The 137,589-nt window shown below is 48.9% G+C and overlaps 9 protein-coding genes and 1 non-coding gene across 13 annotated transcripts in view; 6 read left to right on the forward strand and 4 right to left on the reverse strand.

Moving 5' to 3' along the window:
• Positions 1–255: 255 nt before the first annotated feature.
• On the reverse strand, positions 256–9,931 carry DHRS1 (dehydrogenase/reductase 1). Its single transcript, XM_066343657.1, is given in 13 exon segments — positions 256–393; positions 576–655; positions 994–1,063; positions 1,565–1,644; positions 1,647–1,683; positions 2,004–2,107; positions 2,110–2,135; positions 6,628–6,647; positions 6,649–6,708; positions 6,848–6,991; positions 9,197–9,302; positions 9,304–9,369; positions 9,561–9,931. Coding segments are annotated over 13 exon segments (1,302 nt in total).
• Positions 9,932–10,039: 108 nt separating this feature from the next.
• NOP9 (NOP9 nucleolar protein) lies at positions 10,040–16,741 on the forward strand. The gene is made up of 10 exons (XM_066342116.1): positions 10,040–10,408; positions 10,589–11,038; positions 12,972–13,082; positions 13,297–13,438; positions 13,545–13,737; positions 14,735–14,875; positions 15,274–15,399; positions 15,558–15,794; positions 16,012–16,117; positions 16,455–16,741. The coding sequence occupies exons 1-10, from the start codon at positions 10,162–10,164 to the stop codon at positions 16,610–16,612; spliced, it is 1,911 nt and encodes a 636-aa protein (XP_066198213.1). The 5' UTR covers positions 10,040–10,161; the 3' UTR covers positions 16,613–16,741.
• Positions 16,723–20,298, reverse strand: CIDEB (cell death inducing DFFA like effector b). Its single transcript, XM_066342119.1, has 5 exons — positions 20,110–20,298; positions 19,658–19,802; positions 17,848–17,997; positions 17,424–17,614; positions 16,723–17,272 (listed from the first exon to the last, which is right to left on the reverse strand). Exons 1-5 carry the CDS (start codon positions 20,148–20,150, stop codon positions 17,140–17,142), a joined length of 660 nt encoding a protein of 219 aa, XP_066198216.1. The 5' UTR covers positions 20,151–20,298; the 3' UTR covers positions 16,723–17,139.
• Positions 18,125–18,200, forward strand: TRNAT-GGU (transfer RNA threonine (anticodon GGU)). Its single transcript has one exon. It is a non-coding gene; the product is annotated as a tRNA-Thr (tRNA).
• A 3,411-nt stretch (positions 20,299–23,709) lies between the features above and the next one.
• On the forward strand, positions 23,710–28,043 carry LTB4R2 (leukotriene B4 receptor 2). Its single transcript, XM_066342118.1, has 2 exons — positions 23,710–23,827; positions 24,161–28,043. Exon 2 carries the CDS (start codon positions 24,184–24,186, stop codon positions 25,255–25,257), a length of 1,074 nt encoding a protein of 357 aa, XP_066198215.1. The 5' UTR covers positions 23,710–23,827; positions 24,161–24,183; the 3' UTR covers positions 25,258–28,043.
• A 377-nt stretch (positions 28,044–28,420) lies between these two features.
• On the forward strand, positions 28,421–31,220 carry LTB4R (leukotriene B4 receptor). The gene is made up of 2 exons (XM_066341532.1): positions 28,421–29,376; positions 29,984–31,220. Exon 2 carries the CDS (start codon positions 29,993–29,995, stop codon positions 31,037–31,039), a length of 1,047 nt encoding a protein of 348 aa, XP_066197629.1. The 5' UTR covers positions 28,421–29,376; positions 29,984–29,992; the 3' UTR covers positions 31,040–31,220.
• Positions 31,221–32,861: 1,641 nt separating this feature from the next.
• On the reverse strand, positions 32,862–50,765 carry ADCY4 (adenylate cyclase 4). Of its 3 annotated transcripts, none has more exons than XM_066342625.1 (26): positions 50,661–50,765; positions 49,472–49,682; positions 47,514–47,711; positions 47,222–47,383; positions 46,448–46,597; positions 45,889–46,037; positions 45,700–45,811; positions 44,968–45,095; positions 44,657–44,815; positions 44,262–44,394; positions 43,892–44,065; positions 41,678–41,721; positions 41,449–41,535; positions 41,206–41,275; positions 40,786–40,883; positions 40,042–40,126; positions 39,811–39,948; positions 38,796–38,906; positions 38,220–38,404; positions 37,929–38,013; positions 37,312–37,470; positions 34,398–34,544; positions 33,990–34,097; positions 33,755–33,869; positions 33,325–33,449; positions 32,862–33,241 (listed from the first exon to the last, which is right to left on the reverse strand). In XM_066342625.1, exons 1-26 carry the CDS (start codon positions 50,693–50,695, stop codon positions 33,089–33,091), a joined length of 3,321 nt encoding a protein of 1,106 aa, XP_066198722.1. In that variant the 5' UTR covers positions 50,696–50,765; the 3' UTR covers positions 32,862–33,088. The 3 variants fall into 3 exon arrangements, with proteins under 3 accessions (XP_066198722.1, XP_066198723.1, XP_066198724.1); XM_066342626.1 differs by lacking the exon at positions 50,661–50,765 and adding an exon at positions 49,984–50,058; XM_066342627.1 differs by lacking the exons at positions 49,472–49,682; positions 50,661–50,765 and having other exon boundaries at positions 46,448–46,631; positions 47,514–47,634.
• Positions 50,766–51,093: 328 nt separating this feature from the next.
• RIPK3 (receptor interacting serine/threonine kinase 3) lies at positions 51,094–55,049 on the reverse strand. Of its 2 annotated transcripts, none has more exons than XM_066388587.1 (10): positions 54,861–55,049; positions 54,511–54,651; positions 54,070–54,379; positions 53,461–53,594; positions 53,288–53,334; positions 52,911–53,078; positions 52,717–52,802; positions 52,130–52,492; positions 51,940–52,000; positions 51,094–51,406 (listed from the first exon to the last, which is right to left on the reverse strand). In XM_066388587.1, exons 1-10 carry the CDS (start codon positions 54,878–54,880, stop codon positions 51,273–51,275), a joined length of 1,464 nt encoding a protein of 487 aa, XP_066244684.1. In that variant the 5' UTR covers positions 54,881–55,049; the 3' UTR covers positions 51,094–51,272. The 2 variants fall into 2 exon arrangements, with proteins under 2 accessions (XP_066244684.1, XP_066244685.1); XM_066388588.1 differs by having other exon boundaries at positions 51,365–51,497.
• Positions 55,050–87,177: 32,128 nt separating this feature from the next.
• NFATC4 (nuclear factor of activated T cells 4) lies at positions 87,178–96,528 on the forward strand. The gene is made up of 10 exons (XM_066342831.1): positions 87,178–87,537; positions 88,622–89,717; positions 91,189–91,351; positions 91,937–92,136; positions 92,450–92,622; positions 93,094–93,234; positions 94,195–94,250; positions 94,525–94,651; positions 94,831–95,412; positions 96,146–96,528. Exons 1-10 carry the CDS (start codon positions 87,438–87,440, stop codon positions 96,211–96,213), a joined length of 2,706 nt encoding a protein of 901 aa, XP_066198928.1. The 5' UTR covers positions 87,178–87,437; the 3' UTR covers positions 96,214–96,528.
• A 21,201-nt stretch (positions 96,529–117,729) lies between these two features.
• NYNRIN (NYN domain and retroviral integrase containing) overlaps positions 117,730–137,589 on the forward strand; it is a 24,221-nt gene continuing 4,361 nt past the window's right edge. Inside the window, exons 1-9 of the mRNA XM_066342048.1 lie at positions 117,730–117,856; positions 118,014–118,228; positions 128,808–129,454; positions 129,574–131,124; positions 132,030–132,160; positions 132,298–132,394; positions 133,908–134,009; positions 134,231–134,332; positions 137,341–137,589. The exon at positions 137,341–137,589 is cut by the window's right edge and continues 4,361 nt beyond it. Coding sequence (XP_066198145.1) covers positions 118,031–118,228; positions 128,808–129,454; positions 129,574–131,124; positions 132,030–132,160; positions 132,298–132,394; positions 133,908–134,009; positions 134,231–134,332; positions 137,341–137,589 — 3,077 coding nt within the window. The 5' untranslated portion in view covers positions 117,730–117,856; positions 118,014–118,030. The remainder of the gene's footprint in view (positions 117,857–118,013; positions 118,229–128,807; positions 129,455–129,573; positions 131,125–132,029; positions 132,161–132,297; positions 132,395–133,907; positions 134,010–134,230; positions 134,333–137,340) is intronic.

A 137,589-nucleotide genomic window follows, 5' to 3' on the forward strand; every position in this document is an offset into this window, starting at 1 on the left:
AATGTGTTGAGGGAGAAGTGAGACCTTCATTAGTACTCAGAATATTTTTCAATACTAAGGCAAAAAGTAAAATGAAGGGGCAAGGAAGACCAAGGCACGAAGAAGGGCCTGTAGGGCCCCCAGGGACCACCAGGGACACACGGCAGAGGCTTCTGTTCTCAGGGGCATGTGGTAGGTGGGAAAGGCTGTTTTGTTCCACAAGCCACCCAGTACAAATGAAAAGACAAGCAGAGTGGTGACATCAGGCCAGGAGGGTTAGGACTTGCTAGTGTAGAGAGTAATAAGCCACTTGGGCACACAGAGGAAGCCAGGCAAGGAGGAGGTCAGCCAACCCAGGGGAGAGCCATAGGAGAGAACTGAACTCAAAGACAAACAGTCTTGGATGGGGCGGCCTGAGGGCAACAGATGGGAAGGAGGATTAGACCTTCTTTTCCCACTTTTTGGATACCTCCACCTTGGCTGAAGAGACCAAATGCAATATGAGGGAGGAAGAACAGGGAGAGGGTGAGGGAGAAGGAGTGAGCAGGAAGCAAGGCAGACAGGTCCAGGTTGGCTGCTGGGCTACAGTTCTTATCATCCATACCCCGAAGGCCACAGTGCCGAGCAGGGTCACAAGATGGCAGCACCTTCCCACTCAGGCTCAGGATACTGGGGTCTGTGGGCACACATATAGCTGAGATGGCATGGGAGTGGTGCAGGTTTGGCCCAATGGGGCAAGGCACCTCTGAGATGAGCTTAGGAGCGCAGAATTGTTTCTCTCTGTCCATAGGAAGGTTCCTGGACCTCTCTGGCTTCTGGCCACACCTCCAAGGAGCCAGTTCTTGAAGCTCTCAATCCTCACAATGGGAATCCTGACCCTGTCAGTCTCCAGAAGCCAGAGACAACAAGGGTTTATTCCTCAACCACTCCCTGAGCCAGGACCCAGAACTGGCTGCCACCACCCTGCAGCTCCTCTAGGCCCTTTCTCGTTACCAGGTGCCTCAACCTCTTCACCTGTTGCCAAAGCCACCACACACTTGCCACTCATTTCCGTGGTCTCCCTGGATGAGAAATGAAATCTGAGCTGAAACACAGGAGCAGAGAAGTGAAGCGTTAATTTCTCAGAGCACTGCCCAGTCTCTTCCCCGCTTTTGGCTTCTGTTCCAGAACAGAGGCTCTCAGCAGTGCACCCATAGGACTCAGTATCTCCTCTCCACATCCAGGTGAGTCTTGTACCCCAGCATCAGGCCCCACTATCTTTCCTCTGTGGAAAATCTGGGGCCAACTATGTTGACCTTCTAGGTTAGTGCAGTGTGGGCTGTGGAACTGGACATCCTTTCCACTTAAGGCATCCGTGACCTTAAGCAAGTTTCTTACCTCTCTTGAGTTTCAGTTTCACTATCTATAAAGAGGAGATACTATCTCCCTTGCAGGATTAAAGGACATAATGTCTGTACAGCCCCATAATTTACTTCCATGGTAAATACTTGGGTGTTTAGTCCTTGTTGTTGTTACTGTATTGACATTAAGGATAGAGAGGCCGATTCCACTGCATTCTCTGCCACCCTCAGCCTCCCCACGCCACCTGCTTAACCAGCAGATCCTCAGCATTGTCATTCTTCCCCATATGATCCTTCAGTGGTTCTGTCTGCACCAACCCAGGCGCCGCAGCTCCTGGGCACAGTCAGCAGCCAGCCTGTCGCACTGTAGGACAGAAGGCAGGGTGAAAGCCAGGGCCCCTGGCCATGTCACCTTCCTCTCCTGCCCTCCCTGCTTCCTCTAAGGGTGTCCCAGTCCCATGTCCTCTCCAGGCGCTCTGTCTCAGCTGTCTACCTTTCCCAGTGTACTACTGACTGGCCAGCAAAGAGGAACCCAAGTGAAGGAACTGTCCATGGAGGGCTACAGGGAGAGCTGATGGCCAGTTGGTCTAATCCCTCTGACCACTGGGGATTTACCTCCTGAGCTAAATGGGTAGGTACCATTGTCCTATATCTCCCCAAACCATGTGCCACATGGGTCCTTACCGCGGCTTTGCGCATGTCATAGGGGACATTGAAGAGATACTGCAGCCCCTCCATGGAGGAGATGACCACAATGAGCCCCCAGCCAGCTGGTACCGTCAGCCGTGCCCATACACTGAGCACAAGTAGTGGCCTCTAGAAGGAGGGGCAAGGAAAGAAGGGACCATGGTCAGTGCTAGCCTGGTGCTATAGAGCTTTGGCAGCTTCCTCTGCCCTCTAGTGGCGGGAGTCAGCCAGGAAGCAGCACTGGGTGGCCGCAGACCTGGAGAAGAGGGCTTGAGGATACCTTGAGAACACGGGTAAAATTAACCACTGAAGGATGAGAGATGGCACTCTCTAAAGATGTAATAGAAGAAAAGAGCTCTGTCATAATAGCAGTACCAAACCTAAAGTAGCTCAGGGGAAAAACATAAGAAATATATATATATATAAGATCTACATGGAAAAACTATAAAATTCTAATATAAAAGAACAAGTACAGACATAATTTATTAAGAAAAAACAACATGTAAAACATCAGTTCTACTTAAATTAATCTATATATCCAGTAAATTTGAGTTATAGCTCAATAAGACTTTTAGTTGGAGGAACTTACAAAATAATATAAAGCTCAATGACAATAAGCATAGAATAGCCAGGAATATTCTGAAAAAGGAAGAGTAATATCTTGTAATATCCATATTAAAATGTACAATGGCATAACAGTTAAAAGAATAAAGTACCAGTATAACAGTACACAGTCAATGAAACAAAATAGTCAATAATTAGGTCCAAGTGTAAATGAGAATTCAGTGAATTATAAAGGAAACATTTCAAATCAGTAGGGAAAGAGGGATCATTCAGTAAATTAATTTGGGACAGTTGGCCGCTTATTTGGTGGGTAAAATTGGCTGTCTACCTCACTTATGATTTCAAAATACATTCCAAAAGGATATATTGTTTGAATATAAGAGAATAAATGCTTCAATGGTGGGGAATGCAGGATGGTGGGGAAGGCTTGTCTTAACATCACAGCAAGATAGAAAATATAAAAGACTGATCTATTTGACCTCTTAAGACATATGTATAAATGTACAAATAGATCTATCTATATGTTTATGCATATAGAGAGAGCTGGGGAGAGCACGTATGCAAAAAGAATGAGTAACAACAGCCTGACGAGCTGGTGGCACAGTGGATACAGCATCAGCCTGGGACCCAGGGGACCCAGGTTTGAAACTCCAAGGTCGCTGAATAAGCCTCACTTGCTTGAGCGTGGGCTCATCCAGCTTGATCGCGGGGTTGCTGGCTTGAGCGTGGGATCATAGACAAGAACCCATGGTCACTGGCTTGAAGCCCAAGGTTGCTGGCTTGAGCAAGGGGTCACTTGCTCTGCTATAGCCCCCTGGTCAAAGGCAATCAATGAACAACTAAGGTGCTGCAATGAAGAATTGATGCTTCTCATCTCTCTCCTTTCCTGTCTGTCTTTCCCTGTCTGTCCCTCTCTGTCTTTCTCTCTGTCTCTGTCACAAAAAAGAAAAAAAAATGAGTAATAAATTGGGAAAATATTTGTAAAACATATATTAAAGGAAATGATTCCACAAAGATCTCTTATAAATGGATGTAAAAAGAATAAATTAATAACACAAACAACTCACAAAAGAATAATGAGCCAATAAATAAATGAATAAAAAGCTCAACTTCACAAATAGTAAACAGGATGAATTAAAACCTCTTCGGAACCTGACTGGGCGGTGGCGCAGTGGATAGAGCATCGCATCTGGGATGCGGAAGACCCAGGTTCGAGACCCTGAGGTCGCCAGCTTGAGCACGGGTTCATCTGGTTTGAGCAAAAAGCTCACCAGTTTGAGCCCAAGGTCGCTGGCTCCAGCAGGGGGGTCAAGGCGCATATGAGTGAGCAATCAATGAACAATTGAGGTGTTGCAATGCGCAACGAAAAACTGATGATTGATGCTTCTCATCTCTCTGTTCCTGTCTGTCTGTCCCTGTCTATCCCTCTCTCTGACTCTCTCTGTCTCTGTAAAAAAACCCCACAAAAAAACAAAAAACCAACCTTCGGATATCTTTGGCCGACAGGAGTGGCAGAACTTGCCTGGCTGAGTGGGCTGACTGTTGAGCAGGGTTGAGGACATGAAAAAGATATTCTCCTTCATTGTCACGAGTTTATAAAGTGGTGGGGTCTTTTTGGAGGACAATTTGATAATGTTTATTTATTTATTTTTAAAGACTTTAATTTTTTATTTATTTTAGAGAGGAGAGAGAGAGAGAGAGAGAGAGAGAGAGAGAGAGAGAAGGGAGGAGCAGGAAGCATCAACTCCCATATGTGCCTTGACCAGGCAAGCCCAGGGTTTTGAACCAGCGACCTCAGCGTTCCAGGTCGATGCTTTATCCACTGCGCCACCACAGGTCATGCTGATAATGTTTATTAAATCTTAAGACGTACATATTTTTTTCCAAGAATTCCACTATTGCAGTAAAGGATTAGATAAATAAATTATGGTACCTTCTGAAGTCAAATATTTAAAAGAATGGTAGAGCCCTGACCAGGCAGTGGCGCAGTGGATAGAGCGTCAGACTGGGATGCAGAAAGACCCAGGTTCGAGACCCCGAGGTCACTAGCTTGAGCGCGGGCTCATCTGGTTTGAGCAAAAGCTCACCAGCTTAGACCCAAGATCGCTGGCTCCAGCAAGGGGTTACTCGGTCTGCTGAAGGCCCGTGGTCAAGGCACATATGAGAAAGCAATCAATGAACAACTAAGGTGTTGCAATGAAAAACTAATGATTGATGCTTCTCATCTCTCTCCGTTCCTGTCTGTCTGTCCCTATCTATCTCTCTCTCTGTTTCTTAAAAAATAAAATAAAAAATAAATAAAATAAAAGAATGGAGGAATACCAGATTGTCAACAGTAGCTATAGCTCAGTCAAGGGAGAAAGGGGTAGTGGTAAGAGAATAGGATCATACTGATTTCACATTTTTCCATAATTAAAAATAAAATAGCCTGGCTGGGCGCCTCACTGGATAAAGCGTTGACCCAATGTGCCAGAGGTCGGGGGCTTGACCCTGGTCAGGGCACGTACAAGAAGCAATCAATAAGTACACAACTTGCCTGACCAGGTGGTGGCACAGTGGATAGAGCGTCAGCCTGGGATGTTGAGGACCCAGGTTCAAAACTCCAAGGTCGCTGGCTTGAGCTCAGGCTTACCAGCTCAAGAATGGGACCATAGACATGACCCTATGGTTGCTGGCTTGAAATCCAAGGTTGCTGGCTTGAGTAAGGGGTCACTGGCTCAGCAGGAGCCCCCCAGTCAAGGCACATATGAGAAAGCAATCAATGAACAACTAAGGTGCCACAACTATGAATTGATGTTTCTCATCTCTCTCCCTTCCTGTCTGTCCCTCTCTTTTTCTCACTTAAAAAAAAATTAAAAAAGTAGACAACTTGAGTTGTGCTTCTCTCTCTGTCCCCCTCCCTCTCTCTGAAATCAATGGAAAAATGAAAAAAAAAAAAACCCACAAAAATTTGGTAACCAGAAAAAAATTTCTTTTGCCTAGGAAACAGGGACCTCCAAATAAAAATGAGTAGAGCTATGGTTTAGAATGGAAGCCCAGCCTAAGGTAATACTGAGGAAAGGCACAGTAACTACACATATATATGTGAATGTGTGTGGGGGAGGTGAAAGGAGGTGTTGGTGGGCTTCCAAGGGGCTCACAAAGTGACCCTTACCTTGGAGAATTCATCAGGGCTGGACCTTCACCTTGTAGGCTGAAAACCCTGACCAGCAAGAGATGAGTGTGCAAGGCCCCTCTCTTTGGAGGGATAAGGATGTGGGCATTGCCTATTTCTAGCTGTTTGGCTTTTCTTTTCTTGCCTCTTGGCTAACCATCCCTCTCTGTCCTCATAATCTTTCTTCTTTGGAAATCACAATTGGAGCCTCATTCAGCTTCGTTGGCATTCTTAGACTCCTGAGTCTCAGATTTGCAGATAGTATCTTAATTACTCCCACAGTAGCTGATCATATTCAGAGTATGCATTTTCTGAGAGTAACCTAGTTCCAAAAATAATAAACACAGACATGACTGGTGTATATCTTGCAGAGTGAACCGCAAATGCCGTGCTTCATCTCACTCCTGTACACATATACATGTCACTCTGTGACACCCTGCTCTCCCCGCTCTGACCTGGGGTGTCCCTTTCTATCAGTGTCGAGTGAGGATCTAGAGGCTAAGATGGCTGGCACTCACTCTATCTTATGGACCACTCTTGGTCTAAAACAAAACAATTTTTTGCTCTAATAATTTTTGGAAATATTGACTATGAGACGTGTGCATTACTGAGGGAAGGAGGCTCCCTTCTGGTTCATGCATTTGGACGGGCAGAGTGAGGCAGGAGAGAGACAAAGGGCAAGATCAGATGAAAATTGCTGACAGAAACAAGACAAAAGTTGACATTCCCAGGTACAGATTCACTTGGAGAGAGCTGCTCCAGAGGTGAGTGGGACTAATGGGACAGAAGGGAGAAGAGATGGGAGGTCAGAGGGAAAAGCGAAGAGCATATGGGGAAGACCTGGGCCCTCAGCTTGGCTGAGTGAGTGAGGGGAGCCCAGGCCCTTGCAGGTGGAACACCCACCTGAGTCTGACACTGTTGATTATCATTCCAAATGGAGGCAGGGCTTTCCCAGAATGCCTTTGTACAGTTTTCCAGGATTGTCTGGAAAGCACAGGGAGAGTGATGAGTGCAGGAAGATATGAGGGGCTGGATCACGGAAGGGACAATGAGTGGGGATAAAGACTCAGGGGTCATAGGAGGAGGCCCAGGAGTGTGGAGCTGGGGTCAAAGTTCAGAGTACCTGGACCCCAGCATAGGCATTGTTGACCAGCACATCCAAATGCCCGTGCTGTTCTCAATCCACCTGCTCACACAGGCTTCGCACTTCATTCTCCCGGCTTGAATCACACACCACAGGAACACATTGGCCCCCTCTGGATTGTGCCTGGAGAGAGACAGACAGGATAAGAGCTCACAGTCTCACATGAGGGTCTACATAACCCCACTTTCTTCAACTCCCAGCTTGGGAGCTGAGAAGCCCATCATAGGAATCAAATCTAGCAGCTGAGAGATTATGGCTGGTAAAATTGCCCTCTGATATCTGGGTGAGGAATTTCAGTAGTGCTAAATCCTCCCTTTATAGAGCAAGGTAGACTGAGATCTCAGGTTCAAAAGATACATTTACTGAAGCCTACAATGCGTAAGATATTGTACTCTGCATGTGGAGGATACGGTACAAATAAGGCATGGAGGCTGCTCTCGGGAAATGAGTATCCATCTTTTTCCTTGTTCTTGGCCAATTCCATCTCACATGCTCTTAACTCCCACCCTTCATCACTAATGTGGAACCCTACTCCATCCCAGCCTTCTTTCCCTCACTCCACCTGTGCTCCTGCCTGGTAACAAAGAAATCAAAGCTCTCATGCATGAACTATTTCTACTTCCTGTTCCACCTCGGCTTCTACAAATGTGCCCTATCCTCTAATTTCAGAGGAAGAAGAGTACCTTATTTGGGAACAAGCCTCCTGTTGTCCAAATCTATGCTCTGGGTCCAACTCTCTTACCTTCTTGCTTCATAACTACTCACTGGACCATCAGTCTTTCTGCCTTAAATTAATTCTTCAGGCCCTGGCCGGTTGACTCAGCGGTAGAGCGTCGGCCTGGCATGCGGGGGACCCGGGTTCGATTCCCGGCCAGGGCACATAGGAGAAGCGCCCATTTGCTTCTCCATCCCCCCCTCCTTCCTCTCTGTCTCTCTCTTCCCCTCCCGCAGCCAAGGCTCCATTGGAGCAAAGATGGGCCGGGCGCTGGGGATGGCTCCTTGGCCTCTGCCCCAGGCGCTAGAGTGGCTCTGGTCACGGCAGAGCAACACCCCGGAGGGGCAGAGCATCGCCCCCTGGTGGGCAGAGCGTTGCCCCTGGTGGGCGTGCCGGGTGGATCCTGGTCGGGCACATGCGGGAGTCTGTCTGACTGTCTCTCCCCGTTTCCAGCTTCAGGAAAAAAAAAAAAATTAATTCTTCATACCGCAGCCATACAGTATGAACTATCTAAAGCACAAATCTGTTTAAAATCCTCCAACGGGATCACCATCTCATAGAGAATAAAGCCAAAGTTCTCTACCAGGTTCTTCCAAGACGCATTCTGTTTCCTCTCCAGCCTCTCACCTTCCACTCCTGCCTTGTACTTCCATGCTTTGGAATTCTTTCTCACAATATCTTTTGCTTGTGGAGTTCCCTTTGCTGGTATGGACCTAATTCCTACCTTTTAAAGACTCAGTTTAAGAACCACTTCCTCCAGAATGCTTTCCCTAACTACTCTGCCATATCATATTGAAACCCACTGCACAATCCCAGAGCATTCTGTGCATGTTTGCCTCTTATCACTTATCATATGCACATCACATTGAAATGAATCGTTTCTGCCTATGGATAGGCTTTAGTTTTTAAGAGCAGAAATGATATCTTATTAATCTTGGTAACTCCAGTGCTTCACCCAGTGCCTAGGAAATCAGTGGTACCCAAGTATTTATTTAACTGAAAACTAGTAGAGCCCTGGCCAGTTGGCTCAGTGGTAGAGCGTCCGCCTGGCGTGCAGAAGTCTCGGGTTCGATTCCCGGCCAGGGCACACAGGAGAAGCGCCCATCTGCTTCTCCACCCCTCCCCCTCTCCTTCCTCTCTGTCTCTCTCTTCCCCTCCCGCAGCGAGGCTCCATTGGAGCAAAGATCGCCCCCTGGTGGGCAGAGCGTCGCCCCTGGTGGGCGAGCCGGGTGGATCCCGGTCGGGCGCATGCGGGAGTCTGTCTGACTGTCTCTCCCCGTTTCCAGCTTCAGAAAAAAAAAACCAAACAAAAACCTAGTAGAAAAGTCAAGTAAAAATGTACAGTTTAATAAAGACTTGCCTAAAATAGAGGAAAGCATGGGTGCACATCTCTTTAGTTGCAATTCTGGAATTCCTAAGGCTGTTTTTCATAAAACTCACTTTGTGGCAAATTTGACCTGAAGTTATTTATGGGGTTAATTTGTCCCACTTTGAGAAAAAAAATTCATGTTTTACTGCGGAATATTAGGGTTTCTGGTAAGGGATTGGGAGGAGTGGTTAATAGGAAGGGATCCCGTGGTTTCTGCCCCTATGGTCCCACAGGAAGCACTCACATCTTGAGCAGTAACCCGCAACGTGTCCAGATGTCAGCCAGTGATGTAAACTGTGGCACCTGCTTGGTAGAGCTACAAGGCAATAATACCACGACCAATACCCCGAAGCACCAGTCACCACGCATAATTGATCCTTCATGGGAGTTACCATGGTTACAAGCAAAGGTGTAAATCTGCGGAAACAAAGATTTGTCTGAGAGAAGCCTGAAGATTGTGCACGTAAAGGGGGACCCTGAAGAGTGGTAGGAGGGGGAGCCATAGTTGGGTCCCACGAGGGGAGGGGTTTCCGTGGGGGACAGCTGGGTGCAGGCCCCACGGCAAGTCAGGCTGTCCCTTTTGGGGTGACCAGAAATGAAGAAGGGACCTGGGTGGCTGTCCACGGCGGGACTCCGGGTGGAGCTGGCTGGGTGTTAGATTCTGGCACGGCAGTACCTCGCGGAGCGTCCGCTCAGAGTGCTGGGCTATCTGGAGCTCAGGCCTGTGGCTTGGCCCAGTCAGGCGGGGCACACAGGTGCGGCTTCTGGTAGCGGGTGAGCTAAAGTCCAGAACCCTGAGCCCTAACTGGAAGGAGCTCGCGTCCCTTTCCTGCCTTCCACCCGTGCTGCCTCTGGAATCCTCGCCCCACCCGGCTCGCAGAGTTCTCCCAATCGCGAACTTTGATTCTGGCCGCGAGTGACTGATTGAGTCAGAGTCCAGGGAAAGTCCATGCTGGGGCGGGGTTCCAGCCGCAGACATGGAGAGTAAGTCGGCGATGGTACAGCGCTGCCGGGACCAGCACGTGGAGGCGGGGCGGCCTGGGTAGACAAGCAGCCTCGCGCGGCTGGGACGGTCGCGGGACTATGACGTGTGCGCTGCGTCCTGAGCGCGCCGGGGTTTCTAAACTCGGAGAGGGTACGGCTCACACCTGGTCTCTGTCCGGCTGCGACTAAAGCAGCTTTAGCGGGCTGACCGGGATAGAAGCACCCATGGGTCTGGGCCCGCGCCCCCTCCATAAGGCCGGGCGCCGGTTCCCAGCTGGCAGCAAACGAGGGCGCGGGGCCAAGGGGTCGGGGCACTCCCCATCAGGCCGCCAGCGACAGCTCTGCCCGCCTCGGGACGGGCGCTCGGAGCCGGCTTTAGAGGCGCATCCTCACCTGAGCCCCGAAGCGCTGGGGTATTTCCGCCGGGCGCTGTCAGCGCTGAAAGAGGCCCCGGAGACTGGAGAAGAACGAGGTAGGGAGGACCTTCCGGTTGGAACCAAGAGAGGGACATGTTGGGCAAAAAATCCAGTACAGACAAGGACATTTCCATGGGTTCTCAGGGTGTGGGGACTCCCAATTTTATCTCCCATATCCTCTTCTTCACCCCCATCCCCTAAGTGATGGAAAACCTTATCCTCCTCTGTCTTTCCAGAGCTGATGGTGCACAATGTTATGAAGGAAGTGGAGGCTCAGGCCCTCGCCTTGGCCACGAACAGGACTGGCAGTGAGATGTTGCAGGAACTGTTGGGGTTCAGTCCCCTGAAACCTCTGTGTCGAGTATTGGCTGCTCTGCGCTCCAGCTTTCGCTCTGTGGCCTGTCATCGATGTGGGGTCCATGTATTGCAAAGTGCTTTGCTGCAGCTGCCTCGATTGTTGGGGAGCCGTGTGGAGGAGGTGGAGGAGGTGGAGGTGGATGGGAATGATCATCCCTTGGAGACTCTGGAGGAGCTGGTCCTGGGGCTAGCCTCTGAGGTGTGTGATGATTTTCTTTTCTACTGTGGAGACACACATGGCAGCTTCGTGGTCAGAACTCTGCTGCAGGTGTTAGGAGGAACTCTTCTGGATTGTGAAAGAGCCAGACATCGTGGCTCCCAGTCACCTGGTAAGTATTATAAGAGAGGGAAGTGGACCTAGAAGAAAGGAGAGTTTAGGAAGTTCAGAAGGAGAGAGAAAAAGAAGAGTCATTCTTTTTTCTTTCTTTTTTTCTTTTTTTCTTTCTTTCTTTCTTTCTTTCTTTCTTTTCTTTTCTTTTTTCTTTTTTTTCAGAGCGAGAGAGGGATAGACAGGAACGGAGAGAGATGAGAAGCATCAATTATTAGTTTTTCATTGCGTGTTGCAACACCTTAGTTGTTCATTGATTGCCCTCTCATATGTGCCTTGACCGCGGGCCTTCAGCAGACCGAGTAACCCCCTGCTGGAGCCAGCAACCTTGGGTTCAAGCTGGTGAGCTTTTTGCTCAAACCAGATGAGCCCGCGCTCAATCTGGCGACCTTGGGGTCTTGAACCTGGATTCTCTGCATCCCAGTCTGACGCTCTATCCACTGCGCCACTGCCTGGTCAGGCAGAAGAGTCATTCTTTTTTTTTTTTCTTTACAGGGACAGAGAGAGAGAGTCAGAGAGAGGGATAGATAGGGACAGACAGACAGGAATGAAGAGAGATGAGAAGCATCAATCATCAGTTTTTCGTTGCGACACCTTAGTTGTTCATTGATTGCTTTCTCATATGTGCCTTGACTGTGGGCCTTCAGCAGACCAAGTAACCCCTTGCTTGAGCCAGCGATCTTGGGTCTAAGCTGGTGAGCATTTTTTATTTTGCTCAAGCCAGATGAGCTCACACTCAAATTGGCAACCTCGGGGTCTCGAACCTGGGTCCTTGGCATCCCAGTCCAATGCTCTATCCACTGTGCCACCACCTGGTCAGGCAGAAGAGTCATTCTTCATGACTGAGTTCAAACAAAAGGTCAGGCAATAATACCCTTAATACATGTGACCCACTCTGATATTTCCTTTTTTTTTTTTTTTGACAGAAGGTGAGTCAGAGGGAGAGACATAGGGACAGACAGACAGGAAGGGAGAGAGATGAGAAGCATCAGTTCTTCGTTGTAACACCTTAGTTCATTAATTGCTTTTTCATATGTGCCTTGACCAGGGGGCTACAGCAGAGTGAGTGACCCCTTGCTCAAGCCAGCAGCAACCTTGGGCTCAAGCCAGTGATCTTGGGCTTTAAGCCAGTGACCTTTGGGCTTGACCCAGTGACCATGGAGTCATGTCTGTGATCCCAAGCTCAAGCCGGCAACCTCGGGATTTTGAACCAGAATCCTCTGTGTCCCAGTCCAACGCTCTATCCACTGCACCCCTGCCTGGTCAGGCTCTTCCTCTTTTTTTTTTTTAATTGTTTTATTCCATGAAAAAGATACTGGTTGAGACCCACTAAATTGATTTTATGACACACTCATAGGTAGTTACCAACATTTATAAAAACTCTGGGAAATAAGGTTTGAGTTTAGATGAAGCCTGATTTTCGAACATCTTGAATACCTGGCTGAGGAGTTTGGATTATTTCCTATGAACCATGGGAGAGCTGGTTGAGGTTTATTAAAAAATTAAAACAAATATCTCAATTTATTCATCTAGATGAGAGGAGATATTCAGTTGTGTCTTGCATCTCTAAGCAGAATCCTTATTCATCTATGGCAGCGATTTCCAACCAGTGTGCTGTGTCATACCGTTGTGCTGTAAGAATTTTTAAACCATGTAATACCTAAGTTGGTCAGGGACACCGACCTCTTTTCCCTTAGATTGTCAAAAAAATGACAATAGCCAACACAATAGCTGTCCAGTGTGAATGAGTCAAAGTTACACTTTTTTTTGTCAGATCAGCAAAAAATATATTTTTTAATGTAGCATAGACTTTTAATAATTAGTTTATGTGTGCTACAAGATGAAAAAGGTTGAAAATCACTGATCTGTGGAACTCTCCCTCCTGGCCGGTGATTTGTGATCTCACACTGCACACGTTCTTGATCTTCCTTTAGAAGCACAAAGGGCCCCAACTCGGGAATTTAAACCAACTGATTTCGAGGTTCCTGAATCCTTCTTGAATTGCCTTCAGGACCTGAGCTCCTGCTTTCTGAAGGACATTGCTGGTAAGGCGGGAAATAGGAGGAGGGTCTAGGATCTACTTTTTGGAGGTGATTATCTTCAGACAAGGCCCTTATTTAGATCAGTCATTTTCCAAATCTGATCTGGTGTGGTGTTGCTCTACAGACCCTTTGTCCATGGTCCCTTGCACCTTGTTTGTGGTTGTGCAAGTCATCTGGATTTTGGGAAAGCTGCTTTTATTATTTCTGCTCTCCACAGTGTTTATCACTGACAAGATCTCCAGCTTCTGCTTTCAAGTGGCCTTACAGATCTTGCACCGCAAACTGCCCCAGCTCTGTGCCCACTTCTGTAATGCTGTGATTCACTATCTGAGTAATCGCAGTTCCTCAGCAGATGGCAGGTATGGTCAGAGCCTCAGGATTGACCAAGGTTGATGGGGCTGTGTGATGAGGTGGTGTAGGTGTTTTGGATGGAGGGGTTTAAGACTACCTTTTCCTTGTCACCAGCCCCTTACTGCTCTTTCTCCGGGATCAGATCAGCTCCAGACTCCTGGAGCAGGTGCTGCTGGTGTTGGAGCCCCCGAGGCTCCAGAGCCTTTTTGAGGATCACTTCCAAGGGCAGCTGCAGACTCTGGCTGCACATCCTATTGCCAATTTCCCTTTGCAGCGTTTGCTAGATGCCATCACTACCCCTGAGCTGGTGAGTTGAGAAGTTGACTGGGTCTGTTTCTATATGCTGTTTTGTTGTTTCTTTTTTCAGATAGACAGGCAGGGAGAGAGAGAAGGGGAGGACAGAGATAAGAAGTATTAACTCATAGTTGCTTCACTTTAGTTTATTGATTGCACTGATACGTGCCTTGACTGGGGAGCTCAAGCCAAGCCAGTAACCCCTTGCTCAAGCCAGTGACCTTGGACCCAAGCCAGCGACCTTGGGATCACGTCGAGAATCCCACGCTCAAGCTAGTGAACCTGTACTCAAGCTGGCAAGCCCATGCTCTAGCTGGCAACCTTGGGATTTCAGACTGGGGCCCTCAGCATCTTGGGCCGACATTCAATCCACTGTACCACCACCGGTCAGGCTGTATGCTGTTGTTTTATTTGTTTATGTTCATTGGGCCTTATTTTATGGTGTGCCTGCCTCTGTATATCTGTGTGCTGGCTATCCCCCTTGAAAAGTTATTCCTGGGGTTTCCCAGAGATTGAGGTGAAGGTGCCTTCTTCCCAGAAAGGATTTGTTCTGGCTTCTCTCATTTTCCAGTACAGCAGGAGACTGGCTTCATCCAAGTCAGCAGCTTGAGGTCCCATGGCCCACTCAGACTGGGAACTTGGCTACAAATACAAATGAGTGCTGGAGCTGTTGCTGGAGCTTCTCTCTTCCTTTGCTGCTTAGTGCCAGGGCATGCTTCCCTGGGATCTCATGGGTTGGGAGTTAGGGTGGAAGGACAGGTTTGATTCTAGTTCTTCTTTCCTCTGAGAGTCTGATCATTTAAAGTCCCCTCCCCATGTGAGACAGCTCCTCTAAGACTGCCCCTTTGTCCTGGACCTTTTTTATCTAGCCAAACCAAAGTCCTGATATTGGCAGTGCTTTTATGTTTTATCTAGTATTTATAGTTGTTTTCTGCAGAAAGATTTCTCTGAATGACTTAGCCCACAGTTAGCACAATGCCAAAGACTCTTTGTCTCCTGTCTTCTCTCAGCTGTCTCCTGTGTTTGAAGAGCTGGGCCCTGCCCTGGAAGCTGTGCTGGCACAGGGTCACTCAGGGGTAGTCATTGCCCTGGTGGGGGCCTGCCGTAGAGTGGGGACCCACCAAGCCCAGGTCCTGCAGCTGCTGTTAGAGGTGAGTGGTTGTTACCTGCAATCCATTTATGCCCTCAGTTCAAATTCTACCTCTTGGACTTACTGAATCTTTAGTCATTGTATCTCTGGACCCAAGAGATTTAATGTTCAGGGAGTTCACAGATAACAGGAGAAAATGAGTTCAAAGCCATCTCATACCCTAGAATGAAAATTGTCTCTTAGAACAAAGAGAGAAGTTTACCGAAGGAATAAAGATTTATTGAACCCTGTTACACATGAAGAGACTGGGATTCAACAGGGCAGATGAGATCCTGTCCTCATGCAGCTTACATTCTTGTGAAGTGAGGCATTCTCCCCACTCCTGAATGCTTTCCCTGGTCTAGAAAGTTGGGGTTAAAGTCGGTTCTCAGATTCATTATGTTTTCTCTTCTCATCTAGGCATTCCATTGTGCAGAGCCCTCTTCTCGGCAAGTGGCCTGTGTGCCTCTCTTTGCCACTTTAATGGCTTATGAGGTATACTATGGACTGGTGGAGGAGGAGGGGACAGTACCTGTGGAACACCAGGTGAGGCAGGGGAGAGGCCAAGCCAGTGTGATTGGGGACCAGGTCTCCCTAGGCTCAGGAAGCCTCTCACCACTGAGATGAGGTGGTGAGATCTCTGGCTTCATCCAAGTAGTGGTGACAGTTTGGTGGCTACCTCCTAATTTCCTCTTTCTCCTCAGGTCGAAATGGCCACAGCCAGGGCTCTGGGGGAAGTGACAGTCCTTGGATCTCTACTGCTCCAGCATCTGTTGCACTTCTCCACTCCTGGCCTTATACTTCGAAGTCTGGGTGCCTTGACAGGACCACAACTTCTGGCTCTGGGCCAAAGCCCTGCTGGTTCCCATGTGCTCGATGCTGTCCTGACCAGCCCTTCTGTGACCCGCAAGCAGCGCCGTCGTGTGCTCAAGACCCTAAAGGTTAGACTTCTGGCTTCTGCTTTGATTCCTCTGCCTTTATCTGTTTCGAGAACATGAGCTTCCCCCGGGACTGTCCCTCAGAGTCAGGAGAGGATACGCCTTTCCTAGACTCTTTCAACATAGCCTCTAAATTTCTACATCTTCGCTCCCTCCTGTCCTCCCCAACACATTTTCATGGACTGCCTTAGAGGGACCTACCTTGTTTGTTTCAATGCAGGGGCAGTATGTGGCTCTGGCTTGTAGTCGCCATGGCAGCCGTGTGCTAGATGCCATCTGGGGTGGAGCAGCCTTGGAAGCCCGGAAGGAAATTGCTGCTGAGCTGGGTGAGTACCAGCACGTCTCTCCAAACTTTCCCTTTCCTTACTGCAGATAGCTGGGTAGCTGGGGGGTGGATTTAAATTCAGCAGAGACTTCAGTTCCAAAGGGTGATCTTGGCCTTGGTGTCTAACTATCTGCTCTCCCTTTCCCCTCTGCTGCTTGTGCAACCCTGTGCTCCCACCCTTCTTCCCAGCTTGTTCTTTGGAGCACAAGCGATTAACTGTATTCCAAGGCGGCCCAGGGTCCAGGGGAAATGGAGGTACCTCTGCCCCAAGTAGAGTCTCTTCGAGAATGAGGGGTTGACGGCATGCTGATACTGAACATGGATGGTTCCCTTTGCAGGGGAGCAGAACCAGGAGCTGATAAAAGACCCTTTTGGCCACCATGTGGCTCGAAACGTGGCCCTGACTACCTTCCTGAAGCGTCGAGAGGCTTGGGAAAAGCAGCAGGGGGCAGTGGCCAAGCGGAGGCGGATTTTGAATTCAATTCTTGAAGACTGAGGCCTTGGGATCTGGGACTGAGTGTTGATGGGGGAGGAGGAAAGGGAGTATCTGTCCTGTTCCCTTACTAATTTAAATGGGAGTCATGGAAGTCAAAAGTCTTATCAATAAATGTTCTTATATTTTTAATGGAAATGTCTTTGTTATTCTGGGAGGAGGGGTCTGAAGAAATAGAGATCTCAACGTAAAGTCCAAGAGGGCTGTCTTTCAGTGTACTGTGGGGCTCAGGGGGAGGGGGAATTGTAAGAACATGTAGCAGTAGCAGCAATCGGGTGGTATCACGATGCCAGGGCCAAGTTTGTGGCCTTTCGAGGTAGGTGGGAAGTTGAAAAGATAGCTAGGTAGGGGCAGCATTCCTCAGGAATGGGTGTAGGCTAGGGATGTAAGGCATTGTGCTGATGGGGTCAGAGGAGAGACCAGGTCAGTTATGTAGTCTGCACTGTCTGCAGGCCCCCAGACTGATACTGTCACAGTCCCTAGAGCCATCTCTTGGAATGAATCTAGGGGCAGAAGCTCCGAGCCCCTTCTCAGTAGGGATGAAGGTGTCCCTGCTGCTGCCACTGGCCAGCCCCTTCCACTACATGGCGAAGGGTAGAGGAGATTCCCAGCAACATCTGGCCCAGGCCATGCAGCAGAGTGGAGATCCATCGGAGCAGCTCCCTGAAGGGCAGAGAAAGAGGCAGTCAGATGGCTAGGGGGCAGCCTGAAGGCTGAGGGCTCCTCTCAGGGAGAGCTCATGGCTTAGGTGAGTGTAGAAGGGATTAAGGGACTGTAACTAGGAATGGGGAAGGAGAACATGTTGGTCTCTGACCTGAGTACTTTCTTTGGCCCGAGTCCTTGAATGTCACAACTCATGGAGTACAGTCCGTAGAATGTGGCTTTGATGTTCAGACTCCCAAAGAGGTCTCGAGGGTTTTGCTTGTACACGTCAAAGGTGATGCGGGCGATGTCCTTGCTGTGCTTGGGCTTCTCCCGGCCCAGGCCGTACGACAGCATCCCACTCTGTGGGGCACCCCATGAGTGCAATGGACCCTCACCTACTGTCATCCACCACTAATCCCATCAGTAGTGGGATCTACCCCCCCCCCCCCGGACTGGTAGTCCACTACAAGGTGTCCTTGGCATCTCCTTACCTCTCTCATCACCTCTGCCCCAAGACTAGGGCTAGGCAAGAGGAGAGGCTTGGGAGAGATGAAGGGTTGGTGCCTAGAGCAGCCCCAGTGCAGGCCTCTTACCCTGCTAGGAGTCCAGCTCTGCCCAGACTCCAGCACCATCAGGCAAGTGTCATCCTCCAACAGCTGGAAGAAGTCTTCGCTCTCCACGGCAGTCCCATCCTCCTCTAGCACCAGGGTTAGCCCTCCACTCAGCAGCAGGGTCTCCAGTGCCTGCTCAGTGGCAAGAAGCAGGTGGGAAATGGCAGAGCTTGTCCCATGCCCCTTCCCTCTCCATTGGTTGGACCAAGACACTAATGGATATCCCAACTCTACTTCCCTTCAAATGGCTCCAGCTCAGGCCCTGGCCATTTGGCTCAGTGGTAGAGCGTCGGCCTGGTATGCAGAAGTCCCGGGTTCGATTCCCGGCCAGGGCACACAGGAGAAGCACCCATCTGCTTCTCCACCTCTCCCCCTCTCCTTCCTCTCTGTCTCTCTCTTCCCCTCCTGCAGCCGAGGCTCCATTGGAGCAAAGATGGCCCGGGCGCTGGGGATGGCTCCTTGGCCTCTGCCCCAGGCGCTAGACTGGCTCTGGTCGCAACAGAGCGACGCCTCGGAGGGGCAGAGCATCGCCCCTTGGTGGGCAGAGCGTCGCCCCCTGGTGGGCGTGCCGGGTGGATCCCGGTCGGGCGCATGCGGGAGTCTGTCTGACTGTCTCTCCCCGTTTCCAGCTTCGGAAAAATACACACACACAAAAAAACCCAAACAAAAAAAAACCCAAATGGCTCCAGCTCTCAGTGTCCTTTGGTTGGGGGACCTTCACTAGGAGCTGACCTTTTCCCTATTTGCTCCTGCTCTACTCCTACCATGTCATTGTTATCTCCTCCTGCTTCCCTCCAAGCCACTCTTGGTTTGGGAGTGAAAAACTAGCCAGGTTCTTTTGAAGTCCACCCTTTGGGATTGGGCATGGGCTAGGGGTATAAGGCATTAATGCTGATGAGGCCTGACAGGATGGAATCTTAGCGCCAGCATCCCGCCTTGCTCTCCCCAACCCTTTCAGAGTTCTCCAGAACTGTTTTCAGTAATAATGACAACCTTTTTGAGTCCTCCCTGGTACCAGGTATCTATGTAGCATTTTACATTCATTATCCTCTTTCACTTATTTAAACAATCCTAGGTGGTGTATTGTTCCCTTTTTATAGAGAAGGAAATTATATTTTGATAGGTTAAGTAACTTCCCAAGGTTTGATTAGAAAGTGACACAATCAAGATTTAAACTTGATTTGTCATACAAATTACCATTCTATACTGACTTCTAAATTCTATTCCTCCAACCCTCTCTACTCATTCTCTCCCCAAAGAAAAGCCCACTGCTTGGGGAAAGAGATTGACTCAAATGCAGCAGGGAACTTGACCAGGTGGTGGCGCAGTGGATAAAGTGTCGGACTGGGATGCAAAAGGATCCAGGTTCGAGAACCCTGAGGTCACCAGCTTGAGCATGGACTGATCTGGCTTGAGAAAGAAAAAAAAAAAGCTCACCAGCTTGGACCCAAGGTCGCTGTCTCAAGCAAGGGGTTACTCGGTCTGCTGAAGGCCCGCAGTCAAGGCACATATGAGAAAGCAATCAATGAACAACTAAGGTGCTGCAACGAAAAACTGATGATTGATGCTTCTCATCTCTCTCTGTTCCTGTCTGTGTGTCCCTATCTATCCCTCTCTCTGACTCTCTCTTTGTCCCTGTAAAAAAAAAAAAAAAATGCAGCAGGGGTCACTGGGCTCACCCTCCTGCTTTTAGCCCCCAGAGGGAGGAGTGGCCATGTAACCTCAGCCCTTTCTGCTGGTCATTCCAAGTTCCCACTCTTGGTATAGGAACCCAGGGACTTGGCTCACTCACCTTGTCTAGCAGTTCCTGACGAGTGGCAGCTGTCAGACCTTTCCGGGTGGTTCGCTTGTGATCACAGACACGGAAAGGTCGCTGGGGTGGTGGAGCTGAGGTCCAGACCCTACGGCCAAACTCAGAGCTCATATTGGATACCGACCTTTAGTTAGGAAAAAAAGTCAAGGAGTGAGGAGTATGCTGAGTGTAATAGGGATGGTGGGAGTGGGATGGCTGAGGAGTTCAGGAGGGTGGGATTTCGGTGTTTGGATTATTAGAGTAGCTGAGGAAGAGTGAGAGAGACCACGGAGTGGGTGGAAGTGGTTCAGAAGCGGGACAAGACCACTGTGGAGTGTGGGAGTGGGGAGGGGAAGGAGTATGGGTTCATGAATTTCTAGGGGCTGACTGTAGTGTTGTTGACCTGTCCCTATGCCTAGAGACGGAGAGTGGAGAGGAAGATTAGTAATCACCTGAGCAGGCCACTGGGGTTCAGGGCAGAGAGGTACTCCATGGTAGAGGGAAAAGCAGGAGAGTTCCGGGCTGGCTCGTTCTCCGCTGCGCAGGGCTGAAATGGTGATGTTTTCTGTTACAGAGCTGGGACCTCAGCCACAGTGAGGTGGAGGATGAGTCAAGCCCGGACTCTGGCCGCTGCAGTCTGGCCTGTAAGAGGGCAAAGTCCTAGGGGAGGGAGAAGAGGAGGGAGGGGTCTAGATGGGATCCTGGAGGAAGGATTATGGCCCAGAGCTGCCAGGCAAAAGCCAAGGAGGCTTCGTGTAGGTGTGTCACGTGGCAGCATGTGATGTGAGAGCTATGTAAGAGGATGGAATGTCTCTGGTGTTTTGCTTTGTATGGAGGGAATTTCTAGTATAGAAGCTGCATTATGTGATTTGTGCTGTTCATACTGCCACCTACTGAAAAATCCATAAACTGCAGCCTTAGGGAAAGGGAAGCCCAGCTAAGGACGGGATCATGGGCAGGGTTTGGAGAAATAGGAGGTGAGGCAGGGTGTCTGGGTGGGGTGTGAGAAGAGGATGGCTCCTAATCACCAAAATGCTGTTTAGGACTCTGGCCTTTCTCCTTTCCTGCTCTTATTTCTTTGTGGTTTAGGGGAACCCCCAGCTCAGCATTTCTCTGGTTTAGTTCTGTAAAACTGCCTGCTTCAGCCGCACTGGATCAGTCACATTCTCTCATCTCTCCCCTTTGGCCAAGTAATGGGCATAAAGGAGGTGGCAAAGGTGGGAGGGTGTCCTTTGATGGCATCAGAACTTTAGCTTTGGTACTCCTTGTCCCATCGCTCACTCTCTCTCCTTTTGTTTTTTTAGTGAAAGAGAAACAAAGACAGGGACAGATAGAGACAGACAGATAGGGACAGACAGATAGGAAGGTGAGAGATGAGAAGCATCAATTCTTCATTGCGGCACCTTAGTTGTTCATTGATTGCTTTCTCATATGTGCCTTGACCTGGGGGATCCAGCAAAGCCAATGACCCTTTGCTCATGCCAGTGACCTTGGGCTCAAGCCAGCGACCTTGGGCTTCAAGCCAGCAACCATGGGGTCACGTCTATGAGCCTACGCTCAAACCAGTGATCCCACGCTCAAGCCGGCAACCTCAGGGTTTCGAACCTGGGTCCTCTGTGTCCCAGGCCGATGCTCTGTCCACTGCACCACTGCCTCGTCAGGCTGTCTTATCTCTGGTTTCAGCTGTGGCTGTGATGGACAGTTTTGTGGAAGCTCAGACTCCACACAACTGTCAAGACAATGAACTCCTCACATGAGTGCAAGTCTCACTGTTTTCCTGCCTAAAAGTCTTGCCTGAAGCTTTGGCAGTCCAGTCAGCCCCTGACAAGTGTGTATAGGAGCACCATTGCTTCCTCCTTCCGGAAGGCGTCCTGTGCCCTTTCTGAGACATTCCTGCTGTCTACTGACGGAGCTCAATAACACTCGTTTGTCTTTCCTTTTCCCTCTCTTCTGCTGTCACTCCTGCTTCCCGAGCTGATCTCCCAACTACAGGATTACCTGTACCCATGCCCTTAACTCAGACTCTGCTTCAGAGGGGGCCCAAATGGAGACAATACTGGTGCCCCGGCTCCCAAGGAACCCCCAGTTCTGGCTGTGGACCGGCACAGACCCTTCTTTTCCCTCCCTTCCACTTTACCAATCTACCTCAGTGGCTCTCAACCTTTCTAATGCCGTGGCCCCGCAATACAGTTCCTCATGTTGCGGTGACGCCAAACCAAAAAATAATTTTGGTGGCTACTTCATAACTGTAATTTTGCTACAGTTATGATTTGGAATGTAAATACCTGATATGCATTATGTATTTTCCGATGGCTTTAGGTGACCCTGCTGGGGTCGCGACCCACAGGTTGAGAACCGCTGATTTACCAGGTCCTCTCAAATGTCTTCATTTCCAAGCTTCGCCTGACCTCTCCACCAGAGAAGGCTTCTTTTCAGTTTGGCTCTCTACCACCCTTCCCTTTTTGTCTTGTCTTGTATCCTGGTGCAGCCTAGGAACGTGGTCCCTTGGTTGTATGCTATAACCTCAGTCAGGTTATATGCCCCTTACACCTCCACGCATTCCCCCATTCCCTTGGTTGTATGCTATAACCCCAGTCAGGTTATATGCCCCTTACACCTCCATGCATTCCCCCATTCCCTTGGTTGTATGCCATAACCCCAGTCAGGTTATATGCCCCTTACACCTCCATGCATTCCCCCATTCCCTTGGTTGTATGCTATAACCTCAGTCAGGTTATATGCCCCTTACACCTCCATGCATTCCCCCATTCCCTTGGTTGTATGCTATAACCTCAGTCAGGTTATATGCCCCTTACACCTCCATGCATTCCCCCATTCCCTTGGTTGTATGCTATAACCTCAGTCAGGTTATATGCCCCTTACACCTCCACGCATTCCCCCATTCCCTTGGTTGTATGCTATAACCCCAGTCAGGTTATATGCCCCTTACACCTCCATGCATTCCCCCATTCCCTTGGTTGTATGCTATAACTTCAGTCAGGTTATATGCCCCTTACACCTCCGTGCATTCCCCCATTCCCTTGGTTGTATGCTATAACCTCAGTCAGGTTATATGCCCCTTACACCTCCACGCATTCCCCGGTTCCCTTGGTTGTATGCTATAACCTCAGTCAGGTTATATGCCCCTTACACCTCCACGCATTCCCCCATTCCCTTGGTTGTATGCCATAACCCCAGTCAGGTTATATGCCCCTTACACCTCCATGCATTCCCCCATTCCCTTGGTTGTATGCCATAACCCCAGTCAGTTTATATGCCCACGCATTCCCCCATTCCCTTGGTTGTATGCTATAACCCCAGTCAGGTTATATGACCACGCATTCCCCCATTCCCTTGGTTGTATGCTATAACCCCAGTCAGGTTATATGCCCCTTACACCTCCACGCATTCCCCCATTCCCTTGGTTGTATGCCATAACCCCAGTCAGGTTATATGCCCACGCATTCCCCCATTCCCTTGGTTGTATGCTATAACCTCAGTCAGGTTATATGCCCCTTACACCTCCATGCATTCCCCCATTCCCTGAAGAACTTAGCACCATGCTTTACTCCGAAAGCTCTCACTGACAGCCCAGTGAGGGCTCCGAGGGTGGAATGACTGAGGCAGAGCCCAAGGCAAGCAGTGAGAGGGGTAGGTAGGAAGCTGACGGAAAGGGAGGCTCAGCAGAGTCAGGAGTCTGGAAACAGGTAAAGAAAGAACAGCAGGGAAAGTAATTTAGGTCACCTCTGCTGAGTACAGACCAGGAGGCCAGAAAGCACAGGGCTGCAGGGTTGGGAGGGTTGGGACCAGAGTGTGGGGGTCCGTGGTGGGGATAATCAGCACAGAAGCAGGATCCAGGGTCGGGACTCAGCAGTGTCTCCACTCACCCACCTACATGACCAGGGAACCTTATCCGCACCCCTTCAGCGTATCCTGTTTCCTGGGGAGCAGGACCTCACATGCCTGTACCTGTCAGTGATGGGAAGGAGTAGGATGAGGGAGGGGCCCCAGGAAAAGCCCCACCTTGTTCCTCCTCATTCTCGCCTCACCCTCTGCAAACCTGACAGGCACAGGAGCGGAGCAGGCACCTAGCCCATTGCTGCTTCGCCGTTCAGCCTCCCCAAGCGTCTCGCGAGGCCCTGCACCCCTGCCCTGCTAGCTGCTAGCTGAGTAAGTAGATCTGCCTAAGTGCTTTTACTCCCACCACTCACTGTTGCCCTGAGGTCTAGGACTGGTGCTGGACAAAGAAAGGTGGGTAAAGGGGTGGAGGTGGTGCCTGCCTGAGAGTCAGGACTTGGGAGGTCAGCTGACTGAGACCAGGGGATTTGGGCTCCAAGAAGTAGAGTTTGAGTTCAGACTGGAGTCCCCCAGAAAGCCAGGGCTCCCAGACAGAAGAGAGGCAAGCGGTAGGGAAGTGGGGGAGGCACTGTTCCTTTTCACTTGGCACCGGGGTTAGGTGGGCTTTCATCCCACCCCCTGAATGCGTTCTATGGCCTTTTCCAGCCCCCTGTACGTGCAGAAGGATAATGGACTGCTACCGTCCCCCGGGGAACGAGACGCTGCTGAGCTCACCGGCCTCTCGGGCCACAGGCACCGCCTTCCTGCTGCTGGCGGCGCTGCTGGGGCTCCCCGGCAATGGCTTCGTAGTGTGGAGCTTGGCGGGCTGGCGGCCTGCACGGGGGCGACCGCTGGTGGCCACTCTCGTGCTGCACCTGGCTCTGGCCGACGGCGCGGTGCTGCTGCTCACGCCGCTCTTCGTAGTCTTCCTGGTGCGGCAAGCGTGGCCGCTGGGCCAGGCGGGCTGCAAGGCCGTGTACTACGTGTGCGCGCTCAGCATGTACGCCAGCGTCCTGCTCACCAGCCTGCTCAGCCTGCAGCGCTGCCTCGCCGTCACACGCCCCTTCCTGGCGCCCCGGCTGCGGAGCCCGGCCCTGGCCCGCCGCCTCCCGCTGGCCGTCTGGCTGGCCGCTCTGCTGCTCGCTGTCCCGGCCGCCGTCTACCGCCACCTCTGGGGGGACAGCCTGTGCCAGCTGTGCCACCCGTCGCAGGCCCACGCCGCCATCCACCTGTGCCTGGAGACTCTGACTGCTTTCGTGCTGCCCTTCGGGCTGGTGCTCGGCTGCTATAGCGTGACGCTGGCGCGGCTGCGGGGCGCCCGCTGGGGCTCCGGGCGGCAGGGCGTGCGGGTGGGCCGGCTGGTGAGCGCCATCGTGCTCGCCTTCGGCTTGCTCTGGGCCCCCTACCATGTGGTCAACGTTGTGCAGGCCGTCGCCGCGCTGGCTCCCCCCGGAGGGGCCCTGGCGAAGCTGGGCGGTGCCGGCCAGGCCGCGCGAGCTGGAACCACGGCGTTGGCCTTCTTCAGTTCCAGCATCAACCCGGTGCTCTACCTCCTCACCGCGGGGGATCTGCTGCCCCGCGCAGGGCCCCGCTTTCTCGCGAGGCTCTTTGAGGGCTCCGGAGAGGCCCGAGGGGGCAACCGCTCTAGGGAGGGGACCATGGAACTTCGAGCTACCCCTCGGCTCAAAGTGGTGGGGCAGGGCGGGGGCAATGGAGACCCCGGGGGCGGGAAGGCAAAGGACAGTCAGGAATGGGACCCTTGACACCAAATCCTGCTCTCCCCCATCTCCTTCCATCATCTCTCAAAACTCAGAGAACCACTCCGGAGCGTTTGGAAATCCTCTGACCAGTTTGGATCTGTCTGGACAGAATTATTATATACCTGCGGTGGGCCCAGATTCCTCCAAACTGCAGGATTGCACGGGGTGGAGGTCATGTTAATGAATATAGTGCACTTGCAGGTTGGCATGTGCCCATGTGCCAGAGCTGCTAACTTGTTGCCAGCAGTTGAGAAAGACACTGTAACCATTACATCATGGCTCAAGAGTGCCCCCTCTGGTGGTTCAGCAGGCCTGAGCGGTACTGAAACTACTTGGTTTCCCTGCGGGGTCAGGCTGAGGCTGGGCAGTGCCAGCCTTCAGTGGCACCTGGACCTGTCCTCCCCAGCCCAGGTGGCCTGGTTCCCTCAGGCCAACCCGTACAACCACTCTGTAAATAAAGGGAGAAAGAGGAAGGAAAGGTATGGCACTTGGATGTAGGGTGGGGATGGGATTCATTCTCAGGGGTCTATAAGAGCCAAGTAGGGGGTGGAAACTGGCTCCAGAAGGTGAAAGTCAATCTGTGTGGTTTGAGAGGAAAGTTTTCTTGTCTTGTGGTTGGCACATGGAGAGGTGCACTGTGAGTCTAAGACTTATCTTCCTTTCTGGGTCCACCCCCCCCCCCCAAGTCACCTGACTCAAAGAGGAGCCCAGGAATAGGCACTCCGCTCACCCAGATGATGTTGGGGGATTGGAAATGAAGGAGTATGAGGAATGGTGTGGATATTTGGAAAACAGGAAGACTTTTTCAGCAAGGTGTCACTTCTCTTTTCTCCTTTTTTCTCTCTGCCAAGGCTATAAAATTTTTTTATTGATTGATTTTAGAGAGAAAGGGAGAGAGAGAAAAACATCAGTTTGTTGTCATATCCGGACAACACTCTGATCAACTGAACCACCCGGCCAGGACTTTTCTGCCATCTTGACTCCTCCCATGACTGCTAGCTGTCCCTTACTCACCCTCCCCAATACTTCCCAGCTCCCATCTTTTGGAATCCCTCTACCTTTAGGCCTTAAAACTGTTCTGGATCCTGACCCTTTTGAGTTTTGGATGCAAGATGGGATTCTTTTTAGGGGACATCCATGTGTACACATGTGTGGTCACTGGGGTGACCAGCTCAAAGTCCTGGTTTGCCCAGGACTTTCCCAGTTTGGCAGTGGCTGTCTCTTATCCCTGTCCCCTCAGTCCTAGCAAACTTAGATGTTTAGTTACCTGAGTTCTGGTCAACCTATTACCCAAGTTCTACTTTAGAGACTATTCATACCACCTAGTCAGAGGCCAAGAGAGAGCAAAGGAAATCCAGGCTTCAGGGTCACACCCAGGCCACCAAAACTGAGTTGAGTGGAGCTCTGGACTTGGGGACAGGTAGTTTAGAGTATCTAGTCTGGGGTGGAGGAAGAAAGGCCACTGACACCGATGGATATAGGGAGCAGCTTGGCAGAAGAGGCAAAGATAGTTCAGTTTGTGTCAGAAGGAGACTCTGATTGACCCCTGAACTCTGAATCAAAAGTTTTTATCTCACAACACTGACTGCGAGGCACCTTTCTGTCCTCATGCGTGAGGGCAGAGAGTCCCTTACTTCCTCGGTTACTATTCCCTGTCTCATATACCCGCTGTGGTCAGAGAGCCCTTCCTCAACCCTGCATGCTTGCTGCAGTGTCAGCACATTTCTTTTCATGGCATCCTCTGCCTGACAGCTACTGTGTGAACTCTGCTCTGGCTTTCCTCAAAGCACAGAAAGTGGGGTACTACAAAGGTAAGGAATATCCATGGCCGCCATTACACTCTGCAAACTTCCTGCAATGACAGAATTGAAAGGGCAGCAGGAAGTCAGATTGAAGAAAAGACTTCATTCAGTTCTTAGCTTTTCCAGGAAAATTCAAGAAAAGAAAGAGTGACTCTTTGGGGGGGCTGCTTCCCTTTCCACAGCCCTGGTTTTCCCTTTGGGCGGGGAAGGTGTGAAGCATCACTGTCCCTATTCCTTCATGCCTGACCCCTATACTCAGCCTCTGCTTCCTGTGTGTGCCTAAGGTGAGACTGGACAGTCGGCTGTGGGAAGGCAGGAAAAAGGCAGTGCTGACCTCCTTGTCCAGTGCCCAGATCTTAAATTCAAACTCATGTTCAGTGTAGCCACATGGACTAGCATAAGGCAAATGGTTGGGGAAGGGGAAGAAATTGGCATTTTGTGTAATACTAAGGAAACCCTTTGGGCTTAGCCTTCCACCAAAAGAAGGAGAAATTGGCCTTGGCCAGTTGGCTCAGTAGATAGAGCATCAGCCCAGCATATGGATGTCCCAGGTTCGATTACTGGTCAGGGACACAAGAGAAGTGACCATCTGCTTCTCTCTCCCTACCTTTCCCCTCCTTCTCCCCTTTCTCTCCCTCTTACCCTCCTGCAGTCAGTGGCTCGATTGGTTTGGGTATTAGGGCACTGAGGATAGCTCAGTCGGTCCAAGCATCAGCCTCAGGCTACTAAAAATAGCTTGGTTGATTTGAGCATCAGCCCAAGACAGGGGTTGCCAGGTGGATCCTGGTCAAGGTACATGAGGGAGTCTGTCTCACTATCTGCCCTCCTCTTATTTAAAAAAAAAAAAAGAAGAAGAAGAAGAAAAAAAAGAAGAGAAAATTGATTAACCTAGAATCAAACTAATTCTTGTAAGTGAGGGGAGGGATTGGAGTGCTGGAAGAGAGACTTCTTCCAACTCCACTCATAACTTCAAACCCAAGCCAAGACAAAGATACTGGTCTCTTTTTTTTTTTTTTGTATTTTTCTGAAGCTGGAAACGGGGAGAGACAGTCAGACAGACTCCCGCATGTGCCCGAGCGGGATCCACCCCGCACGTCCACCAGGGGCAATGCTCTGCCCACCAGGGGGCGATGCTCTGCCCCTCCGGGGCGTCGCTCTGCCGCAACCAGAGCCACTCCAGCGCCTGGGGCAGAGGCCAAGGAGCCATCCCCAGCGCCCGGGGCCATCTTTGCTCCAATGGAGCCTTGGCTGCAGGAGGGGAAGAGAGAGACAGAGAAGAAGGAGGGGGGGGGGTGGAGAAGCAAATGGGCGCTTCTCCTATGTGCTCTGGCAGGAATCGAACCCGGGTCCCCCGCACGCCAGGCCGATGCTTTACCGCTGAGCCAACCGGCCAGGGCAAAGATACTGGTCTCTTTAAGTTATTATGTTACAACCCAAACCTGTACCCTAACCAGAGCTCTAACCCACATTTCCTATTAATCTAAAAATCTACTTTTCACACTAAATATAAAAACACTTGCCTGACTAGGCGGTGGTGCAGTGGATAGAGCATTGGACTGGGATGCAGAGGACCCATGTTCAAAACCCTGAGGTCGCCAGCTTGAGCGCGGGCTCATCTGGTTTGAGCAAGGCTCACCAGCTTGGACCCAAGGTCACTGGCTCGAGCAAGGGGCTAGGTCTGCTGTAGCCTCACGATCAAGGCACATATGAGAAAGCAGTCAATGAACAACTAAGGTGCCGCAACGAAGAACTGATGTTTTTCATCTCTCTCCCTTCCTGTCTGTCTGTCCTTATCTGTCCCTTTCTCTGTCTCTGTTACAAAAAAAAAAAAAAAAAAAAGGATAAAAAATACTCAACATTCTACCCTCTCAATCTGAGCCCATTTCCCCTCTCTGGCTTCCCACCCTCCTCCTCCTATATGACACAATTTATTATTCTGTTCAATTATCCAGTCCAGACTTGCATAAAAGGCCACACCTCAGTCTACTCACTCCTGCACCCCTCTTTCTTTTCTCACTGCCCCTTTTTGGGCTCTTCTCATCTGGCTCCACCCCTGAGGGTCCTCCTCCCTGCTAACCTCTTTTGGAATACAAAGATTATCCTTCCAGTGAAGGGAGGAGGTAGAGTCTCAGCCCCACCCTCAGGAAGATGTGTCTTCCCCCTCCTCTGCTCTGTGGTACTTCCTCTTTGGCTGACTTAACTGAGAACATCCAGACCTGGGGCCAGACCCCTGGCACTGTGGCAGACCGAGGGATAGGCTATACCACTCTACCCTGATCCTGGATCGGCACCAGCTTCCAATCGGTACCCAGCAAAGCCTGTAAGTAAGGATCCTGGGAGTAGGGGACGTGGTGGAGGGATGGGGCGCAGCCATGAGGGAAGGTGCAAAGGAATTTATGAAGAGATCCTGACCAGCAGAAAAAGGACTTGGGGGGATTTGTTCTTCTCTATGTGAACTCCTTCCCATCCTGTTATTCTTGGTGCACCCTGGGCATCTCTGGAGAGAGTGGGTAGGGAATTGGAGAACATTAATGGGACTGAGGGAGCTAAGGACCTGACAAGGGATGGAGAAGTTAGCCTTTTGAGGGGTGCAGCCTTAGTAAAGAAACCCCCTCTCTAAATTCAGCTCTGGGTTTGAGGGTCTCCAAAGGAAAAGAGACTGAAAGGGTCTGGAAATGTTACTACTGCGGTTGCTGTGTATTTTGCAATTGGGTCTGTGGGCAGGAAGGGGCCCTGTGGCCTAGTTAGGAAATTAGTCTTTTTACTCAGCCAGATCTCCTAAGACAGGTCAGTGGCAGTGATACTGCGAAGGTGCATCTGCTGCTGCTGAGTTGTAGAAAGACTAGAGTACTCAGGTTAGGTGTGTCCAGGGTGTCAGAAAACCCTTGGACCCCTACCCTCACGCACATGTCCACCTCACCCTCCAGATCCTTGCAATGGCCATGAACATAACATCTTCTGCATCATCCTCATCTGTAGATTCCACGATCGCCAAGCTGTCTATGGTCCTTCTGTCAGTGGCTCTGGCTGTGGGGCTCCCTGGCAACAGTTTTGTGGTGTGGAGCATCCTGGTCAGGATGCGAAAGCGCTCTGTCACTGCCCTGCTGGTACTGAACTTGGCCCTGGCTGACATGGCCGTATTGCTCACTGCCCCATTTTTCCTTGACTCCTTGGCCCGAAGGACCTGGATTTTTGGAAGTGCTGCCTGCCGCCTGTTCTTCTATGTTTGCGGAGTGAGCATGTATGCCAGCGTCTTGCTTATCATGGCCATGAGTCTGGACCGCTCGCTGGCGGTGGCCCGCCCCTTTGTGTCCCAGAAGCTGCGCACCAAGACGATTGCCTGTCGGTTGCTGGCAGGCATCTGGGTGGTGTCATTTCTGCTGGCCACGCCCGTCCTCGTGTACCGCACCGTGAGTCCGTACGCGTATGGCAAGCTCTGCTACCCGGTATACCCCAGCGAAAGGCACAGGGCCTTCAATCTGCTCTTCGAGGCCCTCACCGGCTTCCTGCTGCCGTTCCTGGTCATAGTGGCCAGCTACGCCGACATCGGGCGCAGGCTGCAGGCCCGGCGCTTCCGCCGCAGCCGCCGCACTGGCCGCCTGGTGGCGCTCATCATCCTGGCCTTCGCCGCTTTCTGGCTGCCCTACCACGTGGTGAGCCTGGTCCAGGCCGGCCGCGCGCTGGCGGGCGTCGCCGCGGAATCCGAACCGGTGGAGAGGCTGCTGCGCCGGGCCCGCGGGGTGCTTATTGCTCTGGCCTTCCTCAGCAGCAGCGTGAACCCCATGCTGTACGCGTGCGCCGGCGGCGGCCTGCTTCGCTCGGCAGGCGTGGGCTTCGTGGCCAAGCTGCTGGAAGGCACTGGCTCTGAGGCCTCCAGCACCCGACGCGGGGACACTCTGGGCCAGACCGTGAGGGGCGCCCCCGGCCCTCCTGAGCCTGCCTCAGCAGAGGCACTCACTGTCTCCACCAGCCCTCTCGAGTGACATGAACTGGACCAGGCCTGGGTGGTGGTGGTGGAAGGACGTTTGCTTTCCTCCCGGAGGAATGCCGCTGGCCTGACCCCGCTCCGCACCTCCAGGAGTGTGGGGGGTGGAGCGGAAGAAGGGGGGGAGAGAGGCAAATAAGGGCAGAGTCAGAGCCTGGTTCCCCTGGGCAGCTTTACGATTAAAACTGGTCTGAAACTGGATTAACTTTGTGTGTGAGCATGTGTATTATGGGAGGTTGAGGTGCTCCTGGGTGCCTTTATGCGGATCCGTCTCCATAGTTGAGAGGCACATCATTTAGTTTCCCATGATTTTCAATTTTGGATGGGACACAAATACAAACATAGAAATCAATCCCTCCACCCCGCTATCCCCCCATTTTGAGGCAGGTAGCCTGCAGATCATACTTAGAAAAACATAGGTTTGCAGACTCCTGAAGGATCTGACCAAGTAAGACCACCCCTGTGAGCTCATTGCTCCAGACTCCCTGACTCAGCTCACCCTCTGAGAAAATTTAGCACCGCTGTGGGACCTCTACCCTGAAGCCAATGATGGTTATCACTGTTAGCATGACTCCAACTTCCTGCCGGTAACCTCCTTCCTCTCCGTGATAGGTTAGGTGTTCTAGGGCATTGCTTTCCTTCCCTCCATCTCCAAGGAGGCCTCACTTGAGAACCACGTCAGTGGATCTTATTCCCTAGAATTTACAACAGCATTTCACCAACCACCAAAACACACTCTGACACAGAGTGGGTCTGAGGGTACTCTGTGACTGTGGTCACCCTTAGGAAATGCAGATTCCTCAAAATGAGAGTGATGAGTCATTCTTTCCTAGGAATGACTGTTGCCATAGAAACCCTCTGATCTAACAACATTTTAGGAAGATGGAAGTAGCAGTGGCAGTAGCATACTTTTAAAAATCTTTTCCATAAAAAAAAAAAAAAGGAAAGAGCAACTAGGAGAAAAACAAAAAGTCCATATGCAACCTGACTAGGCTGTGGCGCAGTGGATAGAGTGTCGAATCCAGACGTGGAGGACCCAGGTTTGAAACCCCGAGGTCGCCAGCTTGAGCACGGGCTTATCTGGTTTGGGCTCACCAGCTTGAGCACGGGGTTACTGGCTTGAGCACGGGATCATAGACATGACATCAAGTTTGCTGGCTTGAGCCCAAGGTCGCTGGCTTGAGCCCAAGGTCGCTGGCTTGAACAAGGAGTCATTCACTTTGCTGTAGCCCCCAGGGTCAAGGCACATATGAGACAGCAGTCAATAAACAACTAAGGTGTCGCAACTAAGAATTGATACTTCTCGTTTCTCTCCCTTCCTGTCTGTCTGTCCCTATCTGTCTCTTTCTATGTCTCTGTCTGTCACACACTGACACATCCATGTGCAACATCTGCAGCAAAGCGAGGGTCAAGATATCCCTCATGAACCCCCAAATATGAGCAGAATAAATGCTTCAAGATCCACATAATATCAGCATCTGAGCAGAAGGAAGCAAGGGGGCACTGGACGGTCCTGAGAACAGAAGAACCCTGGAACTGCCTATAGGTCTTCACCGGAAAGCACTGTGGGTCAGTTTTAGAACGGTAGCTGAAACAGGGAGGGACCTAATACAATTATTTCCAAGTGCTGCATAGTAAGCACATAAGTGCTTATTTAGTGTTGTTAAATGAATGAAGGTCAAACAACATTTTTCCTGGAGATTCTTTCCAATACATGTGGGTGGGGAGCAGAAAATGACAAATCTTTCTTTTGAGCCATGTGGCTAAAATTTTTCATACTTCTAAGGTTTAAAAAATACTTGGAATCAGGCTGACAGGCAGGGAGGTTGAGGTAGTTCTTTTACTGAGCTTGTAAAAAAGATTCACTCCTGTCCACACACCCAGGCTTGTACACACACAAACACTCAGTTTGGCCTTGGAAAGAGCAGACTTGCTGAAAGGAGAAGAGATGATCCCAGAAACTATATCAGTTTCTGGCACTGACTGGGTCCAGACATACCAGTCTCTTTATTGAGATCTTCGAGATGAAGAGTAGGGAGTGGAGGTCTCAGCCTACAGTGGCTGAGGGAAGTCCAGCTCGCGTCAAATCTGTGTTCAGGAAGTAGGTGCACAGCTGCCCTTTGCCTTTGACCTTGATGACACCCCTGCTGTAGCAGGTATAGCCTAAGGACTGCAGAGCCCGGGCTGTCTCCTCGGTCACCTGCAATTGAAGAAGGGTGAGGAAGTATGGGGATGGCCCTAATCTTAGCTACTGTGCAAACGCCTCCAATGTGACTTCCTCACTTGGATCTTTCCCAGCACTCCTGTGCTCTCCATGCGGCTGGCCACATTCACCGTGTTGCCCCAGATGTCATATTGTGGTTTCTGGGCCCCTATCACTCCAGCTACTACAGGTCCATGGTTCAACCCTGACAAGAGATGTGGTAACAATGGGGGAGATTTGAAGAGGGTGAGGGGAAGAAAAACACAGTTAATTAGGGAGGAGAGCCGTGGGGCCTTAGAAGAGAGGAGTGTGGGGGCTGGAGGAGTGTGGCTTAGAGAAGGGGGTGGGTGTGCTTCATAGCTCTTGGCCCAGCAGCTTCATGCTGCATCTCAAGAGGTGAGTCTGGAAGGAGGTCTAGGGTTGAGCTGGGGAGCAGCTAACAAAGGACTTGGGGAAGGAGAGTTCGGGTAGAGGCGACCCCAGACAGCCCCAGCAAGAGAAGGCGCTTACCCACACGCAAGCGGAAGTTGTTGAATGAGTGCTTGTTGATAACATCCAGTTTAGACCCAAGGGCCACTGCAAATTCCACCATGGTGCCAAGGTGGCTGCAGCTTCGCTCAGCATCCTGGCAATGGGCCAGCCACCAGAATAGGTCAATGAGGGCACAGGAATAAGGCCCATTTATGGACACACAAATGAGAGCCCAGGTGAAGAATGGTAGGTAAGGAAGGAAGGAAGGCTGTACCTGCTGTGTGTCCTGTCCAGAGGTGGCATTTAAGCCTGTAGCTGCCATGTAGGTGCTGCCAATGGTCTTGATCTTCTCTACCCCACTGAACTTGGGCTTAGAGAGCAGCTGCACAGAGAGAAGGCTATGTCCTCAGTCTCTCTTGCTTTCTCCCTCTTCTTTCCCCAAAGCCCAGCCCAAGGCCTTTGGAAGCTAAAGGACCAGTTATGGGATCAGGGATAGTAGCTGGAGGGAAAGTTGGAAGTGAATAGAACTGCTAGAGAAAGCAGAGCTGGGGCATCAGAGGAGGAGTGGGAAGACTCGAGAGGGCAGAATGGGCCTTATGGCCAGAAGAGCAAAGTAGAAGCAGGGACTGGTGGGAAATCCTAGAATCCGAGACAGGATCTTGGGGATTGTTGGAGTTGTCACCTCATCAAAGTCAGCTATGATCTCATTGAGTAGCCGCAGACACTCTAGTCCCTCGTGGTTGATGTTGGACTCAGAGTAAAACTCCTTGAAGTCTGGGACTGAAGCGAAGAGGACACAGACACACTCGTAGGACTGGTGGTAGAGGTCCTGGGAGGGTGAGAGGCTGGGGTGAGACTGGAGGCGATGTTCTTTCCCCCTGTCCTTGTATCCCCTTGTCTCTCCCTCTGTGTAAGAAGGACTGTGAATGAGGGGAACAGGGAGGGGGAGAGCCAGGTTACCCAAAGGATATGACTCAGGAGTCAAAGTTTGGGTCTCACTGTGATTCCAGGAGAGACAAGAGGTTTGAGGTCAAGATCACCTCACAGCAATGTGAAGGGAGTCACTCTAGAACTGGGATCATGTCAATGAAAATTGTCTTTATATACCATTTATTGTGGTAAGGTGTTCAGTGAGTTAAATTAGCTTATAAATATCTACAATTTGCAAGCTAAAGCAATAATAGGAAAAATGGTGAAGGTAAGATGGCAATGATGGAATTAGATCTGAGGCTGGTTCACTAAATGGGTGCCATGTTAGCCCTTGATGCTGTCTCTGAGCTTTCTAGTAGCCAATGTGGAGATAGAAACAGGATTGGTTATAAGATTCCTGGTGTCTGTAAGAGAAAAAACAAGTAGAAAGCAGTGAGCCCCTGGTGGGAATCTCAGGCTGTGAAGTAGCCCCAGGGATGTTTCTTTAACACCCTTCAATACAAGCCAAGATCATTTGCATAGCAGAGGATAAGGTGGTGGTGATACAAATAAGATGGTACAAATATGTAGGTGACTGTCTGATGGTCTGGCTATAGCAAGATATTTAAAGATCTAAAGCAGCATTATCCAACAGAAGTTTCTGTGGTGATGGAACTGTTCTATATATGTCCAACATGGTGGCTACTAACCACATACAGCTGTTGAACACTTGAAATGTGGCCAGTGTGGTGATTGAGGACTGATTTTTTTTTCCTTTTTCTTTTAGAGAGAGAGAGAGAAAGAGAAAGAGGAAGAGAGAGAGAAACAGATGATAGAAAGGAAGAGAGATGAGAAGCATCAACTCATAGTTGTGGCACCTTAGTTCTTCACTGATTTCTTTTTCATACATGCCTTGGCCAGAGGGCTCCAGCTGAGCCAGTGACCCCTTGCTCAAGCCAGGGACCTTGGGCTCCAGCCAGCGACCATAGGGTCATGTCTATGCTCCCATGCTCAAACCAGCAACCTTTGAGTTTCGAACCTGGGTCCTCAACCTGAGTCCTCATTGTCCCAGGCTGATGCTCAATCCACTGTGCCACTGCCTAGTCAGGAACTGAACTGAACTATCTTTTCAATTTTTTTTAAGATTGTATTTATTGATTTTAGAGAGAGCAGAGAGACAGAAAGAGAGAAAGGGGGGAAGAAGTTAAAAGCATCAACTCATAGTATGTAGTTGCCTCTTGTATATGCCTTGACCAGGCAAGCCCAGGGTTTTGAACTGGTGACCTCAGCATTCCAATTTGACGCTTTATCCACTGCGCCACCACAGGTTAACAGATCAGGCTTTTATTTTCCTTTCCTTTCTTTATTTCTCCCTCCCTTCCTCCTATATTCTTTCCCTCCTTCCCTCCCTCCCTCCCTCCCTCTCTCCCTCCCTCCCTCCCTCCCTCTCTCCCTCCCTCCCTCCCTCCCTCCCTTCCTCCATCCCTTCCTTCCTTTCTTTCTTGATATGGGTTTACTTACAAGACCTGAAAATTACACAGCACACCTGAGGCCACACAGCAAGGTCATGGGGTGAGAGGAGAGAGAGAACCCATGGGCTTGGGCCTGGGATTCTGCTTTCATTGAGTTTAAGAGTGGGAGTCTAGGATTTCTCAGGCTAACCTTTTTTTTTTATTTGTCAATTACAGCTGATATTTAATATTACTTTATATTAGTTTTAGGTGTACAGCACAGTGTAAACCTTTATATAATTTATGAAGTGATCCCCCAATAAGTCCAGTACCCACCTGGCACCACACATAGTTATTACAGTATTATTGACTATATTCCCTCTGCTGTACTTTACAGCCTCATGACTATTTTGTAATTACAGATTCATACATCTTAATCCTTCATCTTTTTCACCCACCCCCAACCCCTCCCATAAGGTAACCATCATTTTGTTCTCTATGTCTATGAGTCTGTTTCTGTTTTGTTTGTCATTTATTTTGTTCTTTGGATTCCACATGTAAGTGAAATAATATAGTATTTGTCTTTCTCTGTCTGACTTACTTTACTTAGTGTAATACCCTCTAGGCCTATCCATGTAGTTGCAAGAATTTTTTATTTAATTAATTTAAATTTAAATGACCACACATGGCTAATGGTTACCATACTGAATAGTGCAGGTCTAGAGAGATGAGTGGACTGTGTCCTTCACACAATTCCCATCAATACTTGACAAGGCTTCTGAAAGTTATGGAGTGGCCATGAGTTGGAGAGGATACTCTAAGAATTAAAAATGCAGAGCTTCTGTGTTCACCAAAAAAAGAGTCTAGGATCACCTGACCAGGCAGTGGCGCAGTGGATAGAGCGTTGGACTGGGATGTGGAGGACCCAGGTTCGAGACCCCAAAGTCACCAGCTTGAGCATGGGCTCATCTGGTTTGAGCAAAGCTCACCAGCTTGGACCCAAGGTCGCTGGCTCGAGCAAGGGGTTACTCGGTCTGCTGAAGGTCCACGGTCAAGGCACATAAAACAAATGATTGATGCTCCTCATCTCTCTTCGTTCCTGTCTGTCCCTATCTATCCCTCTCTCTGACTCTCTGTCTCTGTAAAATAAAAAATAAAAATAATAATAAAAAAAGATCTTTTGAAAATGGGAGGCACCTGACAAGGATATGGAGGGGCTTAGGGGTGGGGAGTCACCTCGTTGCGCCGGTTCTGGCCAATAAACTGGGGGGCCACGTGTGCAGGGAGCACGTTCTCCAAGAGTAGCCGAGTCAGATTTTCCATCGTCTCCGTCTCCTCCTGCTCCTGCCTCAGCTTCTTCTTCCACAGGAAATCCAGGCGGCAATAATACTCGTTCTGGTGAGGGTCATAGGGGTTGTGGGGAGACACAGTACAAGAGGAACCTCAGGTCCTGAGTGTTCATCCTCCCACTCCATGATGCCTGAAATCATACCACCCCACAGCTTAGAGACAAGGTTTAAGGTACGACTAGCCCTGGGGAGACTACCTTGAAACTAGACTCAAACTAGGTTGGGCAGAATTGGCAGAAGATTTTTTTCTTAAGCATGGGCTTTCCTACATGGGTGGTGGGAGGTAGGAAGGAGGAGAGAATTTGAGGGCACTCTCCTTGGGGAATGAAGGAGAAAGAAAGGGAACCAGAAATTTCACTTAGAAGCTTCCAACGGGTACACTGCTTGGGCTCATCCCCGGAGACACCAGATTAAGGAAACGGTGAGAGAGACCAATCACAAATATGGGGACCCCCACTTCGCCCTTCATAAGGAGGCCCTGGAAGGCTGAACTGGGGCACTTACCTGCCGAGCCAGGACGAGGAGTGTGAAGAAGAAGATGAAGAAGGAGATAGCTCCCATCAGTTTGGGTTCCTTCAGCACCCCTGGCCTGAGGAGGCCACACATCAGCACTGTCTCTCGTCCTGCCCCTGCACTATAGCCTCCCAGTGCCCCCAGTGTCCACGGAGTCCTCAGCTTTCCTCCCGCTTTGCCATGTGGGTGGCTCAGGTCAGTGAGGTGAGGACAGTTCTGCCCTGTCCCATTTCACCCTGCCCCAGAGGGCCTGGGCAACCTTTGTCCTGCGGCCATGCCTACCTGGAGTTCAAGGGGTCTGGATAGAGATGGGCGACAAGGCAGTCAGACAGCCAGGCGTGGGAGTGCAGGAAGAGGCAGCAGGAGGCCGCCAGCCACAGCAGGAGCAGCAGCAACTTCAGTTCGAAGCTCATGTGTAGAAAGAGGGAGCAGGAGAGGAAACCCAGCACGCAGCAGTGCATGGAGTACTGTGGGGCCAGGCAGGCTGGTCAGGGGTGGGCCTGTCCCACAGGCGGGGGGGCACACCTGCGGGCTCCTGGGGCCAGGCAGGCTGGTCAGGGGCGGGTCTGTCCCACAGGCGGGGGGGGGGGGGGGGGGGCACACCTGCGGGCTCCTGGGGCCAGGCAGGCTGGTCAGGGGTGGGCCTGTCCCACAGGCGGGGGGGCACACCTGCAGGCTCCTGTCTCTCCCCTCCCTGGTCCTAGCTGGGGGACAGGGGGTGTCATACACATCAACACACACCAAGTGTGACTTATGTCTGTCCCAATCCGCAGGGTGAAGTGTTCTCCAATTAAGAAGGTAGGGGAGGAGCTGAGGAAAGTTCTGGAGAAGGAGATCAGGGCTGTTTAGGACACTCACTGGAATGCTGATGAGAGGCAGGGACCCAGGGAGCTCCCAGGAGAAGTTGAAAGCCATAGAGGACACATTGGGAGCCCAGGCAGGGCAGTTCGATGCTGCCGGTAAGAAGAACTGCAGAAGGAGATGAGGAGCTGAGACGGCAGGCAGCTCCCGGGGCACCGTGCTGGCTTGTGCCGGCTTTCAGCTGACCCAGGGGTAAGGCAGGGCCAGGCCCCTCCAAAGGAGCAGACTCTGCTATTTCTGCCTCACTAGTGGGCAGATCAGGGACTAGGGAAGGGGGTGCCATGAACACTATATGCCAGGGTCCCACCGAGCTATTGCCACCCACTCAACCTCTCTGAGCTTGAGCTTCCTCTTCTTGACTGAGGGATGATTCCTAAGGTGCCTTTCAGGGATAGAATTCTAGGAGTGATTTTATGTTCTGAAAAATCAGCCAAACTCCACTACAAAATCATAGTGAGTGAGTGAAGTAATGACAATCTGCCTACATTAAAAAAAAAAATGCAGCCTTGGCTGGTTGGCTCAGTGGATGGAGCGCCAGCCCAGCGTGCGGATGTCCTGGGTTCAATCCCTGGTCAGAACACACATGAGAAGTGACCATTTGTTCCTCTTCCCCTCCCCTCCCCCTTCTCTGTCTTCCCCTCTTGCAGCCAGTGGCTTGATTTGTTTGAGCACTGGCCCCAGCTGCTTAGGATAGCTCTGTTGATTCAAGTATCGGCCCCAGATGGGGATTGCTGGGTGGATCCCAGTCTGGACACATGGGGAGCTGTCTCACTGTCTCCCCTTCTCTCACTTAAAAAAAAAAAGATAGGATGGATGTTCACCAAAGTATTAACAATGATTATGCACAGATGGTAGATCATGGGTGACTGTCAATTTTTTCATTACTTATCCAACATGTGCAGTACCCCCTGGCCATGGTGTGGCTGCTCTCTCAAATCCAGAGGTCCCCTTTTAGCCTTTGGCAGGTCCAGCATGCCCTGTTGGGTGTGCATAGGGCCCCCTCTGCCCTCACCAGGCTGGTAATTGCCATGACAAAGATGAGGAGGATGGTGGCAGTGCCCAGGGCAACTCGCAATCCTGGCCGTGTGGCCACCAGGCCAGACAGTGCGGGCAGCCAGTGCAGGATCTTGGGGCCTTTCATGACACACCTCTGTGGAAGGAGCATGGAAGTCTTAGCCATGGGGCACGGCCAGGTCGTGGTCAGAGCCCCTGCTCTCCACTTCCACCCCACAGCCCACCTCACCGTTAAGTGTTCTGAGAAGCAGACGAAGAGAAGAAGGAGGAAGAGGAGGAAGGTGATGCTATAGGTGATGGCCAGAGCTGGAGGCCTAAAGGGAGACAAGGGTGAGTGAGGCCTTGAGAAACCAGAGCAGGCTCCCTGTATGTGGGAGGGTCCTGAAACACCTGGTTGGAAGACATGGGAGAAGTGGTTCTGGGGATCTGAGCTGGCTCCCGATTAAGTCCGGGCTGATAAAAGACATTGCATGGTGATATGGGAAAGCTGAGGGGTCTAAGGCGGTGTCTGGGTGGGACAGGAAGTAATAAGATAGGAGCAGTATTGGAAGGGCACAGGGGGCTCACAAGAGTGGCTGGAGCTGCATCAGACTGCTCTCCGGGCCTTCAGGCCAAAGCCTTTCACCTGGCTGAGTCTTGGACAAGTCTCCACTCCTCCTAGCAGTGGACTAGGAGTGAGGACCTACTTCCTATGTTCGTTTGCTGTGACATTTGGACTTTTCAGGGGGATAAAAATCTCCTTCATGGGAATGTTGTTAGAATCGAGAGACGGGCAGGTGAAAATGCTCCGGTCCATAGGATGTAGAAAATTCACAGGAAGTGCAATAGTAAGTTGAGGTCTGCAATTACTGTGGTTCCCCAGAACACGTATTTCCATTTCCTCTGGGGGTTAGAGCCAAGGGGAAGTAGGTAAAAAAGAACTAGAGGGTCCATTTTGGAGAATCAGGGCTTCCCTTTTCTGAGGCTTTCTCACCTGTTTGTCACCAGCATCTGGATGATGAAGTTAGAGATAAAAACCAGGAAGGTGCAGGCTGCATAGTATTTGAAGGCGGGGAGGGCAGAGAGTCGATACTGGAAGAGAGGGGGGAAGTAAGGGTGGATACAGGGTCCCCAGTGCTGCTCATCACCTTGAAGGTGCCACCTCTAGGTAAGGAGTCGGTCCCCCCACCCTTCAACTCAGTCCCAGATAGCCACTATGGGTTTTCCAAAGAGCTGCCCTCCTCTCTCCCATCACCACTCAGTACTTCCGATCTACACGGTGAGTTTCTTTTCAGAGAGAGGCACAAGCCCCTTCATCAACCCTAGAATCACAAATCGAGCAGGCTTGGGGAGGGGAGATGAGACCACAGAGCATCCTCTGATGTTCCCCCCTCCGCTCCTCCCTCCGGCCTACCTCTTTCTCCATTTCCTTTTCTCGGAAGTACAGTGTCAGTGGGTTGAAGTCCTTTGACTGCTTCCACTGTCTGGTGGGTGATGGGGGGATTGGTCCCCAAGAAGGAAGGAGCAGAGCAGGAGGGAGTGTCAGGCTAGAGCAGGAAAGACCGTCCCTCCTCTCCAGGTCATCAGGGAACACCATCTACCCCACCACAGGAGCCCAGGGCCTCCAGCCCCCCCAGCCCTCTTCTGTTCTCCATACTTCTGAGAGTTGAGCTGTTCGATGACCTGGAAGAACTTGGCATCCCCAGTGTCCAGTTCATCATCTAGTCCGCGGGGTGTACGGCTCCTGTACAGTGAAAACCTGGCTTAACACCACAGAGACCTTCAAAAACATCTGGGCAAAGCAGGAGCAACCCCCAACTCCACCCCAAAGATGGAGATAGGTCACCCAGACAGCCCCGCTGTTGAAATTGCTCGGGCCTCCTCACCGGTCCAGACTCCACTGGGGGCTGAAGGAAGCCAGGGCCTTCTCCTGTTGGGAGAACAGGGTGGGCTGAAGATGGGAGGACAGTAGGGCCCCTGGAGCCTGTCTGCAGTGAGGCATTCCATACCCACACACATCTTTGACCTTGAGCATTTGATCGGGCTCTTTTCCCTGCCTCCGATAACTTCTCTCTCTCTCCACCAAATACCTCCTCTTAAGGGACAGTTCAAACCACATTTGCTCCAGAAACTTTCCTCCCAACTCTTTATTTTTTAAACACTTAGAGAAGAGTTTATTTGAGCCAAACCAACAAATATGCAGGAGAGCAAGATGTCGATTATTCCCCCTCCGGACTCGTGAGACTCCCAGGGTCTTTATACTCTGATTTCTTCGTAGTTCCTGTCACTCACAAGGCAACCCTATATTTTCTGTAGGCTTGAGTGGCTGTTGGTCCCTTGTGTCTTATTTTCCCTAAGGACTACACAATGCCAAAGTCAGAGACTTTCCTATCACCCTGGTATGCTAAAAAATCCTTATTGGTGTGAACTGAAATGACAATACAGTACTGAATATTCTGACTTCCCTCTGACTTTTGGTGATGGTCAGGCTGAGGTGGACAGTGAAAGCGGTGGGAAACAAAAAATAGAGAAGGAAGGGAAAGAGGAAGAGAAAAAGACTTGGTCACAGTCAATCTCTTCTGCACCAAAAGGACCGCACAGTGTGCGCAGAGATGAGAAGACAAACAGAAGCGAAGCAGGCGAGGACGAGCACCAGGGACGAGGGTGAAACGCTGCCGCGTGGCCCTGGGCAAGAAGTGTGGGGGCCTCCTTCCTTGATCCTTTTGTCTCATGTGAAGGCAGCAGGGTCACAGCGGGCCACATTATCCCCCTTAACCAAAACCTATGTATGTGAAAGCAGAGGGAGAGACCAAGGCTGAGACAGAAATAGAAATACAGAAAGATTGAGAGGTATATTCTAGGTGTAAGGCATCTACGCATCTATGCCTGGGCCCAAGTGTTTTCAAACTTCTTACCTGCCTACCCTCCCATCCCCCAATAATGCCTGGTAAGTCACTTGACTTCAGGGAAAACATCTTATTTACTTCTGTCTTCTCAAGAACTAGCCTAGCGCCTGGCACATAGTAGATGTTCAAAAATGTGGAAAGAGTGACGGGATGAATGGGTTCTACCAGCACAGACATGGCCCCGCCACCCCAAAGCTCCGCACTGTGTAAGAGTAAGCAATCATTCTCAGAACTTCTAATGTGGCTGGGATACTGGAACTTCAGGGGCCGAGAAGTGAGTTTCTGGGCTGGTGAGGTTCTGTCTGTAAAAGAGGGGTCTCCTACTCCTGCACCAAGATACATCTCAGCCTGAGCTTTAGTAGGGGTTGGGAAGTCCTGACATGGGTTCTGGGGGGCATCCCCACCCCGGGGATTGCACCCAATGTTGTCTCATGTTCCTGGGCTCCCAGCAATGCCCCCTTTACTCCATCCCCACCTTGGGGTCTCATCCTACAACAGTCAGCTGGGTCTTTGGTTCTTCCTTCTTCTCCCTTCTGCCAACTTAGCCCTACCTATAGGGTCTCGCCCCTACCCTATGCTGAGGCTTGGCATTAAGTGCTCCCCTGACCCATAGCTGCCAGTGTCCCTCACTCCCCAGTGGTCACTGATCTTGGGCCTGCTAGAGATAAGGGAGATCTAGGCTCTTCCATCAGCTGGGGGTTAGGAATCACCCGAAGGTGCTATGTATAAGATCAGCCAGAATGGCCCTGCCCTTGCATCCTCTAGACAAGGGGCAGGCCCACTCCCTCCCCTGTCTCCCTCACCCCGGCCTGCTCATGGTGGCTTCCTCCTTCAAAGCCATGTGAAAATTTCACTGTCACCTCATTTTATTTGTGTGCAAGTGCTTAAGAGTAGGTCCCTAATTGCCCTGCCTTCCCAGTCCTGGTGGCGATTGAAGAAGAGAGCATGCAGTTGCAGAAATTGAGTTAAAAAGAGACATTTCCTGGTGGGAATGGGTGTAAGCACTGGCTTCAGATCAGGAGGAAGTGGGGAGCCAGGGGAAGGAAGGTCCTGTGCCATGACTAGGTGACCAGAGAGTTCAGGACCTTGAGAACTCATGGGGTGACTTGCTGGTGGTGGGGCTGTGGAGGCTGGGAACGGCCCGTGGCCGTGGGTTTATGTCAGTGTTGAGGCTCATGATGGGGGTGAACATACCGGGAGAGGAGTGGAAGTGGACACAGGGCTCTCTACGTGGCTCAGGTGGGCAAAAGGCTTGGCTGCACCCCAGGATTCCAGGTAGCGGGTCATCAGCAGTGATGGACGCATCTTGGGGCCTTCGAGAGAGGACAGCAAGCCTCCTGCAGTGCCTTTCTCATCCTCCTCCTCAGCCTGGGGTATAGGAGGGTTGACAGTCAAGATAACAAACCCTTCCTCATTCTCCCCACATCCCTCAGAGGTTTGTGTCCCCTCCTTTGTGGCATGCATACTGGGACCCAGGGACTCAATCTCTGGCATAGAAGAGACCAGGCCTGTGGCTGTGGGTAGTTAGGATGGGCCACCCCTGGCTTCCAGATTGGGCTTTTACCCGGGGATCAATGACCAGGTAGGTAGGCTCCCCTAGGTCCCGAAGGTGTGGGTCTCGGTGTTCCATGGCTACATCCTCCACAGCATAAGCTCCTGCCAGCAGGTCCAGGGTAGCTCCTGTGATATGTACTCGTCTGGAAGGAGGGGACTGAGGGAGTTAGGACGGAGGGCCTCCACCCTCTCATTTCTTTCAAGGGCCATTTCTGAAGGTCTGACTTCAAGCAAGTCTCTGTGCTACAGGAGGTCTTTCCCAGCTCCCCTCCACACGCCCCAGGATATCTCTGAGCCTTATATGACAGGAGACTGTGCTCATTTGAGGGAACCATGACAAGATAGGCAGCAAGGGGGAGGCCTGATTGGCCTCTTGCTGTAGTTCCCTGGAACCCCATGTCTCACCCTGGCACGCCACCAGCCTCCATGTGGTTGGCCAGTGTGACGTCATGGGACCAGACATCATATTGCCACTTCTGCAGCCCGATGACTCCACAGAGCACGCTGCCCGAATGCACGCCCACACGCATGTTGATGTCCACACCGGTGGCTGCTCGTAGTTTCCTGAGCAGGGTGTGCGGGAGAGGATCTGAGTGCTGTCTTCAACCTTACCCAGGCCACACCCTCCCTTCCTCCAGGGAGACTTCCACTACCCTGCCTGCTTCTCTCCCACACCTGTCCTTTAGTACTCCTCCTGCCCGCCCACCTGAGCTGACCTGATGGCCCGGCACATGTCCAGCCCCATGCGTACACAGTTGATGGCGTGGTCTGGCAGGGAGAGGGGCAGCCCGGAAACACAGTAGTAACAGTCTCCCAGGATCTTGATCCGCATGCATTCATGCTCCTGGGAATGTGTGTGTGCAGGGGGATAGGGGAACCTGGTTAGAGGTCAAAGGAGGCAGGAAGAAGTTGGGAAAAGTGGAAGCCAGTGTGGTGTTCCTGAAGAACATCTGAGGTTGGAAGTGTCTAGGTCAGATCTAGGGACTCCCTTAATTTGATATAGGGCTGGCTGAGGGCTTCCATGCAGGTGTCTTTCTCAAAAAGGTTTCCCAAGGGTTGGAATGTCTGTAGCTCTCCCCAGCTTTGGCATGTGTGGGCATATAAAAGATTTGAGTATATAAAAGTCATCTCAGGATTGAGTTGTTGTTTTTTGGGGGGTGGAATACCCAAGATTATGTTACTTGGGGCCATCCATTGGAGTTCTGAGCATGTTTGGGGTGCTGTGTTTGCGGCATCTGTGGAGATGTTGAGAAGTCTTTCCCGATTTTAGGTGTGTGGTGAGTGGCTACATAACTGGGATGTTTGCAGCTTTTCCTGTTTGCAGTGGTATATCTGGGAGGCCCTCTGGGCTCTGAAGCGGGACTGGGATCTTATAAGGTAGGAACTGCCCTTGGAGCAGGCTCTCCAGAGTAGGGTGTTTGAAGCTGGGGAGGGAGGTCCCCTCTGACCTTGGCGATCTGGTCGAACTTTCCAAAAAGCTCATTGAGCATGAGCACCAACTCCTTTGGGGAGCACTCACTGGCCAGCCGTGTGAAGCCCACGATGTCAGCATACAGCACGCTGGGCGGGGCAGATTGCAGTCAGTGGGGCCAGGTCTCAGCCCATGCACCCTCCCCTCCACCAGTCCTTGCTCCTACCTGACTCCCTGGTGCCTCTTGACGTAGAGGCTGTGGAAGTTGTTGGTGCTCTCTGGCCTTGACCCCTGCCCAGCCTGCAGCCGTGCCATGATCTCTGCCTTCATCTCTCGGGCCAAGTAGGCAGGAAGGATGGACAAGAGAAGGTGTTCCTGGGGGAGGTCACTATGAGAACCAAACCTCCTGCAGTGGAAATTCAGGAACCCCTAGGAGCCCACAACCTCCCCCGACCCCTCTATGTGTTCCACAGGGCCACTCCCAAGTCCTCCCCACCACATATAGCTACGCTCAGCACCCCACCCAGCGCTGATCACCTTTAAGGACTGAACTCCCAGCACCAATGTCAATGCTGGAATTAGAGTTCGTTTCGTATCTTAAGGTTCTAAAGAGTTTTAACAAGCTTCAGTGACCTCCTAGTAACCTTCCAAAATGGGCTACAACCTCTTTTGACAAAGGAGGAAATAGGTCAGGTGACCTGCCCAAAGTCATTCAGCTTGTGAAGGGGCCCGGCTGTATGGATCTAAGTAACCCCTTTCTGCGAGGCTCGAGTCCTGCAGCGGACCTGGTGCTTCTTCTCTGTATCCAGCCTCCGGCGCGAGTGCAGCGAAGTAAGCGCCTCTCGGAAGGTGGCGCGAAGTGCACGCTCCATCAGCGCCTTGTGGTATGCTCCGGCCACATTCCCGCACAGGAACAGCACCGCGTTTGCAGCCAACTGTGGGTGAGGGTCAGCCTCAGAGGCGCTAGACCTGGATAAGGGTGGGGGTGCCTATGTGTGTCGCTGGAGTCGGTCTCCAAAGGGGATGGAGAGAACACTAGGGTTAGAGACCCAAGTATTTCGAAGCAATGAGTGTCACACAGTGGGATCCCCTGCTCCAGACTCTTGGCTATTGCATCAACACGGCTTCTTAGGTCTAGAAACCTTTGCACATATATCGCCTCTGCCCAGAAACCACTCCATCCCTCGACCCCTCCTACACACAACGCAGCACAAAACTACTAAACCTCTCATTTTTGCATTCCCTCTGAGGGCTCTATCATCCGCATCTGTCTCCTCCAGCCCGGCCCCTTCCCTGTGGGCATAGTACCCTGTTCTGGTGGAACCCTGTTCTGGTAGTACCCTGTTCTGGTAGAACCCTGTCCTGGTGTCTGCAAGCATGGCACTGCGTTGGTGTACCAGCTCCGCCAGGGCACAGACAGGGTCCAGCTGTGTTTGTGGCTTGCGCCCAGTGTTGTGTCCTGCCATGAAGTCACAGCTCAGCAAACGGTTGACGAATGCCCTGACAACCAAGGCGCCAGCAGAGCCCGCCCAGGGCGGCCTGTGCTCGGTGCTGCTCACCTGCTGCAGCAGGGCGGGTCTGGAGTCCAGCTGAAGCCCAAGATACAGCCCGAGGACCAGCAGGTGTGAGAGCGACGAGACGAGGCCCGCAAAGGTGGCGTCCCGCATGCCGAAGGGCAACATGGCATACGTAGTGAAGATGACAAAGAGGAAGAAGGACACCTGGGGGAGGGGGAGCGGGAAGCTGCAAGCTGCCGCTGCCGCGCGCTGCTGGCTACTGGAGCTTCCGTGCGAGTTCGAGTTCGAGGCCCAGGCGTCCCTCTCCCCACCGCTCCCCCTGCCGCCCTCTCACCTGGTCCCAGGCGCTCACCACGCCCCCGGTGAACAGGAAGCCGTGGCCCAGAGCGAGCAGCGCTGCCCACACGAGGCCCGACAGGGGGCGCGTCCAGCGCTGCAGCCGCTGCTCGCGGGAAGCCAGGCCCAGCAGCAGCGAGAAGCCGCCCAGCCCGCACAGCACCAGAGTCAGGAATTCCGGGTCTGAGGCCAGTTCCTGTAGGGAGGGACGCGTGTGGAGTTTGCGGAGCTTATCCAAGAAGAGAAAGAATGAGCAGCCCCACTGGCCAGTTCTGAAAAGCGTCTCAAACTCAAACACGAAATGTAGGCAGGGCACTTCGGCTTGCCATTCATATCTGGTTGAACTGTATGAACTGCCAATAATCTTTTTTAATCTACAGAGCCAACGATCTCATATGATTCAACTCAGTATCTCACTGTATGCTGCAGAGGTGGCTGTGCCATAGGTATCGACCCAAAAGTCCTGGTTCTGGCCCCATATTAGCCATTTGTGTATCAGTGATCATTCTTTTTTTCTTTTTCTTTTTCTTTTTTTGCGGTAATGAAAATTTAATGGCCTGGGAAGCCGGGCATGCTGTATACTATGTGCAAAAACCTGGTCACAGGATAATGTGGAGCCCAGTTTTTAAAAACTCATGGAAGTGCTTAGATATTTAGAAAATGAAAAACATTCCAAGTGGTACTAGCCACTCTCATTGAACATTGGGGAAATAGGTAATTTTGACTTTCCTTGTATTTTTCTATTTGATCCTTATTTCTTTTTTTTTTTTTTTGGTTCAATCTTTTATTTTATTTTATTTTATTTTTTTAATCCCATTTTCTTTCTTTTTTTAAATTAATTTTACTAGGGTGACATCAATAAATCAGGGTACATATATTCAAAGAAAACATGTCCAGGTTATCTTGTCAATCAATTATGTTGCATACCCATCACCCAAAGTCAGATTGTCCTCCCTCACCTTCTATCTAGTTTTCTTTGTGCCCCTCCCCCTCCCCCTTTTCCTCTCCCTCCCCCCCTCCTTCAGTGATCATTCTGAGCCTCGGTTTTCTCATCTGTCAATTAGGAATCATAGCTCCAGCCTGTGGTCCGGAAGCAAGCGAAAATTCCTAGCTCACGGAAGGCGCTTGGAAATATGTGTGCCTCCAAATCTGGCCATTTTGCCTGCGAGATTCCCAGTCCTGGGCGTATGGCGCGGAGTTTCCGGGTCCTGAGAAGCAGTGCTTTGGCAGCAGGGGGCGCCAGGAACCTCCCTCGTCCTCTCCCCGCCCCCGCCCGGGGCCGCGTTAGCGCCAGCCCTCAGGGCGTACAAGTCCCGCCAGTGTCTTCGCCTTTGTCCCACCTCTTCCTGGCCTTTTAGGTGGATCAACAAGGACCCGTAACATCCAGTGACTTTTCCCACCTTGGTTTTGAAGAGGGAAAAGAAAACTTGGAGCAGGATGTTTTCAGAAATGGACTTAAAGATCCCGTTTCTCCTCCCAAAAGAAACTGGTTTTCCATTTCCAGTTTCCAGTTTCTTCTGGGACTAAAAGAGCGGGATGGAGGGAGACTTTTGGGAGTCTGTCGGTACAACTGCCCCGGAGCCCCTATGCGGCAATGAAAACCAGGAAACATTCTCAGTAGGCCCAGTGTAATTTCCACCCCTGGAAAAATGGGAAAATCCGGTATTGTATTTATTATAGAACTAGTAGGTCACAGAGGCTCACAGGTCTGTCAGTACCCTGAGAGAAATTAGAAGCATCCAGGACTCTTAAGTCCCTGTGTAGACCCAGAGACTGTGGCCCAGAGACGTGAAGCGACTTGTCCAAAGACACTATAGTTCCTAGCAAAGTTCAGTGCTTCTTTCCTGGGTCTCAACAAAGAAAGCACATCGAAAAGAAGACCCCACAAGTCTCAGCACCGAAAATGCCCCCCTAGTCTGCTGCCCTTGAGTCCGGGACACCAGACACCCTGCTCACCCTGCCAGTGGCCTGGGCGACAGCCAGCAGCGCCAGGAGTGCGCAGAGTACGATCACCAGCAGCAGTAGCAGGAGTGGGTACTGCTGGCTCAGGCTGTAGTAGGTCTCATAGAAGAGGTCTTCGCTGGGCGGCGGCCGGGGACTGAAAAGTCGGGCCATGGTCTCCCCTTGTCCCGCGCTGCACCGCCGGGGGTTGGCGCAGTTCCCGGGGCTGTGGAGGGCCGTTGTGGGTTACCGCCGGCGGCCCCAACCTGCTCCAGCGGTGAACCTCCCACCTGGTACAAATCACCTCCATCCCCGCCCCCAACCTCGCGGCCATCCCATCTCTTTCCAGGCACACCCGGTGGCTCCTAGTGTTCTCTCAGCTGGCGGTGAGGGCACTGCCCCATCCTTCGTTCCTCCTCCTTCAAACCAGGACCGCGGAGGTGCCGGAGCAAATACCTCATTTTCAGGAGGACAGGACTTGGGGTTGAAGCAACGGAGCCCCGAGTTTCCCCTATTCCCCAACTCACCGCCTGCGAGGCTGCTGCAGCCGAGTATGATAGGCCTGGGGAGGGAGCCCGGGGGGCTAGTTGCGGAGTCACTGCCCGCTCCTGAACTAGTGGCTCAGAGCCTCGGGCGACAGGCGCTTCCCTCCCTGGCGCCGGGCCGCCTCCCATTTCCCCGATGAAACAGCCCGGCCCTTCCGTGCCGGAGCTGGACTCCCCAAGCCTCTCCTCCACTCTGACAGTTTCTCCTAACACCACCGCCTTACCCCCTCTAGGAAGGAACATGCAGACCACGGGAGAGATGGGAGGGGGTGGGCTGGGCCTGCCAAGTGGCAAGAGTTAAAACAGAGGTGTAAAGCTTGGATGTGGGGCGGCTGAGGGAAGCCTGGAGTGAAGGCTGGCGAGAACTGTAGGGCTGGACCGGTGTCAGATGGGGGCTAGGATCTAGGTCAGGATGGGGGTAGGCACTCATTTCCCCCTCTGTCCCCTGGCGCCTGGACAGCAACCGCTGTGGCCATGGCTGAACAACTGGTCATTATCCCACCATCTCCAGTTAGTGTGTGTGGGGGGGCATATCTGTATAGCTTTGAGGAGTCACAGCTTTCCATTCCAAATACAAACTGAGAACCAAAAGGCTCTTTTCTCAGAAGCAGTGTACTTGTGAATGTGTGGTGGAGGAAGGTGATAGTATGGGGGCTGACCTCCAAGGGACTCTCCCCTCTCTCCTACAGGGCATCAGATAGGCTGGGGTCTGCTAATTCTTGTGGAAACCCCCTTCCCCAGGACTGCACAGCCGAGTCTCTGTAACCTAGAAGAGAAGGGGAGACAGTGGGACCACAGCATCTATTCTCAGAGCTTGGGTTTAGGGTGGGGTCTTCCCTGATCTGAAGGAAGTATTCTGCCCTGAGATTAGAGTGAGCTCCAGGAGCTAGGACTCCCAGATTCCTTCCTGCCACCGGCTGGGCTCTGACCTTGTGTGCCATGACATTGCCCACCCCCAGCACTCAGCATCCCGCTTCCTGTCTCAGCGGGCCTACAGTGCCTCCCCCACCCTCAATGTCAGCTCTCCAACTTCCCATCCATGTCCATTCCTGCCCACAGCAGACACCTCAGCCTCCGGCCTGGTATTTTGGTTAAAATTCCACCACTTTATTGACACCAGGGGGCACAATGTCAGTTCAAGTGCAGGCCTGATGGCCCTCAAAGAAAGTTTCGGCTAGCTGGCTCAAGTCCAGGAGACAACTTAGAAACATCATCAATTTCTGTCATTATACCAGCCCTGTGGTCCAGTCCAGGTGGCACTTCTTTTGAAGCTACTTGTGGGGGGTGCGCTGCCAGCCCCTACCCATGCCACAAGTGAATAAGGTAGTTCCTCCTTGCACCATCACGTTGTTGTTTCCGACCTGCACCCCTTGGCAGTTCTGGATGGTAATGGGTGGTGATGGCCCTTTAAGAGAAACAGTGGTGTAGGTGGGAGGGTTAGCAATTCAGTTAAGAGGAGCAGCACAGTAGAGGGGCAGCGGCACCTGGTGTTCACCCTGGGGAAATGCAAAGTGGGGTCTCAGCCGCCCAGTGAAGGTGTCAGGTGTGCCTTTGCCTTTTCCCTGCAGGCTGCCCCTTGAGAACTGGGTGTGCAGAACTCAAGTGTGGTAGCAGCTAACGTTTCTGATCCTGACATTTTTTTTTTTCCTGCTGGGAGGGCCTCTGGATTGAAATAGCAACAATGGAATTTGGGGGGTTCACAGAGCTTGTGCCGAGGAGCTAGAAGGCCCAGGGACAGATCCAGGATTTGCTGTGATCTTAGCAGGATCCAATCCCAGTGGGGGTCAGTTTCTTCATTTATGAAAGGAGAAGGTTGGGGGAGGTGGCCTCTAGCCCGTTCTCTCCCTCATTTCCCTCAAAGTAACCTGGATTTATAATATGTCTTGAGACAAAGCTGGTGGAGGGATTGAGCAGGGAAAAAGGAATGGGAATGAGTACCTGGTGTTGGACTTGGCCCTGGATGCCCGGGAAGAGGGTTGGTGCCACACCTCTCAGCCCCCTGTGAACAACACACTGCTCTCAGGCTCCCTGTCTTGGGAGCATGTTTCCAGGGCACACCCCCCTGGCCCCCAAGTTTTCCCTGGAAAGATGACAGGTTTTGCATCCCTTAGTCCTGCCAAAGTCTCACCTGGTTTCTTTGGGGTCCAGGAACTGCAGTCCAAGGTGAGGTGGGATTGAACATCTGGTTTTGGAATGATGAGGTCTCTGACGTTGGGGGAGGTTGTGCTGTTGAGGTAGAAGACATACCAGCTGTGCAGGCATGCTGAACTTGCTCTTTCTGTGCCTTTAACCCTTTAGGAAGGTTTGTACACTTTTCAGGAACAGAGCTGGGGGACCCTTCCAGATTCAGGTTGTTCAGCATGTCAGAGACAATGGAGTCAGCGCTTCCTGCAGCTCCCCCAAGGCTTTTCGTTTCTGTCCCTCCTGGACCTGGCTCAGGGGTGGACAGCCTCCTGCTGCTGTTCCTGTGCTCAGACAGGAACTTTGTCACCTGCAAGGACAGGGAGCACACGCTGGGCGTGGAGGTGGGAGAGCCAGAGAAAACCCGAGGAAGGAGTCTCCATAATCTGTTGCTTGGAAATTCAGGAATGGGGACAGTGGGGATGAAGGTCAAGGCATAAAGGACAGTGGCCAGGGAGAGTCACTGGGTGGCCCGGGTGGCCAGGTGGTGCCATTGTCGCTCAGCTCTCGGTTGGGTTAACGCTGGGCACTCACTGAGCGGACTGCAGCATCCATCTTTGTACCAGTTACATCCTCATTTTGCACCAGGTGGAGGGCTTCCTCAGTGTTTGGTTGGCATTCTGGAGAGAAGACAGAGTAAGTGTCAGGGAAGCAAAAGTTGTTTCCCAAGGATAGCTCCCTGCTGACAGATCCAGGCTGACGCAGCGGCCAGTTAATGGCCAGCTCACCTTGGAAAGAGGGCCTGTCTTTGGGTTCATGGCTCCAGCAGTGCTGCATTAACTCCATCAGTCCTTCCAAGCCAGGAGTCTCAGGGCTGGGCTGGGGCAGCTCTGTCAGTGGGGGCCGGTTCTGCCTCTCACACACAGCTTCCTGCACCAGTAATGTCTGGGACACTACTGAGGTGGGGTTGGGGGACAGGGAGAGGAAGCATTCAGGGTATGAGGGGCTCCTTGCTCCACATGGAAAGGGGCAGGTAGTGCAGTCTGGAGATAGGTGAGGAGCAAGTAGGACAGTCTGAGCATGGAAGCAGGAAGAAGAGGGCTCAGGGACTTTCAGGAGGAGGGCACCTGGGGTTAAGGATCCCAGAGTCTACTTAAAGTCTTACTCTCAGCTTCTGTTCCAGTGAGCACTGTCCATATTATGATTCCGAAGCTGCAGGAGACACAAAGCTAAGGCCTTTCAAACCCTCTGGCAAAACTCTTCTCCACTATATCTTCCCCCAGAAGGGCCCAGAGAGGTATAAAAACTGGGGATGTGTGTTTGTCATGGGTACCTTACCTGTAGACATCACTGGCCATAGAGGCCTTCCGGTTTACATCAGCTAACAGTTCTGGGGCCAAGTAGGCTGGCTCCCAAGATTCTGCCCTTGACGGTGAGCCTCCCAGAAATGTGGACAGGCCAAAATCTGCCAGCTGCAAAGGAAAGGAAGGAGGAAGAAGTAGGGGATGGACAGGACCAGGCAGCTTCCAGAACCCCCTTCTCTCCCCCACCCCAACCCAGAAGATCCAGATCCAGCCTTATGAAGGGGATATGGAGGGTTAGGGGAACAGTAGGACCATGAGGCCCTAGGTTTAGAGGTCTGGGTCCCTCTCTATGGGGTTAGTTCAAGGTCTGAGTCCATCGGGCTATCAGCCATGGGTCTTTGGAGGGCCTAGTGGGGTGGGCCTGTAGAAGCACCCATGCTGGTCAGGGCCTCTGCCGCTTCTTCTGGCAGGGGCTAAAGCTTCCGGATGAGCCTTGACATTTGGGCAGCCCTGTGTCCAAAGGGAGATGCTGAGGGTATTCAGTTGTCAGGGTGGCAACAGATGCTATGTCAGTGGGTAGAGCTGGAGCAGCTCAGGGGCAGGACCTTGTCCAGAAGCTGGGCTAAGGTACAGATAGGCTGACCTTGGTGTGTAGGTGTGAGTCCAACAGGACATTGGAAGGCTTCAGGTCCTGATGCAGAAGCACGGGGTTCTGATTGTGCAGGTAACTCATCCCCAGCACCAACTCGTGCAGCAGGCGGCAGATAAATGGCCAGGGCCGAGGGCATTGGGGTTGCAGCAGCCCCACCAGAGAACCGTTTTCCATGAATTGAGTCACGAGAGCCGGCCCGGACCAGTAACCCCACTCCAGCTTCTCGGTGACACCCAGCAGAGGCAGCACGTTTAGGTCAGACAGGCTTGCCATGGCTTTCACCTCCCTGGAGATCGCCTCCCTGTAATTTCAGGAGAGCTGAAGTTCTGCTCTGCTGGGCAAATCCCCCTCTTCCTCATTCCTGCCCTCAAGGACAGCAGCCTGTCTCCACGGCAAGGCACTAGCCAGCCAGCCAGGAGCTGGGGTACTCACCAGTTCACGATCTTGACAGCCACATCTTGACCCCATGTCTGGTGTTGCCCCCAGAACACTGTGCCGAACCTGCCTTGCCCGATGAACTTCAGGTTCTTCAGTTCCTCCATGGGCACCAGGGGAGCTGGGGCACCACTGGGCCTGAGAGAAGGGGCCTCTTTACCAGCTGGCCATGGCCCCAAGACCCTGCTGCTTCCCTCAACCCCTCCCCCTGATTACCCCCATACTCAGCAGGTACGATCCACAGCCTCCCCCCCTTGGGCCTCTCTGCCCCCAGGCCTTGGCACAGGCACAAAGGCAGTCCCTGAGCAAGTCGAAGAGGCATCCTGTGTGTCTCATTCTCCACTCACCATAACTTGCTGCAAGACATCAGGCTGGGTGATATGAGGGGTTTCTGGAAGTTGTGAATTCACATAAATGAAGTGACTTCTGGGACTGCCGTTCGTGGCAGAGAGAGGTCAGGGGGAGAAGAAGGGTCAATCTTTAGGCCAAAGCACGGATTCTGCTTCCCTACCCTGAGTAACTAAACAACTTCCCTCTACAAGGACCGAGGCAGACTCTAAGGTCCCACCCACATTTACAGTTCCGCCTCAAATGGCCTGGGCAGAACGGAAGGAAGCTTAGTGCTTGTTTTCTTTAACTGATATTTCCTTGAGCAACCTGCTACATGCCACAGCCCTGTTAGCTGTCACTGGCAATTAATTAGATAGGATTCCCAGCTCCACCAGCTGCCAGGTGTGGGCTGGGGATGGGATGGTGCCCAGGAGGATTTCATGGTCCTAGGGCTTAGCTCTCCCACAGCTTCCTTAAGATCATAACTGACACCTCTGTAATGCTTGCCAGGTGCCAGGTACATATATGAGCTTATTCAATTCTCACATCAGCCCTAAGAGCATAGGTACTAGTTCCAGTTCTTTATGGATAAGAAAACGAAGGCACTGATAGTTTACCTTGCCCAAGCCAGTGTGGAACTTCAGAGCCCGGCTCTCAGCCACCAAGCTTTCTTTCTTTCTTTCTTTCTTTCTTTCTTTCTTTCTTTCTTTCTTTCTTTCTTTCTTTCTTTCTTTCTTTCTTTCTTTCTTTCTTTCTTTCTTTCTTTCTTTCTTTCTTTCTTTCTTTATGAGAGAGACAGAGAAAGTGAGAAAGACAGAGAGAAAGAAAGAGAAAGACAGATAAGAGGAAAGAGAGATGAGAAGCATCAATTCTTCATGTGACACCTTAGTTGTTCATTGACTGCTTTCTTATATGTGCCTTGACCAGATGGCTGCAGCTGAGCCAGTGACCCCTTGCTTAAGACAGTGACCCTGAGCTCAAGCTGATGAGCCTACGCTCAAACCAGATGAGCCTGCGCTCAGGCTGGCGACCTCAGGATTTCGAACCTGGGTCCTCTGCGTCCCAGGCTGGCGGTCTATCCACTGCGCCACCACCTGGTCAGGCATGCTTTCTTATTTTCACATAGGCTTCAGGGATGTACTACTCAGTTGGTGGTGAATGTGACTGAGGAAGGTGTGAAGTGTCCAATGGTGTGGTGAAGGGTCCCGATCTGTATTCCTGCCCAGTCTCTGACAGTTGCTCTCACTGAGGCAAACCCCTGGCACTGGTAATGACTTGTCTGCTGTCAAGAACAAGACCCACTCCCAGGGCCTTGTGGTCAGCCAGGGGGCTGTGGTGTATGCTGCAGTGGAAACACCTCAGGGCCTCCCTGTCCTCTTACCCACCCCTGCCAACTCCTTCATCATACACATTCCCTGGTTAATATACTTTCTATACAAGCATATGTTCTGGACAAGGGCTTTTTAGAATTCAGGAGCTTAATGCCTGACGAGACGGTGGTGCAGTGGATAGAGTGTTGGGTTGGGACGTGGAGGACCCAGATTTGAAACTGAACCCCGAGGTCACCAGTTTGAGCATGGGCTCACCAGCTTTAGCGCAGGGTCGCTGGCTTGAGTGTGGGATCATAGACATGACCCCGTGGTCACTGGCTTGAGCCCAGGGTCATTGGCTTGAGCAAGGAGTCACTCACTTTGCTGTAGCCACTCCCCCTCCTGGGTCAAGGCACATATGCGAAAGCAATCAATGAATAACTAAGGAGCTGCAACAAAGAACTGATGAGTCTCATCTCTCTCTCTTTCTGTCTCTGTCAAAAAAAAAAAAAAAAAAAAAAAAGAGTTCAGGAACTTAGGGAGCCTGAAGGATTTAGGTAGACAAAACGTTACTTTACCCATGCAAGGCATGACCTTGGCTAGAGCTTGTGAGAACTAGATACAGACAGCTCTGGACACTCAGTCCTTCACAGGGATACCCAACCATGCAGGTCCTGCGCCAGCTCTCACCAGAAGGTGCTCATCTTGTATGCACTTCCCGTTCTGTCCAGTAGTCCATGTGCTCTGCTGGTTGGAGTATCAGCCGCCAGCAAGTTAACTGTGATTTTTAGAGCAATTGAGAATTCCCATGAATTCTGGTGAAGTCAGTCCATGCTATTTTGGAGCTATTAAGGAAAATATTCCACTGTAGTCTATTTAAAAACCAGTACATGGTACATACCAAGTATCTGTTGAATTGAATTAATAAATGAACAATCAAAACATCTGGCACTTCCTTAAGACACTGATCATTCCATCTGGAGCTCCACACTCATTGGGAGAGAAGAGAAGGTTGGGCTTTTTTCTTGTTTAGCAGTCTTCACCTACACAGTTGACAGAATCCATCTGAAATAGACTTCATTGTAGAGATATGCCAGTATCTCACAGACTATAGAGGCAAGTGCAGCAGGTCCTCACAAAAGTGTAGCAAGGGCCCTGGCTGGTTGGCTCAGTGGTAGAGCGTCGGCCTGGCGTGCAGAAGTCCCTGGTTCGATTCCCGGCCAGGGCACATAGGAGAAGCGCCCATTTGCTTCTACCCCCTCCCCCTCTCCTTCCTCTCTGTCTCTCTCTTCCCCTCCTGCAGCGAGGCTCCATTGGAGCAAAGATGGCCCGGGCACTGGGGATGGCTCCTTGGCCTCTGCCCCAGGTGCTAGAGTGGCTCTGGTCACAACAGAGCAACGCCCCGGAGGGGCAGAGCATCGCCCCCTGGTGGGCAGAGCCTCGCCCCCTGGTGGGCGTGCCGGGTGGATCCTGGTCGGGCGCATGCGGGAGTCTGTCTGTCTCTCCCCGTTTCCAGCTTCAGGAAAAAAAAAAAAAAGTGTAGCAAGGAGCTAAAAACCATCAGAGAGGGCAGCCATTCCTTTTATGATTCTCTGTAGGGAGAAGACCCTGGGTTCAACGTCTCAGCTCCACTCGAGAGGAGTAGGCAGGAAGGAGTTCAAGGGGTGTTTAAAGACCTTTCTATGGCTGGATTCCTTAGATTGAGACAAGACCTTGAGAATCATGTGTAAGCCACTATAAAGCATAGGGTTGGGCATAGTGCCAGAAGCTGCACTGCTTTTTTGACTCAAAATAAAGCAAATCCCTTTAAAAGGAGGAGGGGCAGGGATGGGAGCCTGGAGTGAGTGCCTGAGAAGACCTGCTTCTAGCAGGAATGGACTGGCAAGGCAGAGCTGATCCCAGGATTTTGAAGCTCTGGCCTTCCCTGAGGCCTGGTGCCCCTAACCCTAGTTGTTCTAGGCATTTGGATTCTATTTGGGTGTCTGTCATCCCTTCAGTTCTGCACTTCTGACTGTTTTTGGTTACCTGCAGCCCATCCCCAGTTCCTGCTCTGACTCTCAATCCCTAGCTGTTGGGGTGAGGGATGGAGAGTAGAGGCTGTGGTTTCTCTTCCTTCATCTGTTGTTTGATTAAGAGATTCTAATTATAAACCAAGTGGTATTTATTAGGGTGATGGCAAAAAAGATTATGAAGAATTTTTATTTTCTTTAGTGTTTGAATATATTTTATTAACATATATTACTTTTATAAACACTTAAAGAAGGAAATATATCATGATTATGCAAAGATTTAGCTACAAGGATAGTCACTGAAGTGTTATTTAAAATAGTGAAAAAAAATAGAACCCTGGCCCTGGCTGGTTGACTCAGTAGTAGAACATCGGACTGGTGTGTGGATGTTCCAGGTTTGATTCCGGGTCAGGGCACACAAGAGAAGCGATCATTGGCTTCTCTACCCCTCCACCTCCCTTTCTCTCTCTTTCCCTCTTTCTCTTTTTTCCTCTCCTGTAGCCATGGCTCAATTGGTTTGAGCAAGTTGGCCCAGGTGCTGAGGATGGCTCCTTGGAGCTTCCACCTCTGGTGCTAAAAATAGTTCGGTTACCAAACAATGCCCCAAAATGGGCAGAGCATTAGCCCTGTAGGGGGCTTGCCTTGTGAATCCTGGTTGGGGTGCATGCAAGAGTCTGTCTCTATGTCTCCCCTCCTCTCACTTAAAAAAAATAGAAACCTAAATATTCAATAAGAAAAAAATTAAATTATGCAATAGAAGACTATGTAGCTATTAAAATGACACTCTAGGCCTATATTTATTTATATGACAGATGTGGTTTATATATCAAATGGGAAAAAAGCACGTTATAAAACAACATAAAACAACATGCCTGACCGGTGGTGGTGCAGTGGATAGAGCATCGGCCTGAGGGTCCAGGTTCAAAACCCCAAGGTGCTGGCTTGAGCACAGGCTTACCAGTTTGAGTGCAGGGTCACTGGCTTGATCATGGGATCACAGATATGACCCCATGGTCACTGGCTTAAGCCTAAAGGTTGCTGGCTTGTGCAAAGGGTCACTGACTCAGCTGGAACACCCCCTCTTGTCAAGACACATGAGAAGCAATCAATGAACAAATAAGCTGCCATAACAGTCTTCTGTAAATAAATTTTTGGAGTGAACACACAACTCAGTGTACAGAGATGTGTTGTAAAATTGGGCACCTGAAACCTGTATAATTATGTCAACCAATGTCACTCCAATAAATTTAATTTAAGAAAGAAAAAGGAGAAATCAAGCCTGACCTTTGATGGCGCAGTGGATAAAGATCAACCTAGAATGCTAAGTTGCCGGTTCAAATTCCTGGGCTTGCCCAGTCAAAGCACATACAGGAAGCAACTACTGCAAGTAGATATTTTCTGCTTTCTCCCTCTCCCCTCCTCTTTCCAAAAATCAATAAATAAAATCTTAAAAAAAAAAAAAGAAAGAAGAAAAATCACAAAATGAAAAAAAAAACCCACTTTCTAGTGGATGTACACCAAGAAGATAAAGAAAACTTACCTGAGTTGGAACATGTAAAATAGAAGAAGAAATAGCAGTTTTTCAATAAGTTCAACCACAAAACCAATTAGTATCATATTAGACCCATAGAAAGGAGAGGAGTTGGCTCACTGATTAAAAAAAGAATCTACTACAAGCAATTCTACTTCTGAGTACATACTCAAGGAAACTGAAAGCGTGGACTCAAACAAATATTTGTACACCAATGTTTATAACAGCGTTATTTCCATGGCCAAAAGTTGGAAACAACTCCAAATGTCTATCAGCAGATGAATGAGTATATACAAAATGGGAGTATATATATACTATGAAACATCGTTCAGCCTTAGAGAGGAATAAACTTCTGACACATGCTACAATGTAGATGGGTGAACTCTGAAACTATTATGCTAAGTGAAATAAACCAGTCACAGAAAGCAAATATTGTATGATTTCATCTATAATGAAGTACTAGAATAGTCAAATCCATAGACTCTAAAAGGAAAATGGTAGTTGTCAGGGCTAGAGAGAGGAGAAAACGAACAGTTAGTGTTTAACAGGTACAGAGTTTTAGTTTGGGAAGATGAAAAAGTTCTGGAGATGGATGGTGGTGATGGTTACATAACAATGTGAATGTACTTAGTGCCACTGAACTAAAACTAAAATGGTTAGAGGTAGGGTTTTTATGGATAGTTTACAACTACAACAAAAAGAACTGCTAAAAATTCCATATATGAGATACAGAGATGTGAAGATTTATATTAATAAATATTTAGTTTTTGATTTGAACATTAAATTTTACTGGGAAAAAAGAAAGTTGTATATATTTAGAAAAATATTAAATGGATAAATAAATAAATGTTTCAAGTAATAGCTGGTGGGTTTACAAGTGATTTTATTATTTTATATATTAAGCAATTTAAAAAAATGTTTATTTTTTTGCCTGCCCAGGTGGTGGTGCAGTGGATAGAGTGTCAGATTGAGATGCGGAGGTCACAGGTTCAAGACCCCCGAGGTCGCCAGCTTGAGCGCGGGCTCATCTGGTTTGAGCAAAGCTCACCAGCTTGAACCCAAGGTCGCTGGCTTGAGCAAGGGGTTACTCGGTCTGCTGAAGGCCCATGGTCAAGGCACATATGAAAAAGCAATCAATGAACAACTAAGGTGTCACAACAAAAAACTAATGATTGATGCTTTTCATCTCCCTCTGTTCCTGTCTGTCTGTCCCTATCTATCCCTCTCTCTGACTCTCTCTCTGTCTCTGTAAAAAAAAAAAAAGTTTATATTTTTGTTTTTAGAGAGTGAGGAAGGGAGAAAGAGAGACAGGAACATCCATCTCTTCCTGTATGTGCTCTGACTGGGGATTGAACCAGGAACCTCTGTGACTGAGGATGATGTTTTAACCCAGTGTTTCTCCAAGTGTCCTCCAGGGTGCACTGGAGCACCCTAGATGATTTCCAGGTGTGCTGTATGGTATTCCAGAGAAATATGTGTCTGTTGGGGACCAAAAAACCAACAGGGTTTTTGGAGCTTAGATTTTGGGGGGACAGAGGTGAGGGGAATTGACTGTAAGCTGACAGTCTGCCCAACCCCCCACCTCACTTGCCTGATTAGGTTGCAAAAGGCTGTTAAGCTGTGGTGATGGATTGTTTACACTACCCCCTATGTTCCCTGGAAAGACTGGAGGCAAGTTTCTTCTATCCTTTGTTTGGTGTAAAGTTAAGATGATATGTATGGTAGGGGTTTTGGATTGATGATTAAACATAAGACATTGTCTCTTGAAGCCTTTTGGATTTCTATAAAAGAAGAATATGTGGCAATATTAAAAAAGCTTTGAACATTTTACTATAATTTTCAACATCCTATTTATGTGAATTAAGATTTTCTACCCTCAACACAATTAAGAGTAAAAAGAAAGGAATTCTTTAATGTATTGATGAGGAAACGAGAGTTTGCCTTTCACATATATGCCCAAACATTGAAGAAATCGCTAGAACACATCAGGCTCATGTTTCTCATAAACACAAGAATGAAAAAACTTAACACATTCGCGCTGGGACCTGCTGAATTTACTAAATCTTACTAAGAATGTATCTATATATATAAAAAGATAACTTTTTGTCATTTTTTAAATTTTTTAACCCCTTCTTTATAAATTCTAAAAAACATAACTCAAAAAACGTAACATAAAAATGTTTTTTAATGTCAGAACAAATTTATATAATTTTGTCATATTTATTTTGTTTAATTACCATAAAAGCACACTTGAACTTTATAGAAATTTGTATATAGTGCGCCTACAATTATTTGTAGAATTTTAAATGTGCCCCGACTTCATTGAGCTACCTGGTCAGGGCGTACCTATATATTTTTTTTAATTTTTCTATTTATTTATTCATTTTAGAGAGGAGAGAGAGTGAGAGAGAGAGAGAGAGAGAGAGAGAGAGAAAGGGAGGAGGAGCAGGCATCATCAACTCCCATATGTGCCTTGACCAGACAAGCCCAGGGTTTTGAAATGGTGACCTCAGCATTCCAGGTCCACTACGTTCCAGGAATGCTTTGTCCACTGCGCCACCACAGGTCAGACCCTATATTTTATATTTATATTTTTTATCTGTATATAAATTCATGAATTTTATGTAGTAATACTACATTTCAGCCTTCTCTTTACTCCCAGAGATTCAACAGCTTCCCAGCCCCCTCCACTACCCTCACCCAGACAATTCTTCTTGGCTGCTCCCTTTTGATTTCTCGCAGCTCTAAGTAAGCCTGAGACTTCACCTTTGATACTTGATTGATTAGCCGTTGGTGGTCCAATGATGAATAAGACTGATAGACTTGGGAGAGGTGACTCCAGTCAAGAGCAAAGGTGAAAAGTTCACAATGTGCCTGACCAGGTGATGGCACAGTGGTAGAGCATCGACCTGGGATGTGGAGGATCCCCGAGGTTGCCAGCTTAAGGTAGGCTCATCTTGAACCCAAGATCTCTGGCTTGAAGCCAAAGGTCACTGGCTCGACTGGAGCCCCCCAGTAAAGGCACATATTGAGAAAGCAATCAGTCAACAACTAAAGTGCCACAACTACAAGTTGATATTTCTCATCTGTCTCTATCTGTCTGTCTGTCTCTCTCACTTAAAACAGAAAATAAAAGTTCACAATGTGGACTTTGGGAAAGGCAAGGAGTTCAGACTGGCTGAGTGTCCTATTTTTTTCTTGCATGCATTAGTATTATCATTGTATCATCAACAATGGTAAAAACTAGTCTTTTTTACACTTGGTAGTTCACAAAGCACCTTCACAGTACGTCATCACAAACCTGTGGGTTAGACCAATTGTCAAGTTTTGCAGATGAAAAAATAAATAGACTTCACTTTTTGTCTGGATGTGAAAGACAAACTTAAAGTGTTGAGAACCTTTTTCACTGTGGCCGGGCAGAACCTCCCACTGGTGCAAGTCTGCTCTACTCATCAAGGAAACCCTTACCTCTGCTCCCGGCTGCGGAAAACAAACCCTGACCAGAGTAGGGAAGGGTGGCAACTACAGGCAAATGAACTGTCACTTCTGGAGACCTGGCTGTACTCAGGTTGGAAAATTCAAAAAACAAACTTCAGGGTTTGATCAGAGAAGAGTTATGGGGAGAATGTTTCACTTCCGAAGGGGTCTGTATGATACTGTGGTCTATAACAAATATATACAAGGGGTCTTCGGGTTATGACACAGTTCTGTTCATACGACAGTGATGTAACCCGAATTTTGGTGTAAGTTGAAACACACTCTAGCTAAGTCACCTACCTATCCTAAGACAGTTGAGAAATCAGAATCTAGAACATAAAAACACAAGTAAGCCACAGAAAAAGGAAAAGGAGATGAATATACTGTACTGTATACTGTGTTGTAGTAACAGAAAAGATGACAAAAAGCGAGTAAGCCGAAACACATCTCAATTTTTTAGTTTTTATGAGAGTGAGCGTCATAAACTCAAAACACTGTATGTCGAGACTGTTGTAACCCGAGGAGCCCCTATATTTGGTCTTTGATCCAGTTCCTGGCAGCAGACCTCTTAAAACCCTTGGAATTTCCTATGAAGGGAGGGGAGGTGGGTTTTTTATGTTAATGAAGTTACTTTGAGATGGGGAACCCTTAGGTAACTCGAGGATGAGGCTTGTTGCTAGGTGTTTGGAGAGTTGGAACTTTCAGTCCCACCTCTTCTGAGGGGGCAGAGGAGCTGGAGTTTGAATCAACTGCCAATACCAATGATTCAATCGATCGTGCCTAAGTAATGAAGCTTCCATAGAACCCTGAAAGGACAGAATTCAGAGAGCTTCCAGGCTGATGAACAGATGGAGGTGCTGGGTGGGTGGTGCTGAAGAGGGCACGGAAGCTCCGAGCCGCTTCCCACATACCTGCCCTATGCATCTCTGCTATCTGGCAGCTCCTCAGTTATACACCCTTTTATAATAAACCAGGAACCTAGTAAGTCAAATGTTTCTCTGAGATCTCTGAACTGCTCTAACAAATTAATTGAACCCAAGGTGGGGATTGTGGGAACCTCCAATGAATAGTCAGATGGTCAGAAGCAGAGGTGACAATCTGGACTTGTAACTGGCATCTGAAGGGGGGTGTCAGTCTTAGATAGAACCTTTATTCTGTGGGATATGATGCTATTTCCAAGTAGAGAGGATCAGAATTGAGTTGAACTGTAGGACATCCTGCCTGAGTCAGATAATTTCCTGGTGTTGTGGGAAACCCTCCCCTACCACACACATCCATTGGAATTGGGTTCAGAGCCATTAGGATCCCACCCGCGGTAGCCCCTGCTTCTCTCCACCCTTGGTATTCCTTGTTTGGGAGCCCCTTCCAGTGCCTGGGCATGCTCTTTTCCTTTAGCATTCTAAGCAGGGCAAAAGCCCCTTCTAACTTGCTTTTTCTCAGCAAAGCTGAGACTAATGCTTTCACAAAGAAGAATGGTACCCTTAGGGCCACCTGCTCCAGCAAAATGGAATCCCTGCTTGTCATCTGTTTCTTCAGACTGCTTTGAAGTGGTGCCCAGCCTGACCCGTGGTGGCGCAGTGGAGAAAACGTCGACCTGGAATTCTGAGGTCACCAGTTTGAAACCCTGGTCTTGCCCGGTCAAGGCACATGGGAAAAAACCACCAATGAACAACTAAAGTGAAGCAACTATGAGTTGATACTTCTTATTCCACCTCCCTCTCTCTGTAAAATCAATAATAATAATAATAATAATATATATATATATGAAGTAGAGTTCCACTGGCTGAACAATATGTTGCTTGTCTGCACACTCAAGTGTCCCACTGGCTGAACAATACGTTGCTTGTCTGCACACTCAAGGCAAGGGAAGCTGGGAATGGTAGAATAAAATCTGCACAATAGGACTAAAAAAATGTTGAGCACTGTAAGTGATAAGTGTCCACACACGTACAATAGCCATTTGCACCTTCCGTCAATGTGGAGTCCTCCTCTCTTTACTTTCTGTGTCTAGTTAATGAGCTCTCCCAGGCCCTGTCCTCCAGTGGGAAGGCTACCTGGGTTTGAATTCTGACTTTACAAATTATTAGCTGTTTGACATTTAGCAAGTTAATCTCTCTGAGCTTCAGTTAATTATAATACTTACTGGACTGGGTTGCGGTGCGGACAAAGTGAAATAAGGCATGAAAGAACACAACACATTTCCAGGCACATGCTTAATAAGGGATAAGCATTAATACAATAACCACAGTTGTGTTTCCAAGCTGAGGAACATTTCTAACTCTATTTATAGAGCAGAGAAAAGTGATTTAACTGCTGCTCAGTGAAATAACTAGCTTTTCCTTCTTCTGGTAAATTCTCAGCCCCACCCTTCCTCCCAGGGCCCCTTTAATGACTCACCGCAGGTATTCTGTCTCCTCTCTCCAGACCAGTGTTCGGAGGGAGCAGCTGAGGAAGTCAGTCCTGTCCTTGCCTGTGGTCTTGAGCAGAGGGCCTTACTCCTGGTCTCTAGCTTCTTTCTGTTTGTTTGTTTTGTTTTTTAGTTTTGTTAAAAAAAAAAAAAAAAGGAAAGGGTTCTGACAGCTAAGGAAATGGGGATTTAGAAGTGATTATGCAAAAGAGGGAAGGCTTGGGGAGGGCTTGGAGGTTGCCAGGGGTAGGTGGCAGTAATGTCTTCTTCACTTCAACGCCAGGTATCATCTTCTGAAGAGGGACAGACTGTCACATTCCAGAACAGGTGGATGAGTCCTCTGTCATGTCTGTTCAGCACAGGAGAGGTCTAGCTTCTCCACTGAAGGGCTCTTGAGTTTGTCTGCCTGGCACAAGGCGATCAACAAGATTGAGAAGATTACACGGTGAACCCACGGATGGACTTTGGGCCTGAGCCAGCTGCTTTTGGTGCCCTGTGCACATGTTCTCAGGCCACCTTGACTTGAACTGCAGGGTGGTGGATGTCCCATGACTCTGCTAGTGCCCCATGCAGGGGCCTTGTCTCTACTTTCTTCCCTCTTTGACAGCAGTGTGGCAAGAGGAGAGGGAGTTAATGCTGAGTCCAGCCCTCACCAGAGGTCAGCGCCCCAGTCTCCCGATATCAGAGGGTCAGCTCTTAGGTGCAGCCTACAGATCTTCAGAGAGGCTCTGGCTTGCTGGGCTCCTCATGGGTAGCTAGAGCTCCTCTTGTACCATTTTATTGGCATTTTCTCCTTCCCCAACTTGCATTTTTGTTTCCTCCCTCCTGATCTTTGGGGCCACCTCAGGAAGTCGCAAGTTCTAGTCTCTGGCACTGTTTTCAGGGGAACACAATCCAAGTCTTTGGCCCTGTTTCCTCCTCATTGTTTCTCCTCTGAATGTCTTTGTGCCTAGCACCCAGCCCTATCTGGAAGGAAAGAGGAAAGGAAGTGAAAGGAATGGAATACAAAAGAATTTTCCTACCTTGGAGATTCTTGGTCATAATGTACTCAGGCATCCAGGATGGGCTAGGGACTCTCTCATCTGTTATCTCACTCAAATTTTAACAACAAACCAGTGAGGCAGATTATCATTAGCCCCACTTTACTGAGGAGGCTGTAAGTGGTTCAGTAACCAGCCCAAGATTATAAGCAACTTTGTGGCAGAATACGGTTTTAAACTCAGATCTATGCCCTTTCAGCTACTTCCCTTTGTGGGTGAGATTCTTTGAAAGAATCTGGAAACGGGACTTTTTTTTTTTAACCATTCTTCAATATATTAGCATTGTCAATCTATGAGCAGGAGGTACTTTTTCCCCATGACGTGAGATCATTTTCAATCTGCCATAACATGTGTCCACACATTCTTACTTTGGAAATGTAGCATTTCAAGCTTCAGTCAGGGTGGATTATTATTTTTTTCACTTTTACAATTTTTATGCTTCTGCCAGAAGTCTTCTTGGCATTTTCTTTGAATTCTGTTTTCAGTGCATCTCTCTCTGCTTTGGCACAGATATGGGAGTATGGGATGGAGCTGAGTCCAGCCTGTGGCCAGTGCAGCCACCATGATGCCACAAGAGGGGGCTGGTGGAACCTAACCATAAAGATACATCAGTGTGGGTTCAGTGGCAACCAGGGAAGCAGGATTTTGAATCAAGTAAGACTATTAGTATTTTTTAATTAATATTTTAACAGCTTTATTGAAATAGAGCTGACTTTCAATAAACTGCACGTATTTAAGGTGTGCAATGAGATGTTTTGACGTATGTATATGCCTGTGAAACCTCACCACAATTAAGATAGTGAACATTTATCACACTCAAAAATTTTCTTGTGCCCCTTTCCAATTCTTCTCTTCTGCCTTCTGTCATTCCCCCTTTCCTGGCTACCACTAATCTGTTTTGTGTCACTTTAGATTGGATGCATTTTCTATTTTATATATGGTATCACATAGTATATATTTCTGTTTGTCTGACCTCTTTCACTCAGCATAATGTTTTTGAGATTTACTGGTATTGTTTTATGTATCAATAGTTTATTCTTTTTTATTGCTCAGTGATATTCCTTTGTACCACAATTTCTTCATCTATTAACCTGTTCATGGAAAAACAAATTTTTGTTATTACAAATAAACTCCTAATGAATATTCATGTACAAGTCTTTGTATAGGCATATGCTTTCAATCCCCTTGGGTAAATATCTAGGAGTAGAATGGCCCAATCACATGGTAGGTATATATCTAACAGAAGAAACTGTTAAATGATTTTCCAGAGTGGTTGTACCACCTTACATTTTCATTAGCAGCGAGAGTTCCAGTTCTTCTACATTCTTTCCAACACTTGGTATTCTCAACACCAGCTGTTTGATAGACATCACATTGTGGTTTTAGTTTCTGTTTCCATGATGACTAATGATATTGAAGCCTCTTTTCATGTGCTTACTTGCTATCCACATATCTTCTTAAATAAATGTCTGTTCAAAAATTATTTTCATGTTTTATTGAGTTGTTTGTGTTCTTATTATTGAGTTTTAAATTTTCTTATATGCCCTGTTTTTCTCTTTGGTGGATTATGCTTTTGGTGTCATCTGTTAGATCTCTTTGCTAATTCAAGGTCGCAATGATTTTCTCTTGCTTTCTTCTAAAAGTTTTAGATGAACAGTTTTACATTTATAAATGGTCTTACATTTATATCTGTTAGTTTTGTTTTTAAATACATCTATTCATTTTAAAGGCTCAGATATCCCTGATTATGATGTATATGTGTACCTTTTGGATTTTCTTAGACCTTTTCTCTTAGTTTTTAAGGAAATTCATTTCCAAAGGGTTAGATTGACTCACTTTTGATAAGGGGACTATAGACAGGGAATGTGTGTGGATTAGGCCAGCTCTTAGATGGAAGAGGGTGCCTTCCAAACCTGAGTTTTGGTGTACAGGTAGAGAAGTAACTCAAAGGATGTTTAAGTGACCACTATTCTTACCTGAAGATGTGCCTTCTTGAGTTCCTTGCCAAAAGCTTAAACAGTTTGCTCTGCTTTAATATTGGAAAGGCTCTGATCTGCGTTGCAGCATGATCAGTTTTGTGGTTTAGGAAGACCAAGCCAGTGGCTGCTTGGAGCATGAATTGAGTTTGGGAAATCTAGAGGCAGAGAAAACAGGAGGCCAGAGAACAATTTAAGAAAGACATGATGGAGACCTGAACAGAGTTAATGCCAGTGGGGATGGAGAGGAGGGAACACAGACTGGAGATATTTCTGAGGCATTAACAGAAGAATCTAGAGGATGAGAGAGAATTGTCTCAAGTTTCTATTCTGGGACATTGAGGGAATGATAATACCGTGAACAGAGATGTGGACCATAGAAGGCACACATATATTGTGCGGGAAAGAATTGTGTTTGGATGTGGGCACATTTGTGTTAGAGCCCAGTGCTGTAGCCTCTAGGGCTCCCCAGAAGGTAGTGGGAAATGTGGGACTAGAGCAGGGTGAGTGGCAATACCTGGTCTGAAATGAATGGCATCAACCAGAAGAGTGTGTGGAGGTAAAAAGGAAGAAGGTGGAGAACTCCACATTTCCAAAGTCAAGCCAACAGAAGAGGAACCAGTGAGGGAGACAGAGATCAGAAAGACAAGAACAGAACCAGGAGAGAATCATCAGAGTTAGCTGCTACTGAGAAGGCACTGTTTGATTTTCCCCAAGAGAAGAGCTTGAGCATGGATTTAGGGGCAGGTAGATTTTTGGGCACTGATCCTAGGAAACAGGAGTGAGGAAGCACAGAGAGTTAGTCAGGGAAAGGAGAAAAGCTAATCATAGGGTGTTTTATTGAGATTACGTTGTGAGCAATGCAGGCTTCATTTGAGTAGAACTTTCCAAGTTTAGAAAATGCCTTTCAGAATTGTCTAAACGAAAGATGGGAGTCTGGAATGTTCATTTGTCAATGTCTGTACTCATTGGTTGAGGATTGCACCTGGACACTAACTCCCTGCACTTACTGGCTCTGTTTGCAGCAGAGTGAGCCAGGAGAGGGGTGATGAACAAGTCCCATTGAATGAGAAAAGGATCTTACATTGGTTAATTTTATTTGTCAGTGTAAAGGGTATTTTTAGATGAGATTAACATTTAAATTGGTGAACTTTAAGTAATACAGCCTCCATAATGTGGGTGGGCCTTATCAAATCAGCTGACTGACTTATCTAGCAGACTGTTTTCAAACTTCATCTGTACCATCAATTTTCTTGGGTCTGCCAGTATTTGGACTGGAACTACATCACCTACTGTCTTTGGTCCTGAGCCTGTAGACCCACAGTGCAGATTGTGGGCTTGGAAGCCTCCATAATTGTGTGATCCAATTCCTTATAAGAAACTCTTTCCAAATCTATGTACTTTTTATTGATCAATGTCACCCCATTAAATTTAATTTCTAAATTTTAAAAAAAGAGAGAAAACCAAATCTCTTTCTATATATATATACACATCCTATTGGTTTTGTTCCTCTGGAGAACTGTGACTAATACAGACGGAAGCAGAATGGGAAAGTCAAAGTGCAGACCTGAAGTAGAATGCTGGCAGTGCAAGGTGAGCTTACACAAAACTGTCCACCACAATGTGGTTGAACTCAGAGATGTGATGTGAAGACCATAGTCATCTGCTAGAGATTGTAAACAAGGTAAGGAGTCACACGCCTGTGGAGTTTGACAGTAAAGAGGACTCTGGTGACCGCTGAGAGGAGTTTTAGGTTTCATTTTGAGTGAGTTAATGAGTGTGCACTATCTGTGGAAACAGAAACCAAGAGCAGAAATTACCATGGAGAAGTTTGGTAGTGAAGGAAGGAAAGAGGAATGGATATTAGATTAAGCAAGAAGGGTCAAGGGATTTTTCCTCCCTCTTTTTTTCTTTTCTTTTCTTTTTTAAATTTATTGATTTTAGTGAGAGAAAGAGATAGGAACATCAATCTGTTCCTGTATGTGCCCTGACCAGGGATCAAACTCGCAACCTCCGTGCTTTAGGATGACGCTCTAACCAACAGAGCCATCTGGCCAGGGTGCCCTCTTCTTTTCTTTACTTTTTTTTTTTTCGGACAAATGACTTAAGGCTGTGGAGAAAAGGGAGTGACAATAGAGAGGTAACTACTCAGCCATAAGAAATGATGACATCGGATCATCTACAACAAAATGGTGGGATCTTGATAACATTATACGGAGTGAAATAAGTAAATCAGAAAAAACAAGAACTGCATGATTTCATACATTGGTGGGACATAAAAACAAGACTAAGAAACATGGACAAGAGTGTGGTGGTTATGGGGGGGGGAGGGAAGGAGGGAGAGGGGAAGGGGGAGGGGGAGAGGCACAAAGAAAACTAGATAGAAGGTGACGGAGGACAATCTGACTTTGGGTGATGGGTATGCAACATAATTGAATGACAAGATAACCTGGACATGTTTTCTTTGAATATATGTACCCTGATTTACTGATGTCACCCGATTAAAATTAATAAAAATTCAAAAAAAAATAGAGAGGGAAAAGTCATCGGCCGAAAAGAGGGAGTGAGGACCTTGAGTAGCAAGTAAGGACAGATTCAGGGGCACAGGTAGAAGGATTAACCTTGCTCAGAGTTAAGAATGACTTTTTATGAAAAGAAAATGAGAAATAGGAAATAGGTAAAATACTGAGTTACACTGAAGAGATAGAAAGGAAAGTAGTTTCCATCTGCTCAGACAAGTAGGTTAGTGTCAAGAATGCAGGTTTGGAATCAGATTGATAGACTTGGGCTGGGATTTCAGCTTTACCATTTCAGTTGTTTGTTTTTGGGAAAATTCCTTAAAATCTGTGTCAGTGTATGTCTATATAAAATGGGAAACTAATATCTACTTAACAAAGCCAGTGGGTAGATAGAAATATATAATGCATACATTATAGTGCCTGGAACATAATAGACACTTAAAAGATAATAACAATTATTACTATTTTTTTTTCTTTTCCAAGTGAGAGGAGGGGAGATAGAGAGACAGCTCCCACATGTGCCTGGACTGTGATCCACCCAGCCCCCACTGATGCTCTGTCCATCTGGGGCCATGCTCACAACCCAGCTATTTTTAGCACCTGATGCATAGACTCCACAGAGCCATTCTCAGCAGCAGGGTTCAATGTGCTTGAATCAATCAAGCCATGACTGTGGGAGGAGAAGAAGGAGAGAGAGGGAAGGAGGAGGAAAGGGAGGGGTGGAGAAACAGATGGTCACTTCTCCTGTGTGCCCTAACTGGGAATCAACCCCAGGCTGATGCTGTATTATTGAGCAAACCTGACAGGAAAATAACAATTATTAAGTAAAGCAATTTCCTGAGTTGAGAAAATTAAGTGGGACTTGGGCATGGTTCAACTTCTAGGAACGATGGGGAATAGAGACAGTTATATTATTTAGAGGAATTTTTTCAGTTCTGTATTTTACATTTAATAATTTTTATAGATTTTATTTCTCTGCTGAAATTCTCCATCTTATTTATTTTCTAAACTTATTGTAGTTGTTTTATTTTTTATTTTATTTTTTTGTAGTTGTTTCAAAGTCTATGTCTTCTAAGTCCAATATTTGGATCAGCTGTGGGTCTGTGGCTATTGAGTATTTTTTTTCTTTTGATTTGCAGCCACTTAATATCTCCTGGTGCGCCTAGTAATTTTTGATTGAGTGACCATTATTTTGTATGAGAAATTGTAAAGTTGGTTTAAGTCTCTGGATAATATTATTCTTTGGAGATAATTCACTTTTATTTCTGACAGGCAATTAGAACAGGAAAACCAGTTTAATCCAATATAGGGGTTAGTTGATTTGAAGCTGAGTTTCAGTCTTAGTGTAGGCTAATCTATTTCCAGATTGTCCTTTGTGCCAATTATCAATTAACCATCTGCTCCTGACCCACCCTTCACTTCCTGCTTTACAATACGGAGCTGGATTCTGTAAGTATTTTTCCTTTGCCAGCAGGCACAGTATTAGACATTGTCAGCAGAGGGTGCTGGAGAAACACTGGAGGAGGAAGAGGTCTCTCCCTAGGTCAGATGTTTTCTGGCCAGGATCCAGGGGAATGGACCACTTCTTCGGTGCAGGTGCCTGCAGTGCACAGCAGTCAGTGGTGCTCAGCAGCCAACAGCTTCACCTGTCATCTCCTTGGGTAGCTTCTCAGTGAATTCAAAATGATGAGGGACCTCCCCATGAATGACTTCTCTTGGCACTTAGGTGGCTTCACAAGGAGTTCTGAGGCACATACTTTCAGCCAATCCTCCACCAGCTAGTGAGCCCCAGCTAGGTTCTCTTAAACTAGGTCTGGATCTCAGTCCTGGGAGGAAGTCTGGGGCAGCCTGGGTGGTCTTTCTTGGATATTTTATTTTAGCCTAGGAGGGGGGCTCTTTCTCATATCTGTTATTCCTGTATTCTTTAGCATTCTCTTTTTTTCTTACTAGCCAATCTCTTAGTAGTTCAATACCCTATTATAGTTAATATTTATTTTATTAAACTTTCCTGATTTAAATTCCTATGTGATATCTGTGTTTTGATTAAATATGAACTGATCCAGCTGTCACAGTAGGATATAGTTCTTCAGGGGCTTGGACTGAAATTGTGGGGATATTTATCAGGAATCTCCTTCTTGACAGGTCTTTAACTCTATCTCTTGTTTTCTCAGTACCACAAGGCTGCTGCAATTTCTTTGTAGACTCTTATCTAATAACTGGGACCATTATTCTATCCACCACATCTCGTTTCTCTGAACCATAGATTCTGGTGTTAGATAGACAACATTATGTATTAGTTACTAGATCAAAGTATAAAGATCATTTAACCTCAATATGGATCTCCCTGATGAATTAATGATTGTTCAATAATCCATTCAACTAATGTATAGGTAGGATTGTATGCAGCAAAACCTTGGAGAATATGTGGAGTATGTGGATTAGATATGGAGTAAAGACCATGCAAAAGAAAATCAGACTTCAGCTTGACCAGGTGGTGGCGCAGTGGATAGAGCATCGGACTGGGACGCAGAGGACCCAGGATCAGAACCCCGAGCTCGCCAGGTTGAGCGCAGCTCATCTGGTTTGAGCAAGGCTCACCAGCTTGAGCCCAAGGTCGCTTGCTTGAGCAAGGGGTCACCCAGTCTCCTATAGCCCCCCAGTCAAGGCACATATAAGAAAGCAATCAATGAACAACTAAGGTGCCACAACGAAGAATTGATGCTTCTCGTCTCTTTCCCTTCCTGTCTGTCTGTCCCTATCTGTTCATCTCTCTAAATCTCTCTGTCATAAATAAATAAATAAATAAATATTAAAAAACAAACAAACAAAAGAAAATCAGACTCCTGTCACATTCTAGCAAGGCAAACTAGATGAGGTTCTGAGGGACCAGGTAGAACAAGTTAAAAGTGATAAACAATGTGGAATTTAAAAAAATATTTCTTCTATTGATTTAAGAGAGAGGAAGGGAAAGAGCATAAGAGAGACAGGAACATCAACCTGTTCCTGTATGTGCCCTGACCAGGGATCGAACTGGCAACCTCCGTTGCCAGATGGCTCTGCTGGTTAGAGTGTCATCCTAAAGCAGTGGTTAGAGGCACACCAAAGCAGAGTCTCACTCTCCCCTCTGCAAGGAGGACACAGTGAAATGCTTCCAAGACGACTATGGGATGGCATTTTCCTGAGACTTCACCTCAAAGCTTAGGAGGAAAAATACAGCACTATTGTATGCTGTATCTTACTCTCTGTAGATGTCAGATATAAACTAAATGTTGAAACTGACCTTGCATATCGTTGAACTGCAGATAAGTTTACAACTTCATCAGGATTCTGCAGTGAAAGTAAGGATAATGACCTGGAAAGATATTAGGAGGACTTGACAATCCAAATGTGGATACAAAAAAAGAACTAGAAGTCTCAGGAAAATGCCATCCCATAGTCGTCTTGGAAGCATTCCACTGTGTCCTCCTTGCAGAGGGGAGAGTGAGACTGCTTTGGTGTGCCTCACCCTTCTACCTCACCTCCTTACACTTGTCTCGTGACCAGGATAAACCTGAGAGTGGAAAGCAATAACATGTCAAAATAAATAGGAAAATGATGCCCAGAAGGAGCTGCAGTAATTTTTTAAGGCAAAATCTAAGGAATTCTATGTGATTGTGAAATTGAATGTATGTGATCATGAATTTAATTGGATTATGAATTTATCCAAAAAGACAGAACACAATTTCACCTTGGGCTAGATTAATTGCAATAAGAGTCTATAAAAAACCTTAGTACTTGCTATTTTAAAGCTCTCTATGGTTTTGCCCTTTGCCTGATGATTCAGGAGAAACATAGTTGTTGCTGAGAGCTGAGAGAAAAGTGTCCCTGGTCACAGTGAGAACTCTGAAGAGTTGCTGTAGACAACATCCCGGACAGCATCATGAAAATAGGGTAACCATGAATCTCATAAAACTATTTCTTCTGAACTATAAAAGAGCTTGATTTATACTCTATAGTGCCTATTGAGAATAATTAAAGAGTAAGTCTAGAGCAGGCATCCCCAAACTACAGCCTGCGGGCCGCATGTGGCCCCCTGAGGCCATTTATCCGCCCCCCCCACTTCCGCACTTCCGGAAGGGGCACCTCTTTCATTGGTGGTCAGTGAGAGGAGCACTGTATGTGGCGGCCCTCCAACGGTCTGAGGGACAGTGAACTGGCCCCCTGTGTAAAAAGTTTGGGGACCCCTGGTAGAGTATTCCATATTAGAGGAAAGAGACAATATCAGTAACTGGATTTATGGATAATCCTCAAATCTTATTTCTCTAGTTGGCAGAGCCTGTAAATCGATCCCCATCCTCCTTAGTATTAAAACCTGACGTTTTTAGCTTTACATATGGGGAAATAAATACATTTCTCAGCCTCCCTCATAGCTATATATGACCATATGACTAAATTGTGGCCACATGGAAGTAAATATAAATGGTGTGAAGAGGAAGAGGGTTTATGTTCTGCTTTTTTATTTTTATTGTTGCTGGTTTAAATATGGCTGTGATGGCTGGACCTTGAGCAGCCATTGTCCATGAAGTGGAATGCTACAGATGATGGAACAGCAAGATAAAAGGAGCTTGGGGGCCTGATGATTGCGAAGCTGTAATACCAGACCTTGAGTGTCTCTCTGCGAGCCTTTACAGGAGAGAGAAGTAGATTTATATTTCACTTAAAACATAAGTTTAAGTTTTTTGTTTTTTGTTTTTTTTACAGGGACAGAGAGAGAGTCATAAAGAGGGATAGACAGGGACAGATAGGAACGGAGAGAGATGAGAAACATCAATCATTAGTTTTTCATTGCGAGACCTTAGTTGTTCATTGATTGCTTTCTCATATGTGCCTTGACCGCGGGCCTTCAGCAGATGGAGTAACCCCTTGCTCGAGCCAGTGACCTTGGGTCTAAGCTGGTGAGATTTTGCTCAAGCCAGATGAGCTGGCGACCTCGGGGTCTTGAACCTGGGTCCTTTGCATCCTAGTCCAATGCTCTATCCACTGTGCCACCACCTGGTCAGGCAAGTTTAAGTTTTTTTTTTTTTATGTCATACACAGCCAAGCTTAATTCTAATGGATGTACCTAGTTATTTGAACACCATCTACCAACTGTTCAATTGGTCAACAACTATCTTCTATTTTTTTTTTTATTCAGTGAGAGGAGGGAAGGCAGAGACAGACTCCTGTATATGCCCTTATTGGGATCCACCTGGAAAGCATACTAGGGGGCGATGCTCCACCCATCTGTGGCATTGCTCAACCAAGCTCTTCTTAGAGTCTGAGGCAGAGGCCATGGAGCCATCCTCAGCAACCAGGACCAACTTGCTCTACTTGAGCCATGGCTGCAGGAGAAGAAGAGATGGAGAGAGGAAGAAAGAGAGAAGTGAAAGGGGGAGGGGTAGAGAAGCAGATGGGTACTTCCTCTGTGTGCCCTGAGTGGGAATTGAACCCAGGACATCCACATGCTGGGCCAACGCTCTACCATAAGCCAACTGCCCAGGGCCAACTATCTTCTATCAATTTCTGTATCCCAGAGCTTAGCATGTCACATAATCAATTTTTGATAAATGTGAGAGACTGAATAGACAATGGACAATAGCCAGATCATATATAACAATAGAATTCTGACTCACAACCTGCAGCAAATAGCCCCTGGAAATCAACCCATAAACTATATTAACCAGCTCAGGAAGCCAGTCTACTATCTGTAAGTCAGACCATTGTCTTCATCAGCCAACCTAGAAAGCCATACAGTAATCCCTGCAACAATCTTCCTAAAACAGCATCTTGATTAATAAGGGACAGCTTCCCTAATTTTTGTCCTTGCTTTTAACATAAGACCAAACAGAGAAAGCCAAATAATGCACCCTTAACCAATCACACAGGACTCCCTGCTTCCATTTAGCTCACCTACAGCTTCCCTAGAAATTAGCATACCCAAAACTTTCCCACTTTTTTACCTGACTTTGAGTCTTTGCCAAAATGCAAGGGATGGTGGCTGACTCCCTTGCTGTAACAAACTCTGAATAAATAGCTTTTGCCTGTTGTCATTTTATTGGTCTTCATTTATTTACAGAAATGTTTGTTAAATAGATAAAAGTTAAAAAGTAAAAGACGTTGGTAGATAAAAAACATAAAGTTCCTCTCAGAGAATTGTATGTTCTAGTGAGGTACACAGACACGAAACAAGTATGTACACAATTATTATATTACAAATGGAATATGTGTTATGAATGCTATGTTAATGCTATGAGATTGTAGCTGGGATCTAGAGATGAGTAAACGTCAGGCAAAGAGAGTTGCATGTAAAGAGAGATGCAGGTAGCCTGACCGGTGGTGGTGCAGTGGATAGAGTGTCAGACTGGGACACGAAGGACCCAGGTTCCAAACACCGAGGTCACTGGGTTGAACGTGGGCTCATCTGGTTTGAGCAAAGCTCACTAGCTTGAGCCCAAGGTCGCTGGCTTGAGCAAGGGTTCATTCAGGCTGCTGTAGCCTCTCAGTCAAGGCACATATGAGAAAGCAATCAATGAACAACTAAGGTGCCGCAACAAAGAATTGATGCTTCTCATCTCTCTCTCTTCCCATCTGTCTGTCCCTATCCGTCTGTCTGTCTCTGTCACAAAAGAGAGAAAGAGAGAGAGAGAGAAAGAGAAAGAGAGAGAGCCAGGTAGAAGGAACCAAATCTTCAAAGTTCTGGAAACAGGAAGGACTTGGTACATACCAGGAACTGAAAATATCCAACACAATAAAGCAGGGGTTCCCAAATTACAGCCCGCAGGCAGCATGCGGCCCCCTGAGGCCATTTATCTGGCCCCCCACCGCACTTCCAGAAGGGGCACCTCTTTCATTGGTGGTCAGTGAGAGGAGCATAGTTCCCATTGAAATACTGGTCAGTTTGTTGATTTAAATTTACTTGTTCTTTATTTTAAATATTGTATTTGTTCCCAATTTTTTACTTTAAAATAAGATATGTGCAGTGTGCATGGGGATTTGTTCATCGTTTTTTTTATAGTCTGGCCCTCCAACGGTCTGAAGGACAGTGAACTGGCCCCCTGTGTAAAAAGTTTGGGGACCCCTGCCATAAAGAGACTGTGTCTTAGGTCTTGAGAACTAGTTCCCCAGAACCACTGGTTTCCATCCTTCCTGAAGCTTGATTCCTTTTTTCCTGTTAGTTCTAAGATCTCACCTTTAAATATCACTCTTTTGCTTAAGTTATATAAATCAGTTTCTGTTGCTTCCAACCAAACAGCTCTTACTAATAGGATAGCTTTTTTACATCTCTGTTTGTTAAACTCTTGTATAAGTACAGTGTGTCCGTAAAGTTATGGTGCACTTTTGACTGCTCACAAGAAAGCAACAAAAGATGATAGAAATGTGAAATCTGCACCAAATAAAAGGAAAACCCTCCCAGTTTCTGTAGGATGATGTGGCAGCATGTGTGCATGTGCAGATGATGACATAACACTGTATATACAGTGGAGCAGCCCATGGCCATGCCAGTCAAGATGTGGACAGTACAGAGAAAGTTCAGTGTGTTCTGTGGCTCGCTAAATTCGAATCCATGACCGAAGTGCAATGTGAATATCGGCGCGTTTATAACGACGCACCACCACAGAGGAATAACATTATTCGGTGGGATAAGCAGTTGAAGGAAACTGGCAGTTTGGTGGAGAAACCCCAGTCTGGTAGGCCATCAGTCAGTGATGAGTCTGTAGAGGCTATACGGGATAGCTACCTAAGGAGCCCTAAAAAATCTGTGCGTGAGCCCACATCGAACTGCACTGAATAGGTATGAAACTGGGAGAGTTTTCCTTTTATTTTGGTGCAGATTTCACATTTCTATCGTCTTTTGTTGCTTTCCTGTGACCGGTCAAAAGTGCACCATGACTTTACGGACACACTGTATATAACCTTTCATATGTTTATGTCTTATCTCTCAATCAGATAATGTGTACCTGGAAGGAACCACTAACTTTGGGTGTGATTTGTTACACCAAGATCTAGGTGATAAGATCTGGTGCCTTGTGCCTTGGCTTAGTGCCATGACGATCCTGAGACTTGAGGGTATACAGAGAGAGGATGTCTATGGGAGGGATATAAATTGTGACCAGAACGCAGACTGTGACCACCTAAAGATGGCCACATGTATGTGTTTATCCCATTCTACATGCTCTTCTTACAGTGTAACTGATATTCCTTCCATCTAGAGGTGAGGTCTATGGTCTCATACTTTGATTCTTGCTAGGGGCTTGTGACTGCCTTCCCCAATGGCATATGATGACTTTCAAGGGTATATCTTAAAAAGGATTTAACTCCTGCCTGCAGCTCTCTCTCTGTCTCAATGTTTGCCATGTTGTAAGAGAGCCCAAGCCATGTGGAGCAGCCACATGTAGGTTGGTATGGCCAATTGCTGTATCTATAATCTCAGCCAACAGTCAACATCAACAGCTAGACATATGATGATTGTAGCTCCTAGCTTTCAAGTTCCCCACCAGACAATGTGGAGCAGATAAGAACTTTCTTTACTGTATTCTGTCTAAATTTCTTACTTATAGAAACTATGAAAGATAAATGATCATGGCAGCTTGAAGCCACACAGTTTTGGGAGTGATTTGCAATGCAGTAATCAAAACTAATACATTACATAAAAAACTTGAAGTGTTTATTTGTTGTGTTCACAATATTTTTCTTTTGTTTTTTTCTTTTTCTTTTGTATATTTCTTTTTTTTTTTTTTTTGGTATTTTTCTGAAGCTGGAAATGGGGAGGCAGTCAGACAGACTCCCGCATGTGCCCAACCGGGATCCACCCAGCATGCCCACCAGGGGGTGATGCTCTGCCCATCTGGGGCATCGCTCTGTTGCAACCAGGGCCATTCTAGCGCCTGAGGCAGAAGTCATAGAGCCATCCTCAGCGCCTGGGCCAACTTTGCTCCAATGGAGCCTTGGCTGTGGGAGGGGAAGAGAGAGACAGAGAGGAAGGAGAGGGGGAGGGGTAGAGAAACAGGTGGGCGCTTATCCTGTGTGCCCTGGCCAGGAATCGAACCTGGGACTCCTGCACACCAGGCCGACGCTCTACCACTGAGCCAACTGGCTAGGGTCTCTTTTGTATATTTCTGAAGTGAGAAGCGGGGAGGCAGATATACAGACTCCCGCATGCCCAGGATCCAACCAGCATGCCCACCAGGGAGTGATGCTCAGCCTATCTGGGTCATTGCTCTGTTGCCACTGGAGTCATTCTAGCACCTGAGATGGAGGCTATGGAACCATCCTCAGCACCCAGGCCAACTTTGCTCCAATGGAGCCTTGGCTGCAGGAGAGAAAGAGAGAGACAGAGAGAAAGGAGAGGGAGAAAGATGGAGAAGCAGATGGGCACTTGTCCTGTGTGCCCTGGCCGGGAATCAAACTCAGGACTTCCACATACCAGGCCAACACTCTACCACTGAGCCAACTGGCCAGGGCTTGTGTTTACAGTTTTTTCAACAAAGGAATCACTTGAAAGATATTAGCTTCAATCCTGGAGAAATAAGGACATATTGCAATTTTGGGAATTTATTGTGAAGTGGGATATCTATGAATCTTTCCAATCTTATCCTTACCTTTAATATTTTTTTCTAACTATTTATGTACCTGTTGCTTTGTGTGAAGAAAATTTTCTAAATAAAGTTATATTTAATTACCTGACTGGTGGTGGTGCAGCAGATACAGTGTTGACTCTGACCACTGAGATTGCCAGTTGGAAACCCTGAGGTCTTTGACTCTGAGTGCAGGCTCATCAACACAGGCTTGCTAGCTTGAGTGGAGGATTGTCCACATGATCCCAAAGCTCAGCAGCTTGAGCCTAAAGATCACTGGCATAAACAGCTCAAGGTTGCTGGCTTGAGTAAGGGGACACTGGCATGGTCCCAGTCAAGACACACACACTAAAGTGAGAGCAACTATGAGCTGATGCTTCTCACTCTTCTTCTCGCTTCTTATTTCTCTCTCTCTCTCTCTCTCTCTTTCAAAAAAAAATGGCTATTTAGCCATAAAAAGGAATGAAGTACTGCTATATACTACAACAAAAATTAAGATTAAGCCTGACCAGGTGGTGATGCAGTAGATAGAGCATTGAATTAGGATGGTGAGGACCCAGGATTGAAAGCCTGAGGTCATTAGTTTGAGCATGAACTCATCCAGCTTGAGTGTGGGGTTGCTGGCTTGAGTGTGGGATCATAGATATGACCCAAAGATTGCTGGCTTGAGCAAAGGGGTCACTGGCTCAGCTGGAGTCCCCCCACACTTGGTCAAGGCACATATGAGAAAGCAATTGATGAATAACTAAAGAGCCACAACTAGGAGTTGATGCTTCTCATCTCTCTCCCTTCCTATCTGTCTGTCCCTGTCTGTTCCTCTCTCTCTTGCTAAAAATAAATAAATAAAAATTGAAAACATTATGCTAAGTTAAAAAAAAAAGCTAGACACAAAAGGTGATGTATTATGTGATTCCATTTATATAAAACATCCAGAATAGGCAAATCTACGGAGAAAGAAAGTAGATTGTTGGTATCCTGGTGTTGGAATATGGGGAGAATAGGAAGTGATTACTAATAAGTATAGAATTTATTTTTGGTGGTGAAGAAAATGTCCTGGAATTAGATATGATAATGGTTGTACAACTTTGTGAATACACTAAAACCCACTGAGTTGTACATTTATTTTTCAGTGAGAGGAAGGTAGGCAGAGAGACAGACTCCTGCATGCGCCCTCACAGGCGTCCACCCAGCAAGCCCACTAGGAGGCGATGCTCTACCCATCTAAGGCATTGCTCCATTGCTTAGCAACCGAGCTCTTCTTAGTGACTGAGGCAGAAGCCATGGAACCATTCTTAGTGCCAGGGGCCAACTCACTCCAACTGAGCCATGGCTGCAGGAGGAGAGAGAGAAAGAGAAAGTGAGAGGAGGAGGGGTGGAGAACCAGATGGGAGCTTTTTCTGTGTGCCCTGATAGGGAGTCAAACCCAGGACATCCGCATGTTGGGCTAATGCTCAACCACTGAGCCAACTGGCCAGGGCTGTGTTGTACATTTTAAAAGAGTTACTTATATGGCATGTGGATTATACCTCAATAAAAAATTTATAATTAGCCTGACCTGTGGTGGTGCATTGGATAAAGCGTCGACCTGGAATGGTGAGGTTGCCTGTTTGAAATCCTGGGCCTGCCTGGTCAAGACACATATGGGAGTTGATGCTTCTTGCTCCTTCCCTCTCCTCTCCTTAAAAATAAGTAAAAATTTAAAAATTATTTAAAAAGTATAATTACCAAAAAGTTTTTTAAATCAACATAAGTGAGATAGATCAACAATTCTGGTAATACTGTCTATATGTGTCTACATGAAGTTTGACAAAGTCATTGACAAATTTGCAAAAGAACTGAAACAGAAGTTGTAATGTTATGATTTATCACCATGATAGACCAATAAGTATGTTTTCTCTTTTATTTAAAATGAAAAGTAATATGAATATAATCACAATTATTAATACATTGTTATTTTACTTTCTTGTACTGTAACATATATATATTTACCATTGTGATTATACATATGAACATATGAGTTCAATAAAAATATTTTTACTCTTTGCATTTATTTTCTGTACATTATTGTGTTTCATATTATTATTAATACTAAAAATAATTTTTTGTTAGAGAGCAGAAGGGCTTTAAAAATGGATGTTTCAGCCTGATCTGTGGTGGCACAATGGATAAAGCATTGACCAGGAATGCTGAAGTTGCCAGTTCAAAATCCTGAGTTTGCCTGACCTGTGGTGGCACAGAGGATAAAGTGTCAACCTGGAAACACTAAGGTCGCCAGCTCAAAACCCTGGGCTTGCCTGGTCAAGGCACATATGGGAGTTGATGCTTCCTGCTCCTTCCCCCCTCTCTCTCTCTCTAAAATGAATAAATAAATAAAATATTTAAAAACAAACAAACAAACAAACAAACAAACAAACCCTGGGCTTGCTCAGTCAAGGTCCATTCGAGTGGCAACTACTACTAGTTGATGCTTCCTGCTCCCCCTCTCCAATCAATAAATAAAATATTTTTTAAAAATTATATGTGCCTGACCTGTGGTGGCACAGTGGAAAAAGGAGTGGAAAAAGGATTGACTGGGAATGCTGAGGTCGCTTGTTTGAAACCCTGGGTTTGCTTGGTCAAAGCACATACGAGAAGCAACTGCTACATCCCGCTCCCCACCCCCTCTCCTCTCTCTCTCTCTAAAAAAATAAAATAAAATTGATATGTTTCAGTCCTCAAATATGTAAAGTATGCCACTGATGTTAGATACTGTTATTGAGAGTTGCAGTCAGGACAAATCAAGGCCTAAACTGGAATGGCAATGAAAGGAATGGAAAGGAAGGATAGATACTGCACGAGTAACACTGATAGTTTTCTAGTTATGAGGGCAATGAAGAGGGAGATGCCAAATATGAAATATATTGCAGCTTAATTATAACTGGGAATGCTTGGGGGCTTGGTTTATAGGTATAGGTACACAATGCTTAGAACTGCCTCTGAGCATAAGAGGCTCCCCAATACATATTATTTATTTATTTATTCATTTTAGAGAGGAGAGAGAGAGAAAGAGGGGAGGAGCAGGAAGCATCAACTCCCATATGTTCCTTGACCAGACAAGTGCAGCTTTCGAACTGGCGACTTCAGCATTCCAGGTCAACGCTTTATCCACTGTGCCACCACAGGTCAGGCCCCAATACATATTTTTGTTAGAATAAATGAATGATCTTATCAAGGTCATATCTGCCTCACATACTCTCCATCCACTTTTTTACTTCAGCTATTACTGTGCAACCAGTAGGTTGCAGGTTTCACCTGACAGTGCCTGCTTTCAGCTACAGCATCTATCTCAGGGGCCTCTTTGCTGCAGCCTCATGGGACACCTACCATTTTCTGACATTCTGTAAACTGGACAAAGTAGGCAATGAACGCTTAAGGGGCAACTTTTGACCACTGGGAGTGGGAACGAGTAAATAGATATTCCCCTCTTTGTCTCTTGAATCACACTGTATATGGCTCCACAGACAGTCCCCAGGGGGACAATATTTTAGTGTCTGAGTGGCTAAATACTGCACCCTTGGCCAGGCTTTCCCTCTCTCCCTGTTTCACTCTTCCTGGTCCCCCACTTTTGTCCTTTGGGATTGCTTTCCACAGTAAACTGTGTGCTTCTAGTTCTTGTCTCAGGCTCTGCTTTTTGGGGGAGCCCAGCCTAAGACAGATGTAAAATGAAATTAGCACTGGACAAGGACCCAGAAAGCCTGGGTTCCTGACAGAGCTCTGTCACTAACCTCAAATAGAGATAGGCACTTTTAGCACCATTTTCAATGCACATATGTTGACTGGTAAAGATCTCCAAGCCATTTGTTAACTGAGAAAAAAAAAAAAAGCAAGGCAAGAAAAATGTTTGTAGTATGGTCTCATATGCATAAAGAGATCTTGTGTGTGTACATATAAACGTTAGTGTATATATATATATTGAATATATATATATATATATACACACACACACACACACACATACATAATGATGGACTATCACGGTTTCCACACATTTTTTAAATAAAAAATATCACGTTTTTGTATGGCTTGAATAGTTTAGAAGAAGAATGTATCTTGTGTAATTTTTTTTAAAAGCGTCTGCCTCTGCCTCCAAGCCACTGAATTATGCTTGTGAAACCGCAGAAGCACTGAGCGCCAGGTGAGAGGGCCGAGCTGTGTTCAGGTGCGCGCGCTAGGGGGCAGCGAAGCCAGGACGACAACCAGGCTGGCGAGAAAACTCAAACTGCCCGAGGGAAGGCCGTTGGGTCTTTGTAGTAGCCAGGGTGTAGAAATGTAGGGCATCGTAAATTTATAACTTCCCTCTCTTCCCCTGGCAGGACATGGCAGAAATCATAAATTCCAACTTTCTGCTGCAGCCCGGACAGAATGGAGGGTTTTCAGATTGGAGGGTCCTCCCTCCAGAGAGAAGCTTGGCATCCTGAGCAGTCTTCAGGCCCGCTTGTACAACATTTGCGCTTCACAACTCTCCCCTCTGCTCCCTCCCCTCCCCCAACACCCGCAAAGGGGAAATTGAGTCATTGGGAGGCGAGGCCAGAGTCGCCAGGGGAAAGTGTGCCGACGCCAGCCCTCAGGGCCTTCCAGATGCTAGGAGGAGGGGGAGGTTCTCCAGGAAAATATACAAAGGGGGTGAGAGGGGGAGGCTGCTGGCTGAGCAGGAGCTGAGCCAGACACATGGAGAAACGCTGCCCAGGATCAAAGGAAATATGACATTTGAAAAGAATGTGCGCGTCTGCCTGTGGTGCGGAGGGGGCCCCAGGGGCGGTGCAGTGGGGGAGGGCGGTCGGGGTGGCAAGGTGGAGGGTAGCAGGGGCTGGTCCGGGTCGGGGTCCTTAGCCTGGCCTTCTCGCCCGCGCTCTCACCTCCCTCTGCACCCCCACCCCCCCTTTCCTTAGGTGGACGCTAGACCCAGGTCTCAGGGTGTTTCTCCTTCTCCCTCCCCGTACGTCTCTCCTTCCTTTATTTCCGAGATGAAGCTGGAAGGGAAATGTAACCTGAGGAGACCAACCAAAGGGGTGGGGGAGGGAATCAAACCAGGCCGCCTCCCCGCTCGGCCTCGGAACATTCTTCTCTCCCCGCCGGCCGGGCCTCTTCTCCCCGCCTCTCCAGCGTCGCGGCCCTGGGCTCGTAGCCGGGGCAGCTCCGCACGTCACCGGGGTCCCCGGGGGCTGGGGGGTCCCCAGGGCGGGCCAGAGGGAGGAAGGGAGGGGAGGGAGGGGAGCCGCCTCGCCCGCTGCGCAGCTCGGGCCCGCCGAGCCAGCCCTCCCCTCTTGCTCTGCCCGGCGGAGCCTGTTTCTCATTAGAGTAACGGGCGCGGTCCCCGCCCGGCTCCCGAGTGTTTGTAAACGTCTGACCCGAGGGCCATCGCTTAACCCTCTGGATGCGGGACTGGGGGCGCTATGGGGTCGCAGCCCTGAGCCGGTAGGATTTAGATTACAGATCGCATGTTAGAAAGGTTTGAATTACACGATCTGCATGCAGGGTGGGGAAATGGTAACACCCCACCCTGTCCACTGTCCTAGGCACGAACTTCTGCTCTAAATCCCTCTCACACAACAGGGACCTTTTCTTGCCTGCCTTTCCTAGGAAATCCACTCCGAGTTTTCCTTCCTCCTCCCGCCCAGGTGACAGGTGTCCTACAAAGGGGCCCACCTAGTCGCCGGGCTCTGGGCCCCTGGTAAACCTGGCCAGGATTTTTAGGAGAGCCGGAGCGGGATGCCAAAGGTTCAGAGATTTATTCCAGACTACAGTTCTAGGGAGGAGGTAGCCGACTTCCCGTGGAGGCTAATTAATGGCCCCTCTGGGCGCCTGGGACAAGGGCAGCAGTAAAGTCCGGCCTGGATCATCGCCCATCTGGGGTCGTGGACCTATGAACAGTCCTCCAGAACAGCTAAATGTTCTTCACCTTTGGGGGAAAGAGAAAGACAGCGGTGGAGGGGCTGATTTGCCAGAGCAAAGGCTTCCCAAAGGCCCAGGCAGGGCGGCCTCAGAAAAGGAACTTCAAAGGAATGGCCTTTAGCTCTTCAGAGCAGCCTGGAGCCATTCTGCACCCCACAGTCTGCTTGACCTGAAGCTTGGAGCGAAAAGGGGGGAGAGGAAGACCTTCCCAGCTAGTAGACAGCTGCAGAACTTCTTCAGAACTGAAGGAAGGGTCTTCTGTGGACTCTCTACACGGTGGACTCAAAATGTGGCTCCTTTAAGGCCCTCGAACCCGGAACCCCTTGAACTTAAACTAAGTTGAGGGGGGTGTGTGTTAGTGCTCCCGGCGGGAAATGATTGTCACAACTGCGGGCCAATCGGCATCATTATGGTCATACCACGCTTGAGGGACTGTTTTCCAATTCAGTTTTGTTCTCTTTTTTTTTGAGGGGGAGGGACTGGATAGAGGACAGAAGGAGAGAGGGAGGGTGGGGGAGGACGAGGGGCGCGTGGTTTTCCCATCTCATCCCTGGAGGAGGGGCTGGAGCATCCCAGGCAGCCAATCAGGGACAGGCTGGGGGGGGGCCGCTTTGAAGAAGTTTGGGGAAAAAAGTTTGGAAAAGTTTCTATAATAACTAGGGGGCGTCCGGAGGGAGGCGGCAGCGACAGAGGAGGGGGCGTCTCAGAGAAGGGGAGGGAGGGAGCCAAGGGTGAAGCCACGGCAGCTCCTGAGCTCCCCCCTCCCATCCTGCTCAGGACTTGGGGGCACTGGCCGGATCCATGGGGGCAGCGAGCTGCGAGGATGAGGAGCTGGAATTTAAGCTGGTGTTCGGGGAGGAAAAGGAGGCCCCCCCGCTGGGCGCGGGGGGGTCGGGGGAAGGTTAGTGCGGGGCTGGGACGGGGTCTGGGGTCAGTGACGGAAGGGCCGAGGGGTCCCGAGTCTGGGGACGTCAGGGTAGCTAGCCCGGGGTGGGGGTGAGGGGGTCAGAGGCTGAGTGGAGTCGCGGGGCTCGGGGGTCTGCGGAGGTCCGCGGGGGCCGGGCATCACTTTCTCCTTTTTAGGTCCTGACTGGGGTGGGGGTGGGGGTGACGCTAGTTGCGCGCCGCCTTTCGGCTGGGCCGACTGTCACTGGGATGGGGGGCGGACGGGCACGTCTGTCCCGAGAGCCCCCGGTGCCACGGGAGGAAGGAAAGACGAGGCTCTGGAGCTTGCCCCGTGCAGCCGAGCCCCGAGCCAGCAGCCCCGACGTCCGGGGCCGGGGGCACTCTCGGGCCCCACCAGGGCGCCCCTCCCCCTTCCCCGTCTGGCCGCAACGAGAGGCAGATGGCTGGGACTGCGCCGGGGGCGGCGGCCGCCGCTCGCACGGAATCCGTGCGGCGTGCACCCCCTCCCCCCACTGGGCCGGCTGGGCAAGCAGCACCCCCGCCCTCACATTGGGGGGAGCGAGGGAGGAGTCACCTCCCCTCGTCATCACTGCCTTGGTGCCCCCCTTCCCCTGGCCACTGTTGCGATAGCAACTGGGGCTCCTGCCAGCGCCGTTTGGGGGTTTGGGAACCGCTGCTAATTGGGTTCATGTGTGAGTCGCCCCCAGCCCAGCCCAGCGCCTCTCTAAACATGTCTCCAGGCCCGACTCCAGCCCCTCTCGACACACCTCCCTCATCTTAAGACCCATTCGGTCTGGTACCCGAGGTCCCCGGGCAGGGAGCTCAGAGTGTGAGCTTTTCCGTGTAGGAATAGACTAGGCTCTTCTGAGTTTATCTCTTCCACTTTCCGAGATTCAACTTTGCTTCTGTCTTTGTGGCTCCGAAGGGCACTGTAGAGACCCCTCTTTGCTGAGGAGGGGGTGGTATACAGGACTTAGGGGGATGGCCACTCAAGGAACCTAGACATCTCACCTGCTTCTCTCTCTTCCCATCTCCTGTGGCATCCCTTTCTCTGTCTCCCTCCCTTCCCATTTTGACAGAACTGGACTCAGAGGACGCTCCGCCATGCTGCCGTCTGGCCCTGGGGGAGCCCCCTCCTTATGGCGCTGCCCCTATTGGCATTCCCCGGCCACCACCCCCTCGGCCTGGCATGCACTCGCCACCACCCCGCCCAGCCCCCTCACCTGGCACTTGGGAGAGCCAGCCAGCCCGGTCGGTGAGGCTGGGGGGCCCGGGAGGGAGCTCTGGTGTGTCTGGGGGAGGCCGCGTCCTCGAGTGCCCAAGCATTCGCATCACTTCCATCTCTCCCACACCCGACCCACCAGCCACGCTGGAGGACAACCCTGATGCCTGGGGAGACAGCTCCCCCAGGGATTACCCACCACCAGAAGGCTTTGGAGGCTACCGAGAGGCAGGGGGCCAGGGTGGGGGCCCCTTCTTCAGCCCCAGCCCAGGCAGCAGCAGCCTGTCCTCGTGGAGCTTCTTCTCCGATGCTTCTGATGAGGCAGCCCTGTACGCGGCCTGCGATGAGGTGGAATCCGAGCTGAATGAAGCAGCCTCCCGCTTTGGCCTGGGCTCCCCGCTGCCCTCACCCCGGTCATCACCTAGGCCATGGACACCCGATGATCCCTGGAGCCTGTATGGTCCAAGCCCTGGAGGCAGGGTACCAGAAGATAGCTGGCTACTTCTCAGTGCTCCTGGGCCCACCCCAGCCTCCCCACGGCCTGCCTCTCCTTGTGGCAAACGGCGCTATTCCAGCTCTGGAACCCCATCTTCAGCCTCTCCAGCTTTGTCCCGCCGGGGCAGCTTGGGAGAGGAGGGGCCTGACCCACCTCCACCACCCCCATTGCCTCTGTCCCGGGATGCTGGCTCCCCTGGCCCTTTTGACTATGCGGGAGCCCCACCAGCGGAAAGCATCCCCCAGAAAACCAGGAGGACTTCCAGTGAGCAGGCAGTGGCTCTGTCTCGGTCTGAGGAGCCCGCCCCATGCAACGGGAAGCTGCCTTCAGGAGCAGAGGAGAGCGCAGCTCCTCCAGGTGGTCCTCGGAAGGAGGTGGCTGGCATGGACTACCTGGCAGTGCCCTCCCCTCTGGCTTGGTCTAAGGCCCGGATTGGGGGTCACAGTCCTGTCTTCAGGTGAGGGTTGTACCTGGCACCACTGCTATCTCCAGCCATTCCACTTCAGAGCAGGAGGTCAAGGGTTGGGCTTAGAGAGAAAGGTCCTCATTCTGTGCCCTTGGCATTTCAATAGAGAATCTTCAACCAGCATGGCTGCTACCATTTACCCAGTTTTAGGAAAAATTAAAACAGCATGCCTTCTATAAACCAATGATTTGCAAAAAAAATAATCTTCCCTGTAGACCAATTAGAAACCCCACCACCACCACCGTGGAGGAAAACCGGGGAGTTCCTCTGGGTTTGCCCACGCCTAACTCTGGGCTGGCACGGTCTGGACATGGACTGTGGCTGCTCTGGGCCGGCACGGTCTGGACATGGACTGTGGCTGGGTTCCAGACCTACAGTGGTCAGCAGGAAGTCCCCCTGGGCTGGCACGGTCTGGACATGGACTGTGGCTGGGTTTCAGACCTACAGTGGTCAGCAGGAAGTCCCCCTTCTCTAACTTTTAATTTCTAGAGCCTGATTTGTGCCTTAAAAGTATAGCTGCTCATTTGAATTAAAATAGCATATATTTGCAAGACAAAAATTCATTAAAACAAGCAGTTCTTGGATTCTCCTATCCATTTTACCCTCAAATAATCCTGCACATTTCAATAATTCTAAGTCTTAGGATGTCATATTGAGCTGGCTCCATCCAGGCAAGTTTTTTTGGGGAAAGAGACCGTAACACCTGCTCCCTGGGCTTCTGAAGGGCAGGGTTTCGCATCCTCAGCACTATTGCTATTTTGAGCAGGATAATTCTGTTGTGGGGGCAATGCTGGACATTGTAGGTTTAGCAGCATCCTGACCCCACTAGATGCTAGTAGCACCCCCTCCCCTAGTGTGACAACCAAAAATGTCTCTAGACATTGCCAAATGTCACCTGGGGCAATTACCAGTCGAGGTCCCCTGGCTTAGGGTATCTGAGAACCCAATAAAAGAAAGTTGCACATCTGGAAACCCCAGCTTCTGGAATGGACCTGTCCAGCCCAATTAGAGGAATGGCACCGACCCGGGCTTCTGTCAGTCACTGACTTGCTTGACCCACTGTGTTCTATCATCTGGGTCTCAGTTTCTTTACTTGAAAAACAAAAGGGTTTATCTTGAGGCCATTTCCAGTCTGAAATTGTGCTTCTTTGCTGGAATCTTCCCATATAGGTCTAAGGATTAGAATGGGCTTTGGATTCCTCTATATCCAACTGAACCCTTACCACCTCAGACCCTGTGCTCAGAGCTGGAAAGGAAGGAGTCTCCATACCCTCACGTTGAGGGGCTCTGAGGGGCCTGTCTCCTACCACCTTTCTTCTGGGCTTTTGAACTGTTCTATTTCTGCTGTGATTTCTCTACACCCAAACCCTCACCTTCTTCACACCCCAGGGAGCTGAGATTCAGCACTGCCCTGACAAGCATCTGAGGCTGCAGGTGACCAGTGCTCTTCTCTTCTGTCCAGGACTTCAGCCCTACCCCCACTGGACTGGCCGCTGCCCAGCCAGTATGAGCAGCTGGAGCTGAGGATTGAGGTGCAGCCTAGAGCCCACCACCGGGCCCACTACGAAACAGAGGGCAGCCGAGGTGCTGTCAAAGCTGCCCCTGGTGGTCATCCTGTAGTCAAGGTAAGGGGCAGACGCCAGGCCTGACAGCCTTTCTTCTCTTTAGTCCCAGATCCCTGTGGATGGGCTTCAGCTATGCAGACCTGTGGCACTGCCCTTTCCCACACTCTTTCTCAGCAGTGACCCTGCAGGCAGGCTGGAGTCGGGGGAGGAAGGGTGCCCTTCAAGGACCCGGATATACTTTCTACTCCTCTATCCCTCCACCCCCGCTCCCCTCATCCCATGAGACACCCGCCTCATATCTACTCTGGAAAATGATGGCTTGCCAGATGTGGGGGAGGGCTTAGGCTGAGGCCAAAGTTCACTGGGAGTTAGGTTGTCTCCATTGAATCGGGCCAGTCTCTCTTGGGAGATTTTCACTTACCCAGCCCAGTTTGAGCCTTTTTCCAAGAATAACACTGTGAACTCCAGGCCACGTTCTCTCCACAACTGGTGCCCAATTCCCTGTGGGAATCCCTTCCAGGATATCCTTTGTCTTTCACCATCCTCACCCTTACCCCTTAGCAGACTGAAAACCCTGGGATGGATGAAGGATGAGCCAGTGGAGATTTCAGTCGAGTTGCCTGTGTCTCTGTCTCCCTCTGCCAGCTCCTAGGCTACAGTGAGAAGCCACTGACCCTACAGATGTTCATTGGCACTGCAGATGAAAGGAACCTGCGGCCTCATGCCTTCTATCAGGTGCACCGCATCACCGGCAAGATGGTGGCCACAGCCAGCTATGAAGCTGTCGTCAGTGGAACCAAGGTGTTGGAGATGACCCTGCTTCCTGAGAACAACATGGCAGCCAAGTAGGTCCCCACTCTGCTTCCCCTCAGTCTTCAGGCTTTAGGACCAGTCTTTCCCATGGTTTCTAAGCTAGGCCCACCCTTCCTCTTCCCAGAAGAGATAGACATCATCCAGAGGAACAGTTTCAGGCCTTCTCATCATAGAGAAGAGGACTTTTGGGGCTGGGGAGTACTCTGTGGAGACCATCTCTGGGTTAAAATAGTCCTCCGAGGCTCCGGAGAAGGTCTTCAGGGCGGGGTTTCCTGTGCGGGAGTGGGGGAGCATTGCCATTCTGGCTTTAGCTGGGAAGGCTTGCCTCCCATCCTTTGCCTTCAGCATTGACTGTGCTGGAATCCTGAAGCTTCGGAATTCAGACATTGAGCTGCGGAAGGGTGAGACGGACATCGGGCGCAAGAACACACGTGTGCGGCTGGTATTCCGGGTACACGTGCCTCAGGGCAGCGGGAAGGTCGTCTCTGTGCAGACAGCATCAGTGCCCATCGAGTGCTGTGAGCAAAAAAGCCCTATGCTCTCTCTCTCTTTGGTGACCCTCTTGTCTGTGTATCTGTTCACCTCACCTCCTCTGCATAGTGCCCTGTGTCCCATCTGTCCTGGGTAGCCCCATAAGGGAGTTAGCCCTTATCTCTCTCCTGGAGGGGTGGGAGGGGTGTTCTAATTTACTCTTGCTACAGACTCTGTCTTTTGGGCTGAATTAGAGTGTCTCTGTCCTACTTATGCCCCGGGGAGCCCTGTGCCCTTGTTTGGATAACTCTCTGGCCTGCCCTGTCGGCCCCCCTCTCTGAGCGGTGGCTCCTTACATGGTAGGTACCACCTCAAGGACTCCGTGGGTTTACATATGTGCCTGCCACTGAGGAGGGCTCCTCCAGGGCCCTGTGGCGGTGATTCCAAGGCGGTGGGGGCAGAGGAGGCCGTCCTGTCCATACTCAGCCCAGCCAGGCCTTTCTTGCTCTGCCCTGCAGCCCAGCGCTCCGCCCAGGAGCTGCCCCAGGTGGAGGCCTACAGCCCTAGTGCCTGCTCCGTGCGAGGGGGAGAGGAGCTAGTGCTGACCGGCTCCAACTTCCTGCCGGACTCCAAGGTGGTGTTCATCGAGAGGGGCCCTGGTAAGTACCCTCTGGGGAGGGGAGGGCAGGCTGGTGTTCATCGAGAGGGGCCCTGGTAAGTACCCTCTGGGGAGGGGAGGGCAGGCTGGCAGAGATGGAGCAAGCAGGCGAAGGAACTCTGGCACCGTCACTAAACTAGCTAGTTGAACCTGAGTGTCCTTTTCTGTGAAATGGGGCCAACAGACTGTCCTTCCTCTTAGACTGTCTGCTTCATGGGCGTGACAGTGATCTAAAATGCTCAGGATGGCAAAAAAGTGTAAGAAATAGACATTCCATTTTTTAAAGAGAAGTTGGCTTTGAGATAATTGACCCCATGTGAATAGGTCTCTAAGGAGAAGGGAAGAGGTAACTTACATCCTCAGCGCTCCACACTGAGCCCCTCCTGAGTTCTGAGCCTAGCAGCACAGCTATGACTACGAGAGCCTGTGACATACCCCAGGATGGAGCTTCAGGGTGGAGACGGGAAGGCTGAGGGGCCCAGATGCACCCGCTAGTTTGAGGTCTTTGTCTTCCCCCAACCCTGACCACCAAGAGCCTTAGCCCCTACACTAAAGTATAGCAGATTTTGAGGTGTTGGATCATGAGACTTGAGGTCTCATTGCCTTCCTTCAAGCTAGGACCTTTTTCTACCTTTGAACCACCTCCCAGGATGACTATGAAAAGGGATGTTTGGAGTTGGATGGAAGAATTCAAAAGTTGCTTCTGTCACCACGCTCTCTGGCCCCCAGGCTGGCCCCCATCTCTCTTGGTCTCAGTTTGCTGCTCTATATCTAGTGGACAGTTTTAAACCATGCCTTTTTTATTCAATTGAATAAGCACACAGTGGGTTCCTCTGTGAGAGAGCCCTTGTAGGGGCCTTCTGAGTCTGGTCTTGGCTCTAGCAGGAGGGAAGTGGCAGAGGACTGGGCATGGGACAGGGGCCCTGGGCCCGGGCTGGAGCAATCTGTTCCCCCTGCACAGATGGAAAGCTGCAATGGGAGGAGGAGGCCACCGTGAACCGGTTGCAGAGCAATGAGGTACCAGTGTCACTGGGGTGCCCATCCTGGGGCAGGGGAGCAGTCAGGAAATTCCCAGCTGTGTGTTTTGCCCATGGGAATGGACTCCGGAAATGACCTGTTCTTTTCTAGAGGAGGCATTCTGAGCCACTCTGGAAGCAAGTTCTTCTCTAGGGAATGAACTTTGCTCCTTAGCAAATGGAAAAATCCAGGAAGTGAAGTTCAGGTCCTTGGAAGGGCTGGGCTGAGCCTAGGTCCCTGAGTGCTCCCTGACTCATCCTCTGCTTCTTCCCAGGTGACACTGACCCTGACTGTCCCTGAGTACAGCAACAAGCGAGTGTCCCGGCCCATCCAAGTCTACTTTTATGTCTCCAATGGGCGCAGGAAGCGCAGCCCCACCCAGAGTTTCAAGTTCCTGCCTGGTGAGCTCTAAGACAGCCCGAGTGGAGTGTGGGGTATGGGGAGCTGCGGAGGGCAGAGGGGTGTTGTGCCCCATCAACATCGGGGACAGAAGAAACCTGGGGTTGGAAAGGCAGATGGAGGTGCTGTGGGAACCTGCCAGGCTCTCACCAGTGTGTTCTCCTGCTTCCCACCCACCCAGTGATCTTCAAGGAGGAGCCCCTACCGGACTCGTCTCTTCGGGGCTTCCCTTCAGCTTCAGGCTCCCCCTTTGGCACTGACATGGACTTCTCACCATCTAGGCCCCCGTACCCTTCCTATCCCCATGAAGACCCTGCTTACGAACCTCCTTACCTGGCAGAAGGCTTCAGCTATGGCACACCCCCCCTGTACCCTCAAACGGGGCCCCCAACATCATACAGACCTGGCCTTCGGATGTTCCCTGAGACCGGGGGTACCACAGGCTGTGCCCGCCCACCTCCAGTCTCCTTCCTTCCCCGGCCCCTCCCTAGTGACCCCTATGGGGGACGGGGCTCCCCCTTTCCCCTAGGGCTGCCATTCCCTCCTCCACCTCCTTTCCGGCCTCCGTTGCCCTCCTCCCCGCCGCTAGAAGGGCCCTTCCCTCCCCAGAGTGCTGTTCATGCCCCACCGGCTGAGGGGTACAATGAGGCAGGGCCAAGCTATGGCCCTGGGGAGGGGACTCTGGAGCAGGAGAAATCCAGGGGTGGCTACGGCAGCGGCTTCCGAGACAGTGTCCCTATCCAGGGTATCACGCTGGAGGAAGGTGGGTGCGGGACTGGGGGCTGCAAGTGTGAGAGTGTGTGCAAGTGATTGCTCTGCATGTTCGCAGACGAGAGCTTGGCTTCTCAGAGACTGGGCCTCCTTGATTGCTCAGAGCTATTCAGAGGGTCTCAGGAGGCAATTTCTTGGTTCATGTGGCACCTGAACCCAGTGAACTTAATTCTGAAGGGCACATGGAGTTTCTGCCCAACCCTTTTCTGCCTCTGCCCCAGATGACAGAATCTCAGGCTAGAAGTATTATCAGGATCATTCAATCTAGCTCCCCAGTTTGCAGACTCGGGCACTGAGTTTCAGAGCGGAGCAGTGGCTTGCCGAGGCCCAGTCAAGCATGCTTCCCCTTGCCTCAGCTTCCCCAAAACATGGCAACTGTGGTCAGGATTGGTGATGAAGAACCTTCATATTTTGCCTTTTCTTCCTCCCACTGACTACACCCATTGCTGGCCCTGCAGACAGAGATTGCCCTGACATTGCAGGCTGCTGAGTACGCAGGAAAGGGCTGGGATGGGGGTCTGGGAGCCCTAATGGATGTAGCTGAGCAAGATTTGTTTGGAGCAGGTGTCAGGACATGTTGGGGAAACTGAGGCCCAGTGGAGGTGGAGCCTAGAGGCACCCTAAACTGAGGCCTGCCTTGGCCTTGAATGAATTGTGTGTGTGTCTCTCTGGAAAAGGAGGGGACCTGTCCCTAGCCCAGTCTCTCCACTGTTTCTCCTTTACAGTGAGTGAGATCATTGGTCGAGACCTGAGTGGCTTCCCCGCACCTCCTGGAGAAGAGCCTCCTGCCTGAAACATCGCCTGGCAGCCCCAGCCTCTGCGCCTCCTCCAGCCCGGCCCACTTTCCCTTCATCCTGGGGCGGTGGTTCCAGAGGCTTGGGGCCAGTCTGGTTCTTCTTTCGCCAGCTTTTGCCCCTTTTCTCCTGCTCTCGGTCCCCGCCCCTAGCTGAGATGTGGCCCCCTGGGCCTGGTGCTGCCAGGGAGGGCTCGGGGAGGAAGAGCATGGAAGATGGGGATTGCTGGCTGTGAGGACTGACTGGAGTGAAGGCTGGGTCTAGCTTGTGGACGGTGGTACAGGGAGCCTGTGACAGGTTGATGAGTAATAAACTGCTCACTGACAGTGCTTCAGGCTCCAGAACTCTTTGGAGAGAAAAGAGGGACAGCTCACCCTTGCCTGAGGTGGCTTAGAGGTTGGAAAGAAAGAGGTTGTGGCTGGAATCATTGTATCCCAAAGAGCTCCTCAGAGTAGGGGTCTGTGGAGGGTTTCCAGAGACTGGGTCAAAGTTGGGAACCAGAGCTTCAGTAGGCCTCTCTCTTCCCTGAGATTCAGATTCCTATAGGGCAGCGGTTCTGAACCTGTGGGTCGCGACCCCGGTGGGGTCGCTTTAAGCCATCGGAAAATACATAATGTATATCAGGTATTTACATTCCGAATCATAACTGTAACAAAATTACAGTTATGAAGTAGCCACCAAAATTATTTTTTGGTTTGGGGTCACCGCAACATGAGGAACTGTATTGCGGGGTCACAGCATTAGAAAGGTTGAGAACCATTGCAGTAGGGTCTTTGGGATGAGGCCCAGGGATCAGTATTTTCAAGTTCGTTTCTCTTGCTACTACTACCCAGATGATTGTGATTTATATCCAAGGTCAGAAAACACCAATCTAGTTCTTTTCCCTTATTTACAAAGGAGGAATCTGAGACTCAGAGATGGAAAGGGCTTGCCCAAGGTCACACAGCTAATCAGTAACAGGTTGAATGCTGTACTCCCGGACTCCTATCCCCAGCCCACTCTCAGACAGCCTGACTCACCGGGCTCACGTTCCTGAAGCTTATCTCCCTGGAGCTGGATTGGGGGTGAGGGAAGGCTGGTATGGGTCTGTCCACAGTCTGGATTCTTGGGACTGTGAAAACATTCTGGAAAGATCTGTGCTTTGGAGGTAGGCTGCAGGAAGCCAAGCAGCCTCTTTAGCAGCTCTGAGTGCTACCTGCCCTGGGGCCCAGTGTATTGTTTGAGATCCTGTCCTGTCCTGCAGGTATGTCCACATATCACCACTTACAGGACTGTGCTGAAAACCTGGTATGTCCTCTGTCTTGACAGCCAATGTGGCCAAGTCCCCAGTGTAATGGGGAGCCAGGCCTTGCCAGCCCTGCTCACATGGAGTCTGGCACATGGTAGGTATTGAGTACCCTAGCCTGAGTTGGCTAGACCTGGCTGCTAGAGGCCAAACAAAATATATTCAAGGTGTTGGCCTCACCTCCAGGATGGTGGGGCCTCTCTATGTCCAGTGGGTCCAGACAGATCTGGCAAGAACCCATGTGTTCAGGGGTGGGTGTGAGAGAAGCTAGCTCTGGAACGAAGAACAAGAGAACGAGGACAACCCTCAGCAACAAGGAATTTCGTTTATCTTCCTGAATGCAAACTGCTGTGAACCAAACTGACATCAAGCGATCAGCTCATTGGTCCTTGGCTGCTTTTTAAAGATACCCTCCAGAAAGGGCCTGTAATTTCCATGTCAGGAGGGACCCTGGGATACATGTGTTATAGCCAGCATTCTTCTTCGCCCCCCATCCCTACCCCTATCCCAAGACCTCTAACACAGGGTTGGTCAGCTTCTGGGAATGAAAAGCTATAGTGGATCAGGCTCACTGTGTCCCAAGGTAGATGATTGCAGTTGTTGACAGGGTACTGCCATTCATTCATTGCCAGATATTTATCAAGCAGCTGCTCAGTGTCAGCCAGTGGGTCCTGGAGGGCCTCTTAGCTCCATGAGGCAACGGTAAATCAAGATTTCATTAAAACTCAACAGTTCAACTCAGTAAATATTTCATCTAGTATGTCAGGTCTTGGGGGGACAGTGGACACTTTTATTACAGGGTGCAGAGGAGCAGAGAGCAGGGTACCCCATCCAGCTGTGTGGTCCCTGAAGGGAAAGTCAGGGGTGACTTCTAGATTGAGAGCTGAAGCATGAAGGAACGGACCAGCCCAAGGACAGGGAAAGGCAGGCCAGGCAGAGCCACCGGCGTGGGCCAGGCCCTGGGGAAGCAAACAGGGAAGGCTGACAGCTGGAGGACTCACCACACCTGAAGGGCCAAGAGAAGTTCTGTGTGATGGCGTGGAGAAAGATTAAGTTCTGGAAGTGGGGAGCCCTGAGAAGGGACTGGTAAGTAACACAGAGGCTGGATTCTGAGGGTTCTTGTAGTCATGCCAGGGAATTTCGAGTTATCCAGGGATTATGGGAGCTCTTTCCCACTAGATAGTAGGCCTTCATCTGGGAGTGATACAGTAGATTTGCCATAAAGTTCCTTCTCCGGGTGAGCTGACACCGGCTTCCCTGTGACTGCTCTGTAAGGTGCTTGTGCTAAGCCTGAACTTTATACGCCTAACCCTCTCCCCACTGGAACCCTGATGTGCTTCAGCCTCATCAGGATCCTTCTCTTCTCAGGATCCCCACACACGTCTAGCTCCCCGAGGCTGGAGTTGGGAGAGTAGAAGGATGCTGGGTCTTCAGCTGGTGCCAGAAAAGACTTTCTTGGCCAGGGTTTCTCAAAGTGTGGTCTGAGGATTACTTGCATTTGAGTCACTAGGTGGTGGTGGTGGTGGGGGGGAGGGTTTACTTTGTTTTGTTTTGTTTTTTACTGTAGATTCCTAGGCAACCCCTGACCTTCTCAATTATATTCTCGCAGGGCAGGTCTAGGTAACTGCAAGTTAAAGAGTACTCTGGGTGATTCTTCAACACAGGAAAGCTTGAGAACTAGTGTCACTGGTCAAATAAATGCCAGCTTCTCCCCTCTGGACTCTATAGTCTCTCCTTCCCCCTTCACAGATCTTGTCTGGGCTGCTGTATGTGGAGGTCACCTGGAAAAGTGTATTTAGGGGAGGAGAAGAGCACACACATTCCTGACACTACAACTCCTCTCTTCCTTCGTCTGGCTCTGTCTTGCTGCTCAGATCATGTAAGGTGGTGTCAGGGACAGCCTGGAAGCCCGGGGCCGGAGCAGTTTCCCCAGAGCTGAGTCTCCTTCTCTGCCTGGAACTCTGGGCCTCCAGGATGCTGGGGAGACTCAGTGAGGGGCCGTCCAGCTGGGTTTTGGGCCGTGCTTGGAGCTGGCTCTGTGCTGCCCTGGAGCATGCCTCCAGACCTTCTAAGTTGTCACAAGCTGCAGAGAAGCAGCATCGTTCACATTTCCTGGAAAGTTCAGATGTGGGAAGTGCATAGGAGTTTGGCTGCCTTTTTAGGAGCTGGTTTTAGTAGCCTCAGTCTCTGCTTGCTCACTTAACCAACTCCCTACAAAGTCCCCCAGGGCCCCTGATCTTTGCCTAATCCTGTGCTAGGTATGAGGGACATGGGCATCTCACTGGGGACTTGCCCTGGAGGAACAGACAACCCAGTCACCAGTGGGAGAGACCATCCTACCTAGAGATGGGAGGTATTGATCTGAGCTGTCTGAGAGGCAGAAATGATACCTTGATATGGAAACACGGGCTGAGACCAAGGGGAAGGGTCAAAGAATATTTTACAAAGGTGTGGGTGATTTTGAACTGGGTCTTGAAGGAGGAGTGGGAGTTTTCTGGGTAAACAAGATAGGAATGAGAAAGGTAGTCATACCTGGGAGTTAGAGTACATGAGGTCAAGACCAAAGAGGTGAGAAAGAATCAGACTTGAGATGCTTTAATAGGCCATCTAAGGAATGTGAATAATGGGTAGTCACTCACTCAGTTGTTCAAGGGTCTACAGGTGTATGTATGTGATTCAAGGTTTAGAAGCTGTATGGAGAGACAGTGACAGGGTGGCCAGAAAGAAGGATTTTGCTGTAGTTCAGGCAAGAGAAGTCTAGACTACCTACTGCTCAGCTCAGCGAAGTAGGATGAGCTATTCCTAACAGAACAAGATAGGTCCTGGGCTGAAGTCCTAGCTCAGTTAACTATCTCTGTCATCTCTGGCACATGTCACAGTAACTGGGCCCTAATAGCCAGCTGTAATATTTACTGAGCTCCTACTATGTGCTGGCCTCTGTGCTAGCTACAGAGGGTAGAACAACAAATGAGACAAATACAGCTCATTCTCTCATGGAATGCAAGAATTAACAGGAGCCTGTCCAGTGGTGGTGCAGTGAGTAGAGTATCTACCTGGGATGCTGAGAATCCAGACTTAAAAGTCCAAGAGTTTTGGCTGGAACGGAGGCTCACCAGCTTGGGTGCAGGGTTGATGGCTTGAGCACAGGATCATTAACATGATTCTGGGGTCACTGGCTTGAAGTCCAAGGTTGTTGGTTTGAGCCCAAGGTCACTGGCTTGAGCAAGGGGTCACTGGCTCGGCTGGAGCCCCGCGTCCCCCTGTCAAAGCATGTATGGAAAGTAGTCAATGAATAACTAAAGTGCTGCAACTATGAATTGATGCTTCTCATCTCTCTTCCTTCTAGCCTCTCTCTCTTAAGAAAAAAAAATTACAGAAAATTACAGAACAATGTATAATGGTGGGGAATACTGGGGCTTTGGGACCTCAAAGAAAGGTAGGTCAGGGAACCTGTTCTCTCACGCTGTTTATGTATCTCTTGCAGCAATGGCGGACCACTGACTATTTTGAGAAAATCTGTTGGATCTAATCTTTTTTTGGTGGGGGATGGGGAAAAGACATTCTTTGAAAGGAAGGGATACTTTTAAAAAAATTTGTTTTAATTTATTGATTTTTAGAAAGAGGAAAGAGAGGGAGAGACAGAAGGAGAGAGAGGAGAAGCAGGAAGCGTCAACTCATAGTAGCTGCTTTTCATATGTGCCTTGACCAGGCGAGCCAGGGTTTCAAATCAGCGACCTCAGTATTCTGGGTCGATGCTTTATCCGCTGTGCCACCACAGGCCAGGCAGAAGGGATATTTCTAATGTCAGTGTTTTCCTGGGCGAAGAGCAGCCAAGATCAGGAAGTGTGGATTTGTCACTGAGGCCCTGGGTAGAGTTAGAAGGAGCATCTCTCTCTGCTTCTCTGTCTTGGGCCTGAGCTCGGAAGAATCTGGTCAGGCCTGAGAGTGGCCAAGCAGCCTCTGCCGCAGAGAGACAGGATTCTGGTCGGCAGGAAGCCAGGGGCCAAGGCGGGAAAGGGGCAGCTCCATGACTAGGAGCACTCTACTTTTATGTTCCTCTAATTCCTTTTAGCCCTTTTAAAAATTTATATGTAATTTATTAACCTCTGTGCATTAGGATGAGGCTCCAACCAACCAGCCATCAAGCAGTGTCCTTTTAGTCCTTTTCATTTATTTATTTATATTTTAAATAAAAGGATTTATTTATTCATTTTAGAGAGGAGAGAAGGAGTAGAGAGAGAGAAAGAGGAGGGGGGAGGAGCAGGAAGCATAAACTCCCATATGTGCCTTGACCAGGCAATCCCAGGGTTTCGAATCAGTGACCTCAGCATTTCAGGTCAACACATTACCCACTGCGCCACCACAGGTCAGGCCCTTTTAGTCCTTTTTAAATGTCTTAGTTTACTAGGGCTGTCAGAACAAACTGAGTGGCTTAAAACAATAGAAACCTATTGTCTGGTAGTTCAGGAGGCCAGAAGTCTGAAATCAAGGTGTTGGTGGAACTGGTTTCTTCTGGAGTAGGGGTCGGGAACCTATGGCTCGCGAGCCAGATGTGGCTCTTTTAATGGCTGCATCTGGCTCGCAGACAAATCTTTAATAAAAAAAAATAATAACGTTAAAAATATAAAACATTCTCATGTATTACAATCCATTTATTTCCTACTGCTCAAGGTCATGGTTGCGGGTGGCTGGAACCAATCACAGCTGTCCTCCGGGACAACACCAAATTTTTATTGGATAATGCGTAAGGTACACGGGTCGATGTATGGCTCTTTAAATTACACTTTAAATTATGTGGTGTTCAAGGCTCTCTCAGCCAAAAAGGTTCCCGACCCCTGTTCTGGAGGCTCTGAGGGAGGATCTGTTGGAGTTCTCTCTTCTGGTTCTGGTGGTTGCTGGGTCTTTGGTATTCCTTGGCTTGTAAAAGCATCACTCCAGTCTCCTCTGTCATTTCATGGAATTCTTCCCTGTGTTTCCTCTGTGTCTCTGTGTCCAAATTTTCCTTATTAAGATACCGGTCATTGGATTTAGGGCCCACTGTAAATCCTAAAGAAGAGAGACCCCCTTCCTTCCCAGTGGGACCTGGCTGAGTTTCAAGTCTTGCTTGTCAGTGCCCTGGGGTATGTGGCAGCCCCTTCCTGCAGACTGCCCTGCGGTGTGCAGTGCCAGTGGTATCGCCTAGGAGTGCTAGGAAGGTGACTGACACCAGGGGGCAGCAGTGGGAAGGTGGGGAGAGAAGAAAGGTTAGAAAGGCTATGAATGCCCCTGTTCTTAAAAGAACTTCACATCCATATCTTCTGCATTTGCTCAAACCATCCCCCCAAAACTGGTTCTCCTTCTCAGGATCATCAGTCATTCGGCACTTAGTAATAATAGATTTGCCTTGTTAACTGTATTTTTAGGGACACTTCCCTGTCTCCCCACTAGATTGTAAGGCCCAAAGAGCAGAGAGAGGCTTATATTTATAACTCTTTGTATCTCCTTGTGAATAACTAAAGCTGCATGTTAGAGGAATGTTTTACCTGTTTTGACTCCAAGTTTGCTGCAATCCCATATCAAAGCTCAGAGATATAATATGATGTGTCAACTATGACTAAAAAATGAATTAAAAAAAAAAAAAAAGCCTGACCAGGCAGTGGTGCAGTGGATAGTGTTGGACTGAGACACAGAGGACCTAGGTTCAAAACCCCGAGGTCAAAACAAACAAACAAACAAACCCCGAGGTCGCTGTCTTGAGCACGGGCTCATCCAGCTTGAGTGTGGGGTCACTGGCTTGAGCGTGAAATCATAGACATGATTCCATGGCTGCTGGCTTGAAGCCCAAGGTCACTGGCTTGAGCCCAAGGTTGTTGGCTTGAGCAAGGGGTCACTCGCTCTGCTGTAGCCCCCCAATCAAGGCACATATGAGAAAGCAGTCACTGAACAACTACGGAGCTGCGACAAAGAATTGTTGCTTTTCATCTCTCTCCCTTCCTGTCTGTCTGTCCCTATCTGTCCCCCTCTCTCTGTCTTTCTCACAAAAAGAAAAAAAAAAAAAGGAAAAAGTAAACATTCAGGGCTTCCTCAAATGAAGCAGCCAGACAACCCAGAGACTGATTGAACTTCAGACTTTTATTTTTAGATTTTATTTATTCATTTTAGAGGGAGGAGACAGAGAGAGAAGGGAGGGAGGAGCAGAAAGCATCAACTCCCATATGTGCCTTGACCAGGAAAGCTCGGGGTTTCGAACGGGCAACCTCAGTGTTCCAGGTCTGTGCTTTTACCCACTGTGCCACCTCAGGTCAGACTGAACTTCAGACTTTTAATTAAAGGCCCTGGGCTTCATGGTCCCGTTTGGAAATTGTTCACTTAAGTAGTAAAATGCAGGGGTTGGGCTGGTCCAAGCAGTGCCTGAGATCCCTTCCAGTTCTACCTCTTCAGGAGTTTATGTCACAAATGGCAGTATGCAGAGGAGCCTGCAGAAGGTGATCCTCCCACTCAGGGTTGCTATATAAAACCAGATGGCCAAGTTGCCCCCCCACCCCCACCCCTGTCCCTAGAGTGGGGAAGAGGTGTATGGGCTGGCTGGAGTACAGATGAGGGAAGGGCAGAGCTGAGCCCCTTTCCTTTCCATTCTTTAGGTGCTTTAATGACGTTGCTCAGCCTCAGAGAAAAGTTTTATTCAGTCCTTGTCCCCCTGGTGGCAGAGGGCAGAGGAAGAAAGTAGGCCAGGGCCTTGACCTGCTGGCACCTGGCCAGCCCCACACCCTGGCAGAGCAGACAAAGCTATAGTACATGGATTCAACCAGGTGCTAAAACACTCTATTATCTGTAATATGAGTGATTATGTAGAGCACACGAGGTTTTCCATGGCAGGGGAGATTAAGTTGCAATTCCATTTTGGGTTGTTTTTGTATTATTTTCTCTATCCTAAAAATTCAAACACTTCCTAACTGATCACTCCCTGTGACCACTGTGCATACTCTTGCCTGGTTTTGGAGTTTCCCAGTTTCAGGTGGACCTGGCTACACTCTGTTTCCTGCCTCCATCAAGATCCACCCCGCCCCCGTCCTTCTTTGTGCTTGCTTGGGCAGTGAATATACTAAAAATACTAAAAAACGAAAACAAAGAAAAAGAAAGAAAAGATTCCTCACTGTTGTCAAAGTTGTTTCTTTGAGGTTGTGGTTGGGTGACCTTCTCTTGCTCTCCCAAGGTGTCACACACTGTCACCAAAATTCTTGGCTTAAGTGTTCATTAGCCATTCAAAATTCCATTCTATTATGCAATTTACACTACTAATTTATTATTTATCAAACATTTTTTTCAAAAGAAATGTAGAACTGCATGGAAAACTGTTGATCTCTGTTGGGATGAAAAAGGCATGTATGACAAAGACCTGTCCTCATGGAGGCTGCAGCTGTGCAGGAGCTTGTCACATAGCCACGCTTATTCACATAGGAGTTGTTAAGTAGTAAGTACCAAGTGATTGTAGGCACCGAGGATACCAAGATCAGTAGGACAATTTCTGTCCTCCAGGGGTTCACAGGCAAGAAACCCCTAGTTAGTGTCTTGAGGTATTTGGTGGACACCAGAAAATGGCACAGAAATAATTTTTTACTAAAAATAGCTTAAATGTTAAAGCTAATTGTATTAGTTTCCTTGGCCTGCCATAAAAATTACTACAAACTAGTGACTTAACAAAATAGAAACCGATTCTTTCGCAGTCTGGAGGCCAGACGTCCAATTTCAAGGTGTCAGCAAAGGCTGTGCTCTCTCTGCAGGCTCCGGGGAAGAATCCTTTCTGCCTCTTCCACTTCTGATGGTTCTCAGTGATCCTTGGCTTGTTCCTTACTTGCATCACTGCAGTCTGGCTCCATTTTCAGATGGTCTTCTTCTCCTCCATGTCTCTGCAACTTCTCCTCTTCTTGTAAAGACACTGGTCATTATTGGACTCAGAGCCCCCTCTAATCTGGTATGATCTCATCTTAATTACTTTTACAAAAACTCTATTTCCAAATAATGTCATATTCTGAGGTTCCAGGTAGACATGAATTTCAGGGAACACTATTCAACCCACTGTCCTAGTGAGTGATTCGTCTAGATCAGTGGTTCTCAACCTTTCTAATGCCGTGACCCCACAATACAGTTCCTCATGTTGCAGTGACGCCAAACCAAAAAATAATTTTGGTGGCTATTTCATAACTGTAATTTTGCTACAGTTATGATTCGGAATGTAAATACCTGATATGCATTATGTATTTTCCGATGGCTTTAGGCGACCCCCCTGGGGTCGCGACCCACAGGTTGAGAACTGCTGGCCTAGATGAAACAGAGCATCTTTAAATTTATGCCTAATGGAAATGCCACTCACACTCACTTGTGATCTAATATTCTTTATTGAGTGAGAGATCAACAGCATATAACTAGGACTTTCGTACTACTGTGATCATACACAGAGAGTATATCTGGCATATGAATTTTCCAGGGTAGGAGGAGGAACAAGAAGGGAAAGGCTGAAGACAGCTGGTAGAGATAGCAAGTGCTACTTGATCAGAGAAGAGGTTGAAGTGGCCAAGAGCGGCTTCAAAAAGAAGTGGGAAGCAGTCTTTGATTGAGACCTCAGACTGCAGTAGGGTTTAGATGGGTAAGAGGAGTGAAAGAATAGCATGGAGAAAAATTCAGAGAGTTCATGATACATTATTATTTTTAAATGTAAAAAGTAAATGATCAGTATGGTCTGAATGTTGTAAAGGTGAACAGTGAAATTTTTGGGTAGGGAGTGTCAGACAGGGCTGAGAAGTCAGACATAGTGTTGTAAGCTGGTAGATCCATGGTGTTTAAATCATATCAAATGACTTTATAAATCATATTTTGGACTTCCTTTAAGATTTCCTTTGAGCAGTAACAACAACAACAACACTAAGAGCTAATGATTATAAATGTTTATTATATACTCTAGTAAGCATTTTATATGCTTTATCTCTCTTAATGTCCCCCAAATCTCCTACTTCCTTGACTAGGTAGTATAATTACCCTTTTTGAAGATGAGGGAGCTGGGATTCTTAGACCTGGGATGTAGTCTCTGGGCTCCAGATATCAGAGCCTACACTTTTAACCACGATACTCAACTACCATCCCCAAATAGGTTCCATGGGCAATAATATTGGAAAACTACTTCTAGGGAGTTACTGAAAATGTCTGAGCAAGCTTATACCAAAAAGACAGTGGTATTCTTCAATTAACTGAGGGGCTGGATTCAGAGTTGAATCAGGGGTGGCAGTGGGGAGAACCGGCTGGTGGTAGGCAGACCAATTTAAAGGTTATTTCAGTAGCCTGGGCAGGAGTGGTGTCTGTGGCATCTGAATCAAATCTCAGAAGATAAGAACCGATTGTCCTGGCTGGATAGTTCACTGGTTAGAGCATTGTCCGAAAGTATAGAGGTTGCCGGTTTGATCCCTGGTCAGGGCACAGACAGAAACAGTTCAATGTTCCTGTCTCTCTCTCTCCCCCTTCCTATCTCATTGAAATCAGTAAATTAGTAAAAAATAAATAAAAATAAAAGAAGAAGAACCTATTCATGGGTCAGATAAGGAGAGGCAGTGAGAGAATTGCTTGTGCAAAATGCTAATCTAAATGGTCAGTTCCCTCTTACAAACTGTAGGCTCTCTACTGAGTAGAGCTGTGAATTAAAGTGTTAATATAGTGTTATGTTGAAAAAAAGAAAGAGTCTGATCTGTGGTGGCGCAGTGGATAAAGCGTCGAACTAGAACACTAAGGCCGCCTGTTCGAAACCCTGGGCTTTCCTGGTCAAGGCACATGTGGGAGTTGATGCTTCCAGCTCCTCCCCCCTTCTTGCTCTCTATCTCTCTTTTTCTCTCTCTCCCTAAAAATGAATACATAAAATCTAAAAAGAAAGAAAGAGAAAAAAATGGAATTTGGTTGGTAATGATGTGTCAATACTGGTTCATCTATTGCAACAAAAGTAGCACGCTGCTTGCTGCTGGGTGTTGACAGTGAGGGAGGCTAAACTAAGCATGTGTGGAGGGAGGGGGCCCAGGGGAGCTCTGTACTTGCCACTCAACTTTACTAAGAACCAAAATGCTCTAAAATAAAGTCTGTATGTACAAGAAAAAAAGAGCAAGGTAGTGATTTCTGAGGTAGGTATAGGAAACACAAATATAATAAATAAAGTTATCATTATTATTATTTTAGCACATGCACACGAGAGAGAGAGAGAGAGACAGAGAGAGGGAGAAAGAGAGAGAGAGAGAAGAAGGGAGAGAGATGAGAAACATCAACTTGTAGTTGCTACGTTAGTTGTTCATTGATTGCTTCTCATACATTCTTTGATCAGAGGCTTTAGCAGAGCCAGTGGCCCCTTGCTCAAGCCACTGACCTTAGGCTTGGATCAGTGACCTTGGCCTTCAAACCAGCAACCTTTGGGCTCAAACCAGTGACCATGGGATCATGTCAATGATCCCAGGCCTGAGCCTGCAAACTTGTGCTCAAGCTGGTGACCTTGTGGTTTCAAACCTGAGACTTCACAACACTCTATGCACTGTACCACCATTGTCAGGCCAAAGTTAATTATTTTTAACTGCAAGACATACAGCATTCCTTTCCCCTCAATAGCACTCACTACAAATACAATGATATAATGATGCCATTATTTGTTCAGCTGTGTGCATAGGCTCCATGAGAGCAGAGACCATGATCACTGACGCTCTCCAGCACTTAGAACAGAGTTTGGCAGATGGTGGGCACTCAATACTTACCCCCTGAAGAAAAGAGAAATCAATCTTGTAAATCTTGTAAGACTTGAAGATCAATTGGATGAGAGAGGTGAGGGAGTGGGAAGATGGCTATAGCTTTGGAGTGGCTTTAAGTAATTATACACTTGCTAGATACCCTCCTTCCCAAAGTTCCCCACTGCCTACCCTACTTTGCTTGACTGGTGATGACCTCTGACCTCTGGAGATCATTTGACCAGCTTTGCCCCCCAGGCCCATCTCAGTGGCTTCCAGGCAATCTCTGCATATGCCCCAGCACACACTGTGCTCATGGTCGCCCCACGAGACCTCCAGCTACCCCGCAGCCACTTACTCTAAATGCCCTTTCAGCCAGTCTCAAAGCTGGGGTTCAATACCCATACAGCTCTGAAATGTTGCTCTTTGTTTTTGCAACAATTTCCCAAAGTACATAGGTGTCTCATGGCAGAAAATAAGTGGTAATTGTGGAAGCCACCAATGTTCTTTGGTGTCCCTGGGAAGCCAGGGAGTAGATCCCCATGAGCACTACCCAGGCTTTTTCTAAGAAGGGCTGGGAATATGCCAGGATAGAGGCAAGGCAGAAATCACCGTATCTGGTATGTTGTTAGGGACAGAGGCTCTCTTTGCCAGCTCAAGCCAAGATAAACAGTAATCCTAAAGTCCTAGGAATGATCTTTCAGAAATGAGCTTGAGAGAGAAGTGGGTAAAGCCCTTTCATGTCCTTTGGAATGGTCTTAATAGCGGAAGGAAAAATTTCCTCCGTAGATATTGATATGTTTGTATAAGAACAGGTCTGTCTTCCTCCTATTAATATTTCTAAAAAAATTATAAAGGCAATACCTTCTTATTAAAATATTTTAAAATATTAAAAAACTGTGAAGCACTCAGAAGCAGAAAGTGAAAGTGACAGTCTGGGCCCGCATTCCCTACCCACTTCTACCCACCGTCATTTTAAAAGCATGCCATGTGTCTATGGCCATACCACCCTGAATGCGCCCGATCTCGTCTAAAATCATGCCATGTGTCTTCTTTTGCAGCTTGTGCCCTGCTCCTTCAATTTAAGGAATTGATAAATCATCTATCTCATTATTTTGTTTGGCTACACACTTTTTAACAGCGTGAGTGTACCATAAGTCTGGAGAACAATTTAAGCATGCACAGCCTTTAATGTAGCAATTCTGTTTCTAGGAATTTGTCCTGCAGAAACGCCAGTGTGAAAGACTATATCACCCCAGTGTTTGCCAACAGTGAAATAATGGAGTCAGTCTCTTAATTTGTAATATAATTAAAGAGAGACAGAAAGCAAACCACTGAGGTATGAGAAACTCTGACTTTGGGGACTCTGTAAGGGAAACAAAGAGCCATTATGAAATAGAGGACATGTGTTTCTTACTAATAAAGGTTTCCCTTTTTGGGGTACAAACAGTGTGGTTAGTGTCAGCCTACCTGAACTCCTAAGGTCTATGCCAATAGAGGGACTCCTCATTTTTTCTATTTTCTTTAAAGACTAAATTACACATTAAAAAAACCCCGTAATTACCACACTCTAAAATTCAGAAAACTAGCATGGTATTTTAAAATAATAACTAACTGCTTCATGTACAGCGTGTGAGCATCCCAGATGGGATGGCACAGTGGGCAGAAGGAATACTCCTGGAAGACATTTCAGCACAGGGATGGCAAGCAATAACTTAGGTCTGCATGGAAGTTCCACAAGCCACATGAATCTCTCCCATGAAGCATACAGGTGATGTGTCTCCAATCTACTTTCCCTTAGCCAGATCTCCAAAATGCGCTTGGCTGCTCCAGTGTCACCTGGCACAAGGGGTAGTGTGACAGAGGGAAGTCTAAAGGGAAAGGCACAGTGATCTTAACTAGTTGGGGTTAAAATGTTCTTGCAAATTTGACAGAAACACAGGACCGTGTGAATACATGGCTATGACCCCTCCAGGACCTCGGCAGGGGCCCGTGTAAGGGTAGGTCCTGAAGCTTCAGCTTCCGTAGGGACGTCGTACATGTACCCCTGGGTGTGGGGTGCTGGCCAGCAGTTGTTTGGTTCCCTCCAACCCTCCTTCCCTTGCACTTGGCTTTATAAAGTTTCCCTTTGTATGTCTTGGACCTAGTACCATCTCTGGACAAAAAGAGGAGCCTAATTCTACCCCCATCTTTCTGAATGATAGTATTCCATCATATGAACACCCACATTTAGATTCTTTCCAGCTGCCATAACAAACAATGCTAGAAAGCATATTTTTACTCATGTTTTATAAGTGTCTGTGAGAACATATTCATAAAATACATTCTTACAGTGCTGTTGTCAGGCCTCTGAGTATACCCAGGTACACTTTTGAGGATACTGCCATGTGCTGTCCTTGCCGGCACGCCAGCAGGGTATGAGAGTGGTCAGCACTGTGTGTTAGCAAGCGTTGCTGATTCTTCTCACTCTGTAGGTGATAAATGCTATCTTGCTGTAGTTTTAATTTGCATTTCTCTTATTAATGGGGAAGAGTAACATCTTTTCATATGTTTAAGAGCCATTTATGTCCATTTTTCTATTGAGTTAATTGTTTTCTTATTGATTTGTAAAGATGGCTTTAATAGTAGAAAATTAGCTTTTAGTCTGTGATATAATTGGCAAATATATTTTGCTAAATTTTCATCTGTCGGTTGACTTTGTTTATGGTGTTTATTTTCCCATGGGGGGGAAATTCTGTATTTCTGTAACTGAATATATTAAGCAATTTCTTTTGCCGTCAATAAGAAATTACTTGTCTTTTTAAAAAGAATTTTTAAATGCTGGTATTGTCCAAAAAAATTTAACAGGTTTATTTATAATTGTTATACAGTTGAACTGCTGAAACTTGTTCACTGAAACATTTTGATTTGCATTAATGCTTTCTGCCTCCACCCCTGATTTATTTACAAATATTCACAAGGAAATGAAAATGGGAAAACTGCCAATGCCTGATTTCTGTCCCTTATTTTCCACTTATAATCATACACTTATGTACTATTTTTCCCAGGGGGAAAAATAATCTAATGTTCAGAGCTATCAATACAGGAAGAAGAGGAGAAATTATTTTTTTAAAGAATGAAATGTTTCTCATCCTAGTAGTTTCTTAAGCACGTTCTCCACACATGCAGCATGCTAGCTGAATGTCTTCTGGATAACTGTTGCACATTTGGCATGTACAGCACACAGTTTGAGGTTTTTGAAAGGCCACCCAGATAGGCCTCACATGCCTCCTACAAAGCACCAGTAATTGCACCCTAAAAACACAGACCTGTTTTGAAGCCCTGAATAATTTCTCGCACCAGTCACTGCAAGGGAAATTTGCCAATCAGACATTCAGTGGATTTCTGGTAACGTCTAATTTCACGGAGTGCCCCTGTATCAGGCTTGTAATGGTGAGGTTTCTTCACCCCTCCAGTAGAGGGCGCACCTTGCAAGCAGCTTTTGTAGCCAGTTGCTTACCGGTGCTTGACAGCCCCTCAATTGGCACTTCCTCTACTTTGAACAAGCGATGATATGGATAGTTCTTTACTTATCCCATTTCTTGGGCTGGAGCTCAGCGAGCTAGGGGTTGTGCTGGTGTTAGAGAGCAACGGTGGCTGTGAATACTTGTATTAAGCAAATTTTTAACTACTTCTGATGTGGTGCCATCCTCGGGAAGGCATTTCTTTCCCAATGTAAGAAATGTAAGAATAAAGCCTGACCAGGCGGTGGTGCAGTGGATAGAGCATCGGACTGGGATATGGAGGACCCAGGTTTGAGACAACTGAGGTCACCAGCTTGAGTGCGGGGCTCATCTGGTTTGAGCAGGGCTCACCAGCTTGTTGGACCCAAGGTCGCTGGCTTGACCGAGGGGTCACTCGCTCTGCTGTAGCCTCCTCAGTCAAGGCACTGTGAGAAAGTAGTCAAAGAACAACTGAGGTGCCGCAATGAAGAATTGATGCTTCTTATCTCTCTCCTTTCCTGTCTGTCCCTATCTATGTCTCTCTCGGTCTCTGTCACACACACACACACACACACACACACAAAATAATAATGTCTTCCATGGTTTGTTGTAGTATTTTTGTGATTTCATTTTAATATTTAAAATTTTGATCCTTCAGGAATTTATTTTGGTGTAGGTGGTGAGGTGTGAATATTTTACTTTGTTTCAAAGAGCTATCCATTGTCCCAAGAGCATTTATGGCAAATTACATCTTATCTCCATTGGCTGAAGGGCTATAATTGCAATATACTAAATTCCAGTATGTGGTTGCTCTGTTGTTTTTCTTTTTTCTTTTTCTTTCTTTTGAGAGAGAGAGAAAGAAAGGGACAGACAGGGACAAATAAACAGAAAGGAAGAGAGATGAGAAGTATCAACTCGTAGTTGTGGCACTTTAATCGTTCATTGCTTGCTTTCTCATATGTGCCTTGACTGGTGGATCCAGCTGAGCCAGTAACCCCTTACTCAAGCCAGTGACATTGGAGCTCAAGCCAACGACCATGGAGTCATGTTTATGATCCCATGCTCAACCTGGCAACCTCGGAGTTTCAACCCTGAATCCTCAGCATTTCAGGCCAACGCTTTATCCACTGTGCTACCACCTGGTCAGGCTTTCTTTTTAGATTTTTTTTTTTTTTGGTCTGTTCCACAAAATAGTTTGCTCATTCATGCTTTGTATGTTTTGATTTTGGACTTCCAGCTTCCAGAATTGTGAGAGAATGCATTTCTGTTGTTTTAACCCAGCCAGTTTGTGCTAACTTGTACAGGCAGCTATAGAAAACATATAGTAACAGAGCTGGAATTTGAACACAAGCCTTTGACTATAAGCCCTGTGTTTTGAATCAGAACTCATGGATAGTCAGCCCTGTTCCTGAGAGAGTGTTTGTTGGGGGAAATGTAAGGAAAATTCCTATAATGCCAATTTCTTTGGATCTCATCAGCCTATGGATATTAAGAAACTATGGGGTATGCTGACTATTCTGTGTCCCTTTGCTTTTCTCCATCCTGCTTTGTGTCCTTGAGGTTGACTTCAGTGGCCTGGATCAGTTCACCCCACTTTTTTGCCCTTTGACTTCTGATTGGGTTTGGCCAATACCAGGCACCAGAAGGAAATTGGAAGGTGGCCTGCCTCCATGCTGGGCCTCAGCTTGTCAATGGCTGTGCATTTTTACCTAAGGCCACAGTTCCTGTTCTGTGGCCTTCTATAGCTCCAGCTTTTGCCCATTTGTTTATTTCAGTGACCACTTCTTCCCTTTTCCCTTTCAAGCCTACAGCTTCCCCCATACTAGTCCTAGAATACAGAACCAATCTCTTATTGATTTTCCCCATAAAAGATTGATTCTTTAGAATTCCATCTGCCATCCCTTTGAAAGGACCATGTGTTTCTTACTCAGACCCTGATGAACAGGGGGCGCTGCCCTCCCAAACCTCAGAGTAATTCCAGTTTCCTTGACTGTTGTCTCTCTCTGCTCATTTGAAAACATCTTAAGTCAGTGGTTCTCAAAGTGTGCGCCAGGGCACACTGGTGCACCCTAGAAGATTTCCAGGTGCACCCTATGGTATTCCAGAGAAATATATGCCTATTGGGGACCAAAAAACCAACAGGTTTTTGGAGTTTAGATTTTGGGGGGACGGAGGTGTGGGGAATTGGCTGTAAGCTGACAGTCTGCCCAGCCCCCCACCTCACTTGCCTGATTAGGTTGCAAAAGGCTGTTAAGCTGTGGTGCTGGATTGTTTACACTACCCCCCATGTTCCCCGGAAAGACTGGAGGCAAGTTTCTTCTATCCTTTGTTTGGTGTCAAGTTAAGATGATATGTATGGTGGGGGTTTTCTGCACTCAACACAATTAAGAGTAAAAAGAGAGGAATTCTTCAATGTATTGGTGAGGAAATGAGAGTTGCCTTTCAAATATATGCCCAAACATTGAAGAAATCCCTAGGATACATCAGGCTCATCTTTCTCATAAACACAAGAATGGGGAGGGGAGGAAAGGGAGGGGGTAGGAGTAGGAGTAGGGGCACAAAGAAAACCAGATAGAAGGTGACAGAAGACAATTTCACTTTGGGTGATGGGTATGCAACATAATCAAATGTCCAAATAACTGGAGATGTTTTCTCTGAACATATGTACCCTGATTTATCAATGTTACCCCATTAAAATTAATAATAATAATAAAAAAAACAACCCCCCCCCAAAACCCACAAGAATGAAAAAACTTAACACATTCACACCGGGACCTGCCGAATTTACTAAATCTTACTAAGAATGTATTTATATATATAAAAAGATAACTTTTTTGTCGATTTTTAATTTTTTACCCCCTTTCTTATGAATTCTAAAAAGCATAACTCAGAAAATGTAACATAAAGATGTTTTTTAATGTCAGAATAAATTTAATTTTGTCATAATTATTTTGTTTAATTACCATAAAAGCATGCTCGGACTTTATATTTTTTCTTTAATATTTGGATTAATTATTAAAACATATTTCTCAGAAACTTGTATATAATGTGCCTACAATTATTTGTGGAATTTTAAATGCACCCCGACTTCAAAAAGTTTGAGAACCACTGCCTTAAGTCTTGAGCATTCTATTTGCCGCTGGGAAGCTACTTTTGTTCTGATGGGAGCCCTCCGGGAAGACAAGCTGCTCAGGGATTCTTGCAAAGTTGGGGAGAAGCCTGTCTCCCCTCTGTGTTACTCTACACAAAGATCCCGAGCAAGCACCTCGTTCCCCACCCCCATCCCCAGAGACTGGGCTAGGCATGGTCTGGGCTAGGTGGGGAGGTCTTCTGGTGACAGAAATGTCTGCCTCTCTGGAGCCTTGGAGGGATAAGATCTATCACTGTCAGGATCACAGGGCAGGTCCCTCCTTTAGTCATGAGCTTACTCCTGGAGGCTTCTCATTCCTTATGCAAACAGGCTCCTGGCAGGGTGTGCTACCCTGTTGACAGACATGCCTAGACATATCTAATTCTATTTAGACTTGATCTGGAACCTTTCTATTATACAAGGTTGGGAAGGTAGATTTGGGTCAGGGTGAGGAAAGCCTCCAACACAAGCAAATTTTAACCTAATACTGTAGTCAAGGAATGGCTAAATGTATTCAAGCTGGTGAGATTCCTGGATCAAAAACCGTTAAGAGCTGAGGGTGTTGTGATCTCAGTGCTCATGTTCTCGCTCTCCCTCTAGCTGAAACATCACCTCAACCAGAGAGGCCCCACTGGAAATAAAACAAAGTGTGAGATTCTCCCTTGTATCATTCCCAGAAATCACAGCTGTTTTCTTCTTCTTTCTTCACCTATTCTGTGAAATCAGGGACATACCTGTCTTGTTAATGCTATATTCTCAGGGCCTGGCTCACAGTAAGCACTCAATAAATGTGTGTTGAATTTATTGAATGAATGAATTAATTTGGCCCAATGAATGAATTTAGATGAGGAAGCTCAGAGAGGTCAAAGGATTTAGCTACTGGCTTGAGAGTGCACAACTCATCACTGGAAAGCGGGGACTAAAACTAAGATATCTAACTAAATCCACTACATCTAGGTGGAGAGGCAGAAGGGAATGGGTTAGCAGGAAGGATAGGAAGAGCTTGATCTAGGAGCCAGATCAGTGGCATCTGTGTGTCAATGAGATTCAAAAGGACAGAAAGGACGGGAATCTCTGGGAAAGCATGGTGACATAGTGGCCAGAGCTGAGGTAGTGGAGAAGAGACAAGATCTAGGAAGAAAAAATTAAAACATATTGGGTGTTTACTCCTTGTCAGGCAATGTGCCAGGTATGGTACCTGCACCTGTGTGGTCTGACTTACAATCTGTGCTGTAGGTATCATCCCCTTTTTTTATGAGCTAAGGAAATGGAGGCACAAGAGTTTAAAAAATTACCCTATTTTTCCCATTTATCAAATATCTTACTCCTAAACTTGACTTTTTCTCACTCTCCACATGGCATCCTTGAAAATAGGATTAATACTGAGAGTTTTCCTGTAAGATGCTTGTGGTCCACACCATCTTAATTGGAAGAGAGCAACAAGAATTAAGTGTTTATTAGTGGGGAGCAGGAGTACCTGGCTGTCACCTTGCTTCAGAGGAGACACCGAAGCACAATAAGACAGCAGCTTCTTTTAACAAAGGGAACACAGTTAGAGGTGAGAAGAGTGGACAGATACAAGTTCACCCTGAGAGTCTGTGTCAAGGGGCTGTAGACTAGAGGGACAGTATAGGGACGTGACATGGGGCAGAGCAGAAGGCTTTGGAGCCAGAAGTGATACAGATCACTTTTTTCCTTATCTGGATTCCAATCTCGGGAGAACTGGTTAGGCCAAGTTCAGTCTAGATTGGGAGTGGCATGAGCCCATCTCCCTTTCCCCAGAGGGGCCCCTTCCTTGTAGTGGGGCACTCCTGGCCCTTGCCTGTACTCACACACACAAACACAGGATGGCCCCTCAGCCCAGATGTTCCAGGGTAGTTCTCATTTAAAGTCCACTGCTTTTGTCCCCGTAGATACACTTGTGCCCGTCAGACTGCAATTCTGTTTTGGTTTGGAAAGTAAAGGTCACTGAGGCCCAGACACAGATTGTGCCCTCCACAGAGCCAGGTTCTGTTCGAGCCACAGGGCTGCATAAGGTGTTCTTTGTGCTGGGGACGCGTACAGGGCCCAGTGTTTGGAGATGGTCACAAGCGAAGGGCTAGTCCCTGACCACTGATGCTGAGCAGCTGGCTGTGGGTCAAGGTCAACCCTTCCTCAATGGGAACCCTCATAGGCTGTGTTACCCACCAGACCCTCACTCCAATCCTAAAGCCTCAGGGCATAACTCAAACTTGCTAAAAAAGGGCTTTCATAAACAACCTAGCAAGTCGGAAAACTGGGCAGGAGGCCCCTCCAGCCCTGGGGGCTTCAGGAGGGTCTGGGCTGCCTGCCAGCTTCTGGCTGTCCCCAGACTTGGCGGGAAGGGTGGGGAGGAGGTGCTGTTACCCTCTCCTGCCCTCCCGGTTTCCAGCCCAGAGTTTCCTCGGGCCCTGGCCTCCTCGGCTTCCCACCCTGCCCTCCCTTAACCTTTTTCCTCGAGGGAAGGAGCGGCGGTTCCAGTTCTCCAGGGAGGCCCGGGAGGCGGCGGGGTGGTTGGAAGAAACCGAGAGAAGGCCGGGTCCGTGAAACCAAGCCCCCTCTCTCTCACCCGAATGCCCCTCCTTCCCCTTCCTCTTCCTTCCACTGGGGGAAGGGGAACGTGGAAGGAAATTAACTTTGACCCCTGGATTCTGGCTCTGGGACCAAAAGTTGGGTGGAAGGCAGAGGTTTCCAGGACCCTCCCCGCCCTCTCCCCTCCCCCCGTCCCGTTCCCCCCCCCCCGCCCCCCCCGCCCCCCCCCCCTCGCCCAATTCTCCCTCCCCCCGCCCCTTCCGCGCCCCTTGAAGCCGCCCAGGTGACGGAGAAAGAGTTCTTCCCGGAGGGGCTGGCGGAGTAGCGAAGGGGGAAGGCTGGGGGCGGAGGGAAGGGCGGCGGGAGCCCGACCGGTCCCACCCCTAGCTGCAACCCCTGGCAGGAAGAGATTGTCGCGGGCGCCGCGGAAAGAGACGGAGCTCGGAAGGGCGGGCGCCGGCGCGGTAGCTGGTGGGTCAGCAGGCCGGGAGGACGGAGGCTGAGGCGAGGGGGCGGGGGTGGGTGGGGCGCGCAGGGAACCGGGGGCGTGGCCTGGGCTCCTCGGAAGGGGGGCTGGGGAGCCTCCGGCTCTGCGCCCCGGGTGACACTTTGGGCTCCCTCCTTACAGGGGCCGGCGGGGCAGCCATGCTCCTGGCCGGGGGCGACCCTCCCGCGCAGGAATGGGTCATGGTGCAGACCAAATCAAAGCCCCGGGTGCAGAGGCAGCGACTGCAAGTGCAGCGCATCTTCAGGGTCAAGCTGAACGCCTTCCAGAGCCGCCCGGACAGCTCCTACTTCTGGCTGCAGCTCGAGGGGCCCAGGGAGAACATGGGCAAAGCCAAGGTAAACAGCTTCTCCCTGCCCCCACCAGTCCCTTCCTCCTAGACCCCTCTCCCGCTCCGCTGCCACCCAGGGAGACAGGGGTTCCCTAGGTCCCCCCACCTGGATTCGGCAGTATGGCGGGCAGGTACTGGACCTCCCTTTCCAGATCTGCAGCCTTGATTTCTTCCCTCTGGTTCCTTCTTTCTTTTCTGCCCCACCCCTCTCTTGCGTGTCACTTCTGTCCCTCAAATGCCCTGAGAGGCTCCGCAGCTTGTGTACTCCATGAGCCTTCCATGGCCAGTGCCTCAGCATCCAGGGCTCCCCTATTCCATCCGGGGACAACTTAAGGTCCAGCATTTATATGGCCTCTGCAACACACCTCTTTGTTCTCCACCAAAAGGATCCTTCTGTTTCTTTAAGTCTCCTTAAATCCTGTGCTGCCCCTTGGAGCCTTCCAGAGCGCTGGGACTGGAGGGGCCGTCAGAGATGCTACTAAAGCAATGCTGGCATTTTAGAGATGAGTTATTGGGGACTGGAGAGGGTAAGGGGTGTGTCTGAGTACTCAGGGTCAGGTAGGTGGGGTGGCGGGTCTGGGACAGGAACCCAGAGCTCTGAGCTCCCTGCTGCACACTCTTGATGCCCCGGGAGCCTCTTGCAGAGGCTCAGCGGTGGGGGTACAGCTGATCTGGAAGGCATCAGCCCTTAGGGATGGTTGAAATCTGGGAGGGGGGCTGTGGGCTTTCAAATGAAAGGACTTGCTGTGTGGGCTGGACACTGGATAGGCCAGGTCATCGTGCTCCTCCCTTGTATTCTCCCTGGCTTCTCTCACAAGCTTCTCCTCCACTTGGGCCTCTCAAGTTCCCTTTGACCCCCAATCGTGGCCAAGGTCTCCTTCACCAGGATTCCTTTATCTTATCTTTCCCTGGTAGGAATGCTACAGCCTCCCTCACCCCCAGACCACACCAACACACACTTCTTCCCCAGCTGGGTCTATACCAACACCTAATTGGTCAAGGCCATAGGTGGGGGAGGCCCAGAATGTACTGGCCAGCAGGCAGGCAGGCAGGCAGGCAGGCAGGCAGGCAGGCAGGCAGGCAGGCTGGAAAGTTCCTCCCTCAGCCCCTCTGTTGAGCTGCTGCATCAGCAGTTTTTCCAATTCTGACAGAGGTACTGGGGGAGGGGAGGGGTGCCTGCCCTGAGAACAGATGTGCAGAAGCCCCTGAAATGAAGACTTTTCAGTAGATGGGATAGGGTGGGTTAACAAGAGGAGCATTTTGGGTTGTTTCAGGTTCTTAGTCTTTTTGTTAATTTGAAATAAAACAGCTCGCCCTTGTATGGGACTGGCGCTTTCCGAGATCCCAGGTCCCTTGCTCCCTGCGTAAATCTTGGATCACCCTCTCCAGGCCTCTGGGCTCCTGTTCCCACTGCTTCCTCAGGGATCCCTCCATCACACCCCAGGCCCTGCTCATGTAACCAGTGGCTCCCTCAGTTTCCCCATGCCTTCACCTCCTTCCCCATTGTCTCCCCGTGGAGAAAAGCACCGTTTAAGATGGAAACATAGCATGAGGGGGCACTCAGTAACTTCCTAATTTCACAAAATTAGCAGAAGGGCAAGGAAGACAGGGAGTATAAGGTTTTGCCCCAGGAGTTAGGGGATCTGGCCTCAATTTGCCATCACCAAGCCACACTGGGACAGAGGGGTGTGGTGAAAGAGTTTGAAATTGTAGTTTGCTACCTTCTAACTAGGAGACCTGGGTCAAATAATTTACCCTTTCTTGAGCCTATTTTTTCATCTATAAAATAATATAATAATACCCACATCATGGAGGGGTTGGTTGTGAGAACCAGCTGAAAAAATGCATGCTCAATGTGCTTTTGCAAAACATGGAGAACTATAGAGTCCAGATATTGTTGTTAACTACATGTGTAACTTTGAGCAAGTCCTTTTCCCTCTTAGTCTCAGTTTCTTTGTTTTTAAAGTGAGAAACTTGGGTTAAATGCTCTCTAAAGTCCAGAGATCTGATACAGGAAAATTTCTCAAGTATAAGGATGTCTTGTGGTTTAGTGTGGAGGTGTTGTGGCTGACCCCAATTCCAGCTGTAGGGACACAAAATCATGCCCTTTGATAATGGCCTACTATACACAGGCCAGCCGGCAGTGAGGTCTCAGTGAGACTAGAAGTTGCAGGATGTGGAAGGGTTGAGGCTTAAAATGGCTTGTTGGTGAGGGGGAAAAGGGTCAAGAAGGGTACGGGCCCATCTGGAGAAAGGCTGGGTTGTGTTTCTATATCATATGTGACTGGTTTTCCAGGAAAATCTCTGTAGAGCTCTAGAATGCCTTTACAGTGGTTTGTTGTGGTTGGGTTTAAAAAATGAGGACATTGCTGGAATCCCATTCCCAGGCAACAAAAACAAACACTGGGGAGGCCTGGCATCTGAGGTGAAATCAGCAAGTGCAGAGAAAGGATTTAATAATGATCCAAGTTGCCCAGGGACAAGCCCTTCTGTCCTCCTGGACAATGATGTCAGGACAGGTTGTATACAGATAGGAGAGGTGACATGTTTGCTTCTCCCCTTTTGGGAGATTCCTTTTGAAGATGGGGGAGGGAGGTGAAGGGGAGCCAGAGACTAGGTTCAGGGAGTTAAGTGGACAGGGTGTGGTTTGCAGACTTTTGGTTTGGCTGTCAATTGGAAGGTCATCTATTCCTGCTCCACACTAACTTGAGCACAGTACCATGGAAGTTGGTAGTAGCCAGGAGTATGCTGGAGTTGGTTCCTCCTGACCCATTATTAAAATTTCAGGAAGTTTGCAAACCAGTGGCATTCCCATTGGTAGTCTGAAATTAGCCATGATGGGAGTCTTGACACCACAGAAATTGGCAAATGCTACAAATCAAGGCTTTCTCCCTATTGTGTTGTGAGCACCTTACCCTTCTCCTCTTTTTTCACAATTAATTTTTCTTTTATACAAGTAATTCACAATATAAAAGTCCAGTAATTTTTAAAAAATATTTATTGATTTTTATGAGGGTAGGGAGGTGAGAAGTAAGTCATAGTGGTTTCACTTTAGTTATTCATTGGTTGCTTGTCGTATGTGCCTTGACCAGGCAAGCCCAAGGTTTTAAACTGACAACCTGAGCATTCCACATTGAAACTCTGTCCGTTGTGCCACCACAGGCCAGGCAAAGTTCAGTAATTTTTAAAAAGCTCACAATACAATGAAGTGAATTTCTACTTTGTCTTTCTCAACTCTCTCTTTAGCCCTTTCTTGTATACAATGTTTGCTCTGACATTTACACATCTCCACAAACTCCTTAAAAAATGTAGATACTGTTATCTTTTGATTAATCCATTTATATATATATTTTTTTAATAGAGAGAGTGACAGAGAGAGACAGACAGGCAGGAAAGGAGAGAGATGAGAAGCATCAATTCTTTGTTGCAAGACCTTATTGTTCATTGACTGCTTTCTCATATGTGCCTTGACTGGGGCAGGGGGAGGGGGCGGGATCCAGCCAAGCTGGTGACCCCTTTGCTCAAGCCGGCAACCTTGGGCTTCAAGCCAGTGATCTTTGGGCTCAAGCCAGCGACCATGGAGCCATGTTTATGCTCCTACACTCAAGCCAGCAACCCCGCACTCAAGCTGGGGAGCCCACGCTCAAGCCGGCGAGCTTGGGTTTCAAACCTGGGTCCTCTGCGTCCCAGGCTGACCTCTATCCACTGTGCCACCGCCTGATCAGGTATTTTAGATATTTTTTTACTTCCTATTTTTGTGTGTGAAGATTTAACTTCCTTACATTGCCATCCTCTCTTTATTCCCGAGATAGTTATCTTTCAATTTTCTGTTGAATCTATATTTAGTATTTGCATCATTATGTCTATGCAAATATCATTAACATCTAAGCATTGAAATGTACTATGATTATATTTTTTTCTTTTTTATTTCACTGAGGTTTAGAACTTGTTTTTCAATATGCTTGTTTTCTTTGTATTTTTTGCTAATTCTTACAACTTTCAGTGGCCTCTTACAAATTTTCTACAAGGTCAATCTATCAGTTCAAGATGTTCTTTCAGTTAAATTTATTTTCTTTGAGGTGTCCTTTTTTCTATTTGTTCTGGCCTGCATAGCTGTCATCCTAAGATGAGATTCTTATCATCCCTTTGTCTTTTTTGTTCGTTTGTTTATTTGTTTTTTGTTGTTAAGTGTCTTGTTTCCTGGACTGAATGTCTTTCTCTTCCTTGGCTTGCTAGAGCACATTCATCAATAATTTCATCAAGTTAGAAAGATGGTGCAGTGGTAAAGAGTATACTGATGACAACTCTAATGTACTCATCTCTTATATCCTCCCCTCCAATCTGAACTAGTCATCCTCTATGCCGGCTGACAGTTGTCATCCTAGGACAGTGCCTGACACATAGTAGGTGCCCAATAATGATTTGTTGAATGGATAAATAAATTCTGAGAGTTCCCTTCAATGTCATCCTAGAGCAGGGGTCCCCAAACTTTTTACACAGGGGGCCAGTTCACTGTCCCTCAGACTGTTGGAGGCCGTACTATAAAAAAAAAACTATGAACAAATCCCTATGCACACTGCACATATCTTATTTTAAAGTAAAAAAACAAAACGGGAACAAATACAATATTTAAAATAAAGAACAAGTAAATTTAAATCAACAAACTGACCAGTATTTCAATGGGAACTATGCTCCTCTCACTGACCACCAATGAAAGGGGTGCCCCTTCCAGAAGTGCAGTGGGGGCCGGATAAATGGCCTCAGGGGGCTGCATGCGGCCCGCGGGCCGTAGTTTGGGGACCCCTGTCCTAGAGCTTGCCTTTGCTTTTTTTCTATGTCGGTTTCCTTTCTTGATTTGCTGGAAAATATCTCTTGTAGCTTCCTGAGAAAGGTTTTATAAAAGATAAAATGTTGGGATTGCATATGTGAAAGTCACTTTGACTGATATAGAATCGTTATTATTATTGTTTTTGTTGTCATAGAATTGTAAATGGAAAATTATTTTTCTTTGGAAATGTAAAGGCATTACTCCACAGACTTCTTATATTTTAGATGTCTGGAGTTATTCTAGGTCCCTGGTCATTTGGTATGTGAAGCTTTTTCTCTCTGCAAATTTGTAGTTTCCCCCACTTTCTGAGGTTTTCCAGTGAGACCCCATTGTGTGGATCTGTCTTCATCTATTGTTGGTTACTATTGTATTTAATGTGTCCTTCCATCGGGACACTCATGTTCTTCAGGTCTAGGGCATTTTCTGGAATTATTTTGTGGATGATTTTATTCCTTGTGTTTTCTCTGTTCTCTATTCTCTGGACTGACTGGTCCACTTTTCATATTTTTTCTCCTATTTTCCAACCCTGACTTTTTACTTTGCTTTCTGGAGATTTGATTTCTTTTCTTTTCCTTCCTTCCTTCCTTCCTTCCTTCCTTCCTTCCTTCCTTCCTTCCTTCCTTCCTTCCTTCCTTCCTTCCTTCCTTCCTTCCTTCCTTCCTTCCTTCCTCTCTCTTTCTCTCTCTCTCTCTTTCTTTCTTTCTCTCTTTCTCTATTTCTCTCTTTTCTTTCTTCCCTTTCTCCCTTTCTTTCTTCCTTTTCTTTTTGACAGAAACGGAGAGAGAGTCAGAGAGAGGGACAGATAGGGATAGACAGACAGGAAGGGAGAGAGATGAGAAGCATCAATTCTTTGTTATGGCACTTTAGTTGTTCATCAATTGCTTTCTCATATGTGCCTTGACTGAGGAGCTACAGCAGAGCGAGTGACCCCTTGCTCAAGCCAGTGATTTTGGGCTCAAGGCAGCAACCTTGGGCTTCAAGCCAGTGACCTATGGGCTCAAGCTAGCGACCATGGGGTCATGTTTATGATCCCACACTCAAGCCAGCGATCCTGTGCTCAAACGGAGCCCATGCTCAAGCTGGATGAGCCTGTGCTCAAGCTGGCAACCTCGCGGTTACAAACCTCCGTCCTTGGCATCCCAGTCTGACACTCTATCCACTGCGCCACTGTCTGATCAGGTTCTTTTTTCTTTTCTTTTCTCTTCTTTTTCTTTTCTTTTCTTTTCTTTTCTTTTCTTTTCTTTTCTTTTCTTTTCCTTTCCTTTCCTTTCCTTTCCTTTCTTTCTTTCTTTTCTTTCTTTCTTTCTTTCTTTCTTTCTTTCGATTATATTTCATTGATTGTACAGAGAGAGGAGAGATGGGGTGGGGGCAGCTCAAAAAGTATCAATTCATAGTTGCTTCACTTTAATTGTTCATTGCCTGTTTGTTATATGTGCCCTGATCAGGCAAGCCCACGGTTTTGAACTGGCAACCTCAGCATTCCAGGTTGATGTTTTATCCGCTGTGCCACCACAGGTCAGGTGTAAGATTTTCTTAACTTTATCTTTCAACCCTTTTCTTGGCTCTTTCATTTTTGCCATCATATTTTTAATGTCTAAAAGTCATTTACACTCTCTCTGAATTCTATTTTTAAAAATAGTATCCTAACCTCACCTGTGGTGGCACAGTGAATAAAGTGTCAACCTGGAATGCTGAGGTCGCCAGTTCAAAACCCTGGGCTTGCCTGGTCAAGGCACATGTGGGAGTTGATGTTTCCTGCTCCTCCCCCCTTCTTTCTCTCTCTCCTTTCTCTAAAATGAATAAACCAAAAAATTAAAAAAAAAAAGTATCCTATCCTTGTTTAGTGCCTACATTATTTTCTATTATCTCTCTGAGGAGAGTAATGATAGTAAACTCTTTGAAGTTTTCTTCTCCCTGCCCAATTTCTCTCTTCAAGTTGCAAGCCAGTCAGGAGCTGAGGCTGAGGCTGGCTGATTTTGAGCATGGCTGTACAGAGATCTGAGGGCACTGTCTGTTAGGGAACTCATTTGGTGGTCTTTGCTCTTGGACTGCCTGGCTTTCTAGAATGTATTTCTCTATTCTCCGTCCTGGAGGGTCAGCATCTGGCTGATGAATCTCTGAATGGAAAGAACGGGTTTCTGTGCACTCAGCTTCCATTGTAGACATCATTACTTGGCCCTCCTCCTTTCCTCCATGTTTTTTTATTTTGTATAGTACCTACACCGTCAAGTGTGCTGATATATCGCTAATCCTAGGGCCTGTTTTCAGCTTTCTAGAAAACAAACCTCCAGTGGATAGGGAGGTACTTGCCCAGCCTGTGTGTATGTGTGAAGGTGGAGAAGATTGGGGTCCTGGTTCTAACTGTTCCTCAGACAACTCTACCTCAGTTCTCCTTTTCTTTTTCTTTTTTTTTTTTACAGAAACAGAGAGAGTCAGAGAGAGGGATAGATAGGGACAGACAGGAATGGAGAGAGATGAGAAGCATCAATCATCAGTTTTTTGTTGTGACACCTTAGTTATTCATTGATTGCTTTCTCATATGTGCCTTGACTGTGGGCCTTCAGCAGACCGAGTAACCCCTTGCTCAAGCCAGCGACCTTGGGTTCAAGCTGGTGAGCTTTGCTCAAACCAGATGAGCCTGTGCTCAAGCTGGTGACCTCAGGGTCTCGAACCTGGGTCCTCTGCATCTCAGTCCAACACTCTATCCACTGCGCCACCGCCTGGTCAGGCTCAGTCCTCCTTTTTTTTTTTTTTCTGAAGCTGGAAACGGGGAGAGACAGACAGACTCCCGCATGCGCCCGACCGGGATCCACCCGGCACGCCCACCAGGGGGCGATGCTCTGCCCCTCCGGGGGGGGGGGGGTCACTCTGTTGCGACCAGAGCCACTCTAGCGCCTGGGGCAGAGGCCAAGGAGCCATCCCCAGTGCCCGGGCCATCTTTGCTCTAATGGAGCCTCGCTGCAGGAGGGGAAGAGAGAGACAGAGAGGAAGGAGAGGGGGAGGGGTGGAGAAGCAGATGGGCACTTCTCCTGTGTGCCCTGGCCGGGAATCGAACCCGGGACTTCTGCACGCCAGGCCGACGCTCTACCACTGAGCCAACCGGCCAGGGCCCAGTCCTCCTTTTTTTAATGTTCCCCTTTACTCCCAATTCCAGAGTTTCTTGGTGCTGCCATTTTCTGAGCCTTTTGTATGTGCTGCAGTATAATTTTGGGTGGTTCTGGAAACTACACAATGGTTAACTGGTTTATGAGAAAGGAGAATCCTAAGTCAAGTATTAAATAATAAAGCACATGAATATAGGGCAGTTTTTAACTTTGTAGTGGTGTTTTTATTTAATTTACAAATTGACAAAGGACCTGTGGGAAAGTGGGCAATATAGTTTTATAAACACACACCACTCTTTTTCTATGCTTATTTTGTTTTTGCTTCTTCTCTACTTTTTCTCTTCGTGGAGGAAAAAGGTCTGGGTGGACTTTATGCAGGAAAATTGTTCCTAGATATAAATACTTTTTTTTTTTGCTTGAAAGTATAGACAACTTTATGGTTAAGACCCCAGACTTTGGAGTCAGAGTGGCTGAATGTCCCGGATGCACATGTGCCTGTCCTTGCTTGTCTAAAGTAGAGATGATAGTCATTTTCTCATAGAGAAAGGAATAAATGAGATAATAGTAAGTGTTCAATAACTATTCAGATTTATTATTTTGACAACTTTTTCAGTTCCTATATATCTTTGAGTTAAAAAATATTGAACAGCCCTGGCCAGATAGCTTGGTTGGTTGGAGCATTGTCTTGAAGTGCTAAGGTGGCTGGTTTGATCCTTGGTCAGGGCACATATAGAAACAGATTGATGTTTCTGCCTCCCTCTAAAATCAATAAAAAGAAAAAAGAAAAAGAAACAGAAAAAAAAAGACAAAAAAGAGAGGAGAAGGGCCTGACCTGTGGTGGCGCAGTGGATAAAGAGTCAACCTGGAAATGCTGAGGTTGCCGGTTCAAAACCCTGGGCTTGCCTGGTCAAGGCACATATGGGAGTTGATGCTTCCTGCTCCTCCCCTCTTCTCTCTCTCTGTCTCTCCTCTTTCTATAAGAATAAATAAAATCTTAAAAAAAAAAAAAGAAAGGAGAAGGTAACAATGAACATTTAAAAAGTGCTGAACAGTTCGTGGTACGGTAAATATTTTCAGGTCTTTGCATAAAGAGAAAGAAACCACCCTCCTTCTTCCCCAGCGCAGCTCTTCGTGTTCACACGTTGTTTTCCTGTGGTTAGAATCTGGGGTACATGGCTTGGGAGTTTGTTAAGATCTGTGAGAAGGGTCCTGCACCTGGTCAGATGCAAGCAGTGAGTCCCGCTGAGGTTCTGGGTGGGAGGAGTTGGCTTGGGATATGTGGAATGAGCTAGTTTGGGATTGATCAGAAAGGGGTTAGACCCGGGTCGAAGTGACAGGGTGCATTTCGGGCCCTTAGATGAAGGGATCGGCCGTCTATGGCCTGGCCAGATGGGAGAGGTAAGCATAGGTAGAAGCAGAGGAGGATGGGCTGGGTCCTGAGCAGAGAGCCTGGAGTCTTCCAGGTGGCTGCTGGAGATCCCAAATGGAACATTGGTTTTCCAGTGGAGCTGTCAGGGGAGAGCAGGAAGAAGGTGACTGCGGTCTGTTCACACAGGGGTGTGGAGCAGCGTGAGCACTAAGGCGCTCAACATGGCTGGCTGATTAGGAGAGAGTACTAATGCTCCTTGGCACTCCTGGGATCATGCTGGTGGGACTCAGTCGTGTAGTGGAGGAACCCAACCTCTCCCACACCAGGACGGAGTATGTGAGCCCTGTAAGCAGGAGGAGTGTGGGTCTGCCCAGAAAGCCAAAGGGCTTAATTCAGGCATTGTGTGTATCTGTGGGGTTCTTCTGGATGCAGGCCCTGCAACTTACTTCCTCCTCTTCTCCTGTGTCCCCTCTGGGCAAGAGTTACCATGGTTACAGGTACAGATTGTGCTAGAGACCTTCTGAAGGGGGATTAAGCAGAATTCCACAGGATTACCCTGTTGTCACTGTGTAGTCAGCCTGAGGAAGTGGAAAGAACCCTGGTTTCAGGGTCAGATAGATATGGGTGTGGTCCTGGCCCAGTTACCCTCTAGCTGTGTTACTTTTGACAAGCTGCATAGCCCTTCTGAGCCAGCAAGTGGGAATAGGCTGTGCCAGACACTCGGTTAAGCACTTTGTATTAACTCACTGAAGCTCCGTAACAGCCTGAGGAGGCAGGGCTGTTATCCCCATTTCACTGATGAGGGGATGGAGGCACAGGAGGATAAGTCATTTGCTCCAGGTCACATAAGTTACTGGCACCTGGAGGGTGCGATCCCCCTCCCCCTCGCTATTTCACAATTCTTGAAAGCCAGAGTAGGACTGGACCTTAGGAGTACCTCGTTTAACCTGTTATTATACAGGTGATGCGGCAGAGGCCCTGAAAACATGACAGAATTTCCGCAATTAACCTAAACTACTGAGGTCAAATTGGAAGTAAAACCAGGCCCCTTGTCTCCAAACCCCAGTGCTCCCTTCCCTCCAGGTCTTCCCCATCTGTCCTGGAAAGAAGTGTGTGAGGGGGCAGGACCAGGGAGAGGGGCTGGCCATGGTAGAGTCATTGCCTTTTGTGGGCAGGGGCGGGCACTTGCTTGAGGAGGTGTGGGTCTTCTGGTTTAGGGAGTGTGAGCCAGTGGCTGGCCCCTAAAGGAATGACTTCCTTTGTGTTCTTCCCACTGTGGCTGCAGGAGTATCTGAAAGGCCTTTGCAACCCAGAGCTATGGAAGGAGGTTCGCTACCCAGCAGCCCTGCACTGTGCCTTCCTCGGGGCCCAGGGCCTTTTCCTCGACTGCCTCTGCTGGAGTACCCTGGCTTATCTGGTGCCCGGCCCGCCTGGCTCCCTAATGGTGGGCGGGCTGACCGAGTCTTTCATCATGACCCAGAACTGGCTGGAGGAGCTAGTGGGGCGGCTGCGCTGGGGCCCTGCCCCTCTGTTCACCCCCCGGGGGATCTGGGAGGCTGAGGTGACCCGGGCCTTTGGGGCTTTGGTCTGGATCCGGGGTGACCAGTATGCAGGGGACCTGTTGCAGCTGCCCCCAGCGGTCCAGGAGCTGCTGCTGAGCCTGGTGCGGGATGCTGCAGGCAAGGAGGACATCATCGAGTGGCTCAGCCACGTTGGTGCCTCCAGTGCCCGCTCCGATCCAGAGGTCCTCATCTGCCCTCCCCAGCAGCAGAAGGAAGCCTCGGCCGTGACATCCGTGGGAGATGGTCCTGGGCCCTTGTTGGAGATAAGGGCCCTCCAGAACGGGAGCGCAGAAAATTCAAAGAGATTAACCAGCCTGGGAGCTGCTGTAGTCCAGAACACACAGCAAGAGACAGCAAACCAGCTGGTACGGTAAGTTCTGGAGAATCAGCCTGGCTTCTCTGCCCCTCCCCCTGCTCCCCCACCCCGAGGAAATAGTTTGGGACCTAACTGGCCTCCCCACCTTTTCAACAAACTCGGGCTTCCTCCAGGGTCGGTTCCAACAAGCAAGGTGGTACAGACAGTGCTCACAAGGAAGGGCCAGTGCCAGCCGCCAGCAGCCAGGATTCTGCGAACCACTCACAAGCCTTGTCACAACAAAGGCAGGTCCAGAGGTTGGAAGACAAACTCTCCTTCCAGACTCCGGTGTCAGCCCTGGGTGTGTGCCCAACTTGGAAGGCCTGGGCGCCGGGGCCAGCCTTTGGGCCCTTGTGGCCAGGAGCTATTGCTGCAACCTTCTGGAGGATCAATGAACTGCATTCTCTTCACCTGGCCTGGCTTCTGTCCCAGGCGTGCTTCAGTTTCCCCTTCTGGCAGCGGCCTCTGGGCCCCATCCAGTTCAAGCTGCCAGGGCAGAGTCCTTTGCCCTTAAACCTGGAATGGAAGCAGAAGGAGTTGGTTCCTTTGCCCAGTGTCGAAAACCCAGACTGTAGACCAGATGGGGGGCCAGGAGGAGAGGCAGCCCTACCGAATTGCCCAAGACCAGAAACCCCCCCAAAAGTCATGAGTTTATTGGTGGTCTCAGGGAGCTCGAGTATAAAGGACAAAGCTAGCCCAGGACTTCCACAGGTAGGGCCACCTTTGACATTTACACCTCAACTTCAAGCTGGAAGTGAGCCTAGGGATCAAGGAAATGTACAGTGGGATTGTAAGGGGCCAGAAGAGGGGCCCTTTCCAGCACCACCCACAGGGCAGGGGATGCCTGCAGCTCAAGGGAAGACCATGGGTCAAGGGCAGCTGACAGCTCAGTTAGTACCTGACGCTCAAATAGTGTCTGATACACTCAAAGTGCCCGTGGCTGCAGCAGTGCCCACAGCTCAAACCTTGCCCGCAAATCAAGTGCAACCTGCAGCCCCCAAAGTGCCTACAGCCCAAATGATGTCAGCAGTCCACACAGAACCTGCAGCCCCCAAAGTGCCTTCAGCCCCAACAAAGCCAGCAGCTCAGGGGGAGGCCACAGCTCAACAGGCAGCTGTGGGTCAACAGGCATCGGCAGCTCAAGTGGTGCCTGCAACTCTGAAAATTCCCGCAGCTCAGAAAATGCCTGCAGCCAAAACATCACCTGTGGGTCCCAAAACCCTCAGAGCTCAATGTGGGCCTGCAGCTAAAACAGGATCTGCAGCCCCCAAAGCGCCTGCAGCCCCCAAAGCCTCCAGAGCTCCAAAAACACCAGTAGCTCAGAAGGTACTTGCCGATCCAGGGGTAGCCTTGGACACAGCCAAACTTCTGAGAGAGGTCCAGCCGTTGCCAAAGGGCAGTGCTTCCTTTTCGAAGGGCCAGGGGGATGCCAGGAGGCAGGGTCTTCAGTCTAGCAGCACCTTGGCTCCTATTAGTAAGCACCAGTCTCGGGTGGGTGGGCTCCTGGGGGCCTGGGAGGGGTCCCCAAAGCAGCTGCCTCGACAACCACAGCCGAACACCACAGTGACCAGCTTTCAGAGATACCACGAGGCGCTGAATACACCCTTTGAGCTGAACCTGTCGGGAGAGCCTGGGAACCAGGGGTTGCGGCGAGTGGTCATTGATGGCAGCAGCGTGGCCATGGTGTGAGTAGCACGGGGTAGGCTGGGCATGCTGGGAGCTGGGGCGTGGCATCCCTGGGCAGACAGTGTGGGCATTCCTTTTTGACTTCTGTGTATGGGTGACGTGAGGTTCAAATGGGGAGAAGATGCAAGGGGAGCGGCACACACTGAGTGGCAAGCATGCTAGGCGGTGAGCGTAGAATTGTTATAGCAACCCTGCAAATGTGGGTTTCTGTTCTCCCTCTTCGATAGAAGCAGAAACGAGCTCAGAGGTGATGAATCCTGACCAAGGTTTCAGAGCCAGTAAGGGTTCCAGCTGGCCTTTGGGTTCAGATGGTCCACTGCCAAAGCCCACAATCTGTCCACTGCAGCCTGGCTCGCATAACATGGCATCAGTCAGCCTCAGGCCAGCTTTCAAAAATTTAGGCTGATCCGTAAGGCCCAGCGCAGACCTCCTCTATGAAGTCTTTCTTGACCAGCCATTAGAGGTTGCCCTCCCTGCACAACACTTACTGTATGTATGTGTTGTGAATATATATGCAAGACCACTTAATGTGCTAGGAGGGTAGGCAGGTGTCTGCTGAGCACACTCTCAGCACACAGTAGGTGGGCAGCGAATGTTTGTTTGCTTCCAGCTCTAACCTGAGCTCTTCGGGGGTAGAGGTTGCCTTCTTCCTCCTCTCGCCCTGGAGGCCCCGGTACCCATGTACGTGTGGACGTACATGCACACAGTAGGTGAGGGCACCCAGTAGGTGTTCACAGAATGTGTAATGATGGAGGGATGGGTGAAGGGCATTTTCCGTGCCTGTGGTGCTGACGCTGTGCCCTGGCATTGCCCGCGGTGCTTCCCAGGCTCTGAGGGAGGGGTGGAGAGGCAGGGCAGTTCCTTGGGCAGGAAGTTACTCCCTCACTTCCCACCACCCTCCCAGGCACGGCCTCCAGCACTTCTTCTCCTGCCGTGGCATTGCCATGGCAGTGCAGTATTTCTGGAACCGAGGACACCGAGAGGTCACTGTGTTTGTACCCACCTGGCAGCTGAAGAAGAACCGGAGAGTGAGAGGTAAGCATAAAGGGCGCTTCCCTCCTGCTCCCTTCCCGCAGCACCCAGCTTTTCCTTTCCCTGCCTCTGTCCCCATCATGGCCTTTTCCACTTAGCCCTTCCTCTGACGATCTCTACCTTCTGCCTGTCACCTCCAGAGAGCCACTTTCTGACGAAGCTCCATTCCCTCAAGATGCTTTCTATCACGCCCTCCCAGCTGGAGAATGGCAAGAAGATCACCACCTATGACTACAGGTGTGCCGGTCCCCAGGCCTTCTCTCCCCGGGGCTCTGGAGGCTGGGCTGTGTGCTGGGTGGAGTCCTGCTTCATCTGCTCTCAGGAAGTGGAGGCAAACATGTCCGAGGGCGTCATTTCGGAGAGAATGGCAGGGGACCTCTGTAGGCAGAGGGAGGGACACTGAGGAGGGTGCTCTAATGTCAGCTCTACCTGAGGCCAAGGGGCATTCCTGACTTTGAGACTCCGCAGCTCCATTTCCCTTAGTTAACAGACTTTCCCATGACCTATGGACTGAGACCTGCTGCTTTGGATGGGATTAGCCCAGGTGATCCTGGTGCATTGGGAGTTGCTCCCCAAGCAGCTGATTTGAGGTTGAAGTTCATGAATCAAGGAACTGCTTCAGTCTTTCTCTTCCCCAGCCCTGGCACTGGGAGGAGGTATGTGTGTGGCTGTACGTGGTGGGAGCTCTGGCTGCGTTCTAGATCTGGTTAGAACAGCCCCATCTCCTAGCGAAAGCCCACATGCTTTCCTACTTGTCAGTCCTAAGCACCCAGTCCCCACATGGCTGCACACCAGTGTGCACAGGGGAATCTGTGATGCCGCCTCTGTGGGGACGGGGAAGGCCCTGCTGTAGTCACTGGTCCTGGGCTGGAGTCCATCCCAGGGAAAACACTGGCACCTCCCATGCCAGGCACGCAGAAATTCTGTTCCTCTCCGCTTTTCCAACAACCTAGCACTCACTCAGCCTTCAGGCCTGGGAAGGGCTGGGCGGGGCAGCTTGGGCAGCTCTCCTTCAAGAGCAAGCCTCCCGGGTGAGGTGTTTGAGTGCCTCTAGATTCAGGCTTGGGTTTCAGGGAAGAAGGCTTTCCTGCTGAAGGTCCCTCTGCTGGGTACTAGTGGAATAGCATGTTTGGGGCCACCTGAATGACAATCTTCAGGGAATGCCTAGAAGTAGGTGGCTTTTGCTTTCTTTCTTGGTCACAGCGTTTGAGGAGAAATGATCCTTGGGAAATGGGTTTGTTTATTCAGGTGTGTGGTTTTATGTGTGTAGTACATGAATGCTGTGCGTTGGTGAAGAATAATAATGGAAAATTTGTGTGTATGCTGTGTGGCAGGCATTAACTAGATACTTCAATGTGCTGTTATTCAGTTTAATCCTCACAGCAATATAGGGGGGGTATTTTATGTTTTACAGGTACAGAAACAGAAGCTGTAAAATGCATGTGTGGATATGAATGAGTGTGTGGGTGTCTGCACATGTGTATGTGAATAGCTATGTGTGAACTACGGGTCTGTGTTCCTATACCATATACAGGTAGGAGGTATGCCTTCCAGTTCACCCTCCCAGTGGATAGTGGTGATTGCAAATAGATGCTTAGATCAGGGGATGGGCTCCTAAGCCCTGGCTCCTCCACTACCAAGGGCAGTCTTTGTCCAACATAAAGTGAAGCCTCAAGTTCATTCTCTGACAGGCTCAGGAAAGGGTGGGGCTGGTTACTGCATCATTAGTGAACTCCTCCTCTCCTTGCAGATTCATGATAAAGCTGGCAGAGGAGACAGATGGCATCATCGTCACCAATGAGCAGCTCCACATCCTGATGAATAATTCCAAGAAACTGATGGTCAAAGATCGGTGAGGTGGCTCAGAGGGAGTCGGGCTGTTCCTTCCCCTTGAATGTCAGGCAGCCCCTGGCAGTGGGGTGTTGGAGCAAGGAGGGGGTCCTTGGAACAGTGCCCACCAGCATGTGCTGAAAGGAGGTGTGGCTGTCGGCCCCGTGGAGACACCCTGGCAGCAGTGGGATATGGGTGGGTCAAGGGCTCCTCGTGACTGTGCCTCCTGTCTTCCGGGTCCAGCCTGCTGCCCTTCACCTTTGCCGGGAATCTCTTCATGGTGCCCGATGACCCCCTGGGCCGTGATGGCCCCACCCTGGATGAGTTTCTGAGGAAGCCAAACAGGTAATGGGCCTCCCCTGCATCCCAGCCCCTCTTGGAACTGACCAGAAACTTCCTGTAAGTGTTAGGCAGCATATACCTCTAGTGCTTAATAGTAAGCAGAGTGATTTGACTTTTTCATGTCTTTATACTTCTTCCACTTATTTAGGCATACATAGTCCACTTCGAGTACGGTTTTGCAGTTTTACAGTTTTTACATATGCTTTAATACTATATGTATCCTGTCTGACCAGTGGTGACACTGTGGATAGAGCGTCGATCTGAACTCTGAGGTTTTAAGTTCAAAACCCCAAGGTTGCCAGCCTGAGCATGGCCTTGTTGGCTTGAGCACTGGGTTGCTAGCTTGAATGGGGGTTGTCAGCTTGAGTGTAAGGTCACCGGCTTGAGAATGGGATCATCAACATGATACCAAGCTCTCTGGTTTGAAGCCCAAGGTCACTAGCTTAAGCAAGTAGTCACTGGCTCGGCTTGAGCCCTCTGGTCAATGCAGGAGTTGATGCTTCTCACCTCCCTCTCCCTCCCTCCTTATCTGTCTGTTTGTGTCTCTCTCTAAAAAAAATAAAAATAAAAAAAATTAAGCCTGACCAGGGTGGTGGTGCAGTGGATAGAGCGTCAGACTGGGACGCGGAAGACCCAGGTTTGAAATTGTGAGGTTGCCGGCTTGCCCACAGGCTCATCTAGTTTGAGCATAGCTCACCAGCTTGAGCCCAAGGTCGCTGGCTTGAGCAAGGGGTCACTCAGTCTGCTGTAGCCCCTTGGTCAAGGCACATATGAGAAAGCAATCAATGAACAACTAAGGTGTCTCAATGAAGAATTGATGCTTCTCATCTCTCTGCCTTCCTGTCTGTCTGTCCCTATCCGTCCCTCTCTCTGTCTCTCTCTGTTTCTGTCACATACACACAAAAAAATTTAAAAGAATACTATATATATTCTTCCACAACTGGCATGTTTTATTTTATTTTTGTTTTTTTTTTTTAAGTGAGAGGAGGGAAGACTGACCTGTGGTGGCACAGTGGATAAAGTGTTGGCCTAGAATGCTGAGGTTGCCAGTTCCAATCCCTGGGCTTGCCCAGTCAAGGCACATATAAGAAGCAACTACTATGAGTATATGCCTCCTGCTTCTCCCCTCTCTTTCTCACTCTCCTCCCTCTCTCTTTCTTTTTTTAATTAAATGAGAGGTGGGGAGGCAGAGAGACAGACTCCCGCATGCACCCTGACTGGGATCCACCCGGCAAGCCCACTAGGGGGTGATGCTTTGCCTACCTGGGGCATTGCTCTGTTGCTCAGCAACCGAACTCTTCTTAGCACCTGAGGTAGAGGCCATGGAACCATCCTCAGCACCCGGGGCCAACTCTCTCTCTCTCTCTCTCTCTCTCTCTCTCTCTCTCTCTTTCTCCTCCATCATAAAATTTAAAAAAAATTAAGGGAGAGGAGGGGAGATAGTGAGACATAATCCCACATATGCCCCGACCAGGGTCCAGCTGGCAACCCCTGTTTGGGGCCAATGCTCAAATCTATTGATCTATCCTTAGCATCCGGAACTGACACTCAAACCAATTGAGCCACTGGCTGTGGGAGGGGAAGAGAGAAAGAAGAGAGGGAAGGGAAAAGAAGCAGATGGTCACTTCTCATGTGTGCCTTGACTGGGGAATGAACCCGGGAAGTCTACATGCTGGGCCAACATTCTATCCACTGAGCCACTGGCCAGGGCCCACAACCGGCATTTGTACTCAAATTTCATTGTTTTTTTTCCCCCCAGATGTTAATTCATGTGGCTCACTTTAATGGCTGTGTGGTATTCCATTACAGGAGTACCCAGCAGTTATCTGATCTCTTAGGGAGGGCCATTGACAGTTTCCTTGTTATGCTATTGGAACCAGTGCTGCAGTGAACAGCCTCATTCTTGTTCCATTGTGTACAAGGGCAACTCTGTCTAGAGTCTCTGTCATGTAGAATTCTTTCCACATGTAGTATCCCGTTTAGTTCTCAAACTAAAGTTAGACATACGCAACTGCTGTCATCATTTTATAGATGAGGAATCTGAGACTCAATACTTCCCCAAGGTCCCTTTGTTGGTGCCAGCAGAACTGGTTACCAGTAACTCGGATCCTCTAGCTTTTACCCTCTCGGAGCCACCTTGCTGCCCATCTCCTAGTTCCCTGAGCCCAGCAGGACCTTTTCGGTCGGGCACTGCTTCCCTGGCCAGGTGCCCCCAGTCCCATTTTCCCTGTTTGGAAAAAAGTGATGTGGTAAAGGTTTGTCTGCTGGGTTCTCTCAAATCCCTTGTCAGGCCTCCTTCCCTCTCTTGACCTCTCCCTGGCTTGCTCATCCCTGTGTTCAGCTTGGGAGTACCAGTCATCTAATTCTTTTTTTTTTTTTTTTTACAGAGACAGAGAGAGAGTCAGAGAGAGGGATAGACAGGGACAGACAGACAGGAACGAAGAGATGAGAAGCATCAATCATTAGTTTTTCGTTGCACATTGCGACACTTTAGTTGTTCATTGATTGCTTTCTCATATGTGCCTTGACCGCGGGCCTTCAGCAGACTGAGTAACCCCTTGCTCAAGCCAGCGACCTTGGGTCCAAGCTGGTGAGCGCTCATGCTGGCGACCTCGGTGTCTCGAACCTGGGTCCTCCGCATCCCAGTCCGATGCTCTATCCACTGTGCCACCACCACCTGGTCAGGGCCCAGTCATCTAATTCTTATCAACCATTGGCTTAAAACTGGTTGAAAATGTCACGTGGTCAATGAGATTTTGACTGAGTAAGGACCGTGGAATCTCACTGAGGCCTGGTGCATGGTGGAGGTCGAGGGAGTACCTCTGAGCTGGGTCCTGACTGCAGCTCTGCTATGTTGGAGGCTGGCACTTGCCCAGGCTCAGGGACACTGAGCAATGGAGTGGGGCTCTGCAGGGTTTTCAGAAGTATGGTTTTCCCCTTGGATGACCTCTCATGGTGGGCTGCCCACTCCCTACTCCATTGAGTCCCTCTGTTCTGCTGTTTTGGTGCAGGTTGGACACCGACATTGGCAACTTCCTGAAAGTGTGGAAGGCTCTTCCTCCCAGCTTGGCCAGCAGCTCTGAGCTAAGTGACACTGCCAGTCTAGGGCCCCTAGAGAGTCCTCAGCCTCAGAAAGTGGAAGAAGTCAGGGAGGAGAAGGAGGACAGACAGGATGAAGAGCCAAGAGAGAGGCAGGATGCGGGGCAGAGGGAGGGTCAGGGCACGCAGAGCCCTGCTGAGGAAGAGGACTTGGACTCCTC

Source organism: Saccopteryx leptura, chromosome 6, assembly GCF_036850995.1.
Source record: "Saccopteryx leptura isolate mSacLep1 chromosome 6, mSacLep1_pri_phased_curated, whole genome shotgun sequence".
Taxonomy (NCBI): Eukaryota; Metazoa; Chordata; class Mammalia; order Chiroptera; family Emballonuridae; genus Saccopteryx; species Saccopteryx leptura.

What these genes read in the sequence shown, in the direction of transcription:
- NOP9 (XM_066342116.1), top strand. Translation starts at nt 10,162, where the DNA reads ATGGGTCTGGGCCCGCGCCCCCTCCATAAGGCCGGGCGCCGGTTCCCA. An exon ending in AGTTCCTCAGCAGATGGCAG is followed by an intron (nt 13,439 to 13,544) that starts GTATGGTCAGAG and finishes CCTTGTCACCAG; the next exon opens with CCCCTTACTGCTCTTTCTCC. An exon ending in CAGTACCTGTGGAACACCAG is followed by an intron (nt 15,400 to 15,557) that starts GTGAGGCAGGGG and finishes CTTTCTCCTCAG; the next exon opens with GTCGAAATGGCCACAGCCAG.
- CIDEB (XM_066342119.1), bottom strand. Translation starts at nt 20,150, where the DNA reads ATGGAGTACCTCTCTGCCCTGAACCCCAGTGGCCTGCTCAG. An exon ending in AGAGCTGGACTCCTAGCAGG is followed by an intron (nt 17,615 to 17,847) that starts GTAAGAGGCCTG and finishes GGTGCCCCACAG; the next exon opens with AGTGGGATGCTGTCGTACGG. An exon ending in GGGCCAAAGAAAGTACTCAG is followed by an intron (nt 17,273 to 17,423) that starts GTCAGAGACCAA and finishes TCTGCCCTTCAG; the next exon opens with GGAGCTGCTCCGATGGATCT.
- LTB4R2 (XM_066342118.1), top strand. Translation starts at nt 24,184, where the DNA reads ATGGACTGCTACCGTCCCCCGGGGAACGAGACGCTGCTGAGCTCACCG.
- LTB4R (XM_066341532.1), top strand. Translation starts at nt 29,993, where the DNA reads ATGGCCATGAACATAACATCTTCTGCATCATCCTCATCTGTAGATTCC.
- ADCY4 (XM_066342625.1), bottom strand. Translation starts at nt 50,695, where the DNA reads ATGCCCTGTAGGAGAGAGGGGAGAGTCCCTTGGAG. An exon ending in AGTTCGACCAGATCGCCAAG is followed by an intron (nt 45,096 to 45,699) that starts GTCAGAGGGGAC and finishes ACACATTCCCAG; the next exon opens with GAGCATGAATGCATGCGGAT. An exon ending in GAGTGCTGGGAAAGATCCAA is followed by an intron (nt 33,242 to 33,324) that starts GTGAGGAAGTCA and finishes CTTCAATTGCAG; the next exon opens with GTGACCGAGGAGACAGCCCG.
- RIPK3 (XM_066388587.1), bottom strand. Translation starts at nt 54,880, where the DNA reads ATGTCTTGCAGCAAGTTATG. An exon ending in ATGTCTTGCAGCAAGTTATG is followed by an intron (nt 54,652 to 54,860) that starts GTGAGTGGAGAA and finishes CCCTTCTCTCAG; the next exon opens with GCCCAGTGGTGCCCCAGCTC. An exon ending in CTGGACCCCAAAGAAACCAG is followed by an intron (nt 52,001 to 52,129) that starts GTGAGACTTTGG and finishes TGTTGTTCACAG; the next exon opens with GGGGCTGAGAGGTGTGGCAC.
- NFATC4 (XM_066342831.1), top strand. Translation starts at nt 87,438, where the DNA reads ATGGGGGCAGCGAGCTGCGAGGATGAGGAGCTGGAATTTAAGCTGGTG. An exon ending in GTGGTCATCCTGTAGTCAAG is followed by an intron (nt 91,352 to 91,936) that starts GTAAGGGGCAGA and finishes TCCCTCTGCCAG; the next exon opens with CTCCTAGGCTACAGTGAGAA. An exon ending in GAGTTTCAAGTTCCTGCCTG is followed by an intron (nt 94,652 to 94,830) that starts GTGAGCTCTAAG and finishes CCACCCACCCAG; the next exon opens with TGATCTTCAAGGAGGAGCCC.